Source organism: Leuresthes tenuis, unplaced genomic scaffold (genome assembly GCF_036924035.1).
Source record: "Leuresthes tenuis unplaced genomic scaffold, fLeuTen1.0.hap1 SCAF_19, whole genome shotgun sequence".
NCBI classification, from domain to species: Eukaryota; Metazoa; Chordata; class Actinopteri; order Atheriniformes; family Atherinopsidae; genus Leuresthes; species Leuresthes tenuis.
The window spans coordinates 13,865,691-14,009,869 of record NW_027325373.1 but is presented as its reverse complement, the minus strand read 5'-3'; the positions used below and the strand labels follow the sequence as shown (position 1 = coordinate 14,009,869).

Here is a 144,179-nt window from a genome sequence, read left to right as displayed (position 1 = left end):
CATTCCACTGGTTGTTGAAATAAGAAGCACTGAGACTTTGATTATAATCTTTTACTGTATTGTTCACAGCTCCTATTTTTTATGTAACTTAAATGCACTTAAGACACTACAGAGATTGATGAGGGGTAAAAGACATTAAAGGGAGGATAGACAGGCGGGTTGTGGCCAGAGGATAGTAAGTTAATTTCGGCTATTATGATTCAGAGCTGGGGCTGCATGCTGCTGGTGGTGAAAATACAGCTGAAAAGGAAGGCATCTTGTCAGCACGCTATCATGAACAAGGCAAAGTGTATGTGCGAGGAAACGTGTTTTCATGTAGAGGGGCAGTTTGTGTCCTTATTGTGTGTGACCGAACAGGGACTGTTGTGTGTCACATGCCATGTGTGTACCCGGTGCTATGAGTTACAACCTTGGCACTGTTTTATACTCCAGACATGCTCCTCCACCCACACAGCTCTGCTGGAGAGGTGATCCAGAATGAACCAAACCCAACCGCCCACCAAGCAACCTTTTATCAAGTAACTGCACAGTGTGTGTGTGTATAGCAATAAATTTATAAAATGGTTTTCTCTACCGTCACACCTTTTTACTTCAAGAGTTGAAATTGTCGCTTCTCATTGTTTCTGTGTTTCAAATTTGCTCTGGTTTTCTGTTGCAGCTGACTGGTTCATACCTTCGTGCTCATATTTTTACACAGTGCTCCCATGCAGACAAACTTTATGTAGGCCTACTGTAGAGTTAAGTTTGTTTGTTGTTTTGCAATATGGACATTTTATTCATTTATCTTTTTTTTTTACATAGTACTGGATAGTGTAATGGTAAGATTGCCCCCTCTCATGTGAGTAACCTGGGTTAAAATCCCCTGCATGATAAGTGCAACCCCCAGTGCGAGTCCTCAGGCAAGACCCCTTTACCCTACATGTTTACCAGTGTAAAATGGTTTGGATTAATGTATCTGCCAAATGCATCAACAAAGTTCTTATTTATTTAAGAAAACCTTACATTTTGACAAGATTTTAAAAGGCTACAGCTTAAACATGGTTCTACATAAACAGATACTGTAAATGGGTGAGATCCAAAGTTTATGATGGTAGTAAATTTAATCTTCCTAATTTGCATGTGAGGACATCAGCAACGACATCACTGCGTGGTGTCTTGGATTGTGTGGTGTCTTGGCATCTTGGATTCCATAACTTCTAGAGGACAATGGATTTTGAACACATGGCTTTCTTTTATTATTATTTTTTTTTGTTTTGTGATCCTTTTCTGAATTCAAGTATATGAACAAAACTATTTCAAGATCTGATCTTTTTAATGTTTTTCTTTTTTGTCATTTTATCCACCTAAAAACAATGGAAAATCACTAAAAGGAACGTCTGTCCAAATCATTAAAATGTCTTTTAATCTGATCTTGATTTTGGCTTCTGTATTTTAGAAGCCAAGTACTGGGGTGCATACCTCTTAGTTCTATTTGATATCAGTGTCTAGAAATCATTAGTTGGGCAACGGGACAAAAACTCAGTGGGTTCAGTATTTGTCAAATCTCTATCTCCTCGTGAGCCGGCTCATGAAAGTGTCTAATCCACTCCTGGTACACTTTATCAGTTAAATTAATTAAAAAAAAAAATATCTAGTCGTCATTATCACTGACACTTGTTTTCAGCACAGTTCAGACTACTACTGTGCCCCATCGACTTCTACCTTTTTCCCCCGTCAATACGATCTCGTCGACTCAGTGTTGCCTACTTACCGGCTTTGTTGCTATTTTTAGAGAGTAATCAGACCTCTCTTGCAACTCTTTTTCAAAAGCATCTCTCTTTCTTACTCTTCTCAGCCAGGAGCAGGTGCTGCTGTGGGTCCGTCCCCAGTCCCAAAGCAGTCACAAGGTGGCCCAGTCCTCACCCAGCAGTCCCTCCCAGCTGCAGGCAGGGCAGGAGATATTCACCCCTTCCACTTCCAGACTGCAAATGAATCGCAAAGCCTCCGCTGGCTGATCCCGCCCAGATAGAAGTGTTAAAATTGTCTTTGTCTAAAATAAATCGCTGCAGAAAGTTCATTGGTAGTTCTAAATGTATTTGGGGTGGGGTTTTTTTACTCTTTGGCTCTCCCATGACATTATTCTTCTCTCCTACAGTCACACAACCACATGGTCAGTTATGCAAATTAGGTGATGACAACATTTAGTGGCTTCCAGCGACTCCAGCCAGTAGCTACTTTCCTTACTGAGGACTAATATCACACCCTCTTCGATCTGTCACTCCTTTCCATCTGACAGTGAACCACCTCTCTCTGAGGGAAATTCTCACCCAATCTTCTGCAAAGATTTTACATTTTACAACTTGTCTTTCAAAAATAATCTTGTACTTTTTCTTAAAATTTCACCCTACATCTTCAATATAAACACAAGCTGGAAGGGCTAATGGCCATCAGGAATACAGGCGTCTTATTTAATTCACTACCTCATCAATTTACTTGAGAATTCTGAATGGGAAGACATCATTATTCGGGGATATAATTCAAATAATGTGTCTGCCATCTAATGCTAATGAGTTGAAATAAGATTTGATGTGTTCTGAGGGACTTTCAATCTTTTTTTATTGCGTTTTTTCGGCTTGTCGCATTACGATGGTGGCAATTAAGGGATTAAAACAAGTTTAAAGAATTCGTTTTTTTTTTTGTTTCTTTTTTAAAACTGAATAATAGATTTGAGCTTTTTCTGCTCAGGATTTTTAGGGCTGTTTTTAAGGTCTAAAATCACAGTTCACTGTGATGAGATTTAGTGTGTATAAAGTGAGAAAGAGCTGATCAAAACTATCAAACTGTTCTGCCTTCACTGTGGAAATACATCATCCCTGAATCCCAGAATCTTCCAAACTAAGGCTGTCTCCTTTAACTGTGGATGAATAATAACAAGAAAAACTGGATTAATTTTGTGAAGAGTGAAGCTGAATAGTGCACGACCATAAACCTGCTCAGAAGCCAACTCCATCCTCCTTCGGTTTAGTGTTAAGTGTCCAGTTAACCATTACTGTGGCTGTTACTGACTGTATGTGCACTTACTGGGGTTATACAATGAAATGATTGGTTTTGGAGCTTCTAACCTACTGAGGGCAGCAGAGTTTCATGCTGCATCAATATGTCGGCTGAATGTTTGGCAACTAGGACATACCTGCCACGAAAAAGTAAGCTATAGCATTTAACAACGTCGGTGACTTAGTATACAATTGGAAGGTGACAGATATTTAACATCTGCAGGGTGCAACTGGTATTTCCTATCCAAGCAGTTTGCTTCTGTTAAAGTGAACTCTGCTCTGTTTACCCCATTAGTGTGGTTCATTTGAGCTGATTTGAGATCTGTCAATCAAGGTATAATGTAGACACATCCCAAATCTCAGAGCTGAGAACACTGCTCATTTTCTGTGATTTTTGAGAAAAAAAAAAATGTAAATCCTTTTTTGTTTAATGATTGCTTTGCTTTTTCATGTTTGGCTGCGAGTTTGCATGTTCTCTTCGTGCATGCATGGGTTCTCTGCAGGTAGTCCGGCTTCCTCCCAAGGTCCAAAAACATAAACATTACGTTGATTGGTGTGTAGTTGGGTCTCATTTGTCTCTGTATGGCCCTGTGATGGACTGGTGACCTGTCTCTTGCTCAATGACAGCTGGGATAGGCCCCAGCCCACCTCCTACAATCTCAATTGGATTAAGCAGGTATAGAAAATTGATGGATGGAAAAAAAATACACATACAGACCTTAATTACCCAAATGAGACAAACATGTGATCTGAATGTCTATCTACTGGCGAAGATGACACAATCTATTTATGTAAGTGGCAAAAGCATGTACAGCTCATCTCTCCTTCAGAACACCCCAAGGAAGGGTGAGCAGTGGTTCACGTCACCACCTTAAAAAAGCTGCCCTGAAAACAGCTGCGACTACAGGGTTGAGAAGGGAGCTGTTGAACTTTATTCCTTGTGATAAAGTACAAAAGAATGTCAAAAGCATTTAAATGACACCTCAGAAAATAATGTCCATAATGAAAAGCGGGCATTGTTTCTCTTTTTTGAAGGATTTATAAACACGATTTTACAGCATTATATGGTAACTCCATTCATTCAATAAATCTTGAACATCAATATGGATGAATTTCCCCAAATTTCTCTGTACAGAACAGCATTAACTCTTGAATATTAATTTTTGCACTAAAACCTTTCAGATCCTTCTGCACTTTGGACTTTGACAGCCATTCCAAACATTCACTTTATTCCTCTTTGATCATTCTTTGGTAGGACCAGATGTCTTTATGATTGTTGTTGTTTTAAACTTGAAAACATGGTTGTACAAAATTAAACAAAAGTCCAGAATGTTTCTTTAAATCATAATCATGTGAGCAACTATTAAGCTTTTCATCAAGATTTTAGATAAATCTATTTAAAAAAATCTTTTGAGTTGAAATTGCACAATAAACACAAAGATTGATATATGCAAAGTATGACAAATAGCCAGCAGATTGTCATCTTTGCAATGATTTCATAATTTTTCAGACCATCTCCTATTTATGAAGGTACATGTTGCAGTGGATATTCACTGTAAAATGTTTGCTAAAATATTTGCTGATAAACAACTCAATCTCTATCTGTTTCTTCCAAGGACTGAACTACTGAGCTGCACATACATGGATTAATGTTGTCCCTTAGCAAACCAATCAATAAAACTCATTTTTGTTTGGTCAATTGTTAATTAAATGCCAGTTTTTCCTCAATTAAAAACTGACTGAAGCACCAAATATGGCATGTAATCACAATTTTCCTCTGCATTCCCCAGGGCAGTTTCACATGTTTAGAGATGACTGCTCGTGTAAAATCACTTTCTGATTTGTATCGGCAAATTGCTACTGCTCTTGTGGCAATCGTCAAAGGAAGGTAAGCTTTATCAACCCCCCCACCTGGTAAGTGATTTCAATGTTGATGGGTTATATTACAGAAAAGTAAAGCTTGCCAGAATGTGAAAGGTCATTCGGTAATATCTAAAGTATGGGGCTGGAAATCTTGCTGAAATGAAATGTGGCAGTCAGTATACTTAGAAAAAATAAAAATAACCACAAGCCACATTATTCTGTCAGCACAAGATGTTTCAGTTTTTATGTTTCATATTGCCAAATAAAACATTGCAGTGGATCTACCACTTTTCATTTTGAAATATACAATTTAAAAAAAAAAAATCAATGTTTGCGGTCATACAGGTCATAATACGCCAAATCACTTGAATAAGGGCAACTGAACTTATTTTTCTGCTCTGTAAAATGACCTACTTGAAACTGATATCTGCCCATCCAAAAATCCCTTGTCTCCTCTCTGAAGAGTAATGTACTTGAGGCTGGCCTTGGTGAAGTCAGTATGAGCCAGAACCTTTAAAGAAGCATGTGTTAAGAAGAGGGGGAGAGGAAATGAACTGGGGTGAAGGATGGCCATGGACCAAGCTGTGGTGCAGACATGTTGCTCAATGAGCCGCAGTCACAGAAAGATATATAGCTTATGACAGATGTTTCTTGTGAAAATACATTACCGCACTGAGCTTGAAACCATCCAAGCTCTCCTGAGGGTTAAAGAGGAGGCCTAACACAAATGGCCAAAGCTTTCTTTGTCAGTTTGCATAAATTCCTGTTTCCTGCACCTAAATGTATATACTTATCAGTCATAGTCAGTCCAGAGACGGATGTGCACATATATTTTCACTGTCATGCTTACACACAAACAACATCCATATATTGGACTGTTTGCCTCTTAGCTTGAATGCTCTTATAAAATCTCAACAGCTGTAGTCAAAATATGTCTTTTCCTCTGTTGTGCAGTTTCTGCAGAGACTGCAGGACAGATTTGTTCTGTACTGTTTAACATGCCGACTGTTTCCCCATATATCTTCTTATTCTTATCATTATTCTCTTCTCTATTCTTATTATAATTGATCAAAAGTGGATAAAACAAAGTCTAAATTTCAGTCGAGCGTTTAGAAGAATGCTGCAGTCAGGAATGTTATGGGCAGTTCCAACCCTCAACCATGGTCATGAGATCTGGGGTGACTGAAAGAATGACATCGTGGCTGAAATGAGTTTCCTTCTGAGGGTGTATGGGCTCAACTTCAGATATAGAGGTTAGGAGGTTGCACATCCAGCGAGAGCCTTGAGAGGAGAGACTCCTCCCCATCAAAATGAGTCAGCTGAGAATGTTTGGGCATCTGGTCTCCTGGCGTCTTATTTTCTTTATATTTTCTGGGCATGTCCTATTGGGAAGAAATCCCTGGGCAGACCAATAGCTTGCTGGAGGGATTCTCTTTCCCTCTGGCCTGGGGAAGTCTAAGGGTTCCCCAGGAGGAGCAGGAAAGATGCGAGAGTGGGGGTGGGATGTCTGGGGTTTCCTCCTGGACCCATTGCTTCTGCAACCTCATCATACCAACATCAGATAAGTGTAAGATAATGGATAAGTGCATGGATAATGCTGTTTGAAAGTCAAATGACTTCAGCATGTATATGTTCAATAGGACTGGCCTAAATATTTAATATGTGGTACAGAGTTACCATCCTGGGTGTTGACTTGAAAGAGACAGATGAAGGCAATATACAGCACGGTGGTGTGGTGTTTAGCATTGTCGCCTCACAGTAAGAGGGTTCCAGGTTCAACTCCTGGCTGGGCCTTTCTGTGTGGAGTTTGCATGTTCTCCCCATGTATGCGTGGGTTCTCACCGGGTGCTCTGGCTTCCTCCCACCGTCCAAAAACATGCATGTTAGGTTAATTGGTGTCTCTAAAATTGTCCTCAGGAGTGAGTGTGAGGGTGTGTGGTTGTTTGTCTCATTTGCTTTTGTGTGGCCCTGTGATGGACTGGCGACCTGTCCAGGGTGTACCCCGCCTCTCACCTGGTGACCGCTAGGATAAGCTCCACCCCCCCACAACCTGACCAATGGATTAAATGGGTATAGAAAATGGATGGATGGATGGATTTTTGACAAGTTTATTGCTGTTGGTCCTATCTGCAGTGGATTGTTTGAACAGTTCAGAGCATCAGTTTTACGATAATTGGCTGTCCACTGACACAATATTAAGTGTTTGAGAACAAAATTTCTGCATTCTTTTAGTTTGGTGTGTGGTAGTGTGAACTTTGTTTGCTGTGTGTTCCAAATGTGAGCTCTCAGCGTTTTGATTGTATACACTCTGATACTGTAATAACATGGAGCACATTGATTGCATTTTTGTGTTAAAATTTCCATTTCAGATTGCCAGTTAATCTGCACTTGAAAGAGTATAAACCATTCATATAACATGTTCTTTTCTCTTATTCTTTATTTATGTATTATACTTCTATACTGCAGGCCATTGTTTTCATGAATGACATGGCTGAACTGCAATGGATCGGCCAATTGAAAAAGTGATTCTAAAGAAAAATTGCATATTTTTTCTGCCTTTGGATATCTCCAGCAGATTGGTCTGCCATTTCTGAACAAGACTACCCTCAGAGTGGTCTTTTCCAAATCTCAGTTCTGAAAACAACAAATTGATGCCATGGATTCCTGCTGGTGGTCCATAATGTTCGACAGCCTGTCCTCCCTTTAGCTTGGAGCAAATGCCCACTGTTTTTATGCCAGATGCAACAGTGCAGCTCCTGTTCTACATTTGGAGCAGCTTGCAGATACTCTTGTTGCTTTCCAGAAGAAAATTATACTCCAGCAGGTAAGCTGACAAATCACTTTTACTTTTTAAGTACTCATCCACAGATCCCTCATCAGTCTGTACAAACATAGAAATAACCAGACACGAATGTGGTAAAAGGATACTGATGCACGCACGAATAACACCATATTAAATTCTGTTTAGGCATCTTGTTAATTTTACATCCTACTCAAAAGGTTGAAATTAATTAATCCGAGTCCCTCTAAAACACTATGTATGATAGTACACTTTACTTATTCAAAATGTCTTAATAAATAGCTTAAGATTGCCCTTTAGAGAGCAACTGATAAATGGGATGGTATAAAACCACCGAAATGCACGGGAGGGGTTGAATGCACAGAGTTGCTAAAGCTGCTTTAGTAAACACAATAACAGCCCTTGTATGAACTGAAATGTCCTCTTTCAAAGAAAGAGGCTGTGCAGTGATGCAACATTTAATGAAAGTAATACAGCTGCAATTATATTGTCACAGAAATATTTTAAAATTTTTTTTGGAACAGAGTTCATGGTGCAACGCTGCCGCTATTTATGTGAAGGTCCCCACGTTTCATCTGTCATCCATGAACCTGGAACATGCAACCCTGGATGATGAAAACTGGTTTGGATGTGAGGCATGTGGACAGGATGGATCTGATAAATCTTTTGCTACTGCCACTGGAGTAATTCCTGGGCAACTGTAGCAATGTTCACTGGCAGATAGCTGCAAATAATTTCAAATGAACCGTTTTGAATGCTTCAGACACCTACAAAGGTCATTAGCACTGTGAGACTCTTTACTGTGCCATAGACACTAACTTTATCTTAAGAATGCAATGCATACAGTATATTGGTGTTTAGAGGGTGTTATTGCAGCTATATGTAAGAGGATAGCATGAAATCCACTGCTGATATTACTGTTTCATGTTGCTCAGACATTTCTTGGTTATGCACACAAGGGGGACCAGATCCAAAAAAATTTTCAAAACTGTCATTGAACAGCCACCCTGCCTCCTGGCTAGACATGATGTTGTGTAGGAAGGTGATGGCAATGACAGTTCCAGGAAATTATGTGTTTTAGGAGAAAAAAAAACAGACTTATTTCAATATGAAATTTTGACTTGAACGACTGAGTCCATAACATCATACAGTGAATCAAAATGTCATAGGCTTCACAAAAACTAGCAGTCCTGAGCCAGTAAAAAACTCCCAATTATGTCTGTGTTGCTCAATAACATGTGACACTTCTTAAATAAATAGTTTCCTCTTCAAAATTAGAATACTGTCTCATTTATAACATTTGCAAGTGCACAATATATGCAATATATAATACTTTTACTTGCACATTATGATCATTACAATGAGTATTACATGCATACCCGGTTGGATTTGAGCATTTCAATGTCCCAAGCCTCATCTTAAAGCTCCAATTCTGTGAACACACAGGCACACGACAGAGCGAGCATTTGTAAATTTTGTGAAACAGTATGCAAAGGATGGATGCTTGCTTTCCTACCAAGCAGGTGGCACAAAGGCTTTGAGGGATTTAGATGTACCACAGGAAAAACGAGGGGAAGAAAAATTGAACGAGGTGTGATTTAAACACTGGATTGAAGGAGAAGGGCATGCCAATTAGAAACTTTAATTTATGTTCCCATCCTACAACCTATTACGCTGTTATATTGTAGATAAAAATGTGTTGCATATACTGTATGTGTTGAGTCAAAAATACAAAATCACATTCAGCCATGGAAAAATACAAAACTCTTTTCTTTTCTTTTCTTTTTTTTTTCAACGATATGTACTTTCCGATATTCCACCAGATTTTCCATCCACAGCCTCTCAACTCGGTTGCTATGACTAGGCTGACTTGCGGTCTTCTCCTCAATTTTATCACCACAGTTAAATGCTTAACATCTTTGCATGAAAGACTTGAAGAAGACATAGCGTTTTGATATTGAAACAATCTGTGGAGAAATTAAATTAGATGTGTTGGTAGGAGATGATTCGACATCAGACAGTCTCTGTCTTATTACATTGACAATGTTGGCAATCATGACTGTTATGTTTCAAAATGCAAAAAGAAAAAAAAAGGCTTTTGGAATTCTCTCATTTTAAAATGGCAAAAGCAAGAATTCAAGTAGAGCCAAATGGCCTCTAGCCCCTGGTGTAATCTCTGCTTGTTAGTGGTATAAATTGTGTAGTGCCCCAAGGAAAGTCACAGAAAAGAAATGTTACAAAGAAGTAAGGATGCAAATTGGCTTTGAAGAAAATAAATGCAAAGGATAAACATTCGGACTGAAATATTGTCACAAATTATCACATTATAGTTGCAAGCGTATCAAGTTTCAATGTGTTTCCGAAGGAACTTGCTTAATTTTTGATGGAATCAAATGAGGGAACATGGATGTTAGATTCCAATCAATCAAACGCAGGATCGGTGGGTGTAAATTGATTGAGGTCATTTAAAGCAAAATGGAAGCGCTTGCAGACCTATGACTAAAAAATAAAGTAGATGAACTTGCAAAGTCATAAAGAAGGATTTACAGATTTTTCAAAGTTCTGAATGAAGCAGATGTTCTGAATGAAGAGAAATATGAATAACAAAATTAAATTGCTTTAAAACAGTGACCATACATGTAATGCTGTATTAGTTACACTTAAGAATAAACCTTTTTTACCAGCTTAATTACTATATAGCATGACTTCTTAGGGGACATCATTTTGTGAACTAACTTTTGAAGCATACGTCCATCCTACACACACACACTGTTTACCCTCCAACATCAGTATTGCCAGTTTCTGCAGCTGCAGTCAGGTTTATCCACCCAGTGAAAATGATCCTCAGGAACACATTTGAACATGCTGTGATAATATTTGGATTTGATAAGCATCATTCAAAGAGAAATAACAGATCGCTGTAAATCATGTACAAAAAATAAATGTATGGTATTAGTCATCTACAATGTTTCTTTATTTTTTTTTTTCCAAGCGTCTATATTGTCATTGTTGTGTGTGCAGAACTTCACAGTGGACTCTTTTCCACAGTAGGCTATATCAGTAAGAGCTGCCCCCCCACACACACTTCCAAAAACATGTGCCCTGCTTGATTGAGGACTGTACGTTCACTTGTTGGTCTTGTTGTAGAGACTTAATGTGTCTGCAAAGTATCCTGCTCTGATTGAAGACAGAAGAGTCAACTGTCTATACAGAGTTGTCGATGTGCTGTTTCAGATGTTCTTTTATTTCCTGCAGTTCTATTAAACACATGACACGACAAATGCATCTCAGTATTATCTTTTGATAATCCACTAAATGTGTAAACTAATTAAGTAATCTAATTTTTACTGCCTAAATTTAGACCTTGCACAACCTGGGATTTCTGATGCCCCCATCAAGAGGGTTTTCGATTCCCATTCGGGAATCATTGGTCCACGTACTCTCTGGCCCCATCTACACTCTAAGTAACAATTAATGCCAAAGCATCTCAAATTTTCCTTAACTTCGGAATCTGTCCAAAATCTTTACACAAGTTGTAATACATTGCCAAATAGGCTTCACCAAACTGCTTGATGCTGTCGTTAAACTGTATGCATCCTTTTTTCTAACTCTACCTGTGGAAGTAAACACCTCTTAAGAACCTAGTCAGAAGTTTCCACTATGATTGAGGTCTAGTCAGCAATGCAGTTTTTTTTCTGTCCACCACAAGGCCTCATGTCACACAGGGAATACTTTAGAAGCAGAACATTCAGTGTACTGAATGGGCATCTGTTAAAAGTTACACGCAGTTGAATAAGTCTTTGTATTTTAACTGTAGCAACTTACTTGGGAAGGGAAAGGTGCTTCTATTTAGTGGAACAGAAATAAGTACTTTTTGAAAGCAGCTGAACTACTTATTTGACACTTACAAGTGTTGGTGTATTTCTGAAGGAAATATGCATGTAGAATGCTTTTCAGCTCTACCCTTTTATTACATTCAGTCACTTGAGACAGCTGAACTTCTTGCACTTTTATGTTCTATTGATCAAGTATAATGCTACCTACTGGTTTTTGATATCTTAGCTGAAATTGATCAGTCCAAAATGCCTCTTTGTGTTTTTCCCAATTCTTATGTCACTTTTATGTCATACTATTTTCATTGCTACGTCTTCATTCTCCATTGGCACAGGATAAACTAAACCATCCTTCAAGAAATTAAAGGAGATAAAGTCCCATTACTCCTTTTGTGAGTCATTATCAAAGTGAGGCATACATTCGAGTCATACCATACCCATTTTTAAATTAAAAAAAATATTTTCTTTTCGTACTTATGTGGATTCAAGCCCATAAATATAAGTAAAATCATTTCTTTCATGATTGTGACTGAAGCAGCTTTGTTGCTAGTTTTGAATTAAGTTGTCATCTGTGTTAGGCAATGCGTTTCACAAGGACAGTAAAGCTTGCATGATGCAGCATGGGAAGAATGTATCTAGAAGTATCTAAGATGTGCTTTTTGTGTTTGATTTTTTTTTTTTTTAAACAATAGCTTCACTGCAGCAGAACCATATCACCCACATTTATTTAGCATGAAAGCAGGGACACTCGCTTAGCACAGAGTTCTTCCTCACTTCTTTCATTGACTGTATATGCTTTCTCTTCAGAAATACTTTTAAAATGTTCAGGGCAAGACAGAGTGTTTTCTCTTTTTATTCTATGACACCTGAGCACACACAGTTTTTCTGAGGAGGATCATCTACACTGAATAGAAATATTTTGTTGATTTAGAGCTTAGCAATGTACAAAAACTTTCTCTATTTTCACCATTTCTGTAAAAAGAGTCTCATCAATGTCATAAATGGCCCTTGTAGTTGTGTACTAGTGTTTCTAGTGCCACTGCATTTACTAATGTGCCCTTTTTTACATTCAGTTGAGTGTGAGAGATATGTATATATATTTCCTTGTTTTGTTTTACTTCATTTAATTGTTTATTGTTCCATATGTGAATATCTTTTTCTACTTTAGGAGATGCCTCTGTAACCTCTGTTCAAGGAGAAGTAAGCCATACATATTTTTGGTTAATGACAATTACTTTCTTGTCACACTTTTCAGACTCATGAAGCCTTAGCATTTTATCTAATTACATGTATCAAACAACAAAAGGCCAGAGGAGGCAGGGGAGAGCTGCACTAATTATATTAGAGCTGGAGGAAGATTGGCACATGTGATGAAGTGTTTGGTCACTCATATCTCCAGCACCATGCTTGATAACTTCAGCCCATCCCAGCTGTTTGAGATTGAGCTTTCATCCAAACACCATTCACATTTAAAATGTTGCCTTTGTTCTCATCTCACAGGGCCTCAATAAGACATAATGTTGTGATGTGGGAGAATGTAGCCAATGCTACAGAGGCAATTAATCAATTTAGATAAGATTGGGTGGAATAGTAGAGAATTGCGTTTTAATGTATTGTTTTTACACATTTTCGCAAAGCAGAAAAAACTTACTAGGAGAAAATAGTTTCTATCATACGGTGGAAAACTGACTTCACTCCCATGCTATTTTGAAATCATCCCAGCACGCTGATCATCATGCAAAACCCATTTTGTTTATATTCTGCACCATTTTTTGCTCCAGATGCTTGGCACAGTGAGCTGCAGGAGCACCAGGCTGCTCAAACAGGTCCCAAAAAGCAAATCCAGCATCGCTTTGTGGCAGTATTTTTTCCTCGACGACAGAGTGTTGCTTTCACTACTGTACAAGCTTTCAACATAACTCAAAATCTTCTCTTCACACAAAAGGGTGATTGTGTGTATTAGTGTGTATTTTAGTTTGTCTTTGTCTGTGTTTGCTGAGGGGTTGCAGACAGAAGCTTTGTAGTTGCCGCTCTCACAGGGAGATGTCAATATTTATGACGGGTTGTTTGCTATCTGGTGTGAAATCATTCAGACATCTGTCTCTGATATTTGTACATTCACACTGCAATATTGAGCACTGTGAATAGAAACTGGTGAGCCAGTAATATAAAATTAACTGCTGATGATTATCTTATTTGGTTTTTCAAAGACTTACACAGAGACGATTACACATTCTTTAAATACTTGCGAAGTAATGTCACTTTGACTCCCGCGGAAACAATTTACACACATTTGGACAAGTCACCCTGAAGGAATGCACTATATGATCTCTTTACCACCAGAACAAGAAGAATTTGGACCTTTCGGTGTAACGAAGATGCAACAAAATATGGTCGTGTGTAAGAAGTGAAATATATAGGTGTAGCTCTTTCGTGGATAAGAATATGCTATTCAATCCATCTTTCAAACCTAGTATTGAAATGTTCTTGAATTTTCTCGAGTTCTAAATTCTTTAATTTTCTAGAATATTTTGTAAGAAAGCAAAACAGGTTGAAAATGGGTGTATCACAAGTGAATTTTTATTTGTGTGTAATCAAATTGGTATTGAATCCCAACTGCACTCTCATATGAGCTTTTTCATCCTCCATCAATGACGCCCAGTGGAACTGACAGCCAGTTGACCGAGTATGAAAGAGTCAAATGGAAAGGTTTCCCTCATCTTCCCCATCCCCTTTAAGACTGGTCTACGCATGTCGATCTGTTTTTTTTTCTCTAAACTGCTAACAACAGTCTCACTGACCTTCTGTCACTCTGTAGTTTGTTTTATCTGATATCCAAAAACTCAGTCCTTCAAGCAATATTGTCTTCTTTCTGTTTCATTTATTGAAGTGTCGGTTTTACTATCAGTAATGTTGCACTTCTTCTCTATTGTCCAGACTTGCACAAAAATGTTTCTTTTAGATGCAGTTCTGCTGATTGCTTTCATGCTGTGAATCATAATGACACGCAGGTGTACCTAGTGTTTTGTAAATCTCTGTATAAAACACACACACATTTAGACTTAAAGAATTGTGTACTTACTTTTGATATGCACAGCAACCAAAACTGTGATGAAAGCCTTAATAATGCACTAACCTCCACAATTCCCAGGCATCTACGAGTCACACTTGTGCCCTGGGTGATTGAAAATGTCATCACATCTTGAATTAGGACTTCGTTAGGAAAAACAGTAATTTTACAACAAAGCAGCAAGGGCTCTCTGCAAAGAACAAAAGTGCTCTGGGCTTTAACAAATAAAGGAGCCATACATGAGATGCTGGCAAGATTAAATGAATGTGAAAGTATAGGATCCTAAGAATATTATGCCTCAAAAAGAGTCCAAAGCTGAGAGATGCAAGTTTTAATAATGCTATGTAGAATGTATAAATGATGAGTCTCTTTTTTTCACACATAAAAAAGGCAGAGGAGAAAAATCTAATCTGAAAAGAAATGGAAGTATAAATATATACTGCAGAAATAGAATTAGAGAGAGACAGAGAATGCTAAGGACTGTAAGAGTTGCTGTCAAGTGGAAAATAGAAAAGTGGGCGGTAAGAGATTTCTTCACTGCTAGAACAATGCATATATTCCTAATGGAGAGCTTCAGACCAGTCCACAGCATCCTACTGAGCCCATCAGACAGCCTTTAGCTACATCCTAATCACTTCTTAATTATTTAGCGAGAACAACCGCTCTCAAGGCTGCTTTGTTTTCTTTGCCATTGTAATCCTATTGCATTGGTTTATTCTTCTGTCTGGAGTAAGGAACAAACAAAGACTATTTTTTGCTTAAATTGCTTGGTCGACCAATAGCCCTAAGAACAGAGAGAACTCCCTACAGTAAGCAGTTAGATTTTTTTTATTGTTTTTGGAACATTCCTGCTGGAGGTTAGAATTTAAAACAAAAAACCCAACGGAACAAAAAAAGAACCATTCTCTTTTTTTCATAATGTATAAGAGTGATATTCAAACACACAAAGATATGTTACCACAGGAAGAGTATTACATGAAGTGGCACACATTTAGCAGTAATGTACTAAGATAAAGACAAAAGGGTAATTATTGTGGGTAAGTTGGCACTCTCACCTTGTAGTTAAAAGATGTCCCCTTGCAGCAAAAAGACTGTGGATGTCCTCTCCATTCTAGCATGGGTTCTTCTAGGAGGATGCAAGGCTATTCTGAGCTGAACCTGTTGAAAGACATGCTGAGTTCACTGACTCTTGGCATTGGCTTCCATCAGGCTTATCTCCCTTCACCTTAATAAATGTGATCTGTTTCATCTCTAACCCCACATCTTACAGGTTATTCTGCTAGAGCTTGCTTTCTAGCTTTTTCTGTAGACTCCCTTGGACTTTCTTATCTGAATAGTCTTAAATAACTCCCTTTCTCCCTCGTGGAAGGGTTTCATCTCCATGTTCAACAGCTTTTTCCGGTCACTGGTGATCCGGGGCTTGTTATTGGGAGGATACTCTCCAAACAGAAGTTAATGTAATCTGTCAGTCACACACTCAGTCATGCCACCGATGTCATCTCCATGTGGCTCAAAGAGAGCATTCCAGTCTGTGGACTCAAAGCACCCCTGACATCACCCCTTTCATGAGATTGCTGCTGTATAATGGGTGTGTAGGTGAGGACCGCCTGCTTAGGGTCTGCATGTATTTCTTACATTTGTGTAGATTTCCAACATTTTATTTAATCTGATTGAGTGTTTGAGTGATAATATTGATTGCTAATAATCATGATAGTTTTGTTCAGCTTACATTTTTTAATTTTTTATTTTTTTGCCCCAGCATGAAAGCTTATTTTTCTTGTTTATCGATAACTTTGGGCCTTTTTCTTACAAGGTTCTTAGCAGTTTAAATCTCAGTTTGCATGTTCTTCCTCTGCCCGCATTCATAAGACATGCGTATTAAATTGGTTGTAGCTGTTATGTGGATGGAATGGATGGAAAACATTCTTGTAATTAATTTCACAGGGTGCTCTATATACCATGCAATTCAAGGCTAGGACTGTACAGAGATCTTGTGAGGAACATGAAGTGTTTATAGTGCACCAAGGAAAGATGTTATGTGTTGAAGTGAACAGAAAAATATTCCTTTATGCAAAGAAATCAATTGTTCGAGGACATTGGTAAATTTCAGATTTTCTTCTAGTTCTTGTAAATAATTTTGAATAAATCCTCACTTTGGTTTTTGCTATACACTGACAATATTTATCTCTGTGTGCTCAGTCTTCTGCTTTTGTGCCAGATGGGCAATTAGAAAAATGGTAAGTGCATGCTGAGCAGCCACTGACATACCGGTTGCAACATTGCCGCATGTGGTGAGATTACCTGTGACAACTTTCATACTGGATTACTTTATGAGTCTCGCTCAGGCACAAAAACCTTTGTGTATCATCACAGCAGGTTTTACTTTAGAATCTCAGTGAGAGGTTTCACTTTGATTAAAAGCTGAGTATACCTTTCTTACATATACATCTTGATACAAATTATGTGATAAGTGATTAACAAGAATGCTTGCCTATATTTATTAGCACTGGCTGATCTATTCATCTTTAAGAAATGAAGAAAAAACTCTGTTTCATGATTCCCTGTCCTGACAAACCTCCTGGAACGAAGGCGTTTCATGTCCTGATGAATGTGTTAAAAACATACAAACATAAGTGGGAGGATAACAAATTTCAAATGAAATATGAATTTGATATCATATTGTGTTTGTCATCATCACACAAGGTTGTTGTACAATTGTGCTTGTTACAATAATAGTTGAGTTGACATTTACCCGAACTGAACCTTTAGAGTTAAGCTATCACCATTACTTCCTCTCCTTTCTGTCCTTCCATTTCCAATGCGATTTTGTATTTTATTAATTTCTTGTTTGTTGGTATTCTTTTACTTCTTTTTTTTATTATTTTTTTCATAAAAAATGTCATGGATATAACTATAAAGTTTTTTCTTGTTTCAAAGTACCGTTTAACAAATGTAAAAAACAAATCAGTTATGTGGAAAAGTACCGTCAATGATGCGCCTTAAACATTTGTTGTTGGTGCTATGTTTGCATGTGAGTGGCTTACTGCTACATAATTGAGTCAACTTCCCCAAAACAAGTTTGTTTTTTAGTACAGTAGCAGAGAGTCTAGAATGGTCCCATCTTCATTCATCTGTGTTTCTCCCACTTGACCCCCTGTCCCACGCCCTGTGAAAGAAAAATGCCTGTGACTGATGGACCTCCAGGCTGTTTGGACATCTGTCTCTTCCTTCATAGCCCTGTCGGGGAGAGGTCTCTGTACAATGTGACAGGCCTCCGCAACAGTGTGTACTAACATTGGGGAGGCACATCTCTGTGCCCTATAAGCCTCAGAGATCAGCCATTAGTAAGTTGTCAATCTAGCAAGAAGAAACGGTGATCTGGGCAGCTTGGTGGAAGATTCAACCTATTACCTTATAACAAGTAGGCAGATGTGAACTCATTACCATCCAGATAAATTTAGTACCTGTAAGGGTATTGTTTCTGGGCTGGTGTTGAATATGGTCCAATTATTCTGGTTACACTATGTGGAAAATGGAAATCTGCAAAGTCAAATCTGCTAAGTATATTTTTATTTGACAGTGATTCCCCACAAACCCCAGAGGGCTCCATGTTACAAACTTTGGTAAAATTGGGTAATGAGGGACATTTATTCACAAATAACAATTGTTAACTTAAATCATAGCATATGTCTTTTCATGATGACATTGAGACAGATGGTACACACACATTAGCTCTTATGTTTCACACAGATTACTACTTAAACTAGAAATTATCATTTTTTGGGTAACTTTACTAAAAAGTTACTAATTAGTTTACTGGGATGATGTCATTAAAATGTAATCAGTTACACCGATGGATTATCAGCTGAGAAAAGTAACTCATTACAATACTTTTTTCATTAACAAACACAAACACACCTTTTGAACTTTGGTTATACTGTCAGGGTACATCCACTTTTGAATGTACTCACCACACTACAACTCTTCAGGCTATTAACAGGAAAAACGGATGTGATATCCCCTTTACAGCATCTTATTAAGTGTTTGGGGCTCCATGCATATATTCTAATGAGCTTTAGAGATTTAATTAATGATCTTAAGGGAAGCTGGTGAGTCTGCATTTTATATTGCTAGCATCTTCTCTGCTCATTAATTTCCCCTCAGAATGGCAGCTTTTGCAGAGTTGAAAGCTTGCATCTTTTATTTATTTTTTTTTTCCGTTTTGCTAGCGTCACCAGTGTTGTGGTGTTAAACCTGCAGGTGCTTCTTCAAATCTGAAGTTGAGTTTTTTTTCCCCCCTAATGAAAGATGCATTTTATTATCCTGGCACAATTTGAATTTCACTGGTACTCTATCTTTGTGAGAGTACACTTATTATTCGTGGGTGAAAGGGACAATGCATTCCTACCAGTGAGAAAAGTCAGTCTCCTTTTTTGTCTACAATCTACTGTGAATTGAGCTGTTGTGTTGCATTGGAAGCCCTTTTGACCAGGCATAATCATCCTTGCTCAGGTGTCCCTGCTGCAGTGTGAAACATGCATGGACTGTTTGAATCACCTCCAATTTTTAAATAATGGCAATAAAAAGTCATTTTGGGGGGAAAAGAAACCCTATGACGTGAGAATAAGCTTCTGAATAAGCTAAAAGCTTACTGAAGAGCTCCATGTTGGGTTTAATTTTATTTTTTGTTCTATTTTTTTTGTTATTTATATATATATATATAATCTGGTACATTGATCTAAAAACTAATGATGAAGTTACAACATGAGAAAATAGTTTAATTATAGAACATTTTACATCCCAAACTAGAAATAATTTAACCATCCGATGCAAAAGAATCTTGTTATGATCCAATGACTAATTAATAGAGAAAATGCAGACTGTGAGCTTCGACTCATTGCAGAAAAAAATCAATCTAATTGGAAAAAAATCCAAAAACTTTAAATTCAGCGCACCCTCTATATTTAGAAGAAGGTTGACTTTTAAGTCACAAAAAACTTTCTAAATAAAAAAAACATGAGGACATTCGAGAAGTACGGAAATAATCCACTGAATAAGCACCCAATTACTTGTATTATATTAACGCCTTCTGATCTAAATCTGAACATGTTCAATTCCAGTGTTCCAACTATTCTGACTTTTATGATTTCAGTGCTTAGAGGGATCAAATGAACACAACTTAAGTGATTTTAATTTAGGAAGTACTACTAGTACATCAACTTTCCAGTGAACAATCAATGGTAATAGAAATAATTAGGGGGGACAAAACTGAGAAATACTGCTCAAAATGCATCAAAAAAAGGGAACAACAACAAAAAGGTACTCCATGTTGCCTTGATGATATTCTGGGATTTAAACAAATGTGTATTCGTTTTTTTTTTTTTTCCACAGTGCACAGATAATCTATTCTCAAAGGACTTGTATTCCCAGACCAAAATGACTTGGACTTCATATATGCCAGCACAATATGTACATTACACACCATTTAATCAGAAAAGACCTACACAGTACATTTTTTTGATTAACTTAGAATTTATTTGAGTTCTCACGAATAAGATCCTCATCTACCTTCAAATCCGGTCTCTGCTGGCTCTGCCTGAGGCAAACATGTCTTGACGTTATTAGTCTGAAGGCGATATTGAGTCAGAACAAGAGAACACCTCATTTTGACTGTAACATCTAATATGCTTAATGTCGAAGAAGCCTGTTTGATTTCAGTTTCTCTATCATTATCAACAAAAAAGATCAAATAATCCCAGAAGAATCCCACAACTTAATCTGCTGTCATTTGTGAAATATGTTTTGATGATTTTTAAATACATGCCATTTTATTCTAATAGTGATTGTTGCTGGGTTTCCATTCAACTGTATAATTAAATTTATCCACAGTTTCAGAAAATCTGAAAAGTAAAATATGAGTTCCCATGCTTTCCATTCCACTTCTGCTGTTCTGTTATTGAGAGCTGGTTGATCATGATAAGTGGTAGGTGGCACCACTTCAACAGAACTGCAGAAGAAGATGGTGCAAGGAGACAGTGTAATTAAAAGGGGCACTACTCAAATCTCAGATGAAGGCAAACTACAAATAAATCTAAATGATGAAGAACCTGGTGACAGAGAACAAAGGAGACAATCGAAAACGACACATTTTAATATTACTACAACGCTGAGGAGTTTAAACCTGGTTGCCCTCACAAGTCATGTGACTTCTGTGTGTCATCATCTATTGACGGAATCAGTTTCCATTGCACTTTGACTTTTTTTTTATAAATGAACCAAGTTTTCAATGCCTCTTACACATAAAAATCATATTGATAAAATATATGAAATTTTTGTTCATATGGATAGATAGATGGATAGATATAAAGGATACCGACTTTTCTTGGCCATTGTACATCTGTCTTTTAGTTGAGCAATAGTTTCTCACTAGTATCCTCCAACACGCTTATCCCCACCTAATCACAAACACACAATGTAGAGCACATATCATCACGCAGTAGATATACTCAATGCAACAGTGATAGTGATGAGTCAGTGTGGCAATGTTGACCAGAATTCACAAAAACTGTTTTTTTCCCTCAGTGTTTCTTGATATGTGACTGTAATGCACAGAATAAGGTGTAGCTACAAATCTGCATCAAGCCCTTTTTGCTTTATTGTATATGATGTAGCTTTTCAGTATGCAACTAAACAGGTTCAGGGAGCATCAATGAAAATCTCCTGACTTGTGGATCAAAGACAGAATGACATTTACTTTGTTTTAGTGGAAATCTAATCAGGAACAAAGGGTGTGAACTCTTCTGTTATTGTATGATGTTATTCTGTTAGTCAACGGCAAAGACCATTTTCAAAACGACTAGAGGAGAAATCTTAAATGTGCCTTGTATACCGTTATACTAATATGTGTCAGTGATAATAAATCCTGTGAATAAAAAGGAGTTTCAAATTTAAACCGACAACCAACAGCATTTTAAGAAGTAACAACTTCAGTGAACCCCTATAGATTTGATTTCTTCTACTGCAAAATACACCTGTCACGTGTCACCACCACTTCCTGGCTAATGACTCTGTAACAGCACCATTTATTCATTTAGCCTCATTGAGTTCTATGCAATGCTGCTCCCGCCAGGTTCTTTGCTCGTTGGTGGATGCTTCAAGCACTTGACTGCAAGTGGACCATTGGAGAGCTAGTGAGTTGCAAAACTGCCTGTGACTGCAGCTGATCTCAAAATTAGTTGAAATAATTCATTTCTACATGCCAGGGCTATGAATTACGATGAAGAGATAAAATTAATTTCTAAACGTCTAATAGCTGTAGAAATATGTTCTTGACGAGATCATCTATATGTTTAGTTTCAACAGTATGTAACAAGGGTGCATGCTCATCAAGGGGTGATTTGCCAAAACAACTATATTGGGCTTTGTTTGTACTATGAGGTGGATAATTTTAGCAGTTCAAGTCAAATAATCAGTGTTGCACACAAACGCAGGTTTGCACATTTATTTGGATATGTCTATTTCTCTATTGTTTTGATATAATCATTCTGAATGGGATACATAATAATTGAAGATGCTGAATGTTTGTATTGCAGTTTGACTGTCAAATATACAAACGTTTTCTTGTATGATGCATTGCTCAAGGTAACCTGATAAAGGCAGATTCATTGAAATAGTCAGAATTTAATGTCTAACACAATAAAATCTAGCAGAAAAGACTGAAGTGTCTGATGAAATCTTTCTATGAGACTGTGATCATGCCATGTCTCACCACGTTTGTTGTGAAATACCACCAGGCGTCAGGATTGCTGAAAGCGTTCCGCCAACACAACAACCTTGCCATACAAAATTGTATTTTGTGACTTAGTCGGTTGCTTGATATCTTTTTACATACATGTATATATATATATGTAAAAAGAAAAATCTTAAGAATTCACCTCATGAGACTAATTTTACTATGCCACCTGGAGAGCTATTCAGTTTCATGAAACCACTCAATAAAGGCACCACGACCTTACAGTCATAAGAACAAACATTAATTGTGTCCAGAGGTTACAGTAATTTAAAAAAATGAAGAATAGCTGTTAGTTGACTGTAGACATATATTGACAATGAAGGCCTTGCGAATTTGTCGTGTTTCAGTACCATTTACAAGAACCTAACTTTCTAACGTTGAATGTTCTTTCAGGACCATGGACAGCGATCTCCTACGTTTCATTCACTCGCATTTTGGAGTGTAAGAGTTTAATGGCGAGTCACTTTCAGTTCACATTAAATCCCAGTCAGTCATGTTGCATTTAAAGTACACCATTTACACATTGAATGACGCGAGACTGTCCCCTCAACTCAGCGCTGTTTCACTTTTCCATCATCATCATCCAAATTTTGCTTAATCTCTACCTTTGTTACTGATGTGGGGGCGATAGCCAGAGGTTGAAAGAACTTAACTCATTCAATGCAAACAAAAGGCGCGGCAAAGCCAGAAATAAATAAAACTTCAACTTGAGAAAACAAAATGAAAATGTTGACTAAATTTGACAGGACTAAACTAGCCGGAATAGAAGCAAGTGACAGGACACTTGGAATAGAGCAAGAGATTGTAACGGCAAGGATTTGTCAAGGACTGTGGAAAACCAGGGAGCTTAAACGTAGAGAAGAATTGTTTAGTGAATGGAGTACAGCTGAGACAACTGATACAGGTGAGTAAACATGAAATCTGGGGAAACTATGAGTGAGTATCTGAAGAAACAAAACGGAACTGGTCAAAAGTAAAAACAACAAACCTCGAATGCAACTATAAAAGACAACAGACTGGACTAAAGAAGACTGCAGAAACCTGAAAACAAACCTATAAGTCATCACCATAAACAAAATGATCTAAAACAAAAAACAACTGAGAATAAGAACAGAGAGCAACCAAGGAGAGTATGAACAAAAAGACTTGAGAAATGCACCGAATAAATGCTAATAAAGACCTTAAAGCATTTGTCCGCCATGCTTTTGAGGGAAACTTTCATTCAGTTCTTACGCCCTAATTAGTCATGACTAAACTATGAAAAGTGAACGCCCTTGTTGCAAATATTTAGTTGATCAGTTGAGATTAGACACGACTTTTATCCTCATCAACCATCAGGGCCATTGCCATCGGCTTGATACGCTCGGACCCACCCCTTACTGTCTGCCATGACCGTCCTCTACAATACGATACTGTATTCTTTGTACCTCCCCTTTCTCGCCCTCTGCCTGTGAATCCCTGCCTCCCTTCCTAGATATCCATCCCACACCTCTCCACCCGCAAACGGCTCCTACAGTGAGAAAAAAGGGAACAGAACTGTTTCAAACACATCGACAAAAATCTCACTTCAAGTGCTCCCTTTTCTCCTTGCCCTCCTGACGGATTTCATTACTTTAAACCTCTGCGCGCCAATGCCTGAGACCACGCAGAAACGAAGGATTTTTTTCTCTTGAGCATGAGAAGGATTGCCAAATCATCCGCAATCCAACATCACCGACTGAGCCACCAGCATGAACACTGGATACATATGCTCCAGCAGAAGTTGTTGGCTAGAGAACTAACAAACATTGGACCACAAATACAGCCAAGAGGGGGGAGTCAGTTTTAGGTAAGTGAGGTTGTACCGACTTGGACCTCTAAGATAATATGACGGTATCTTTAATATACATATATTTTCTGTCCATGACTGACCACGAGGTTATGGTCGGGCTGGCAAGGCTACATTGTGGGACAATTGTGGTGATGCGCGGTCAGCATGTTACTGGAGTGGCCGGTGTTGTCCTTTCAGGATGGAGTCAATTATTTTCTATTTCTCACGGTTAAGCTACCTTTAAATAATCGCCCTATAAGTCCCGTCAAGCTCCGCCCGGACTGAATGTCGACGAAGCGCTCACGGGCTCGTCAGATTTACAGTCTCACAGTCTTATAAACCCTCCATCTCCAAACATTATTCAAATGAGTTAGACTCATAATTATGTCTACTGGACTGCATTGTTTCTGCATGTTGTGAGGTAGGGTTCTTACTGAGGTGATATTGCGAAACGCAGCGGACGCAAACGAACATAAAACATTGAGAGAAAGAATGATCTCACAATTTGGGGTTGGCATATTACGCAGACCTGCCGCGGCTTCGCCGAGCGGAATTACAAAGGCAATATTCTGAGTAAAGGTAAATTCAGCGGCCCTGCAGATTACTGTGCAGTCGATATCTACATTTCTATTGAAGCTAATTTCGTTTGCTCTCCAGTAGTATCATCCATATCGATCATTTCACTTCGGAAACTGCATTAACTTGAAGAGTGTCACCCCCGCGTTTATATGGAATCAGTGGCCGTAATACTGTTGTTGTTATTATTGTTGTTTTGTGGATTCGAGCTTATGGAAGACTTTCTGTCTTTAATTAGCTGATTGTGTGTTTCTGTGCGCGTTCTGGTCTGTCCTGTATGAAGCTCTGAGCGCGTGAGAATGCGCGTACACGGAAGCAAGCACGTACATGCATGACTTGAAGTGTAGGTGTGTGTGCTTGTATGTGACCAGTAAGGCAAAGTTGCCGTTCCCTCAAGTTACTGTGATTGCTGTTCCACTGGCTAACTGCGAGGGGAGCTCATGCACTTTTACACTAGGTGTCATTATGTGACCACGGGCAAGATAACTGTGCATGATACTGATACCAACTATATGAAATTAGAGAAGCAGCTTCTGTTTGAAATTGGTTTTGAGGCATTCATCTGGTATCCCATAACTGCCGATGCAGTTTGTTTGTCACTGTTCTTCTTTGAAAATCGGGCTTGAGTCGAAATCCATGCAACATTAACTAATTAATCCTGTAGAAACGCAACTTCACAGTGTAACGCATTAGTTTTGGTTTTAATAACACTGTACAGATCACAGTAATGAGTCATACACAATTCAAAAAGTTTTCCGTGTTCCACAAAGCTTATGGTTATCATGTATATAGAATTTCAGTTCAGTTTGGTTTGAAAAAAAAAAGAAGAAAATAAAAACAGCCTGTCCATTTAATCGTGTTTAATCCTCCTCTTTAAATGTGCACTGCAAGAAAATGTATTGACAGTGGAAATTGCAGTAGAAAACCTGCCTTATCCAGAATGCGTCATTCAATCTGGTGGCCTTTTCAATGGTGAAATGCTGGCAACATGTAATCATTTCCAAACGAAAAGCATTCTAAATCACATTTCCAAAATGAAAATGCCAGCAGCAGCTTAAAGCTATATTTGTGTCATGGCTTTAGATGACCCAGTGTTGATCATGCATCTAAGGTCTGAAAAGGGAATATGCAGAAGTAGAAGTCCTTTCACAGTCTTTGGTAGTGGTTTTATGGAGGAATTTTTCTCAAAGCACGTAACTGTGAATGACAAGACCAAGTAATGGACATAGTCCGGAAAAGATGGGAAATTGAGCAGAATTTATCTATTCATCCTTCACACAATGTGTTTCGCTGTCACCTTTGTGTATGTTTAAGGATGGTATCAGCAAACTTTGCAGTGGATAGAGAACAGTACTTGTCTTATACGGGCAGAACTCCCCAGCTCTCTCCCTGTCTGCCTCTCTGTATCTCTTTGTATTCTTGTGTTGGCATTGCATTGTTTTTTTGTGGGTGCTGGCTGCAGCTGTAGTGGCCAGAAGGCTGCTTCCCCAGAGGTATGGGGAAAAATCTGTTTTTATTAGAAACAAACAATAGGGTCACATAATGACATATGACAAAATGTCTCAAATACTGACAAGTTCACTATATTTTGGAAAGGCAGCTGATTCACTTGACCTCTGCTGGAGACTATCTGACCTGTGTGATGTTGCTGGCAGTCGTGCAAGACCACATGGGTCAAAAGAGCCTTGTACAATGTGATGTTCAAAATAACAATTGTCAGCCTAACGCTTCTTATGAAAACATGAAAAGGTTGGTAAGATGGTTACAAGTTATTAATGAAAATCTTGCTCACTGTAATTTTTTTTTTTCAATAAAAGTGTAAGGACCAATTCCAAAAGTATTTTTCTTTTTGTTATTTGTGGACTTTAAAGAAAACTTATTTATGAATATTTTGTGTGTAGTGATACCCATCTGCTGAACCCTCTGCCTATTGTGCATGTAGCGAAACGTGGAAAACCAGTGATCACTGTTTGAGAAGACAACCTTGGATTTGTGAAGGCATAGGCCTCTGTGAGTGCTATGTGAAGCCAAAGTTTGTATGAAGCCTCAGGCGATTTGAAAGCAGACCCAAAACCCCAACAACAGTGTCAATGTTATTTTCATCAACTATTTACAAATTCAGAACACACACGTCTTTGACTAAGTGCTGTGGCTTATTTCTGGTCTCTTCCTATTTCCGTTTTTCTTTACTCACAGCATGATGCCACATTATGAATGTATTTGCGGAAATAAGTGTTTTATGATACTTTCAAGATCTGAACTACACATCAACACTTTACAAGCAAAGAGAAATATCAAAGTTATTGACAGAAATGTATATCTTTCATCTGGGTTCTAAAAACAACTTCTTGTTTTTGTTTGAACTGTTACTGCTGATGAAGATGATATATGATGTCTTTTCATGTTAAATGTATAATATTTGTAGAGCTGAAGTAAATTTTCATTTTTTTTACATGGAGTTTTGATTTTGCAACATGTCTGTTTTGTATTTTGAACATAGCACTCGTCACAAAACAAAGAATGGCATGGCAAAATTTCAACTATGTTCTAAAAAAACTTAACTTCTAATGTTTAACTTTCAGAACTTTTACATTATGATAACATAGTCTAACAACCATGGGAATTAAGCATCTTTAAAAAACAAATGGTAGTTGCCAGGTGGGAGATGTTGCGTGGAAAAATGATGCTAAATTGAGCCTCTACCACCCCGAACCAGCAGGCACTGCCAGGAAGCTAAGTTATTAGTCTTTAAAATATGATAATTCTCACAACATAGAAGTAACCACAGTAATTTATCTTGACTGACAGTGCCTTAGTTCTTGCTGGCTTGGAGACAGCACTAGTTGTAACCCTACTTGTATCTTTTGCCTAACGTTAGAGGGAACGTGATGTTTTGATTTGCAGAGGTCTGCACTGTTCGCCAATTATACACAGAACCTTTAACTTAATTTGTTTCACTGTTGCCTCCCTTGTTCCCTGCAGCAATATAATTTGATCTACTCTGGTCTAGAGGTTGTGCTTGAGGTACACAAAATACAGTCCTCTGTGTGGTAAAATATGTTTGGGCCCCAGTTTCTATGACGATAAAGTGCAGCTATGACTGGTAATTGGCTTTTTGTGCAGGTTTTCTCTCTCTCTTGCATCCTGTTGGAAAATTTATGAGTAGTTGTTCGATTGTACACTACTGTAAGTGCAATTCTGGGGCTATGAAATACTCTGTGGCTTAGGCCATACGCCTAACTGCGTGTGATAACAAAACTTCCACCACCAACATAATTTATAAAGTCATCAGCGTAAAACTTCCTCAGTGCTACATAGCATGACATTCACCCCTCACAAGTAATTTAGGTGTTGTTAAAGTTATTATAAATTATTGTTATATTAACAGTGGATCAAATTACTTTGTACTTTATAACCTGGAAGGGGTGCTATGGTAATGAGCCACAGATAATTACCACCAAACTCTCTTTCCTTTCGCTCTGTGAAAGTCACTGCTTCCAGTTTGAAGCAGCTTCCTTAGCTGCAGATAAAGTTTAACTGCTAAACAAAATGTTGTAATTGGCAGCAAAGTAACTAACTCTTTGTTAGTTACTTTTCGCTGTGTTTCACTTGTTGGAGAAGAATTTAATAGTGACAGGTCACTGAAAACAATTCTGACAAACAAAATTAGTTGATCAATTTTATTTCAATACAAGAGATCTTTCTAACTAACAGTTTTGCTAATGAAACTCATTTGCAAACTTTGTGTGACCGTCAGTGTATCAGGGAGCACTATTTTAAAACTTTGATTAGCTATATAATTCCAAAGAAAAGTAAGATACATTTCAAGTAAAGTGTAATAGGGCCACCTGCTCCAGCTTATTTTTTGCTCAATGACAATTTATCTCGAAAGGTTAAAGTCACTCCCAGAACTTGCCTCATGCCTTAAAAAAAAAATGTAACAACATACTCAGCCAATTAAAAAATTAGAATCCAATTAACCACATGTTGTTCTACTGTACAAACAAACGGAGCGGAACGAAACGCGTCTGTATAAAAAGTTAGATAATTTAAAATATGAACATTCATGGGAAGATGATCTGTTTGAAAAATTTTAATCAGGTTTCTTGCAGTTGAGGTTTTAATCTTTTCCAGTCTTCCCTTTCGCTGACTAACAAGTGTGACACTCTCCCTACTGGAATGTTTTAGCTAACTGATTATTCCTCAAAAAGAGAGAAACCTTTTTTTAAAGCATCTCACATAGTCTGGGATTTATCATATGGTGGCTGGATGGAGATGAGACGCTGCTATTTTCAGTATATACACCATGTCCTGATTTAGAAGAATTAAACAGTGGAGCAGCATTTTTGAACGGGAGGGGAGTCAGAGACTGACCCATGGCCAATGTGATGCTGGTGAGTCAGTGTGCTGATGCCAGTGGCTCCCAGCATAAGTGACCTATATTGCAGATCAGGGCAGCAACAATCTTTGTTGCAATAAATGACTGATCACATTCAAATTGGAGAGGAACAATATTGCAGGTTGTAAGAAAAACTGCCATCTATATGGCATAGATCTTATAGGAATTCTCCATTAATCCAACAATTTTAGTTTTGTTATAATATTAGGATCCAGATAAGACTGGATCAGCATGAACTATTTTATTTTTTTTTGTGTATTAGTAGTGACTTGTAGACTCACCTGTTATCTTTATGGTAAATGATGTACACCCGGGATCTATCAATTACAACGTTCTGCCACATGATTAAGTAAATTTTAGTTCCTGCACATTGCAAACTAGATATTTGAATGCTTTAAGATCACTGTATGAAGCCCTTTTAACATTTATCTTTTTACGTAAGACTTTGCATTTATTTTTTTACAATTTTTTTTCTGTACAAGGACACTGAGATAAACGAGCAATAAAACAGCAAAGAATACATCGACAGCTCCTCAAAGTATTATGTATTTATCTTAGTGTGCTGTATATGGAGAGACAAACTTTGTCTCCTGTCTCATACAAAAAATCTGCCTATTTTTGACTTCATAGGTAATCTATATTAAATACGTTTTGACAAAAGTTTTATCATATCTCACATTTCAAGTTTTACACCAGTTAAAATCACCAGCTTTGATTGTTTTTGAGACATCAACGGTGCAGCACAGACACAAACATTTTATTGGCTCTGTGAAAGGCATACTTAATCAAAGCAGCAATGTCATTCCCCTAAAATATAACCGCTAAAGCAAAATTAATGTGATTTGTAGCAAGTGCAGTTAATTAGCACTGCATTCTTTTACTTCAACAACTTTGGTGCTGTGAAAGCTGCTGTGCTTCAGACTCCAGAAGTAGCACACAAAATGACATGACGCAGCACCTACACAGAAGCGCTCGCGTATAGATTTTTTTTCCCTTTAATCTACCTGACCTTGCGTGTGGTTTTATTCATGTGTCTCTCTTGCACACTGGGCATCTTCTGAATGGCCCAGGCTGAAAATCTGCCACAGCAGACATGTATATTAATTAGAATTCTAAACATAGACCCCTCATGTTCACTAATGTCAGTCCTACATGTCCCAATGGTTGAACTAGCAGCATGTTTGCATTCCAAGTATAGGAGCATGGCTGCTTAAGCACCACATCCTGTCACTTGAAAAACATTGATTGACTAGAGATACATGCATATTTTTGATCGTTGGCATTGGCCTCAGGGCTTTTGCTGTGTAGCTTCATATCTTCAACAGAATTTCTTTTTAATTTGGCCTGATTAATGTCTGCTAATCAGTCAATCGTTATTTTTAATTTATGAATCAAGCAAGAAAAATGACTTCAATAATGGGTTGCTCTTTCAGTGCAGATCCACTGCTGTAGTTGGATTTTCACGACTACCTGTGTTTTAGAGGCAAATTCCAACTAGAAGGCTGTAATATTGTTCATGGTGTTGCTGAATACAAACTAGATTTGCCTCAGGATGAAGAATAAAGAATATGCTAATAGATAATATATATACAGTCATTTCAAAGGACTTTATATGTTGCTGTTATTACTTCTTCTCAAACTTAATCTTTCTATTTTGATTAGTGCTTTTTGAATTTTGTTTATGATTATAGTTAGGCCAAAACGTATTGTATAAATTCATAAAACTACACATCAAAAAAGGCAGAAATTTAAAAACAACAAACCAAAGCCAATCAATTTTGATGCTCAGTTTGAAACATATAAACTGGGAAGTAGCTGGAGGCAGTCCATGATAAAGTTTATACGTGCCTTGATGTCTGTAAACCTCTGCTCAAAGCAAATGTTCTAATTTCTAAGTATATCTTTTTTGATCTAACATTCTGTAATGACTATAAAAGTAGAAGGTATCAAAATGCAAAGAGAGCCTGTAATATATACCCAAATATTGCTATATGTTTCTTGTCTGGCTCTTCACTATTTATTCTCCAATAATGGCAAAAAGGCCCTTTAAGTATTGATAGATTTTTAAATCATTATCATTGGCATTTTAAAAGCATTTCATAGATGAAGTTGAGTAAATTTGTATTAAACACTAAAAAAGAAAAGAAAACATTTACGAAAATGGAACACTTCCAAATCCCATGAGAAATGAAGCGAGAACACAGATGTTGGACTGAAAGATTCTGTCATTGATAGAGCTGTTCATCTCAGTTTTTTTTTTTAAATATGTCACTGTAATAACCAAACTGTAAAATAAATTAATATAATCAATACTTCCATTCCTCAATAAAGGAAGATTGCTACTCCATTTGGAGACACAGTAGGGAACCTTTTCTTGAAAATTGTCAATTTCATCTAAGGACATTTGCCATAGATATTATTTTCACCCATAATGCAAACCAGCATTTTGTTTATTTGTTGTGCTAAATGCTTAATCCAAAACAGCAGTTACTGTGTGCAGGAATGGAGGTTAGGTCAACTGTCAGCATGGTCTCAAGAAAAGAGGATAAAGCATTATCTTTTAAAAGATAAAAAGGGGACTATGGGAAAGGTTACTTGTAAAAATACACACATACTTTTTTCTTTAAACATTCTGCAGTTGTTCATAGGAGCCACTTATACTTATCTTTATTTCTTAATACTTTTATCTTTATTTTTCAGTGTTTGTTTTGACCATGAAAGTCCTTAATCCTAAAGTCAAAGGTTTATGTTCTGGCATGACCACAGCTCTTTTCACTGTCATATTCCCCAGATCCACTGCATAGTTTTTTCACATGACATAAAATCGATAGCAATGAAGAGGGTCAGAGCTTGAAAGGGAGGCATCCTTTAAAATGCCAGTGTACATTTAGACTACACGTACAATGCACTATTGTAGCTTCTTTTGCAACAGGCGTCATTTTGCACAATCTATGCTACTAAACAATTTAGGATCAACCAACCATCCCAGGCCAACCTCTTCAAGATCTCTGAAACATATCCCACATCTTATTATCTCTTTTTACGATTCATGATGTCATGTTTATTGACAGTAGTTCTCATGGGCTGCCGAAAGGAACTGAACAAGAGCTTTCAAGGTTGACTCAATGTTTAATGTATGATCCTTTTAAATGGCTAAGTGTCTAACTTAAGCATAAACATGATATTAATATTAATGGTATTAAAATTAATTATGCTGTGATGTCAAAGCCCGCTGTGCCAATGACGACAAACAAGATATCATTTGGTGACTGTGTTCTGAAGCACCAATAGCAACAGTATTACATGTGTACCCTATTTGACTGCGTTTACCTGATGTCTTCAATCCTGACCAAACAGCTATATATGATGCTTGAACAGGTAATGATAAAAAATTACGCTATTTACAGAATTTTAAATAAGAAAAATAAAAAAAATGTAAAAAAAAGCATTCCTAATGCAGAACAGTCTGTCACACATGGTTGTACTCAAGTCACATCACGTTTGTTTCCACAAAGGCTACTGGGGTCATTAATAAATAATGACAGTGGGTTGCCACTTGGCAACCTATCACGATTGCTTTGAGGATGGAAGCGACCCTTTCAGCTGTTTTTTTTTTTTTTTTCTCTTTTCTTAAACCAGTCACTGTCACTTACATTGCACTTGTGTAACGTCCAGTGCTGCTGAGGGACGTTGCACTGCTTGCTCAGACAGGTTATAACCCTGTCAGAGATTAAAGGGAAAAATTGTGCTTGCTGTATGGCAGCTTACCTGTGTTTGCTTGGGAATTTAGTACGGTATAGTTTGGTACACTGCGAGCTGGTGCCATTGTGCTGTGGCTGCAGGTGCGTTATGTAAGTCTTGTACTGAGTGTCCCACTTGAAAGGAGAGACGAATGGAGGGTGAATAAAAGCTCCAAGTCACTCGACTGGCCCTGAATTGCCTGAACTTAACTGCAATATCAGCACTGAAAAAAAAAAGTGGCTGGCGTGGTCAACTTTTTCTCAGTTTAACTTGCTCAGCCCCTCACATTGACACCAGGGCCAGGTGGATAGGGAGGAAGTGGAGGGAGAGGAGACAGTGTGCTCGATTTATCAGTAATTATGGAGTGCTATTTTCTCTGTCTCCCATCTATGTCTGCCCTGGGAAGCAGTAGCCATTCTTTAATCTTGACACCCAGTGATCATGTAACGCAAGAAAGTGCCTATTAGAGGTGAGAGAAATTGGAAGGGGCCTCTCTCTTGATCCTCTTTTAGGGGAGTTGGGGTGACAGAAAGACGGAGTATGGGGATACACGAGCAAGGGGTTGACATGAGATGGAGACTGAGGGGGTGATGACAATTACAGAACTGGTTTTCAAAACTCCAGAGGCTTTGTACTGAAAAAGGTTAAGGGGAAAACTCAGAGCATTTTTTTCTCAAATATATAAAAAGAGACAGTCTTGCCGAAGGACATTGAATAATTTGATTTTTGAGATGAACTAAAAACAAGTGTAATAATGTGAAATTTGGTTGTAAAGCAGACCTTTATGCCGTTCCCTCTGGGCTTGCCTTGCAAGTCAAACACAATCAGGAGAATGTAGAGGGTAATTACACTTTGCTAGGGGATGATAGTGAATCAGATCATGTACATCAGACGATGGAAAGAGAAATTCTGCATTTTAATACCTTTCTTGTTTTTGACAGCAAACACAGACTAAACCCCTTCACAAGACAAAGTCTGTTCTTTAGATGTACATTTAATTTGCTTTAAAATGTTTTTGGATCACGGTAATTGAAACTATTCACAAATGGATCTTTTCTGAAACACTTGAATGGGTTATGCACTTGCCTCTCTCTGTCAAAATGCAGAGGCAATGGAGATGCACATTGACTGAGTCTCTTAACATGAATAATTTGTTTTCTCAATTGAGTGCAGTGCTGCCAGTGCAGTGCCAGTTTGGCACCTCACTCCATTAACACTCCTCTGCTCCTTTAGGAGAAACATGAAATTACCAAGTGCCAAGATTATTTTGATCAGCCTTAAATGGTTTTCTTTAGAATAAAGAGAGCAGAGTGAGACATGCAGTATAATAGCGTAAGTGTATGAACTATGAATAATCACAGAATCACAGATTAACACACAGTGGGCCCATTTGTTACGCAGGGACGCAATTTTAGTACAAAACCTCGACAAAATCCGACAAGCGTGCCTGAGCCAGACAGGGAAATGATTCGTGTTTCACTCAGATTGGTGTTTGAATCAAACTGCTGACAGTGTGCTGACTGGAAGAAGAAACATGGTGTGCACTGTAAATACAGAGGTATCTCATGCATGATTTAATCAGCCACTGTAGACAGTGTGAACATGTTCAACTGCATACAATTCACAACAAATTGATTATAGATATAATGCTATAATCATATGGAAATTCTGCATTTCTGTGAGTTAGAAAATTATATTATCTCTGTCACGTTTAGTATGCTGCATGGTTGTTGGTCAGTTGGTGCATCACAGTAGGATGTTAGTTAGTGACACTGTGCTTGCAAGCTTTTTTTTTTTTTTTTAAGATTCAGTCTTATGTAAGTGTTGGAAATTCTTACATGACATTCGAGATGATTTACCTGAAGTGATGAAAGGATAGTCATTATGGGATTTCAAATACAATTATGAGAAACTGTACATTCATTAGACTTTGTCCAAATATCCTTACTAAGTCTAAATGATCCCACAAGTGATGTTATTATTCTTATGCAAAATATGGCATATTGTCAGTTTGTGTTTTCATTGATTCCTTTTGTTTGTTTTCTGTATCGCTGCTCACTCAACCAAGGAAGTACATGTGCCATCTGTGTGCTATGTCTGGTAAATAGAAAGGCATTGATTGAATCTTACAGGACAAGTAACATGATAAAAAAGCGCATCATCCCACAAGACTTGAGTGTTGCCTTGCTGATGGAACTGGTTGTAATGATGGAGAGGCCAGTCCAGGTGAGGCTGGCCTGAGCATAATCCTCTGTGGTGCTTTTGTACACTCAGCACACCAGCACAACGTCAATGTAGGGCAGGGGAAGAAGCAGTGGGGCACATTAATAGTGGTGGGCAAAAAAGGAAAAAAAAAACTGCAGTGGTAGTAGCCTTTTGCTGGCCTACACTACAGTTTTCCTACTTTGTAGGAACATTGCATTTGAATACATATAAAAAAAGTAGATGGTGATCTCATGATTATGTCATGGCATCATTGTGCTTAGACAAGAGTTCACACAATGTGCTTTTACTTTGATGCTTTGTTACAACATTCTTTTGTTCAAATGGTTCATCATAGAAGTCTTTTATCACTGTAATTGAGCTTAGCGAAAGTTTAATAAAGGGGACTACTTCATTTTTAATTCCTTTACCTCTAGGCTACTCTTGCTTTCATTACTCCTTCCAAGCCACACCTCTTGCCTGCCATCCTCTCACTTCCAACCCCTACCATTATCAATTTAAAATTCAAAAGGCAACCTTGTCTTAGTTTATCATCCAATTAAATATTGTAGGCCTAAGAATCAGTCCCTCTCTCTTACCCATACAAAAGCTAATCACCAATCAGTGCTCTCTTGATTAACTTGCTCCATTTTCCCACCAGACTCAGTTTATGTCCATACATTTATACTTTTTGGTTGAATTGTTCACAAAGCATTCACTGAGGAAAGAGTAGCTATCACATGAAATTGTACAATTTGACCTATTCAGTGAAACTTTTTGCTTTTCTACAGGCCAAGTGTTTTACATGTACATTTAAGCTGGTATAGGATAGACACATTATCAAACTTATTGTCTTTCTCCAAACCCACTGAGTGGAAGTAGAGTTTTAATAGTGAAATATTTGTCAAACATTTTTTACCTAAAGACATATTTGCTGTGGATTGATTTCAGTCTTTCGAACACAAAGTGAAATCTTCAGAAATCTTTTCAGTTGAGAGTTCTGTTTTTTTTCCACAATGTATACTGTACAGTGCAACATTAGCATATTATCCAATTTGAGAAATACAGCTGCTGTCATCGTTTCCAAAACAAGGCTGACATTACATTAATATGTGTGTGAAAAATAAACCCCTGTGGAGACACTATCACATTTTATGTTGAGATACATGTACAGGACAGTATAGTTTCATCAAATACAGATTTAGTTATTTTGCTGCCTATCATACCAGATGCTTGACACACAAACATCATGCTAAATTGACCACACCAAGCCAGAGAGTAAGTAAGATAACTTTCAACAGCAAAACGTCCTAAAATCCTAGAATTAGAGTGAACAATAAGAGCGTGAACTTAGACAGTCATAGCAAACAAAAATTAATTTGATGCTCCTTGGTTGTTAATGCTTATTTCTAAAGCATGCTGTCATTCTTATCATTAGAAACTAAGTGTTGACCTAGTTAAAGTTGCTCTGTAGGTGCTTCATCTCCCCTCTATGTACCAAATCTGCCATTACAACTCTTTTCTGCCAAAATCTCTTCTGTCTTTTGAGCAAGATTTTTAATGATGGCCCTGTATATGGCAGAATCACTAAGTCTTATCCCCATTGTGCTTTCTTCAAGGATTTCTCCACAAGAAATGACTGTGTGAGTGTAAAAGGCAAAGTTCTAACCCTTCTAAGCTTAAAAAAAACTCTTTGAAAACAGAATTTTCAATCATCAAGGATTCACAGTGTTTATAATTAATTCCAGTCACTACATTAGTTCATATAAAAAGACTTTTACTGATTTTTTTGCCATGATATTTTTGAATATAGGTATATTTTTCACGCATACATGTTCATATTTCTTGTCCAACTATTTCAATCTTGTCAGTGGCAAATCTGCACTTAACATATATTTCATGACCATAACAACTCAGCTATAATTTTTTTCTTGTTATTTCTTTTAAGAGAATTAGCCAGGTCTTGATCTGTGTAAAGATTATAATTTTTTCAAAACACGTATTATATTCTTTCAAATTCTACACATGATAACCGTATTTGAATGAATGCTTGAGGCACACCAAGTGCTTTATACTTCATACAAAGGGAGGATTACCTTTACCCAAACCACCTCATTAAAATTTAAATCGTAAAGAGGCATTTGATGTCTTTTTTGAATACAAACATTTGCAGAAGACCTTCGAAAATCACCCTTGTTCCTCTGTGGCTTATAGCGAGAGTTTGGAAGAATTGGTTTGTAAATTATTCAGCAACTGAGGGAAAGCTGTTATTGGCTATCTTGCATTGGTGCATATAACAACAGATGACTTGAATTTGTGTATAAAGGGGAATATTTTACAAGACTTATAACAAAGTTTGCCTCTGTCTTGAGGCAGGGAGAAGGAAAAGAAAAACATGTAGAGCAACACACTGATAATACCAGCCTTATGGTGAAAGCCTCTGAGCTACAGCATAAAAAGAGGACAGATGAAAGGAGAAATGCAGCGACAGTGGAAGAATTTCAAAGGCAAGAGGTCAAGAGCACTCTATTTTCAAACTTAACATAGGGAATAGGAACATGTTGGCAGCAGTAACCCATATCAAGGGCATGGTTTTGCAAATGATAACCTCCCAAGAAGAGCAGACGAAAATGTAGTACAGAAAGAAAGAGCTTTTCTCAGCAAAAAGCTCACTTCTTTTATTTTTTTTTCGGGCCTAAAAAATATTTGCTCAGTAAGCCTTTGTGCATGTGATTCTTTAAACATGATGATCTCCCATATCTTTTCTTTTGATTTCTCCTGTGAAATACAACAACGCAATCCTCATATTAAGAATGTACAACACTACTATGTATGGCATTGCAACAATCATTAATACAACTAACCCCCAATCTAGAGAAGCTAGTGTGTCCATAAATCAATGTTGTACAGAAATGTAATAATTTTCCTGATTTGTATTTGCAATTTTATGGTGGCAGCTTCTGGAGGTACGTTCAAATACTTCAAAACTATTTAATGTCAAATGTTAAAATACATACAGTTCTGAATTTTATAGTATCTCAGTTTATGTTTGGATGATATAAGGAAATAAAAAGCCTTAAGCTGTAGCATATAGTGTTTGCATATAACATGTTAATAGATTAATACACATTACATTTGATACAGAGTAAGTTCATTATGCGAAGGCATGAGCTGGGCACTGAACAAAGCAGCCTTAGAATTGTGGTGTCTCGCACAGTGCAGCATAAATGTGATGCAGAACAGCTTAGCTTTGCAATGCTTAATCTGCATTGAATTGAGATGGGAGGACTTCCTTTTTTTTTAATTTCTACCATCTGCTGCGTGTCTCTGCAGATTTTGCTGATTTATGGAACACACTGAGCCTGTGCTTGCTCCTCTTCTTTCCCTTCATTTCACAAATGTAGGACTTTGAATTAGGAACAATAGGATCACTGACCACCGCTTTAACATCTCATTCCTTATGTTGCACCAGAGCCCGTCGGTTGGTCAGAGAGGGAACTCTGACTCTGAACTCAAATTTGTTTGATGATTCAGTTCATCAAAGGAAGAATTAGAAAGTGAGCATTTAATTGAGATGAAAATTAGGTCAGTATTTTCAGAGATGGCATTGCAACAGAGTGCATGGAGCTAATGGGGATCGCAAGAGCAAACAAAAATAACCCACTGCAGATAGAGAAAAAATCTCTTCAAATAATGCCAGTGGTCCAATCTCTTGAGAGGACAGCAGCTGTTATGTGTTTCTGTCAGAGAGAGCCACCCTTAAAAATGTGAAAAAGTGGAAGTTGGGTCTGAAAAGGTTAGGTGAAACAGCATTAACTCTCAGAAATTTGCTCGTAAAACATTTTTTTTCCCTTTGGCTTATATTCACCTGTCAGTAGGAAATGACAGTTGTTCAAAGTACCAGATGGGTGGGATGAATTTGAGAGAAACATACTGTGCTGTTCAGGCTTCCTCATGTGCAAACACTTCAGAAATCCAGCATGAGAATAAATAAGTAGCATGTGTTTTCCCAGCAGTCTTCACACACTGAAGCAGGATAAGGAAATCGCAGCCTCACCTTGATAAGATGATACTTTCTTGCATATGTCTTTCTAAAATAACATGCAGTTATGCAAACCAATTGCAAAGCTCACAGTTGCCTCGCAACACTTCTTCACACCCTGGCTCATGGTACTGATAGTGTGATTTGAATAAAATGTTACAGGCAATTATGACAGATCAGTCACAGAACAGAGAAACAAGGAGGGAGAATGTGCTGTTTTATTCTGCTGGTAAATACAGTGAATGAGGTCGGAGGTGATCTTCATTGCAGATTCCTGTGATATTTAATTTGTTGAAATGTCAATGAAAAAGAAAAGTGTATACTACCTAACAAAGTTTTGCATGCACTCTCCAGGATATATACATCATGACATATCTAGAGGATAGTCTAGTAAGTCTAGTAGTGTAGACCTTTTGGGTCTTGTCAGTGGAAACCATACAATACAGTGGGTAACATCTCTTGACATTTACATGCATGAGCGAAGAAGAGTTGCAGTGCTAACGGTGTCATTTACGCTTCCCCTGAAGTTCTATTAAAGCTTTGATTCATGTCAGGGGCTCCTCTGGGTGCATTTTTAGTGTGACCAGCTAAGTGAATGGAATTCATTCTGCCACTTTTGCCTTTAATCATACATTGTTTCTGTGATATGTTGGAACAAGAGGTAGAATGTGAAATCTGTGCAAAGTTGGACGATTTTTTTTTTCCCCCCTCGAAAATCTCTTGAAAGAAAGGTGAGAGACAACATATTCAAAACAAAGACTTTGCCCAGCGAGGTAAATCGAAGGAAAGCAGTTGGTGGTTTCTCATCAATAAAACCACAGAGTAATTAGACAAAGCACTTGAAAGCCAATTTGCATGCTGACAAATGATCAATCTTCATCTGTTACGCAGTCACAGTAGCCAACAGCAGCAGTGGTGGATGTGGTGACAAATGGTTGGGCTGTGATACCTCGCATCTCATTCTCCTTGGTGAAAGGCTGTGATGCTGGCTGAAGAGGTTCTGTTTTTCATCTCAAAGCACCTTCTCTTTGAATGAGATGAGCACAATCTCTTTTTAACTTTATGTGTTTAAGAGACATTGAGTGTTCTGCTGATAATCATTTTAGTGTTACCACTGATAATGTTAGTGTAAAGGTGAGGCCTAAATATATTAAAATATCAAACTGCAGGGAAAAAATATGCCCGTATCACAATGTTACATATCGTTTGCTGCAAAAACCCTCATGACGCAGATTAATTCCGTTTTTCTTTCATGCTAAATGGAATTGCTCTTTGGTTAGCTTGTGTGCTTAGACTATCTGAATCACACTGACACACACACACAAAACCTTGGACCTGAACTATCAAGTCTTTGCTCTCATGCTTACTCTGAAACCTTATTAATTAGTTTGCTTTATGACAGAGACGATCCCTGTTTAGAATCATCCCATAAACCTCCTCCGCATTGCTTCTGTCCAACTGGGCAGCTATCAAATCAGCCGCAGAGAACACTCCTTGCACCACTTCACATGACAGATGCAACCGACTCCCATCTGCCGCTCCTCTCCCTGCGCCGCATTGATCCTTCCACTCCCAGAATAGATTTGAACACAATAATTCAGCAGCCAGGTAAATTGGAATAACTCTGACCATTAGTGAATTAGTTTGCTATTTAAAATCAGCCATTGATCCTCGAGCTGAGCTGATTGGTTGCTGACCAACCAGAGAATTTAATTATCAAGCAGAGTGTTGCTTGCTCAGCCATGTTTTCTGAAGGTCAGGGTGCCACTGCAGTCTTTTTTTAAAGAAATGACACGACCAAGGCGAGAGATTTGGTTGGGGGAAGAATCCACTGCAAATGAAGTTAGCCACGGCCAGCCCTCCTATTCCTCTGTTGATTTCCAGCAATTGCAAGTGGCAGACCATTACCACGCCTTTCTAGACATGACTGTGAGCTGAGCAATAATAATTCTCTGAATTCAGATGACAGTGGCTTGGCATATTTAGATGCAGCCCTGCTCTCTCCTCATTCTGTCATTCCACTCCATGAATCCTTCATGTAGCTAACCCTTTGGTCCCCTCTGGGTCATATTAATATGAAGTATGTTAAAATAACCCAGAGGAGTACAAAAATTAATTTTGAGGCTGCCAACCATCCATAACGTTACGTCAAAGGTTTTGCTTCACTACGTGCATTGCACCAGTGTTACTGGGAAGTAAATTATCTCTGTGGCAACAGTGCTGATAACAGTTCAGCAAAAACTCTATCTGCTCATATCCATCCAGTTCCTTTGACCAATAATATAGATTATAAATAATACATATTGGTGACCAGGTGTCATGTATGAACAATGGACAGACAGCATAGAAATATAAAGAATATCCCAAATCCCTTAAGTCTACCTGTCTCCCTGCAAAAGGCTTTCACTCCTTCCTGAACCCCTTGGCTCCCTGGGATTTAGAATACAAATAAGGAGAACAAGCCTCTCCATTCTTATGAACTTTATAGAATAAAGAGGGACACTTAGGCCTCTACACAGGGGAAGGAGGAATTGATTGGCAAAGCAAGTGACAGGACCAGAATTGAGATTGAATCCCCTTGAAAGAACCAGAATGGAGGAGGAGTTGCAGCATGAATAAGGCTGTTTAAAAAGAGGATAGAGAAAACAAGCCTCCCTTGTCCTGTCTGGTGATTTCCTGAAGCAGACATCCTCCCCTTTTTATCCTGCTTATTCAAGGGTAAGCATGATCCTCTCTCTGTCTCTTCCTCTCTCTGTTTTACTAATTCACTCAGAAAATAACAGTTATGCACAAATAACACACACACGCACAGACAACCCAGACGTATCACCAAACAAAAGTGTAAAATGCTTGTGAGAGTTAGGATTGATGTGCTTTGTGATCTCATGCTTCACCTTGGCACAATCACATTAGGATAGAAAATGAATTTGAAAATCTGCCATGAGGCTGATGAGTGGAGTGGGGACCACAACATTTGGTTTATTAGCCGTGGTTTCGCAAAAAGCATTCCAATGTCATTTGCTAAATTTCTTGGATTAGAACTGATAGACTGCAGCAGCCCTGGATACCATTATTGTAAGTACAGAATTACATTGAGCATTTGTTGTATTGGGTTTTGTGTGGGGTGATTGTTGTCTTTTATGATTAAATGTGTTGTTTTTATGAGGAAAGACTCACAGGGGATAGTATTGGTTGTTTGCTCACAGGGGGAATGATGAATCACTTTTGTCAGTCCTTTCACTTTTGTTGAAATAAGTGAGAAGCAGGGCGCCGGTGTGTCTTTAATTCTGCATGCCAATCTCTGGATGAGACATTGGCTGCTTGTGGCTCTTTGGTTCTTCTGTTCTCAAAACATAAAGAAAATGGTTATATTTAAGGTTTGGTATATTTGACAGTCTTTGTAAACTCTTTGTAAACATAGTTAAGTACTACTGTAACATATGCTCCCCACTTCATCATTATTTGAAAAAAAGCCTCATCCAAATGTCAAAGAAAGTCACTTCAATCAAACGTCTGTGATGTCAAACTAAATGATGTTTGTGGTTTGTCAGTTTAAGAATATTCTTTTAGTATGTAAACTGTGCCATGACATGATCAGCGTCAGCACGGAAATGATGAAGAGATTTTTTAGGAGCTCTTATTTTGACCAAGTTTGGGAGTTAATCTCCTCAGCAGCAGTGAGGAACTTGATGGTCACGACCCTTGTCAAATTTTTAAACCACCCCTGTATTTCTCTGCCAAATTATTTGGCTCTCCTTGTGATGCTATTGAACGCTTTCCTAGATTAAGCAGTTCTTGTAAGACCCGTAAATGTTGTTAAACAAAAGCACTATCTTGTCCTTTGCTAAATTAGCACCATCCACCCTTACTGGCCAATTTAGAATACCGAGAATTTCCTCAATGATTCAGCACCACATGTATGTGAACATTTACATATTCTAACATTCTTACAAGAGACTTTAATTCTTTTTTTTTATGGTAAATGCTTGCAACTATTCTCTGTCGCTTCTTTATTTTAACTGAAAGAGCATCTTTGAGCAGACTCTGCATATTCTAAAGGGAATAGAAGGAGTGTATTTTATTTCTAGCTGTGCCGCTGGTTCATTGCACCACATGAATCCGTACACCAAAATAGTCCATCATGCCACTCGTTATGGACAGTGCTTTTCACCAGCATGCATTGATTCAAAAATGTGGGAGCCGTCAAATTTCAAAGACTACATGGAGTGCATTCATTTTGATCAATCTGTCAGCCTAATGACATATTTCCTGAGCACAAAAAAAGCTTTCTTCACATTTTCAACCTCAGAAAATGTTTTCTTCACAACAACTTTTCCTATTATCAAGACAAACGGTATCTTGTAATATAAGAAAAGATTTCAAATAAAGTAAACATTACTTTGTGCATGCAGTTTGAGTGGTCACAATGATTCTCATCTGTGAAGAATTCCTCTATTTGGACAACCAGAATGTTATTTATCTAGCTAAAAAGTTTGGTTTAAGGTGTGGTGATACTCAGATGAAAAACTCACATAGCAAGCAGGCGGAAAATCTGCCAGATGTGATCACCGAGGCAGTATAAGACAGAATCTCGACTCACAGAAACAAGCATATATGATTTATTCTCATCATGTGGCCACATGAATGTAAACATTCTCACTGTGGGAGGTTTGAGAGGTTCAGATAGCAATCATGCCTTGGGTGGTAGCAATGACTAAAACTCCCGGTCAACTGCACAGGTGAATTTCATGGTATTAGAATAATCAAGAGCGCATATGATTTGTTTTAGTGTTAAGGCTGTATGTTATGGTGAAGGGAAGACCGGAGTCAATCTATAATGCAATTAAAAAGGAACATTTTCAAAACAAGCATGACATAAACCATGTGTGAAATAGTTTTATACTCTTTATCGTATGCCTAGATTGTAGGTCTTCAGTGCTTCTTGGAAATACCGACTTGGCAAGTAATATTGAATCCATTTTTGCTCAAACTCCCATCTGAATTTAAAATAATTCAGTTATACTCCAACCTGTTCTCATTCCCAAGATGTCAATTACTGCAGTGTTGTTGAAGCCTCTGGCATCTTTGAGGAATGCATAGGGTGCCGTTTGGAGTTCACAGTCACAGAAATACTGGATGCTGACAGCCGACAGATAATGGCGAAGAAAACCACTGCACGTGTTTCCCCTCTGTGTTGTTTTGTAATGAGAACCAAGCTTGTTTCACAATTTGGATTTCCTTACCCAATCAGGAAACTTATCAAAGTCTATCTTCATGTACAACAGTTACTCTACAGATACCAAACTACCAAGTTGTCTTTTTCCATAAGTTTCATCTAGCCAAACCAACCCATTTATTCTACTGAAAGAAGAGCAAATAATGATACCAAAGGCTATTGTCAATGGAAAAAGATGTTTTTCATTCCTCACAAATGGTATTGGCACTTTGATTTCAGCATGTGATTCCAGTTCGTTGATCAAACTATTTGAAGCTTACCAGTGATAGATGATGATAGACAGATGGTTCATCCTCTTACCTGCCAAGTATTTTTTCTTAAGTGCTTGCCCTTTTCCAGACGTTCCACAGATGACTGGCCAGATGGTCCCGTGTAACAAACTCATCTAGAATGTCAAGTCACTGTATTTTCACAACACTCAGTTTTAAGTTTGCAAATGGATAATGACAGCGTTTCATCATCATATGGTGACAACAATCGGGCGCATTCAAACTGCTTTCATTCAAATTAAAACCACCCTGAGCAAAACATATTTTATAAATAAGTTCAGCATTGAATTGTGGCTGCCGTCCAAAATTTCCTGTGAACTGTCCATTGGTTTAAAGTTTGCACACCCATTTTGGTGTTTATATGAACATTTTGTAAACTTTCACAGCCCATTATTGAACAAAATCAGTCTCATTCTCACTGTTTCACATATTCATCAAATCGCACTGTATCTGGTTTAGTCCTAATAACTAATATTAGGCTAAAGTATTTAGCCTGGACTAAGCTTGTTGTTGATAGTATAAAGTTCAAATATGACAAATCAGTTCAAATCAACCAACACGAGTTAGACCCAAATATGTATACTATAATCAGCTCCTCAACAATCCTGATTACTCCTGGTCCAATGGCATGTTTGTGAGGCAGTTTTGAATAATACGATTTTGAACTAATTGCAGCAATATTGAGAAACCGACACGCAATTCAAACTATAATGTGAAACAGAAACAGAAAATAACAAGAAGCATTCTCTTATCAGTGTGTCACCAATTCATCATGTATTTAACTCAAGGATTAGGGTCATTGCATTTTTCTTGCTCTTTTATGATGTGTTATTGTCTAATAAGACATGAAAAAGGGAATATTTTATGCATACGGTAGCACTTGATAGAGCACTGTTGCACTACGGCTGGGGGCCAAAGTTCTAAAATGCTATGACTGATAAAACTTTTATTTATCAATGACTATGAGACATATCAGTGCCAAATAGATGTCCTACTTCACAGTCAAACATGAGTAAATGTATCTTCCTAATGTTTTGTTGAAATTGGTAAACACTGTTAGGATTTGTTCTTTTTTCCACCCTCATTAAGCAGGATGTGAAAGTTAGAATACCATAGGTCTGTGTTCTTTTCATAAATAAAAGATACCCAATTTGGGCATAGTTAGGTTCGACTATAATGTCAATAGATAACAGTTTCCTCCAGCAGTAATTGACACCACTGTGTAAAGGGAGATGAAGTTCTTCCACATTAGTGGCTTCAGAGTGTCATAACATATCATAAAGCATTCTTCTAACCTTGTCAGAACTTATCATGACACCAATTACAAACAGACAGATAGCTGAGGATGTCCTTCATATTCATCTGCAAAAGATTAACACTCCCTCTGTACAGAAGCACAATCCGTGCAGCTTTCTAAAAAAACTCCATGGAAGGAGGTTGAACAATATGAGAAGAGCAGAAAATAAATTCACACCATGTCACGGTAAAGCGACAGTGACAAGGGTACTATCGTATTTGTTCAGTACAAGACAATTAACCTTACTCTATGACTTCTACTTGTACTGCTAAAATCGACTTTGTCATATAACAGAGCTCTTTTTGTGCATCTCCACCCTAACCCCCGCCCCCCTCCTCCCTCCCTTCTTTTCTCTCCCATCAGGTCTCCACATAATGGAGCGAGAATGAACAGAGAGCGGCTGAAAAAAAAGCATGAACTGGAGGTTTATTGAGGTCATCTGCTTCCTGTTTATATGGGACCATATAACAGTTCAGTCTTCCCGCCAGGACCTGTTGGCTGCTGAACAACATGTCACCAAGCAATATGACTGGCTCATCTCTGACCGCGGACCTTTCCACCACTCTCGGAGCTATCTGTCCTTTGTGGAAAGATTCCGCCAAGGATTTACGACCAGATATAAAATTTATAGGTGAGTTCACTTTCAGCCTGTGTACTGATGCCACTCATGCATTTTAGGAGAATGTCTCTTTTAATGGTTTTGCTTTTTTGAGATTTTCTGCTGCAAAAAGCTGAACTGTGTATGGTTTTAACCTAATGCTTTTATTTTTAGACTGAGTCAGTCTCAGAGCTATAAATTATTTATCTGTTACCAGTGAAAAGCAATAGCCAAGAGTCATATTTACTGTTAAAGTTGTTGCTTATTGTTGTTGATTTAGACTAATTTTACAGCCTGCAAACAACAACACTACTACTACTACTACTAATAATAACAATAGTAATAAAGTAATAGTATTCTATCTGTGCCTGTAAAATCTGTGTACAATTTTTTTCCCCTCTTTTTGGTGTTACTGCTTCATACAAACAACACTGATGGGTGCAGATCACTTCTTTTTTTTTCACATCTAGAACACGGTGAAGAGACATTTAAGAAGACGTTTAAAAATGGACTTTATCTCGGGAAAAAAAAAGAACAAGGAAGCTTGAGATTTTGATCTCCACTAAGGAACTGACAGCTGGAATAATGACTCCTGGGATTATGATTATTTCAGAGGTGGAATGTTTCATCGTTGACAGTCAAATTAGTTTTATTGTTTCAATTCTTAACTGCTGGAGGTTTTACTTAATTAAAATTACTCCTTAACGAGCAAAAGCTCTACAAGAAAACTGTTACTGTAGTCCAAGTAAGAATAGTGTGGGTTGCAGACTGTACTACATAAAATCCACCTGCCCGTTACTCCTCAGATCATTAAACTTATACTTCAGGCATGTGTCATGTAAAATATTGCTTTTCAAACGTATCCCTCCGTTACTCACATAGGAATGCTTCTTACGAATCTTCTTCTTCTTCTTAGGAATGCTTTCTAAACCAGCTGTCATTACAGCGTTTGAAAGAGTTGTTCCACTCTTAGTTGTTAATCAATGCACAACAAAAAAAAAGAAAGAAACTTCACATAATGCATCAAATATTTGTTTCTGATTACAGCCCTGCTGCTTGGAATACACAAGTGCGAAAGTGCAAACAGTCCAAGCACATATTTTGCCCAGGTCGTGCTTTACTAAAAAGATATAGGGTCCAAATATTTTGTAAGTCAAGGATAAAACACACTAAAGTACTAATTCTAATAATGAGTTCTCTCTTTTTTTAACTTTAAGCTCAAATATTTTATTTTTTAAAAATGAATGAATAAATAAATCATGCATAGTTAGTTATCTGTTGAATACCTGTATAAGTTTTACACTTTAAATATAAATGATCAGTTGCTCATTTCTGGCAATATTAACTTTTTTATCCACTGTACTGTAAGAAAAATTCAGCTTTAACAAATATAAGATGTACTTTTTAATCATTTTCTTCTTACCGTCCTTTTCTTTCATTGCATTTTACTTTACATTACAGAGCTCCTAACACAGCTGAAACACAGAAGTAGAAGTACAGAACTTGGATGGCGTAAGACAGTCTTTCTCAGAATGATGCGCTCTGATTTCCTTGCATCCGCAGTCTGCTATCTCAGAATGACATAAAAACTGAAACAAAGTATTAGTGTCATTTGCCACATGGTTTAGCAGTTCTTTCAAGAGTTTGTTCTCTCTCCCTCCTCCTTCTCGATCTTGGTAACTTGCTACAACCCCCAGTCCCCACTGGCTTTCTTGCCTTGATACTGTCACATGAACAGTAAACAATGCATTTGCATAATGTGTAACTTGACAGAGGAGGATGTTGCACAGAGACATGAATCTCAGAGGCAAAACTTCAGAAGATGCTTTTCACAGACACTGTACAGCCGTCGAGGGCTTTCTATGATGCTGCAGTGTAAAAAAAAGAAAAAGTGTGCGTTCGCTTGTCTGGTGCTGCTGGGAATATTGCTGGGCCCAGGTGACTCGTTGTATCTCACTTTTAGCAAACCATTCGTGGCATCAAATTCAGCCATCAGTGCTAGATATCTCTTTCCCCGTGACAAGCCAGTTAAACCATGCATTAAGAGTTTTAGAATGTCATTTTCTTACTTATCAGAAATTAAATGACAACAACAAATCATCCACATATAGCATCAGCAGACTAGACAAAATGGAGTTTGATAGATTCCACATATCTTTGCAACCAGTCTGGTTTGAGAAAAGTCCTTCATTGCGGTATCTATTAGCAGACCCAGTGAAAGACGCTTTTAAGCACAGGATATAGATTTTTATTTAAAAAATCATATAGAGCTTTTAAGGCAAAAGTACGATCCATTCCCAAAAGGTCCAACTGCATTTAGAGGACTTTTTTAAGGATTTTCATTCAAAGCTTGACCACCAGTTAATTTCGGTGATTAGCACATCTTCAGCCAGTGAGGGGGAGGAAATCATTAACATCAGCTGGTGTAGGGTTTGGTTGGAATGAAATCATACATACCCTCAGTCCTCCTTGGCAAATGATTGCCCAGCCGTGCTCTACTCTAACAACCAATGAGGACTGAATCGCTTTGTAAATTTCCCCGGGGACTGTCTCTGCCTCAACGATTTAGTGGTGGAAAGTGGTTGAATCAGATTTGCAGAGAGACAAAGCATCCATTCCATTCCAGTTCACTTATCAAGAGAGATTACCCCGGAGGCACACCGTATGGACAATGCCAACCTGATCAGCAACAAACAAATCTGCCCCATCTTTAATAACATGGGCACGGTGCCTGTTTGAAGGATAAATACCGAATTAGAAGGTTCCAGCCTCTTGTCTAGTGCTCTGAAAAGGTCACTGTCGCCTGAAGGGGAAAGACACACCACAAGGTACCAATTATCCTCTCCCTCCAGACTTATGTCTCTTAAAGATATTTTTTGGAGTGTGCTTTGTGTAAGTAATTGCCACCGCTCTGCCACTGCTGATTACAATCTTCAAGCTGCATTAAATTTTTTTCCTTCAATTTTTTTTTTAATCATACATGTAAGTGTACATTTCCTATATGGTATTCATCAGTCACGAGAAAGCCACTTTCACTCCTGGCTGCATATCGCTGTTGTATCAGACCTGATCTGAATAAGCTGTACCGATGTGTGCTTCAGTTAGCGGTGATATTTGATGGCCTGTTTTGCTCACACTAGCATCTCTCATTCTCCTGCTTGTACTCTATTACGGGGTCGAATGTGTTTCAGATGATGCTTGTTCTGTTTGGTCTTTGTTCGCAGAGCTCTATCTCAGGTTCTTGTCTGCCTGAGCAAAAATTCAATATAAATGCAAATCTGGTAGACATTACTGCATTTTAAAGGCCTCAAATCACTATTGCACTGTAATGAAAAAAAAAAAGCAAGATGAGGGTTCTTATTTAGGATAAAAAATATTTATGAAAATGTATTGCTCTGATTGATCCCACTTTTAAAAAGCAATGCAGACGTCAATGAATGAAGAACTTTGATAGGCTGGTTGTTGAACCAGTGCACATCAAAACGTCCAACTGTATTCAAGGTTCCGAACACAACCGTGAGATGAATGGTGAAATAGTAATGCTGCACAAAATTACAACCACAGTGTTGAGAACAAAGGAGGATCCAACTTCTGGGTTTAGATGTAAAAAAAAAAAGGTTAATACAAGTACAATAGGGTGAGGTTTAAACCAAGAAAGATACAAAGACTTCTTTCACACACAGACAGAGAAATTGAGCCATTTCTGTTTCAGATAATTGCAACGTCATTGAATAGTGCAGGTTGTCATTAAATTGTATTACCAGTTGAAATTGCTTGCACATTCTATTAACAAATGACATAAAAATTACACAGCTTTAAAAAAACACATTTTAACACCACCTGTGCCATTTTATTATTTCTCTTAAAGCGCTAATCTGAACTGCCTCTTCTTCTGCCTCTTCTATACAAAAAACAGGAATGTTACAATAGTTTGAGTTATGCAACATTTTATCGCTGCTTGTGAAATAAAATTGTTATTTGAACGGCTTAGACTTTTGAGCAATGTATCAAAGCAGTTTACAAAGCAGTCCATATTGCAAAATGTTGCGGTTGCAAGATAAAGTCTCATGAAATATAATTTTGGATCCAAAAGTAATACATATTAACATCTACCTCAAAAAACTGTATCGTATCTGTATTTTATATGTGAAACTGACACAAGCTCAAAATTTGTAAAATTACAAATTGTCATGCTTTCTAAAATATTGCCTGTTTCCTTTTGCAGTTTGTAACTTGTATATTTTGCATTATTTGAAGTTATCCCAAAAGTAGTGCACAACTATAACATGTTGAAAAATGTTTCTGTTTAATATAATCATGTTGTGCATCTTTAACAGAACATTCCCTCTATGATATTAGTTTTTTTCCTAACTACAATCAATCACCATCTGATCTGATCACAACTGCAACCTAAATGGATAATCTGCAGCTTTAAAGTGCATGTCCAAACTTGTGTTATTCTCTAACTCAAACTGTTCATCTGAGATAGCCTTTGAATTCTGTTAATTCCTTCACCTTCTTTTCACATTTTTCAATTTTTATTGTTTTTGTCTTGAACATTGTCTGTGTTATGTGTTCATTGTTGATGTGTCTTCCAATCCTGCTCTGTGCCTCATCTGTTTAAAAAAAGAAACAAAAAAAACAAGGTGTAAGATTTGTCCGACTCAGGTCTTGCATTAGTTTGGATGAGCCATCTGTAATTGGATAGAGAGAAGGAAGGAGGATTTGATGTAGTCGGCAGATTTTCTGAGAAAGGCTGCACCGATGTTTAATTCAGCAGGCTCTAGCAAAAGGAAGAGAGGGAGAGATGCAGTCAGGAAGTAGGAAGGATGAAACAGACTGACAAAAGAGGACAGAGACATTGAGGGGTCTGGGATGCCAATAGGCAGCGAGACAGGAAGGTGCTAAAATTGTGTTATACAGAAAATGTATGTAAGTGCAAGAGACGCAGAAAAGGGTCCAGTGAGTTCAGTATCAAAACAAGGAATGAGGAAGCGGACAGGTAAGCTGGCAGTGAGGTCATGTTCAAGGTGAGGAAGAACGCAGATGCATTGGAGGGACTCAGATGACTCACAAATACAGCATGGCTCAGCACAGCACTCTTTTTGCAAACAAAAAATACAACTATATCCTTGTTTTATTAAAGCCTTCTCAGCATCATAGCTGTACCTAGATGAACCTTGTGTTTTTCATCTGTCAAGGTATTTTCACTTGCAGTCACTTAGACAAGTATTGTGGGTGCAAATAGAAGATGCCATGCTACTGAACTATTCTTATTACTTCAGCAGTTACTCAATCTACTTATTTATGATGTATTTATTTATTAACGGTGAGAGAGTGATAGTCTAATAAGGACAAACACTGCGGTGGAGTTAGCCTTAATGGGGAATTGTAACAGAGGCAGGGGCAGAACACAACTAGATTGATATTAATGGAACCTATAATTGGTCAAAAAAAAGTTTAAAAAGAACTCGACTTCTATTCTTCAACAAAAGGTTGTGCCCAGATATTTTTATCCTGTCATGATCTTAAACAAGTTCCAGTCTCATGTCACTGGCCTCATTGCATTGTCAGCAAAACTAAGGAAAAGTTTATTAGGCACCTTGGTGTATTGAGTGTGCAGTTGCTATGTCCTTCAGTCTATCCAGGGATTTGCTTTATTAACTTAACTTCAGCAGTACTATATACACTTTTTGTTGTAACATAATATGAAGATCATATACTGTTTTCCATGAAATGTAGACCAAGTTTATTTTAGTTTTAAGCTGTTTACTGACTGAGATTTACTTCCAATTTTTACCACTAAAGTAAAACTTTCCAAAACCTTAACCATGTTTTTTTTTTCTAACATCAATGATAGTATATTTTCTTTTAGTTTCAACCTTAGCTAATTACAATGTCATGCATAACCTTGAAATTGTTGTGACAGAATTCAATCACCATCAGGCTTTGTATGTTTTGTCTTTACACACATGAAGGGTATACACCACTGTCTCATCTCTTGGCTACTGCAAGTACGATTACTTTAGATACTTGAAGTTGATCTGCATTTTGTAGAGGTTTTGGGGAAATCAGCAGGAGATGGTCATGGGTGGGACTCAATGCCACTTTCCTTCTCTAACCCAGTGGTAAAAAAAACCCCACTGTGGGATGACTTAATTACTGGCAAGGAGGAGATGGTAATTAGTGGAGAACAGTAGGCTAGAAGAAACTGTCAGGGTTAAGTACTGACTAATTCACTGTGTGGGACGCCTGAGCCACTCTCCCTTGAGACTGAATACAACGTCACCACAAAAGCAACAAGCTCTCAAGAGGAGCTAGTGGAGCAGCCATGCCTCATATTACCATTTCTGTGATGTTGTGATTGAAGCTGTTTAATTATATTAAGTATCCCATCTAAGAGAGTCCTACATCATTTGTAATAAAATCAGAAAGGTGAATGTGATGATAAAAGTTTTATCTCACAGGGCAGCAAACTATTGGCCATGGAATTAATTCAAAGAAAAAAGTATCAAAGTATGTGCTATTCATTAAGACGTTTCATTGCTGACTTTTTATTCCACTAATTTAAAGACTATGGGCTCCTTTGTTAAATTTCCACTGTAGCTCATGTTTCATGCTTTTACAGATACTATCCACCAACATAGGAATTTAAAAATTTGATGATTAGATTGCAGAGAAGAAGGCAGAGACATTGGCAATCCAATCCCCTGCTGCTGAAACTAGCAATAGAGACATGGAACATCACTTCACTAGTGGGGAAGGAGCCCGAGCCTCTGCAGGAGGTTGTGAGATACTGGCTCGATCCTGTAGGGCTGACAATGATACACAGAGGAGGTTCTGGAACCAATCTCTGAGAGAGGGGCTGGACTTTATTTCACTATGGATTTGTCCTAGGTGAGAGGCTGCGAGAGGTGGACTTTTTCATAGCCTAGGTGGACTTCCCAGCATCTACTGTTTGAGGAAAGGGCTCTGACTATTATCTGCACTGTGTCTAAAAGAAATTCAGGGCACCCAGCCTTCTTGATGTCTCTGGGTGGGGTGTTGGGGACTCCATTTGCACCTGAGAACTCTATTGTCCTCCAGGGGGTCTACAGTGTTCTTGTGGGCTGCAGTGAAACCTTGAAGAATACAATTGGGAGGAATAGCCTGTATGATCCGTCAGATCTGAGCTTGACTAGTCTAAGACACCTTACATTACAGATTGATAATTGATTTTGTAATCATATTTTCAGACATATGAACAAATGACTCATGAGTGAGGAGTGGCTCTGAGCTGTCAACTTATCGCCTAGTGGGGAGTTTGATCAGGTGGCTGGGGAGGATGTTTGACAGGCTTGATGCATCCAGACCAAGGATTTGCTTACGCTAAAACTCAGGTATGGGATTAGTTTGAGGCTAGGTGGAAATGGTGTTTCGGGAACATTGTTTAAAGTGAGGATGGAGCGCTGCTGACTAAGACTTAGGCCATAGTCTGGCAGTGGAAAGAATACTTTGAGGATCTTGGTGTCCCCACAAAAGAGCTGCAGGGAGTGGCTTGGGAGAGAGGCCTGTGAATCTCTACTTAGAGTCTTGCCTGTGTGACTGATCCTGGATCAAATGGCAGTAAATAGATGGATAGATGGATGGATGCTGATTAGACCTTGTTTAGGGTAAGTTTTGGTGGTGCTGAGGGCTGAGGCTCTAAAAATCTATCTATTTAGCTGAATCCAATTAATGCTTGTCCTACTTGGTTTAATTGAACATACATAAGAGGATCAAGGTGGTGTCAGTCAAGCTTGGCATCCACAAACACTTCAGCATGCAGGGAAGCTCTAATCAAACCAGCTGACAGAAAATTACAGAAACATCCAGCTGATCTTCTGCAAAAATTATTAAAAATTAGAGTTAGGGAATATGACTGTACAACTTGAAGATTGCTTAAAGAAGTAACAAAATAGACAAAGATCTCAATTTCATTGGTCACTTTTCTCGGTTCCATAAATTTGATCCACAAGTAATGTTATTCATTCATTGATACAAAATCTATTGTACAGAGCATTCCTAAAAATAACTGATCAGAAGACTGAAGACTCTATGCCAGAATAATTATTAGGCTTTTTCCATGTGATATACTTGTAGCAAGGAAAATCTGCTATATGACTCACACAAGCTGGATGAGAGTGAAATACACACTGCTACTGTCATCTCTGCACATATGGTTCTAAGAAAGTAAATTACAATGAAATGGTGACCACATTGTACAGCTTACTTAAAATATGATAAAAGGTGCAAATAGAAAATACACAGCAGTACAATTCATCTGCTGAGCGTATTTGTTAATCTTCGATGATGAGCAACGTGTTAATGATTGATAAACTTAAAGTTTAGAACATTTATATACATGTAATCTAACTGTAAAACAAGACAGCACCAAAAAGGAAGTCATAATACAAGCGGAACACAAAAAGGTCAGTGCACTTTTAAAACGTAAATAAAAACAGAAGGTAATGATTAACAAATCTCATTGACCACTACTTCATTCACACTAGAACAGTGATAATTTATCAAATGTTGGAAGTAAGACATGTAACTATGCCATGTAAAATATTAGCTGATCTTGAATTTCCCCTCCCCCAGTGTATATGAATGCATCTGGATCAAACATCTGGAGTCTTCTACAGCAAAGCCATGCTGTTATAATAGATGTAGTATATAGTTTAGCTTTATTTTTCTGAAGTATGGATTATATTCTTTAAAAAAAAAGATACAATCTGGATGGGAGCATATAACACTCTAAAACATGCTTGTACCTCTTAGCACTGATGCTGTTTCCAGATGTGCAAGTTGCCAGTCCCATTGGCAGTAATCCACCCCTACACCATCAGAGATGCGGGTTTTCTATAAGACTTATAAGAAACCGGATAGTCACATTAGGATACAGAGACCATAATTTCCAAAAACAATTCTAAATGTTGATTAGTCTTGTCACGGAACAGCTTTCCACTTTTCCTGAATCCATTTTAAAAGAGTTTAAGTTGAGAGAAGACAACAGCATTTCTGAATCATGGTCACATGTCGCTTTTACTTACTGCATTTTGGGGCTTTAATCAGCTTTTGTCGATGTAACAGAAGACTGTATTCACATAAAATTTGATACCCATAACAGAATCCTGAGTGTTTTAAATGCAGTGCCGTTCAACGATCATGGGCATCCAATATTGACTTTCAGCTCTGTCCCCTGCACACAGACATGTTTCAAGATTCTCACAATCTTTGGATGATATTCTGTACTGTAGTTGATAACATTTTGTGTATATAATGTTGAGTAACGTTATGGATGGTTGGGACATTTTAGATATAAAGCTTGCATCAAAAACAACAATGCATGGTTGTTTGTGATGGATTGACAACCTGTGTGTGTGGGGGGGGTATCTAACCTTCTAACTGATGGCAGCTGGATCAAACTCTAGTCACCCCAAAACCCGTGAATACTGATAACATGAGTACAGAAAATAGATGAACAGTAAAATATCTAAATTTATTTGTCAAGCATGTTCCTTTATTATGTTTGCAAAAATGTCAACTTGAAGAATGAAATTACTCACTTCAGAAACAAATTAATTAAAACCCACATTTGTAAACCTAAATACATAACCTTGGAATATGTTCCAGTGCATGGTGTGACTTTTAAAGGCTACAGAAAATGTGTCTTTTCTCCCCTGCCCTTCAATCCCACAGTCAGCACATGGCTTTGGTGCTTTGTCCGACCTACACAAATGTAGAGGCTTAATCTTAGCCTGCTGCAGAAAATCCGAATCAGATCACTTTGAGCAAAATTCTGCAAATGTTTGGCATGCTACCTTGATGGTGTTAGATATGTAGTGTTTTAAAGTTTCTCTTACATCGATGCATAGATCTAAAAAAAAAAAAAAAAAAAAAAAAAGGCTAATGTAAATGCCCACCACCTTTACCTTTATTTTTTTTCAAATCAGTTTGAAATACAGGTTTATATATTTTCATTTTATATATTCTTCAAATAATATATGTTAATCAAGCTAGTTAATGGTAAAATACTATCACATTTGAAAGTTATTTTTCTATAGAAGTGTACACAGTTGTAGCTTTAGAGATAGGACAGGAAGTTAGTCAGCTTGATATCCCCTGGAAATCTTTTTTCGATGCCCACACAGAATGTGTCTGTTAAGTGGGTTTAACAAGTAATGATATTTTTCTCATTTTGAGAAGTGAAGCAGTGAAGCAGCAGTGATATAAAGATTGCGGCTGACTTGTGCATGCATGATATCTACCAGCAAGAGTATGATTTCAGTGTGCAGGAGAGTTGTCTGGAAGCTTACTTACAACTGAGGGTCAAGTGTCTGCAAATAGAAAACAGAAGTTACAGATGAATATAATATGCAATAATCATACGATTCAGTTGATAACAATGTTAGTTTACACTCTCCACATTCATACATGCAAAAGTTTCTTGAGCTATTCAAACCATCACGACAAATAAAAAAGAAATGGATTTGAAAATACTTATTTGTCACTCGACTTAAATTTCAATAGTTTATCTTTAGATTGTTGCTACTGAATTTGATTTTGTAAAAAAAATTGTTGTACATTTACAAAGGTATATTCCAAGCAACATTCAGTGAATCATCAAACATTTCCAACATATAAAAGAAAAGGTTAATTGGGTTATTAAATTGCTTAACCCCACTGTCCTTAGGTCAATGCAAAGTACACAAGCAAGCGATCGTGAGTGGAAGGCAAACTGGTGTAGGGACTGTTGAAAAAGTGCAAGATGAGTGTCAAACTAGCGACCCCCTTAAACGAAGGTCAGGCACAAACGGTACAGTGCAAACACAAGCACAGAAAAGAGGAGTGGGAAAGCAAGGTAATGATTTTTCTATTTTTTTTTGTTAAGAAATCATGTTCTGAAGAAATGTCCAAAGCAGGAAACAATTAAAAAGATTAAACTGACACAGTCAACCAAAACTGATAATGAAGGTTTCAAGCACATATTTGATTTAATTTAGTTTATTAAGATGGTTAGATCTGAACAAATAACTGAAGTTAAGAACTGCAAGTCCTCCTCTATTTTGTAAAGTGAAGTAAAAAGTTTTAATTAATGCATTTGAGAATCTGGTTTTATTCTATTTCTCTTACAACAAATACAGAAGACAAAAATCATTGACGTAATGGTGTTTTATGTGGTGTATGGATGACAGTTATGGAGGCACTGAGGGCAGAAACAATGGCAGTTTTTCTTTACTATTCACAATATTTATTTGAACTTGAACAATTCTTTCATTCTTTCATTTACATATTTTCACATATTTGGGTAAAAGTAGAGGATTGAGATTTTATCACACAGATAATAATTAAGTGTTTCTTAAATCATATACATCATGTAAACATTTGAAAGTAATTAAATCATTTTCAGAATTGCATTGGCTTTTTTAAAAAAAAGCAATTGAAACAAGATTCTTGAAGACAGTCCAAAAATCCTTTTTCCCTTTGTGAGATGAAACTTTCAACATATTGTGAGATTCCAATTTATGGTGCCTTTCACTTGAGTGCAAGTCAGTTCCTCATCCCATTATTTGTTGCATAGGCTCATTATAATTTTTAGTCAGTCCCTGCACACAGTCATACTAGTTCATCATCAACAGAACTTCTCACATTACACAGTTAATTAGATTTAGACACATGCTAATATCACTCACCCATGCATTCGCTTCTGGCTCCATGTCCCATCAAATTCTTGAGATTAAAGCGAATTAAGATATTGTTTTTGATTAGATCCATTTTAATTTCATTGCTTCATCGCAGTCACAAAGAACAGTAACAAAGCTATTATGCCAGCAATGAAAAGTAATCAAATTCCATTTTCTGATATGCTCCAATTAAGGATAAATGTAACTAAGATGCCTATGCAAATATAGATTTAGACTATTTTAGGTATCCAGTTTCATTTACTGCAATACTGAAACTCATCAGTAGAAGGTGAATTGAAAAATAACATATTTGTCGGTCTATGCTATGTTGCAACTTCTCAATCTCAATGCATTTGGTAGAAACAATAACAACCTTACCTCTTTTTTTTAAACAAAACAATAATAAACTTCTTTAGTAAGAACCAACTTTGGGTAAATTTGGCAAAGAGAAACCCCCCCCCCCCCCCCAAAAAAAGGAAAAAAAATCCATCCAACCTAAGTCCCCATTCTTGGAGATTAAAGAAAGCCTTTCTATTTGAATGTTGATCTTGTACTTCACGGTGACCTTGATATATGCTTTCAGCTCAATTGATTATTTTTCTTCATCTCTCTCCTTCCTTCCTTTTCACTGCACTGACAACAATATAATCATTCCCAGTCCAATGCTACTGTTTTACAATGATGGACTTCACAGGGATGTTGCATGATGTCAAATCTTGAAAAGATGCTAGAATATAATGTGGATGCAGTGATAATTTGCATGCAATCATTACAACAGACAATGGAATCAACTTCTAAAGAAAACTCACCTGTATAAAGAGCTATTTTAAATGTCTCCAGACTATAACAGTTTGACAGTGTTTTTATATTTCTCTGACATATACAGTTTTTTCCCCCCTAAATGCATTGAAGGACATGTCACCAAGGTACTTGATGAAAAATATGCAATTATCTTTGTTGGACTGTGCAAGCTATTTTCACTATCTTTGACAGAGACTAGGGGACACTGACAGTAAGTCTTAAGCGATTCACTTTTAACATATACCTAATTTTATCTAAACCCATTAGCTTGGAACAGTCGCTAGGATATTTTTACATGGCCTCTGTGCTGGTGGTGCAGCAGAATTTCAAAATAGCGCCTCCAATTTCCCACACTGTTTACTCTGTGTTTAGAAATCCAGTCCATGCCAGTATTGAAGCGGAAATAGATAAAATGAGCACAAGAAAACAGCTCTGCTAATATCCCACCTTCTTCTGCATAGCCATTTGCTGTGCACTGGAGCATAAGATTAAGATTCATTTCATAACATTTTGAATAATATTCCACAGTTTAAATTCATGCAGGATTTCAATTGTATCTCTGTCTATTTGATTTATTACCAGTTTTTGCCCCCTTATTGCCAAGGAAGGCCTTTATTCTTCACTGCCCTCCCCATCCTCAATGCCTTTTTTTCTCCCTTTCATTCTGTCAAGCTGATACAGAATACTGTGGCAGCAAAGGTACCAGATTCATTCCCATAGAAATAAATGCTATAATTCCCCTCAAGGGAATATGAACCTGCAAATCTTAGCACGTAATGCACTTTTGTTGATGGAAGTATTCTGGATCTGTACTCACTACTTGATTTTAAATATCAGTAAATCAATACACAAGCTGTTTGCCACTTGTATCTGTCAGAATGTACAGTTATAAGTTAAACCATGATTTGTCAGGATGTAGTATTAGATTCTCTTTTTAAGTGAGTTCTGAATGACTGAGCAATGCCATGTGCTTTAAATTGTGTTTCAAACATTCCAGAACTGTGAATCTCTTGTCCGCATCTCTTATCTGTAGAGCAATTCATGTTTGTTTCATTTCAGGCTCGTTCTTCTGACCAGCACTGACAGAGGTCAGCCCCTGAAAATATGAACTTTTGATATGTGTAGCTGGTTAATCTCACGAACAAGACAAATGAAAAAGCTGATATCAGATGTAAATCTTGGGAGGCACTTTTCACAGCCTTGTTGAGTTTTTTCTTAGAATAAGGCTGTTTCTGAGATACAACACATATGGACATTCATAAACCATGCTTGGCCGAATGCTAGTCTAAATGCAATAAAACTCATCCTACATCACTGAAAATATACCATATCCAAGTAGATGAGATCAAGCAGTATAGTTTCGGTGTGGGAACACCATGTACAGAATGAAAGGGAATAAGTCAATACTGTGTGGGAAGACAAAATCGCTTCACAAAGTCATTCATGCGGGAATTAACCAATATTGGATAGAAGTCCCCCAGTCCTCACAGCTTGCCAGTGTTTTCCATTGGGACTGTTATGAAGCACTACTATCAGTCAGCTAAGCATGGCTCTATGAGGGATAAAGTGGCAGAGATTCAATCCAGAATGTATAATGGGCTTTTGTAAATATTGTAGGATGCTAATGGAAAATAATTTTGTGTGGGACTATTTGTTAATTGATTTCAAGACATAATTACTACACACTCAGTCTGTATTGCAAAACCCTTGTGATTCCTAAAAAGAATCAGTTCATACCTGTATAGCTTTATTTTTCTGTCTGGCTCATTAAATTTAGAGGGAGCGTGTGAGTAGATGTACATAAAGGTATTTTATTAGTTTGTTTGAATTATCATTACATTATATTCATGCTAATATTAACAGTGTATATGAAGCAGAAACTATGATTTTGTGCAACCATATAATTAAAAAAATAATGGTGCATAATAAAACAAATGGTTAACAAGTTTATTATGCTCATTATAGAACACAATGAAAATAATCGTGCATAATCTTCCACAAAAATATCTCCTTTTTATTTGCTAGACTTCTGTGTTCCTTTTTCAAATCGATTTTTACTTTAAATTCACAGATTGGGTACACTGCTTTAATTTGCTTTTAGAAGTTGACTGCTATAGGAATATTCATATACACACACACACATATATATATATATATATATATATATATATTTACAAAAATTAACAGTGATGTTGAAAAATTGATCTTTTCAACGACCAACTTCCCAGTCATCCTGATCAAACAAGTAGGAGAACAAATGGCTGAAAAACAAAATATTCATCCATTATCACAGCACAAAAACAATAATAAGGAATAACAGTTGCTGCAACAAAAGCTCAGAGCTTATTCCATGAATTGTTGCATTTTACAGGCAAAAAGAAAATTAATCAACGACTGCAATCTTAGTGAGTAAACACGATTTTCAGTTGAAAAATATTCCAGTGTGGCCAGTCAAATTGGCCGAAGACATTAGGTTTCAGGATCATCCAAAGTGCATTTATACAGCACAGTAATTGATAACTATCCAATGTGTTTCCTTCCTTCAGTCATATTCTGTTATTCTTATATATACATCATGGGTATATATAGAATAACAAAACTGACCGACTCACTAGAATAACAAGAACATATGAAGTGATCTTGCAGATACACGGTGCTTGTAATGATCATTAACTCTTACATGGTGAAGCAATGTAATGTGTTCAAATTATCTGACAGCACCACAAAAAATAATATAAAAAAATAAAAAATGCCTATGGAAAGTACAAATTTTAAAATTTAAAAAAAGCCTACAATTCATATTTGGAGACAGGGGTGCAAACCATGTTTCTGAATTTTTTTTCCAGACATTTTTTAAATGGATTTTCTCTTCTGTTTTCTGTCACTGTTTCTTCTAAGCTCTGATATGTCTTTTTTAGTCAGACCTTAGAAGTGAAAAAAGCAATAGTATTTGATTTCTTCTGTCGTGTGAATACAGTGGATGTATTGTAAAGTCTCTGACCTTTTTACAAAGGTAGTCATTCACTCCCAGCAGGGGCAGTCTCCCTGGCAACAAAAACAATAGAGGAAAAGCTCTCTTTGAAGCCCTCTGTGATGTTAACATGTAATTCGAACACATTTAGTGCCTTCATATAATGCCCCATTAAGAGGTCATAGCAATTTCTCAGAATTTTCTCTGTAATTTTTTTCTGTTGGACCAAAACATAAAAGATTTGAGTAAAGAACTGGATAGTATAAATAAGAAAGAAGTTGAGGACATTTACAATCACATCCATGGCTGTGATTGGTTTGAAAAATATTAGAATTCTAAACCAAAACTTTTTTTTCAATCTTAACATGGTTATGATCATATCTTTGAAATTATACCCTTGAGGTTGAATGTAAAATTGTTATATTTTGGTCCATAACCGATTTGCATTGTTCCATATTTGCCAACAGATTTGATTACTTTGTATGACCCAGTTATTGCTGTTTTATTACAGCATCAAAGAAAAACTTAGATTAAATCTTTAAAGCAAAATTGGCAAAATTTGTGATCTTACTTTTGGTTGTAATGAATGCCTTTTCTCTGTAATAGAAAAGGGAACTGATATATTATTATGGAATTCAGTTCAATATTAACCACAATCTACAGCTTCAAATATTAAGGCAGACTTGAATCGTCTTCTCTCTGGCTTAGACGCTGTAAAATTCTAATTTTAATCTTGACAAATGTACATGGTGTACAGATGATCAAGAGATTGATTCTCCCTGTCCTCTGATCTGTTGGACTGGACGCTGTGCTCTTCTTGAACTGAAGGCAATTTTTGCTAAACCTGGAGTTGGACGTTGTCATTTTTTAAAAATGTAATTTTCCCTTTTACATGGTTGACAAAACGGATTCATTTTAGCAACTGCAGGTTTATGTCATTACATCTTTTTAAGTCAAAATGCAGATTAAAAAAAAACTGTGTGGATTTACTAATTTACTAATTATTGTACTTGTTATACACATATATTGCACTAGTTTGTGATTACTGCCATAGATTTCAAACAAACTCTTCTCCTCTTTTAAACTATAACCTTGAATTGGCACTAAGCCCTACATTGTATGTCTGTTAAATAAAAAAAAGTATAAATAGATTAATAAAAGAGGTTTATTTTAGCCAGTTTTTCTTATTGCAATTTTCTAATAAAGTGCCTTTTACAATGACATTTTGTCTTCAAATGAAGCCAGGGTGTTTTAAAAAAACTTTATTTATAGATGAATGGAAGACTTTAATGTGAAATGATTTCATAAAGGACTGTTGTCTGCTTCAAGTGAACAGAACATGGCACCGACTTTCGTGCACGACCAAATATGATATTTACCAAATGTTGACAGGTCAAAATCCAGCAGCGCCCTTTCATTTGTGTGGTATTTGACTGTAAATAAGTCCTTTGAGGGGAGGAATGTGGTATCTAAGTTTGGTAAATTCTGTAATTCACTGACAATCTTGCTTTTTATTTCTTGTTTTTTGATGTCATTTATGAGGTTCCATTAACATGTTGTAGGTGGGCGCTGCTAAGCCAGTTTCCCACTCTGTTAATTAGAGATGTTCTCTCAACAAAATTGTGCTTCTCTTCCCTCTGTGCTGCCACAATTTTACTTTGAATGTCAGTCATGCTTTTTCAAGGTGCTTTAATCTGGATTCCAGCAACAGGATCCCAGAAGTGTGCCTGTGGTGACACTGTATTATGGTCGTTTCTTGTCCTTGTCAGAGATTTAGGGAGTATCAAACAGAATACATGCAACCTAGAAGGTTATTATTAACATTACATATTTATACTTTTTAAGGATTATTTTTTCAGGAGACATGCTTAGATTTGTTCCACCTTTTAACCTGAGCTAACGAGTAAAGTAGATCCTTTCCCAGTTGCCATCAAATAAAATAATAAAATATAAAATAGATATATAACGGATTTGTGAAGTTATTCTGATATCAATAATATCTTCATGATTGTTACTATTTAGGAAACCCTTTTCTGAAAACGGGGCACACGTGCAAGATAAAGCAAAATGCTTGAAGTGCTAACAACAGCACATCAAGTGTACAGAATATATGTAGGGGGATTACAGAAATGGTAGGTGGAGTCAACATCAATGATGTCCAACCCTATTGGATGAGAGGGGCTGAAAGAGAGACAGAAAAACAATAAGTCATTGTTTGAAGAATTATACACAATATGCCAAAATAAATCACCTCAAATACACCCTTACAGGTAGAATGTACTGTTATCTAAATATTAATTAACATAATTAATAATGAGTGATAAACACATTTTTAAAAAAGAAAGTGTCAGAACTTACAAAGATATTTGGCAACACACCAATGTATTGACTGGATATAAAAAGCTTATTATGGACAGATAGTTCTAAAGAAGTAAAAATATGGAGTGGGTCCGCCACTCTGTGAAAGTCTGTGCGGGCAAATAGTCAAAAGATCCTAAAGGGCAGAAAACAGTACAAAATTCCCATGATCTTCTGGCCTTGAGGCTGCCAGGGAAAACCTAGATGTTTCTGTAGTGAAAATTGTTGCCCTTTGTATTAATCCTTATGGTGCGGGTAAGTTGCACAATTTGTGAATGCGGTGCAATATATGCTGGTTTTTTAGCAGCATGTGCTGCCAGACAAAATCATTTTCTAAAAAGATAAGAAAACAACAGTCTATTTTGCTTAGGAACCCTCCAATCTGAGTGAAATGACATGGAAGTATCTGAGCAGCAGCTGCGATAGAGTCGTTTGAATTCTCTAAATACTTTAGCTCCAATGATTCCTTTAAGAGCACCTTTAGCATATGATATACCAGAGCAACCTTAACAAGAGCAAGGACATCATTCTCTCACAATACCTTGCAGCCGCAGTTGTACAAACTGTGACTCCTGTGGATAACAATGAGGAAATGAGAGTGAGAAGCCTGTGACAACAATATGTAAAACTTTTTTACAAAAAACCTTGATAGTAAAGTAATATCGTATTTTATCTTTAATACTATATATACTGTATATAGTATGAGAAAATCTTCATGTGACTGTGTGATAAGATTGCAACAGATAAAATATCTAAATCACTTTTTGTTGAATATATGTTGAACATTTGCAGTGCTGCAGACCCACATCACAGCTCAGTGTGGTCAAATTCTTGTTGCATTACGGTTGTCTCAATGAGAATTTTTCCTACCATTGTTCCTTAACCCCTTGACATTTTCCATTAAGGAGAATAGTTTTGGAAGAGATGATAGGAAATGATTTTTTGACCATTCGACTAGACCACAGCTGTAACTGACCTCCCATGCACTGAAAACATTACCTGTATTATTGCAGAACAAATCCAACATCAGATGACCGTAGTCAAATTAAATGGTGTTGCAACATTGTGGTCACATGCTACTGTTCTGACTTTTTTGAAAATGTTATTCAATCAAATTCAAAAAGAGCTTTGTAAAATAATCATTCTTTGGGAGTTTCACAGAAATACTACTCTTACACATGTCTATATCTGGTGAAGTGATACAATACACGATTCTTATTTTTACACTGCAGTTATTTTATGTTTACATCTCTCTTATGCCTCACAGTTCTTCACGTTAACTTTTAACGTTTAGATAGCCTTTATCTACCAGCTCACTGTTCCTCAGCTGCCTTCTACAATTTCTCCCGACACTTTCTGAATGTGATTTGCTGACAGAAATCCTTTCAATTATTTAGTTTACATGTACCACAGTTAACAGTGGGCCTCAGTGAACACTGACCATTGTGGCAAGTGCATTACATCTTTCTATGAATGATGTTTAAAAAAAAGTTGAACACACTCAAAGTGTCAGTTTCTTACTGTTGGAAGAACAAAGAAAATAAATTCAAAAAAGATAACCCAATAGTTCCAAAAATAATGTTTCATTTCATTGAAAATTGTACAAGAATTTCTCATAACCTCATTGTTACCATTTTAAGCTCTTCGGGTCCGCTATTTTAGAGAAAGTTTGGTTCAAAGGATTTCAAGTTGATCAGTGCTAAAATTTTAATAAGTACTGTTTATTCCTTTAAGCAGGCTGATGCAATGGATTGGATAAAATTGGGTTGATGCACTGATGCAATAAATAGTTACATCCCCAGCAAGACCCCCAGAATGATCAGACCTGAACACTGGCAGAAATATGTTAATGCACTTTGTGAAATTTTTTATTTGTTGTCACGCTTCCAAATCAGTCACATTACATTTTGCATCTACTTGATCCTCAAAAAGCTAGTATCTCAAGCTTTATCCATGATTTGGCTCTGACACAACACTCTGTACGCACTTTGTTTTATGTCAGTTCAGGAATTAAATCTATACAAAGCAAAGATATGTTTACAGCTTCTGTTGCACAGGAGTTGACTTTGACAGTTTTGACTTCAGTTTTCTCTGCTTGCCTCAATGTACAATAGTTGCTTTTAACTCAAATGAACTTCAGCCTTGAAAATAACGGAAAACCAGCAGTTTGTAATCAATGAGTTTTTTAAGCCTTTTTTGATAGATGTCTAAGATTGACATAGACATGTTGGAGCCAACAGTACATTCATTAGAGCAGATGATCTGTTTTGAGAAAAATAATATTGATCTCTCATCCCTCTCGATTTATTGAAGATGGATGGAGTTTGATTGCAATGACATGTTAACATATAACATAGTGCATTTGACTAAACTCTGCAGAGAAAAACATTGGAAGGATTACACAGAGAAAAACACAGGGATTAATAAATTCAAGTAGATTTTTATGACAAAAAAAAAACATCTGTCATCAAGCAAACTTTGCGTCCAAAATTCCATTCTTTTTCTTGTTTCCTGGCTGTTTTAGTTGGTGTTAGTCTTTTATCTTGATTGATGTTATTATTCATTCACAATTCACGTTGGCTGTTGAAAACCACCTATTTAGAGCAACTACCCCCACCCTATACTGCCTTCTTGCCTGCTTTATAACCTAATATCCCTCACCACTCTGCTCAATAGCCCCTGCAGTATACATACTCCCAGTCTCCCACTACTCATTTGCCAGATTGGCCTCCTGTGATCTGTTCTTTGCCTGCCTGTCTGCTTGATCCTGATTGTGTTTTTGACCTTGCCTGTGTTTCCAGATTATGCCTCAGTGTACTACCTGTGATTGTTTGCTTTTTCTTTTTATGTGTGTGTTTTTCCTTTATGTATGGTATGATGATTTCTATGTTTAGCCCTGATTTGCTGTGAAGTCCATTTTCACAAAGAACACAGAATAGTCTATTGTAATAAGAACATTTGTTTTCTAAATAAACTTGCTGTTATTTATCTGCAAAAATATTCTAATAGTAAAATTAATTAAATTTTGTTTTGGCTGACTTTCACTTCGTTATCAGGCAGTGTCAGACCTAAATTCGCTTGCGTCTCTTAACTGCCGTAGACATTGGTGAACAGTGCATTTTGTACAGGAGAGGTCTCAAAATACATGTCAAAGTTAACAACACCTGAGTTAACAAGGAAAGTGGAGAACTGTCTCATTATCTCTGATAATATCTATCTCTGAAGGTTTTTTTTCATGCCAGCTGACTCAAAACATAGCTTGGTTATGTCCAACTTGCTTCAAGGTGCACCTCTCCAAAAGCTGTCAGTAAAGCTTACTCCATTCTTGTTAAAACCTACCTTATGCGTTTTGCATTTGGAATCTTCCTTCTAAATTTTTGTATGTACAGTACGTACCTTAGATCAGTGATATTTACGAACCACCATGTATGCATCATTAAAACCTTCTGTAAAAACATAATAGTGTCTTTATTAATTATTCTAAGTAATAATAAATGATTGAATCATTCATTTATACTTGTCATCTACATAATGTTTCCTGTATGAAGGTCACAGACACTTCTGCACAGGCAAATGTAATGCAGCTGACCTCCCACATGAGTTACTTAAACACCATAAAGCAATAATCACCTCTGTTCCCATCTCCCTTCTATGCTGCTGAATGCCATTTATCTCCTCTTAACTTCCTTTGATAGGTCATTAAACTGGTCTTGGAGCTATGAAGTAAAGCACTGAATCATGTCACATGTTCCATCTGCTGGCATGTCTAATCTGGGCCAGAAGGGCTTAAGTGCATGTGGCCGCCACATAACATTTTATATCATAATTGAAGTGACCGAGCCATGAGACGCATTCTGTGACAATAAATTGATATATAACAGAGAAAGAAACAGAGATGGACATGGTGAGGGTGCTGCAGGCACTGCAAATGTTGTTAGCTCTGCAGCTAATCTGTTAGCATCTTACAGTTCCCTCAGTTTGTGTGTTAGCATGTACCAGAGTGGAAGTTGAATCAGTGTGTTACTGGTATGAGAATTGAGCTTTGTCCTACCAGATGGACAAATGTGGCTTTGAATGGCTGAAGAATTACAGAATTCCCAATAGGAAGACATCTTCGAAAACAGCGAAAACACAACTTGATGCTGTATATGATTACATAAAGATAAAAAAAAAAAATTTCTAGCTTTTGTGAAAGTCAATACTTTTATTATATAAACATTAATTCACTCATACTAGTACTATGTCCTCTTCTTAGCGATCTTTGGTAGTAGTCTAAATGTATACAATTATCTGTCTTTTAAGGAAGTTATCGGAGCATAATCTCCAAAACCTTGGCAGCACCATGAAGTTGCACATTTACCAGTTCGCTGGCAAGGAATGAAACTTTGAAAACTAATCAAGATTGCAGAATAGAGCATTAGAAATTGCTGCCATCAAACTAAGCTTAGGCAGACAGACACATTGCTGACTGTGAGTCAGAAAATTCAAACTAAGTAACCGATCAATTTGAGGAGACCCACCTATTTGTGTGGAAAGCCTGAGATGAAGCTGCACTCTGCCGCATCTTTTATTTATAGTGCTTATTTTTTCAGTCAGCAAATGGATTTTTTTTCTTGTGTTCTAGAGTTTTTGTCGGACTTACATTAAGGTATTAAACAGAGTTGAACAATGTCTGACATTCAGAATACAGCAACACCAGACAAAACACAATAGTAAAACCAAAAACCACGTCAAAATTTCAGAGAACACAATTACCGTAGACAGAAAATGTAACAGCTAAACTTGCCCGAATGCCCCACTGTTTAATCACATAATCCCTCTACATCATCAAAGGTAATAGTGCAGTCACCAAGACAAACATCAAGCTCATAACAGCCTAGTACAGTGGCCACATATTCGCACACATACACACACCTCTAACAGAAGCAATAGCATAATTAAACAGGCCTATGGATGGAGCTACACCGCATCAGCGCAATTTGTATCATTAAAAATGGCACTTAAATGTTACTTGGCACGAGAAGCTCATAAACCACACACATGCAACCACACACACTCATGGCTAGTGGGGGATTGAGATGGCAGACTCTGTACCCAGTTTTGTATAAAAAAAATGAGACTCGGTAGAGTATACTCTTAAAAGGGCAAAAATCTACTACAGTCTGAAATGATAAATTGGCTTTATTTATTTATTTATTACATTTGCAGATTTATTTACTACAGAAGTTAAGAGTCTTCCAACATTACAGCTTATAAGGGTGGGGTGACAAGAACCCATTAGAGAAGAGTCATTTTGGAAATACATTTGTATGTCACTGGGGCATCTGCTGAGCAATTTAGCAAGTGATGGAAATACCCTGCATGCTTTCAGATGCAGTGGAAATCCTATTCCTTCTGCATCTACTGGTGATGGAACAGTGTGTTGCTATTAGCTGTACTAGTACATTGTCACTAAAGGTGTTTTACTGAAGCAGGCAAGCAGTAGACGTGGCTTTCATGAACCTCGTCTGCCTTAAAACAAGTGTTCTGCAGTGTTTAAAATATTCAGACTAGCTTTTATGGGTGCATGACTGCAGGTACATGTGCTCTGGAAGGGAGACGTGGATGGTGGTGTTGCAAAATTAAGTACATTACAAGAGGAGAAGAGCATAATTAGCAGTGCTGTTCATGTTATAATTTGGAGATTGTTCTGGAGACATTGGCACAATGAGTAAATACACAGGATTTTTTCAATGCTTTCATGTCATATCAACCACTTGAAATGCTTTACACGGCAGGCTACAATTACCCATATATTTTCCCATACATTGAAACTACCTTTTAAACAGTTTTTTTTTATTGATTTATAAAAATCAATAAAACTGTCACACAACAGTAACACATAGACAACTTTGTGTTTAAGTATCTGGATGAAGGATAGTTTAACATACAGACTGGAGGAACCACGGATTCCCCGAATCACATTTCTCATGAGTAACTTTGTCAAACTTGTGTTTTTATTGAATTTTTCGTTTATTGTATTTAAGTAGTTTTGTTGTTTTACGAGCTGGATGGCAAACAAGCAACAAGTACACAAGTTATCCTCAAGACCGATTTCAAAACTTTTGATTTAGTATCAAACTCAGCTCATTTAAAGTTAAAGTAGCTGTTTGGATTAAATTTATTGTTTGTGTTTCTGTGTGCATTTTCATTTTATATCAGTTCACAGATACTTTGGGTGATTCCTACAGTAAATTTATGCATGCATTTATCAAACAGTGGTTGGGACTTCAATTAGACAAAGCTTTTAGGGTTAAATTATTGAGACCATAAAGCTTGTTGGTTATGTTTGATCCTGTGGAGCTTTTAATGCACTTTAGGTCAATCACTTACTGTAATTGGGCTCATCATTCACATGCTAAAATTTGTATTATTTTATAGATCAGAATTCAATATAAATCTACTTCTGATTATGTGTATTCTGACCTATCAGTAATTAGTAAATTGCATTTTTAATATGTTTATAGACTGAACAAGCCAACAACCAAACACTGCCAGACCAGAGCAGGAACCCAGGCTCAATTCCAAAGGATCCCATACACCACTTTGTTTCCCTTAGGGCCATTCCGAAGTGCACTGTTCAACCTTTAATACTGCTTTTCACAGTGTAAAGACAGTGAATGGTATTCATGGCCAAACTATGATCTCACTATGAACAAGTACAGTTTTGTTCTTAAATGAACATGCTACTTGTGGTGCATAAAACCAATCAAATTGGAAAACAAAGGTTTCACAACAGACTCAGCTGAGGTGTCATGGCATTGACGCCTGGCACCTTTTTTAGAAAAAAAAATACAGTATTTTGTGCCCAGGAAATGGGAGTAGATTGGTTGCCTAAACTAATGGTGTGTATATTTGATAGCGCTGTTTGAGAAAGTGTACAATCCATTTGGACAATAAAAGACAAACACTTAATTTACTTGGTCAAGTAAATTGGTAAAAATGGTGAAATCAGTTTCTGATCAAATAGACATGGGGTTCTCTTTGACAGTGGATGGAAAAACCTGAAACCACTGACAAGACCACTTCACGATAGTAGCTAAAACAAAATTAATGTTTCAATAGTTATATGAAACATTTTATAATAAAATAAACTTATTTTTTACATGAATAGCCAGTCACCAACTTCACGGAACAGATTGCATTCTTTTTCATTTTGAAAAAAATATTACTCTAACTTCAGTCTATAGACGTAGAACATCTTCTTTGTGAACTTAACAGAGCCAAGGAAATCTTAAGTTCAAATCTGAGTTCCAACAGGTCCTCCAACTGAAACAGTTACTTCTGTAATTTGTAAATAACTTCAAGTGATGTACCATCAAGTGTTTGTTTAACAAGCCACAAAGTCTGCATAAAAAGGAATGAGGAATGCTTGGATGGAGCAGCTAAAAGCAGCACTGTTGTCTATCTGGTTTGAGCATGGCTTCAGCTAAAAAGCATTCTTTTTACAATGCGATGCGGGAGCTCGTTTTTTGTTTCTCTTCCTCTGCCTGTCATTCATTCAGGCAAGCAGAGCATTTTTCTCACAACCCCAGAGTATTAATTTTTCAATTCCAAAAGCAGAAGAATTTTTCTTTGACTCTTTTAAATTGGTACAGGATTATTTTTTTTTTCTCAGATTCTCAGTGTTAAGAGAGATCTCTGTAATGTCTGCCTGAGAAAGCACTTTTTTTGATGTGAGTCTCAGCGGGTACAGAAGCAAACAACATGAACATCCACACAGGATCATTTTAACATCTTATATATCATGAAATACATCTTTAACTGCAGTCAAAAACAAAAAAAAGTGCTAGTTGTATTGCAATGTTGGCTTTTCTATTTTCTGCCTTGAGACCCAGAGTATCTTATTTAGAAATTAGACATTAAGACATTAGACATTAAGAAAATGTCCTTGAGCAGGTTTTATAGAAACACACCCTATCATAGCAGAGAAGGGCACAATGACGGTCGAGTTTAACACAGATAACAGTGATTGTGTGTAGTAATGTCAGACTGAATAAATAAATACAATATAACAAAATATTTCAATTGGTAGACTTATTATTAATTTGACCAAATATTCAGTATTTATGAAAAAAGTAACCTAACTCTGCTTTATAAATTGCTAAGATTCTGAAGTCTTCTCCGTTGTTTTATTCATAAGGTAGACCACTGTGTGAACCTCCAGGAGTGTAGTTATCTCGCTAGTACATTTGTTGAGACAGAGTCTGAGATTAATGTGTTGCCACTGTAATTAATACTGTTTTATTGTTATATACTTAGTCTGTTTCAGTGTAAGCAGTTGTTTTTCTTGTTATTCATCAGGGAATTTGCACGTTGGAAGGTGAGAAACACTGCAATTGAGAGAAGGGACCTCATCCGGAACCCCGTGCCACTCATGCCTGAGTTTCAGCGCAGCATACGCTTGCTGGGCCGCAGACCCACAACTCAGCAGTTCATCGATACTATTATCAAGAAATATGGAACCCACATTCTCATCTCAGCCACCCTGGGAGGTAAGAGAAGTTCACTTGTTTCATTTATTCACCTCCATGCTGGATTAGCAATTTTTCTTTTTCTTTCTTTTGCATGCTGATTTAAATTCTGTTTACACATGGGTTGTGCTTTGCTTACATGCCTCATGCCAGATAAATGCTTAATTTGCTCAGCTGGACAAGCTTTTTTTTCAGAGGCAGAGTGCATGTAAGACCTGTATCTCTATATAAATGTTATAACTACTTATAAAACTGATAATTCTGCTCGATATAAAGGGAAGTTTAACAATTAAGCCTTAAAGTATAAAAAAAGGAGATTTACATATAACCTACAACAACCTACATACAAATAAATATACATAAACAATGCTGTTTCTCTGTGTGAGCATACTGTGAATATACCTTAGATTATTCATCTACCTGTAACATGGTTCAATCAATTTTCTGAGCCTGACGAAGCAGATTGCTTATTGCTTGATGACTTATTATTAAAGGGACCATTTTCACTCTGCATAAACATTACAAAACTAAATGAATAACTAGTAAGAAATATGTTGATAGATGTGTTGCTGATTGTTGAAAAAATATTTCTAAACATTTGAATCTGGCAAGAGAACTCTATTTAAAAGTCAGTTTCTTCTGGAATTCAATGATACAGGGCCCATAGTTGATTACTTGTAAAGCATTATTCACCACTGAGCAAAGGAAAGCATCACTCTGCTCTACAGAAAGTGGATTTTCCCTCAAGATAGTGGTATCCCCTGTCACCACCCAAGACGATAGCATCAAACATTTGACCGAACAGCTTGTAAATAACATTATCTTAACATTAAGATAATGTTATTTACAAGCACTTATGGATTTATGTGGTCAATAGTATACATTTCTTTGACGTGTCTACGATTTCTGTTTTTCACTCAGGTATTCTATATCAGAAACAAAGACATGTCACGTCCAGCTTGTACAGACAAATCTATTCAATATATCCAAGTCTCTTTTCTCTTCTCATTTGATAAATACAGTTTAGCTTTACTTCATTTTCATTTTAACCCCACCCCATCAACCCCCTCAAACGAACAATAAATAGATAAATAAATCCTTAAGATGGATGCTCTTATTGTTTTGGGTGTGTTTCCAAAATCAAAGCTAAGCATCTTTGTTGACCAAGCCGGAAAATATATATATATATATGGCTTCTTTCTAGTATCTCTTATCTTATCTCAAGCTCTGTGAGATCCATGAAGGCAGCTAACCGTGATTACTTAGCCAACTGCATTTAAAAGATATAATTAGCAAGATAACCCATTCTGTCCCTCAAACCCTGTATTATATAATTGTGTGCATGATTGCCAAGTAGGATAGTAACTCCAGTTGTGTAAAATGCTTGTTGGCTTTATAATCTCGAAATCAGCCCCTTTGAGAAATATCTATGATACTTGTCATGCTTTATTTTCTGCTAATAGAACACTATTTTTTAAGCTTGGATCTTGGAACCCCACGCTTGCTAGAGATGGTTTAAGCAATATTATGTGCTATATATTTATGTGTAGAAAAAAACACGAGAAAAAACATTGTGACTTAGAACACTTAAAACCTTTGTTCTGGAGACCAATGTTTGACAGTCTTGAGCTGTTTTCTTAAATGGATTCCAGTCATGAAATTTCCTACAGACGTTCCAGAGGGTGGGCATGGAAAAATGCAAACGTGCACAGCATTTGCTCCGGACTTCCTGTCTCTTCCACCCAGTCTCCAAATAAAATGTGTGGGAGATCAGCATGTGAGACAGAGTGCATTTAATGCTCCGGAGCCTTCGCTGGGAGTGAGTCTGGGTGCATGCTGATAACAGTTCCTGCTTCATGCTCTTTTCTGCTGACCTGTATGTTGCTTTCCATTTGCTCTTTGCTATTGTGAATATATTCAGATACATGTCGGAGTGATATCATCCGCCATTTCCAACATTTTTTAAAGAAAACATAGTGATTTCAAAAGCATACTGTCTGCATCTTGTCCTGACTCTTGTGTGCTCCAGACCATACCACTTTCTAGCACTATCTAGCTATGAGAGTGCATTTCCAAAAAAGCCATTTCTATGAAGGTCATGTGAGTATACAGCAACAACAGAAAAGTTCTAAAGAACTTTACACTCTCTCTCCTGAACATCTGATGAGTGAAAATGGATTTAAATGTGCTCCAAAATATCTACAAAACTGTACTGTAATATTGCATAAACCACTCTATAATCCAGGGTTCCAGGAAAAGGGTTTGCAACAGGGCTTTTTTCCCCTCCTGAAAAGTCACATAAAGTCAATCTATTTCTGGTTTTGTCAAAGAAAATAATAATCTGATGTCTTCTTCCAGGATAGACATTTTCTAACTAGTTGACATCTGGCGCAGTGCCTTTGGTTATATTGATGTAAAAAATGTTCCCTCCTTTCCTGTCTGTGACTTCCTTTGGTGTTCCATAGGTGTTAACAAATCATTGCAGAGGAAGGCCTTAAACATCAGTTTTTATTGAATACTTATTAAGGGATATATTTTAAGGGCATTATCCATAACACCAGATTAAACTTTGTGGAACTAAAATCCTAACTATGTTTCACTCGTCTCCACTGGGGTCCCATGACCCTAAAAGTACAGTGGATCAAAGGACAACTTATGTGCATATTGTACACCTCTGGCTTTGACAAAATGGTCATCGTTGATGTAATTTTCATTACATTAGGATGAGCTACTGATATCCAAAGACTCTGTGATGGCTCTGCTCACTCCTCAACCATAGTGCACTGCCATGCTTTTTACCCCAGATGGGAAACCCAAACTATGGCTTCAGCGAGGTCTTTTGACATTATGCCATACTTTTAGGTAGGGGATGTGAATTCAGTTAGTTGTAAATTGCAATATGTGCTGTTAGGTGTTATCCTTAGAAATCCACTAGATGTCACAAAATATAAAACTCTCATGAAGCCAAGACTAAAAGTTCATATGTAGATACTCTATGTCAGTAAGAAACAGCAGATCATAATGCTCTCTTTTTTTTTTAACAAAAGAAATTGCTTTATTTTGTCAAGGAAAGCCTCTCACTTAGACTCAAATACATCAACAAGAACTCCTTGTAGATGCATTTGGGTCCTTCTCTATGCATTCTTGGTTGCTACACGACATCACTTGTGAACAGGAAATACAAGGCACACATAGGGAAAAAGACAATGTGCTCCTGTGAGAATAAACCTTTTTTTTCCTGCCATATAAAGGTTCAAGATATTCTTTACTGGAGCTTTCTAAGTATGTTTTAATGAAAGAAAGTATAAGTAGAATTTTTAGAGCAGAGGCAACATCAGCCTCAGTGGACAAAGAGCAATAACTACAAGATGCTGTTCAGAAAAATCACAGGGGTCGAAGGTTCTTGAACAAAGTAAATTAACTGCTAAAGCACACACAAAATGATCATCTGAACACAAACCAGCACAGCATGCAAATAATTAAAATGAAAATCATGTTAATAGCAAAGCACACGCGCGCACACACACACACCCACACAGCAGGTACTTCCAAGACGATGGTAAGACTCGCTGAAAAGAACATTAATAAAAAAAAATTAATAAATAAAATAATATTTTGTGTTAGTTTAGGTTGTGTCATTGATCTTCCCGACTTTTGAAAACAAAGTTTATGTACAGTACAGTTTCCCATAATGTGTTTGGTGAATCACAAGATTAAACATTACATGAATAAATGAGACCCATAAATGTATGTCACATAAATTATCGGTCATGTCCTTTGTTTTTGTGTGACTGGGAGTCACAAAAAGTCCACCTATTGAAAAGCATCACATAGTTTGTTCATTCATATCCTAAAAGAGGGAAATACAACTCAAGTATTTCCACATTGGAGAAAAGAGGGTTGGATCGATAATGTGGTTATAAGCAACGCTTCCCACCATAAGCATTCATGAGATATAAAATCAAACCAACATATCACACTTGTTTTTTTCACTTCTGAGATATATTCAGCCAAAATAGCTTTGGCACTTCCCAATTGGGTTTAGACTTTAGACTGTCACCTTCGTTGGCACCATTTTGCTGGTGTTACAAGAAACCACATTTTACAAGAAATCTTTACCACTTTATGCTTGGCTTTTGGCTATAACATATTTTGGTTAGTGTTAAAAATCTAAACTACGTGGGTAGGGTCAGTAAACAACCGTAGTTGGGGCCAAAGTACACTATTTTCACGATGCGACTGTCACTCTTATGGTTAATTTTCTCCTTCTCTGCTCTTAGTCTTAGCTTGAAGAGGTATTATATTCAGTCCAGAGAATAAAAGCAACCCCCCCCCCTCCAAAAAAAAAGGGCAAATGAATAGCCAACTAGGTTGAATTGGTCTTTAACTTTGTTAGCTGTAGGCCTATGGAAGCTTTTTCTGTTTCTGGGAAAATTGCATCCTCATTAATCTGTGCAGCCTCAACTTGTTAAACCAGCCCCAGCTGGTTCAGGGCCTTTTTGTCTGTGGTAGCAATATTCTGCTGAGTTCAGCTCTCAAAGTCCTTGGCAAAACACCTTTAATGGAACCGCATAGTTGCTCACCAGAGTTACTGTACATATTGCCAGCAAGGCATTCCAGGGGTAAAAATGATTGAAAGAGATGTAAATCACTGTTAAGTATTGATGAAAACATGACCTTCAAAGGCTCCAAAATGAACTCTTGTTGGATAAAGGTACTGCAGGTCATAGTGCTGTCACACACTTTGTCTGAAAACAATGCAAACTGTTCACACAGTGAGACACACAGTTCTCTTAGCACACTAACGAACATTTTTGTGAAACCATCACTAACACTGGGTGTATTTTACCTGATATAAAATACTTCTCATCAAAATATGTTAAATGTGTGTAAAATATGTTTGGGCATGTGTTATCCATCTCAGTGTTGAGAAAGATGAACTGGCCCTGGAATGAACTAATCCCTATGCGGATGAAGCAAAAATGGAAAATTCAATGATATTATTGTTATATTTTGAAAGATTTGTCATTTTTCTGGTAAGTACACAAGACATGGCATGGTTCTGTCAGATTTTTAGATGACAGAGAAATACTGTGCTATAGTAATGTCACGGTAAGTTTCAATGCAACAAGCCTTTAAGAGAGGAAGATTAACACTTACTTTCTCTAAACGCTGACTGACACTGTCATTTCAAGACCTTTTGGGAAATAATTATCAACTTCTTACAGCGTTTCTACTGTCCAGAGCTTCAAAGAGTTTCTGGCATATGTGAATGTTTTAAATGAGACATCAAGGGACTTTTATTTGGAATATAACATTTGATTGCAGCTGACTGCACACTGCGTTTGGATTACCTAAACCAGTTAAAGAAAATATTTCTCAGACTTCACTATGAAAGAGCCAAACCAGTTGGGTGGTTTAGCTCAGTTCAAAAGCTGTAGCTGATAACCACATCATAACAGTTCGACATATATGCTTAACAGATCTCATTTGCCTGCAGCCACTGAGGACAATGATCTACAGTGCAGTATGTATACTGACATGCAAAATGAATCTTTCTATGTCCAAGAATTTGAAATGGCGAAAGAGTCATTGCACATCCAAGCTGATATATGAATTCTAGGGGAGGTTATTGCTTTTGGGCTAAAGTGTGAAGGACAGATTTGCATTTTGCTTCAGCTGTAAGGAATGTATTTTCCACATCTGTCATATTCTCTTCCTCATGTTTGAAATAATTTTTCCACTTCAGGTGAGAGAGCTGTTTTTGCCTTGAATTCCCTTAGTGCATGAGTACAGATATTTTTCAGACTGAAGATAAGGGAGAAGAGAGCTACATTTGTTCCTTAAAGTATAGAAGAGAAAAATCCAATCAAGGTCATTAAATATTGTAATTTCTCGAAAGATCATTCTCATATTATGATTCTCAACAGGGTTAAAATAGACCACCATTCCAAAAGCTTGCTCAACAATTACTACTGTGATTAGTAATTGACCATTATGAAACAGTGCTAAATGACAGTGTAATCATTGTAATGCAATTAATCAAAACTGTACTAAGACTGGAACACACTAACCACCGTACAAGATGCACCTTTATGCATTGTGTACTTTTCCAAGAAATTCAATTTATTTACTCTGAACTCTAACCAATATTTCCACAACACTTATTGCTTGAAAAATGGATGATAATTGTCATGGGATCTCTTTATTTCTAAGAAATCCTTTATTCAAATCCTTTACTTAAGTTTTTCTGTTAAGTTTTCAGAGAGACACTATTGGTAAATATGAAGGTAATTATTTTGCTTTTGTATGCACATTGAGGTCTATATGGACAACTTAATAAAACACATTTCACCTTTTTATAGAAATAGAAATATGAAACTAATTTGATCGTGCTAAGAACAAAAAATAAGTTATATGAGCAATTGCATACAGTAATAAATGTGTATTGAAAAATAAATAAATCATTTAAAGTGCAATGCACATATGTGTATCTATATTTCATTGTGTATTCAGTCTGAAGATTGAACATGCATAGCCTTTTTCACTCAGGATTTACTTAAAGCAACTTTGGCAGCAATGATCCACAAGCTTTGGAAGTTTATTCCATTCTTCTTGGCAGAACTAATCAAGTTTAACCATTTTAGAATGTCAATGCACATCCATTTTCAGGTTTCTCTAGAGATTTCCGGTTGAAGGTCCAGGCTCTGACTGACTCCAGTCTTCTTGAAGCCACTCCTAAGTTTTCTGAATAATATGCTTTGAGTCTTTGGGTTGTATGGTTGGGAATTGTCATCAAACAGTTAAATCTTTAGTTCATCAGAGCAGGAGATTTTGCCTCCTGCAATCATTCAATTGCTTTATGGAAAAATATGCAATCCGTTTTGACTTTTGGTCAGAAATTGCATCCATCTGGCCACTCCACCATAAAGGCCTGATTGGTGCAATGCTAGAGTAATCATTGCCCTTCTTGAAAGTTATCTTGTTTCAGCAAAATGATTCATGATTTTTTAGAGATGCACAACTAAATATGAAACCGTAAATCAACATGTTTGCCTTTCTTAGTAACACAATGAATAAATTAATTTAAGTCAAGGTATAGAAGAATTAGATGTTTCTCTATTATATAGTAAAAACAAACAAACAAACAAAAAATACTAGCACCATTTGTTTTGCTCTATATATGAGCAATGTTAGGAAAACTAAGAAGGAAAATTGAAAAAGACTTTCAAAAAGCAGTTCACTAGCAAAAAAGCAGTTCTTAATTGAAATGACTCATGGTCATTGAAACCTGAGGCTGGAGTGAAGACTCTGCAGTGAAACTGATTAAGATTGCTTTTACCACATTATGCTTGAAACTTTTGAAGGTTTTTAATGTTCTGCTGCAAAAATACAAAATGTGCAGAGGATAAATAATTGGACGTTAAAATGTGTATCCCAAAGCAACAATCCATCTTTCAGAATACGCCTTTCATAAAACACTAACAATGCAGGTATCGCTGCGTATTTGTATTTTATTCCACAAGTACCGTATCCACCTATTTTCACAAAGAAATTACTCTAGTAAGACATTTCAATGCCTGTAAGTTATTTGGTTTAACTTCAATGCATATTTGCAGCTTCCACATATATTTCTGTAATCCTTAAGTTTGACTGCTCTCAAACATTCATTAAGGCATTCATCATAAATGTAGAATGAAAAGTGATTATTTTCATAATCGGGTTCTTTTCCACAAATATTTTGCAAATCATGCATCAACGTAAATGCATTAAGTCGATAATGCAAAATGGACATTGTCATGAATTTAAATATATTTGTGTATGTGTTCCGGTGCTTCCATGTGGCACATCAAATCATTTTTAAAAATCAATGTTTTTTTTTTTTTGCATGTAAATTACAATATAGTTTAATGCTAACCATAAAATGTCCCTGTCATTTATGCAAAATGGAGCACTCCAAGCCACTCCGTTATCATATAAACCCCATTTGCACTACTAGCCATCACTGACCTCCATAAGCATGCACAGACAAAGATTTTCTTTTTCTTTTTTTTCTAGTTTTTATGCCTCTGCACATAGGCACACATACCCTCTGGTTGATTTGAGGTGAAACTGAACATTGTTTTTAAATACCTCTCAGCTGTAAACACATAAACTCTGCATGATCTGATTAATTCTGGCAGAGTGCCAGCGAGTTGCTCTGTAATAATGTAACACAATGTATTACTTGCAGGAAGGTGCGCAAAGCTGAATTTTTTTAAAGTTGTGTAGGTAGCGATTTTACCTAACCAGCTGCAGTAACCACAAAATATTCATGTTCAGAAGACCTTGTGTATGCTATACTAAGTTCCAAAAGGAGATTAGATAGAAATAAGGGCTTAATGTGGGGCCATTATTCTTGTGCAGTAGTGTAAGTCAAGTGTGTGTAAGTAACTTTGCTAACCCCTGAGGGAGAAAGTGCATTGCTGCATCAGAGAATTGGGCCTTGTCTGTTCATTGGTTGTACTCTAACCAGGCATGAGATATTGGCCATGACTCTTACCTGCCCCTAGTCATGGTCACCAGCAGTTAAATGACCAATGCATCCCTTGGAGCCAAATAACCATTCACTGTACTGAAAACCTATGTGACATGCTCTTGAAAAAGTTCCAAGCATATGGTTTATCTTAACTGTAATTCAAAGACATGGTTGTATAGACTTGTGTGGTTTGCTTTTCATGCATGTGTTTCTGTTGGTTGGGGTGGAAGAGAGAGAAATAATGTGTATGCAGCTACTCAGCTCTTAATGGCATGTAAACAATCCTTCAACATGCAAATTTATGCATGTTGGTTATGTGGTGTTATATAAATATTTGACCATTTTGCTTATTGTGCTCACATCCTCCCCCTTAATAAAAAGGTCAGAGGCTCAGTTAAATTTAAAACTGACCCTATTAGCTGTGTACATTTAAGGCTTTATATTTTTAAGCTTTGCATAATGTACATAGATATGGTGAAGGAGATGATGCTAGGTGTTTTCATTTCTGATCTCTCGTATTGTAATTCTAGGTGGTTGGATTACAATGGTTTAAAGACATATTTGGTAGAAAAAAAAACAAAATATCATATCTGAAAACGTAGACCAACAAAAAAGAAAAAATCATTTAGCACCTCACCAGGCAGTGTTAGTATCACAACATGAGGTCAGTAAGTTGAATTAACCATGCACATGTGTAATTTTAGACTTCTAGACATCTAGATGAAAGAAGATCCAGAGAAATATCTGACAATGCCACAGTGCAGACAAACACATGCTGTCCTCCTTAGATAGCTGAATTAGCTCCATGTTGCTATACCACCACCACCTCCAGCAGCTCCTATACCTCTGTTCTTCCAATTTTCTTGGCTGTGATCAAATATCTGCTATCTGCAATGTTACTTTCTATTTATGTATTTGCTCTCTATTAGTTCTTCCCCTCATGGGGTAGTTTGGGAAGAAAAAAAACTAAAGAAAAATAGTACACCGGAATGTTATATATTTGCTCTCTGCAGGATAAAACTCCTGTGGTATTGAAGAAAAATTCTATATCACTAGACCTCACTTAGCAATAATGCCATCTCAATAGGGGTAAATCCAGGGACATGTCTGGGGATGGTGCCAGCTGGGGATAAAGCAGCAAATATGGAGACTGTTCCTGGAAAACTGGGGCATCCGGTTTCTCATGCTAAAACTGCACTTCTTGGTAGTCAGACCTCTGACTTACCTATTATGTTGAGAGCTCCAATGGCAACTTTGATAAGCTTTAATTGGACCACTTTTACAAATGCCAATATCTGCACTACTCCCACATTATTAAATTAACACATCCTAATGTATAATATTGTAACTGAGACTGAACAACTTAACCATATTTGCCATTAAAACTTCAAAAAACCTAATCATGCTTTTTTGTTTTAATCTAAAGGGGAGGAGGCCCTGACTATGTATCTGGCCAAAAACAAGCTTGACAGGAAGCTTGCCAACACGACTCAAAATGTGGAAGCCCTTCATCAGCTGGCCTCATCCTACTTCATTGACCGCGACGGCACGATGAGAAAGCTGCATGAGATCCAGATTTCCACCAACGCCATCAAGGTCAGTGGATTTAAACATACTAACACATATCCATTTGCACCTGACAATAGTGTTGGCTTAGATGTGATAATTGGTACTTTTATTATGAGTGGCTGTACTGTATGTGAAGTATATTACAGTGAGTAAAATATTCAGTTATTACACATGAGTTAGACAGCTTGATCTAGGTCTTAGTGCAGGTCTTCCAGAACCCTTGCCATCATAATTTGCACATAGTGACAAGAGGGAACACAGGTTAGAGCAACATGTTTTTCAATTTCTACATCATCAGCAGTTATATCTGGTGTCAGACTGTTCTCCATAAAATTTCCTTTTTTCATATTGAAAATTACCTGTCAGAAAAACATAAACATTGTGTTCAGTTCTCGACATAAACCACATGCTCTGACAGTCATATTAACACCTTAGTTACACCTCCACCAGCGACAGATGGTGTGTGACAAAGATAATTCAAACAGAAAAACAGACACAGAGATTAAGTGTATTTCATTAGACAGCCGTCACCAGAGCTATATTATTTCACCATAGCAGGTATTACGAAAATCAACTTGCAGACGAGGCTAAGGATTGCAAATTGGAGCATTTGGATAGAACATGCAGTACATTTACATGCAAGAGACTTGACAGCAAGCTACTAAGGTTGTACCTTATGTAAAATATTCACCAAATGTCAGAATTAAACTTTAACTTTAATCAAACATGTGCCCACTACATAAAAAATACCATTAGAACATGCAAAAAAAAAACCAAGTGTATAAGCTTTAAGAAGCTGAAAAAAACACCCCATGTTGTGGTTTTACTGCTTAATCTAATCTCTTCTTTCTGTTTTGACAAACAAATTGCTTAAAAATGAATAGAAGTATAGTATAGAAGTACAATTTTAAAAAAAAGTGTTTGGTTTGGCATTATGCCTCTACCTGCTTGGCCACTGCAGTCATCCACTGACTGATTTGTCAAACAAGACCGAGTAGATGAGGCTGAGGACATAAACTGTAATATATCAGTGAGATTCAGCAAAGCCAAATAGGCCAGAGTTTGGGAAAATTCCTTCCTTGTGACAATGTATCTCTGATTAATCTAAGTGGTCAGGCTTGCTTTACGCAATCAGTTTGAATTAGAACAGGTTTTTGTTCAGCTTGAAATCAAAGCAAACTGATCATAATTGATCACTATTAGAGGTCGACTCCAACCATAGACTATGAAAAAAAAAGTCTCCTATTGGACGTTACTCATTTGCTTTTGGACCAATGTTGGATATTGTACTATTGTGGGTTTTCTCAGCCAGAATTAATGCTCAAAATATGTATCTAAGTGAAAGGGTTCTATGGTTGTTCACTGGATATTGGCCACAGGACTGATCTGTCCCTCACAGTGGCTATGTCATTAATAATGCTTAACTTTATGCTCTAACACAATTTCAATTGGTGCTACATAAAACATTCCTTGTTAAGTTCTCCAGGAAATTTCTTATAAAGACCAAAGCCATCTTTTTGTAACAGGCTGTAAATAGGTTTATTTCTGCTATAAAGTTGATAATTTTACCATGGGTGTCTGTTCAGCTCACTTTTGAAGCCAGTCAAGGAGCTTCATTTTATGGTACTTTCACCCATCCTATTTATTTATTTTTTGGATCGAAGTAAGAGGAATGATGATTGTATCAGTATAGTAGAGAACACAGTAATTTTTGTGATTTGTTCGCATTAGCCTTGGATACATGTGTTCTTGGGAATCAACAACGCAGGTGAATTTGCTACCTGAGCAGCTGATCCAATTGCAATTAGCAATTCCTTTTTTAATCATATGTGTGACAAGTAATTAATTACAGTTTTTAAATAACTTGCACAGCACAGCAATAATGTGTTCAAGAGGGGATTTTTGGCTACATACCAATATCAAAGTGGGTTGCAAAAAAATAGCTGAATTAACAAGAAATAACTAGAAACTTCCTCACGTTGTTTCTAACTGCGAATCATACCCATTAAAAAACCATAATTAACACGATAGTACTTTTATACCCTTAGATAAACAGTGATGCATAGGGACATGAGATGACATTCCTTGTCTGCTATGCTCTTGTTCATATGCACCAATTTTCAAGGCATTACATGTGTAATTACAAATTACACATGTAATTACAAACATAAATTGATAAACAAATTAATAAGAGTAAAGTAAAAGTGAATATGCAGAACTGCTCTTGGAATGTGTTGTTTTGTTAGGATGTCAGCTCGATCACCAAGCCTTTGTTTCAGCATGTGCATTGAGTTTATATTAAAAAATTAACATCTTCTTCTTTATCGTTTGGTTGGCTGATGATAATATGTGGATGTGTTGTTTTGTCACAACGAAAACACAGCTGTGCTCTGAGTATATTAATTGAAAATATTTGTCTTTATAAATGTAACAAAAACCAATACTCAACAGCATACAAAGGTCTGAAATTGACAATTAGACAGTGACACTGTAAAGTAGCTGAACACACTTTATTTCCTCTGTTTAGGGGAAAAAAGAGCACAACGAGGCCACAGTACCAGTTAACTGTTGTATATATATTGGAATTGTGTTATCTGCTCACAGTCAAATGTCACATACTCTGAGTGAGTTAGGTGTTAATTTCAAGCCCTGCTGATCATATTTATTTAGACTCTGGTTTTCCATGTGTCTGCAGTCACACAGTTTGTAGCAGAAAAAAAACACAACATTTTTGCAGATGTGCGAACATGCTGCACTGCGGCGATATTGGAATGTCTCTAAATTCTATGGACTTCTGTTCTGCAACAGTGCATCAGCTGTTTTTTTGTTCTATTCAAACCTAAAACTTAATAAACAAGAATAACATCTGCCGTGCAGATATTTTTTTTTTTTGCTGAATCCTCACTTGAAAATATATTAACCAGGGCATGGAGTAATGGTTGATTTTATGTGAACACAAAATGCCACTTATAAATTAAGGCCATAAAGAATAATAAATAAATAGATAAATGAAAATATTAAAATAAAATTTCTGAATGTAAAAATTTTTTTTTTAAAAAGCATTGGCTTTTATGAGTTTAACATTATTTGGTGCAGATGATTTGGGGTGGAACATAGACGAAAGACAATTATCGTTAACTCTATGTATTTAAAGTAATATTCTAAGGTGAATATGACAGCAAAGCCAGTAAAGACTGATGTAAGCCAAAGCTTAACATGTGTTACCAGAAATAATAATTAGTGACTGTTGTTGGCTGTTTCTTCTGAGGATACTCCAGCTAAACAGTGAGCTTTTGCACAGCAGATTAACATGAATGCAGCATCCTGGAAACAACATGGAGATGTGCACACAATCAACAGAGATCCATAAAGACTAGGTTTAGCTAATTCTCCTCTATATGTAAGTAACTATTAGCACAGTCTACTGCAGTGCACAAATGCCTTCATCCTGGAGCACATAAACTCATTAAACCAGTTTTAGGCGAAACATGCATGAAGAAAATGTCCCATTTCCTTTATTTCTGTCTGAAGTAATAACAGATATTTACTGATAAAGAATGTTTTTGTTCCTGCATTCCTCTGTAATGCACTATTTGCTAGTATGACTGAATAATATTGCTGGATTATGTTTTTTATAGTGTTGAAGTTGTACTGAGATTCTTCATCATGTTCAAATTCCCACACAGCTGTTGCCTTGCACCTGCGCTTGTACACCTGCACAGGAATTACCAGTGCATTTTTTCTCTATTCCACCAAAGCTCCACAACCCTGTCTTCAGTCAGGGCGCACCTTTCCAGCTTTTTGTTGTTGTGAGCGACAAGTGGATTAAGCAGCTTTGACAGATGAGACTTCAGGTAGCAGGAAGTCAAGCATGACAAAATTAAGCAGACCTGACAGTGGCTGCTGCTGAGTCAGTTTCTCGGGAAAGCAACGTAAAGGGTGTTGAGAGGAGAGAGCTTCCATGCAGCAGACGCGTAGACATACATCACTGCAAAGCTGAATGGACTGCATGTCCACTTATCAAAACTGATGGACCAAGAGCATATGTGAAGTCAGGCTTTGAGCTTAGTCAAGGGAATAGATTGGTGAGATTAATTAGTAGCATACAAGACAACTTTTTTCTTACCGATTAAGTATTACTTCCTCTTAGTGCTGATAATGAGTTCTCTAAAACACATAAGTCTCTCGATTTTCCTTCTGAAGAGGATAAGATGAGAGAATAATACGTTATGCATGCCATGGGAAACAAACATCAGTGTGTATGCAAAGGATATAAATTGTATTGTGTATAATAGTGATGGCTGCACACTTAGGGCAGTGCACCAGAAGCATGCAAGGGTACACATCTTAAGCTTTGATACCCATTATGATGGCCCACATTACATAAGTACTCACTTTTGAACATGATGTGCTGTCTGTGTGTAATAATGCAGCAGTCAACGATCTCACGTGGACTCTATAATCTCCAGGTGCAGTTTAGGAAAATCGATGATCAACTAAATCAATGATCGCCAAAATCAAAGGCACCTACTGAGTTGTCCATTATCTCATTGTTTTCAAAACTCTTTTATGAGCACAATTTGCAACATCACAACAAATCTGTAGCCATTTGTAAACCAGCTGGAAGCTTAAACAAATGTGATGTGAACATCTGAGAACCCCACTGCACATTGAGTGAGACCGTTTTGCAGGTTAAGTAGAAGACATGCATTGTCCATCATTGTTTCCAGGATGCAAAGGGTTGCAAGTTTCTGGGCTCCAGGATCTTTACTCGAATGAACACAATCCAGTCAACAAAAGTAAACTAAAAATCACTTTTTGTGTGTGCTTCTGAGGGTGTGTGTGCGTGCGCATGCGTGTCTGAATTGGCTCTATATAAATACAGCTCAACTGGTCAGGCGCCAGAGTAATTTGGAAAGGGGATGTGGAAAAGTGATTAATAGTTGGGGAATATCATCAGAGGATGGTATTGCAGCAGCTCTCACTAATTTCCAACCATATTAGCTCTCATTTAATTTAGAAGCAGCGGAGAAACCATTTGTAGAAAAGAGGTCATGTTCTCTCCAAAGAAACCTGTTTCTAAAATGTTTCACTATACTCTATTTTGCTACTTCCATGTTCATAGAAGTGGTGTAATAGTTTTTTAAGATACAAAGACGTATATATACATTAGTGCAGTACTCAGTAGAATATATTTGAAATCACCAACTTCATACTTTAGTAACATCAATACATTTAAATAAATCTAACATTTGATTATATTTCATTGATCATGTTGGTATTTACTAATACTCAAATACCTTTCTGCATGCTTGTCAAATATTTTATGATAAAAATTAATCTTGGGCAAGACTACATTCTTTTATGTTTTGACTACAGATGAAGACTGCATTAATTCCAGCTCTCCAGTCACGTTGGCAGCAGACAGACAATGATCATAATGTGCAGAGGAGGCAGAGTCCATCAGAAAGCTTGGATCTATAAAAAACAGAGAACAAGGGCTGTTCTCCTCCACTATTGATTGAGACCTGCTTTGGAGTGCAAACTTGCAATCAGCACAAACACATGTGTCAATACAACAGAAATATTGCAGACACTTCCTGTCTCCAAGTAAGCAAGTTTAAAGTCAAGTCTGGTTAAAAAAATAAATAAAAAAATTATGATGCGCAGGAAACTTTGATCTTTTGGGGAATTCATTACTTTGTTAATTCAGTCGCAATTTGCTCAAGTGAAGCCAGATTGTTCTTCACACTTACAACACATGCATCAAATGCTTAAAATTACATTTACAACTTCAATAATAATGATAATAATAATAACAGTAAGAGAGAAATAGAGAGAAGACTTTTTTCTCTTTCATCCTCCAAGTATCAAAGAAAGAGATTTTTTTTACTATGACAAAGCGTGCCAGGAATTAATACAAATGTATGCAGATAACTTATTGCAAACCCACTAGTGCAATCGTTAAAACAGCTGAATATTATATATTTGTGGTACTACATGGGAATATGCCTGTTTTCCTTCATCAAATAGTTTTAAAGTAACGATGATTACAAGACTGAGGCAAGCACCAGGTATAGAAATGAGCAATTGTGTAATATCTAGGAGGCCCATCGGGCTCATTATCAGTTCACAGTTCAAAAGCCAGCATCTGGGATTATAATTGTCTCCAAGATGTTGAGCAGCTTTATTCCTGTATTAAGTCAAACTGGGAAAATATTTTACAATATCTCTCTGTTTAAACATTTGTTTTCTCAATATTATTTTCAATTTTTCGATTTTTTTTTTCCATTTCAGAAAGTTCTCATTTGCAAAAATAGCCCGTATGTGCAAATATGCACAGTATATCTTCCAACTTTGGACAATAAATGTCAAGACGGTGTTGTGCTGTTTTGTTTATTGTATTTGAAAATTCTAAATTTGCAAATCCACCAGATTTTTAATTACCAGGCAAGTAACAAAAGCAAAAACAGCACAAGGAAAGCAAAATACGGCTCAGCCACTTCATTTGTCTTGCACAATGGAGGCTGAGCTGTCTTGTTTAACAATAGACCTAAAACAATTAATTTGATCCTCAAGAGAAGGGAGGCTCTAATTCAAGAATAGATGCATATTGTGAAGATGTCAGACACAGGTTGGATGGTGTCTCCTCTCTTTGACAAAATGTCCCAAATGAGTTTAATTAGAATAGAATATACCATTTAACTGCACAATGTATATTTGTGAGCACTGGCCTCTAAATAAATTGAGAGAAACACGCTTAAAAAATCCAAGTAAAGTCAAGAATTGATAGTCCCCAAATATATATTTTTTTTAATTGCTCAAGATGAAATGTAAGCCAAGAATAATATTTTGCAAGCTTTATTTGATTAACTTCGTCATTATCAGACTACTAATGAGGCGGCAGAACAGTATGTGAACATCAGGACAGCCAGCAGGGTATATCATAATCAGTCTTTGATGACATCAGACATCTGTGTGGCTCTAATACAAAGCTTCTTCATTATAAATGCAATGGCTTTTTTTTTTCTTCAAAGAGAAATACAAACAATTGTTTTGATTGTTGTTGGACTCCTACAGGTTAAACATGCTGTGCAAGCCGCAAACGATTTACTACAGAAAACACATTATAGGCCATTATGGAAATTATATGAAATTCATCACTTAGGAACAATTATAAAAAGTAATCAATAAAAGATTGAAGATTGATTAAAAAGAGTTATAAATACAGCATGTGCTTTGAACAACAGGAGGCTGTCTTCCAAATTATGTGTCTTCTATGCAGAATACATTCAACTGCTTTCCACTTAATTGACTCATGATTGACTATGTGCGCATTGCAACAAGACCTCAATCAAAACAATTTTATGCTTTGTTTGTTCATAGCTTTTAATACAACCCATATCCCTGCCTTGTAAAGTTTTGCCCCTGCAAGCAGCAGGAGGGAAATACAACTAACAACTCAGTCAAAAATTTGATATACGATCAGGCAGATCATTTGGCTCAGGTACTAAATAAAACAATTACTCAGTCCTGCAGATAAATATTTAGATAAAACACCGGTGGAAGGAAACTTTGAACATCGCTATTATTCATCTATTTGATATTCGGTTCTGATACCATTCCTCTAAATAGCAGATCATATATCAAATGAACCCACCGGTGCTGTGCATACCTGTCCGTTACTGAAAGTGGAGCAGTTCACACTCATGCTGTGTTAAAGGTCATAAGTGTGTTACAAAGTACGACTGTTAGATATGTGTCTATGTCTCAAATAGTTTCAGAAAAGCACCAGTTGGGTAATTCACTCTTGACATCGACACATTCAGTTTGCAGTTGTCACCAGGTAAACGGAACACAATGCATGTGTGAAAGGTGTTTAAATCTAATGAAAATACAAACGAAACTAAGACAGGTGATGTGAAATCAACCATAGCAGTCTAATGTGCCTGTATAAAAGTAAGATATGCTCACTCATGTTAGTAAATCAATGCGGCCTGAGGTTGCTTTTTATTGAGATAGTACAGTGTGGGCGATGAGGAGGATTTCTTTTTTTTTTTTTATCTCCATGACTTTCCATATAAAAAAATAAATAAAAAAAAATAAAAATAAGAATATCATGATCCATGAGTGCGATGAGTTTCAGTTGTAATTCAGTTCTTAAGTAGAATACAGTCTGTATGTTGGCAGTTGGAGTAAGTCTGCACACACCCATCCATATATTAAGAAGGATTAGGTATGTACGGTTGGTAGTACTGACTGATGATGTTTATATAAATAACAGGTTTTGCCCTGCTGTGAACAATATACTTTTCTGATAGAAAAAAATGAAGACATATGGTTGTTGTCTTCATGTGACTGAACTTCAAGCTTCAAGCTAGGACTCCAGTTGGAGTGGGTCATTGAGGAATGAAAATATGATAGTCAATGGAGTGTTGTAATGGAAAGAAAATGCCAATTTTACGACTGAGTGTCTTCCACAGGAATGTGTGTTTATGCAGGAAGAACTGTGATGAGGAATTAACTTTGTGATGTGTGTGTGTGTGTGTGTGTCTGTGTGCATTTGAGTACGTGTATGCTATCATGATCATATGAGAGTGCGTGTGACTGTGCAGCTGACTGTGTAGACTGTATTCATTCATGCGTGATGTGTGTAAGTAAGTGTGGATTCCCACTGGGGGTGTGTGCTTACTGCATCCGTCACAAGGTCACCTATTCATACAGTTACTCAGGGCAGATTTACACCACCAATCAATATGCATATTTCCTGATGATGCTGCAGTGCTGTATGTGGTGGTAGTGCGCCAGCCACAGCCAAACGATCCTATCTCTCATTTCACAATCCAGTTATGTGAGTCTCATGTCAGGTGTGAAATCTAACATACAATATGACCCAGATATCTGTAAATGGCAAAAGCAAAGTTTGGAGTAGTTTACACCTAATTTGCATTTGACAGATTCAAGCATTGCTTTACCGACAACCCAAAAGCTGCTACCGTTATAATTAGAAAGTTGATTATTTTATTACTATCACTAAAAGCTTTATAAATACAAAAATGTAAATATAAATATAAACGTTATAAAGAGAAATTTGCTGTCATATATAGAATTTGGCTGCCCCGTTCACCCAGGGTGACTTGCAGGAACCCTGTAAGTGTAGATCCAATGAACTAGGCAAAAAAAAAAATGTCCTCAGAGAGCCTCCACTGACAGGGTTGGAGAATTACTAAGGAGCAAGTCTCTTCATTTCTGTGTAGCCATAAATAGCAAGTCATTAAGAAAATTGCAGATGATGGGCAGATTAGGAAGGCTCAGCAGAGGAGATGTGTAATGAAGACAGTTGAACCTTACAGTATTCCTCCAAGTACCATCCATCTTATTGCCTTCATCCCTTGTTTTCCTTATCTCACACAGCCTCAAACCAGCTTTTAATTCTCCTTGGTCTTTCAAGTATAAATGCAACTTAGACACATATTATAATGTGGTTTGGTTTCAAAGAGTATTCTCCTCTAAGAATAGTTTGAAAAACAGAAGTGAGAACACACTACTCCCAAGACTATTTCAAGGAATTATAGAAATAATGGGTTCTCCGTTTGCTGTTATAACTTTAATGAACTTAGCAAAAAGGTTTTTTTTTTTATTGCACAGTGAAACAGTCATTTCACATTTAAGGGTAATATCTAATGTTTATACTTGTATATATACTCTTATATTACCCTCCATCTGATTCTTTGTGTCACGAGCTGACCTTTAATTTTAAATGCAAGAGTTTACCTCTCTGTGTTTAATAACTCCTAAATCCTAAATAGAGTTTTAATTGGTGCTTTCTGAAGGTAGGTGTATTAGAAAGGTCAGCTCGAGAGCTGAAGTGAAAGCCCTATGTGCTGAAACACAAACATTGTGGCATTGATTGTAGAATAAATAGGGTGCACGGTATGTTGTTTGTCGGGTACCTCATTAGAGCAGGTCAACTTGGTCAATTCCAGTCAAAATAAAAGGAGAGAGATCCTGGGCTAATTTCCCAGTATTTAGATTGAGCTAAAAACTGTTTGGCTGCCTTACATAGGCAATATGGATTTACTGGCAAAGACAAGCTCATATGGGATTCATTTTTATATGAAAATAATGAAGAAATATAATTGACTCTTTCTGACACACGCACACACAACAAATTCCCACACATACTCCTACAGCAGCTGTAAAATATCTATGTCCCCAGAATGAATATTGTATTTTTTTTTAAAGAATGGAGTTTGCATAAACAGGCAAACTTAGGTTTCTAACATTTGGGGCTTGGGGAATTGCATGTGTGCACATTTGGTTGCCAACAGAAAATACAGAAACACAAGAAACTTAGGATCTCATGTGCATCATCTCTTATTTACTTGGGTAGGTGATTTTTTATTTTTTATTTCTATGGCAGATGACAATTAAAGGAAATGTTCCAGAACCATGATTTTTGACTGTGCTGTGTGATATATTCTAGGCCTGGTGGGATTCCACTGTTGTGTTCTGCTTAATAATCCAAATCCTCTAAATCCCCCTTGGCCCACTTCAGTCCTTTGATTGCTCCTTTTATTTTTATAACATTAAACTCCATTTTTATAATCTGGTGCGCTGAACTCTTATTAAGTATGCGGGAGAGAAGGAAACCACAAGCACTGCACACAGTTCTCCTAAGGTCATTCAGATTACAAGGGTCAGTTTAATCCGTAAAGCTGGGTATGTCTGCTCTTAAATCGGAAAAGCAGTTCTTGGAGGAAAATAACTTTGTGGTAAACAGGTTGTGGCAGGGAGCATTCATGTTAATATATATTATTTGCATGTAACTAGTGTGCATAAGATTGCTCTTGCAATCACAGCACTTGCCACTTGTAGGAAATTCATGAGTGACAAAGGACAGCTAATGACTTTGCTCAGTCAACATGGATCATGCCATATAACCTTCTGAAGACTGTAATTCATGCAGTGATGAGCCAAACAAAAGAGCTCTTTCAACAGCTATCAAGATAGAAGAGTGTGACTGACAGCACTTGCTCTGTGATCAGTCTGCATATGCTCTTCTTGCAAGACCGTTAAGTTAATTTCAAGGTCTTACAGTAAGTTGATGCTTAGAAATTGTTGATCAGGTAGATCGTTGATTGTTTCAAAAGACATGAATTCAACAAAGTGCAAGCTGAACTTCCACGTGTACTAGATCAAACTTAAGTTTGAGCAATCAGAATGAGCTGGTTTATAGATTAAAATTTCAAATTAAAAAAACACATCAACAAACAAATGATTAAAAACAACGAAAGATTTTTGTTCTGATCATCAGTTATGTTAAGAAGTTTCAGTGTAGTTTTATTTTTGATGAAACACGTAATGTTTATGCATAACCAAGGTTTTATTATTTATGTATGAAACACAAATATATGCAGGTTCAAATAGCACTTTATAAGCCAATCATTGCAGTTTTTAAAATATGTTGTTTGTGTGTGTAAATGATCCCATTGTAGTTAAGTGGGAATACTTTATGTTTTCAACTGTCAAAACTAATTTTAGCTACATCTGCGTTCGCCTTTGCAATGCTTATCCATTTTCCAGAAAAAAATAAAAGAAATAAAAGATGGTAACGAGCTTTTAAGATTGTTGCTGTTCACTTTTAATATTCACAGTGAAAAAAAAATAGATGATATATTTCATCTTATATTTGCCCTTTATGCATCCCCTGAGTGCATCCACTCTCTGAAATGAGCTGTTAAAACTCACTCCTTCGTCCACTCCTACGGGCTTAGCAGAAGCTTTGCCTCCTCTTAACTTTCTGAAATAAAACTATAAACCAGCTGGATAACATCTTTCTGTTTCTTAGTCAGAAATTGCAATTTATTGAATCTATGTATATATGCATATAATCTGCAATCTGAAATTACTGTGAAATTTCATGTTAAATCACAAGCTATAAATTTTGTTTTCGACACATGCATCTGCTTATAGTTGATTTACCAGAAAGACTGCTGGAAATAGTCCGAAGCCTTGATTTTTGACACTTCTCATGACATTTATAATAAACATCTGCCATATATCTAACTCCACATACATTCATACATTTCCGTAAATTTAAGAAAACTACCTTTTCAATGAAGAGATGTATTTGTGCAATATAAATTCTTGTTATGAATAGATAACATAATGAAATGAAATAAAAATCAGTTGACAAACTTTCGGAAAGTGTCGCAGAGAGAGGTGTGGCTGAAATCTAAAGAGATCCTAAATCGATTGTGATTAATATCACAAACACAATCAGCAGGTAACACAGGTAAACTATTTTGGTAGACAACATGGACACAAACTCACAGCCAAGAGTTCAAAAGTCTGCAGGGTTGTTTTCAGATGTTGGAATCATTACTTTAGCTATGTCTTGGTCAAACAAATAATACGGCTGTCCTAATATTCTCAATGCTTACTTATCAGGGCTCAATGTATGTCCATTCTATCTGCCAGTGATCTAGTATCTCCCATGATTTTCGTAGAAAAAACTGATGAAACTTCCTCCTCATTACTCTCCTTTGTTCTTGCTCTGCATCCTTGGCGTCTTCTCTTCAGTTCATCTGCATTTTGGGTCTTATTCCAGGCATTTGGAGGCTCAGTCAGTTACTCTCAGATGCAAATACTTTCCGGTTGGCATGATTACACGTCATAAAAGATGTAAAAAAAATGATAACAAATTTAACAGCAGAAATCATTCCAGCAGCACAGCATCCAAACCAGCCAAGGAACGTGTCAGAAAATCTCATAAAAGAAAGAAATCTCATAATCTTAACAACTAGTGTTGCCATAGTGGAACATCTGGATTTTAGAATCCTTCTTTGATGTAGAAAAGAGCTGTTCTACAAAACAAAAATAGATAAACTGATCAGCCACCTATCTGTTTTTGATAGATGTAACACGTGAATAGGAATCTGTGAGAACAATAGTAACATTATTCAACAATACAACAACAATTACAACATGAACTGTGTATAGTTTTTGCAAAAAAATTCTATAGTAGGGAAAAACATCTCTGACACTCAGAGACACACTCAGACTTATTTTAATATTTTCTTTCATTAAAGTTTATGGATTATAAGTTCTTCTATCAATCAGTAAATCCTGAAACATATTGATTGACAGCTCTTCAGCCTCAGATTAGTTCAGTTCACTGCACTGTATTCAGACGGTCCTTAACACTAAAAGTAATTAAGAAATGCATGCAACTATTTTATCACAGCTCTGTCATCAGCAGGAAGATAATTCAAATGTTGTGGAAAGATTTACTGAAGAGCATATTGATTGGATAGAATGATTATATAGTTCTCCTGGAAAGTCTGGCCCTATCTGTCACTTGCACCACCTCAACTCCTCCTGCCACCCTCCCCCAGTTTGCCTGATGCCAAGGGCAAGATATACATCTGTCTAATTTCTTGCTTGTCAGCCTACCATCTGGTACAGTATCAGCATTAAAGACAGGAAAAAAATGCCATCTCGCTACAGTCTCTTCCCCTCTTTCTCTACTCCTTTAAACTCAAAGACAAACTGCTAAAAGTCTTATGTAGTGAACATCCACATTTTTCTTTTTCTTTGAATCTGTTCCAGTTGTGTTTTTGCCATGCTCAGTGTAACTCTAGATGAGGAGAAATTTCTCAACGCCACAATTCAGCCAACAGCACTCTTTATTGGTTAAAAGTTTAAAATCTACATGGGAATTTTTTATGTTTTCATGAATGTGAACAGTAACTTTTAATGTGAATGTGATGCGAATTTCCTGTTCAAAGCTTAGAAATATGTTTAGACCACTCTGGTTCTAATTGGGTAATATAATTTTGATTTATAATTCAAAGAGTGCCTTTTTAACCTTTTTATCTTTCCCCACCATTTCTGTAATTTTGCCTTTTTATCTAAAGTGGTTATAATGATTGTCTTCATCACCTACATGTGAAAGGGCTCATAGTTACAAAGCCGCACTAGGTGATTCTCAGCCTTTACAGATGAGGAATGTAAATGGTCTTTCTCAGTTCATGGTTTTGTTTTTCCATTTTGCTTTTGTAATATTTTTTTCACTTTGATTAGTCTTTTCAGTGTAATTTTCAGACCCAGCAAGGAGCTGGGTTTTTTTGTGAATAAGCTTTGGTAAAATCACCATGTACAGTACTACATGCTTTCCATCAAATGGCAGACAAATAAAGTTTTGTCTGGAGAGCATAGTGTAGAACTGTTTGCAATTGTTAGCTAACATTTCAACGTTAAGGTTTTTAAAAAAAAAAAAGTATTCTGTTTTATTTCAACAAAACAATCTACTATGGAAGACTTCCATAACACCACCACTTCCCACATTGAAGTTGTCTCAAATAAAAAATAAAATAAAAAATAAAAAACAATTGAAAATCAATTTTAGAGGGTTTGAAATTCATTTCTTTTGTCTCCTTTGTGGAGTTCTCTCTCATTTGGCATCTTCTTTTCACCTGTAAGTTACAATCAGTAATGAATGAACGAGTCTCGCTCCTTCCTTTGTTTTCTAGTGCACCTCCTCAACATTTCAAATATGAAGAGTGTACATTTTAAGGCAGCTTTCTCACACTATAATTGCACCATTATTTTCACATTGTTTGGTGTAGGAAAGCAGAACCACAGTAATGTTCTCTGTGCTATTCTTCAGAAGAAAATTAGCACATTGTTGAGATGAAAAAAAATAATAAACAAAAATGCCCACTGATATTTCTCAAACAATATGCCTCTCAAGAGTGACACCAACAGAATCCCGTTCTTGTAAAACCTGAACATGTCACCAGCTGCTCCCTCAAAAATGCCTTGTGTGAAAGTGTTATTTGAAAATGCAATTAAAATTTCTGTTGAGAATTGAGTCGGTATGCTATTAACGTAAGAGCTGGAGTAACAGAAAAAAAAGAATAGAAAAAGAAATATGTCTAACTGTTATATTATGTGCTGACCATGTAATAAACAGCAGACATTGTTAATGGTCGGGTAGTCATGTGAGTCCTGCTTTTACATGTTCTAAAAGCATAAGAAAAATACCTACCATAAGAATGGAAGGGTGTTGAGAGAAATACACATACCCTGATGGCTAAAACACAGGAATATATCATGAGGACGTGCTGCCTACTCCTTGCTTGTAATATACCAGCAGACATTTCCACCCACACACCCACAGAATCACACTTGTTTCTGTAATGTGGCTTTCATTTGAGTCCTAATTCTCTTGCAGGTAACAGAGACACGGACGGGGCCACTGGGATGCAGTAGCTATGACAATCTGGACTCAGTTAGCTCGATCCTCCTGCAGAGCCCTGAGAGCAAGCTTCATCTGCAAGGTAAACACATCAACTACATCCGCATGCTTCACCTAAATGTTGGACATCACAGGGCAGCAGCCAGTTATAAATAAAGGAGATCCTTGGTCACACACAAACTTGGGGGAACGGTTTGTGGCTTCTGAAGAACTGAATGTCAGAGCATTTTTTAATTGGTGCTGGGATTGGAATAGATTTGCTCCTCGGTCTTCTCTGGGGATTGCAATATGATTTTCTGGTTATAGATGTCTGCTCATGTTCTAATGTGATTGTGCTCTTAAGTCTGTCCTAAAGCTTTGATCAAAGACAGGCTTCAATTCAAAACAGTTACCGTAATTTAGCTATGCAAACTAATCAGTTGAGAGAGCAGATACTCATTTTCTCTGTGCAGGTGCAATGCATGTAATACCTGTCAAAGCATTGCTTGCCCTATCAATAGTTGAGCCAGATTGTGATTTATAGAAAAATACCCAATATGCATACGGGTCACTGTCATTAGGGTGTCAGTGTTCGAAAAATGAATGTATTTGCATTTCGCTCACAGATAATATCATTGGTGCATGCATATATCAGCTTTTATTCATTACCAGTTAGGTTCTTTTATGCAAAAACAGTCCTGTCTTAAACACTGACACAAGTAGCCTGATAATTGGTCTAAGAGAAGAAATCACATGCAGTGACAGACACTCTGGGGAAAACAAATGATGAAAGACTTTGTGACTGTGGTCAAGCGTTTGATAATAGAGATTGGTTCTTTGATTTAGCAGAGTTAAAGTAAGTTATTAAAACCGTTTGAGAATCACAAAGACATTTTTTTTTCCCAATCCACACACCTCATGGTTCTTCTCTGAAGGGATCATTACTCGTCCTCTAAAATCAGAGAACTAAGTGGTTTGTCAAAGAAACACTTTTAAGTCCTCAGCAGTCACTTACTCAAAGCGCTCTATAGGTTTTGCATCAAATGTATTATCCTTGTGCTTTGAAGACTATTTGCCACCCAACTGACAGATGACAGCCTTGGGAAGGATTCTTTTTTGCCTCAATAATAACCCCCCCAAAAAAAGAGAAGAGCTCTTTAATTTGAATTCTCGTTCAGGCTTTTGCTTTAAGCCAAATTATATTGCTCTTTGTGGTGTGTTGGTGAATGGCAAGTTTGCCAGAAAATGTCTTCTTTTAAGAGCAATTATCATTTCTTTCCATCAATTAGAGAGACAGCCAGTGGTATTACTTGCTTTACAATCATAGTGCTCCTCAAAGCGACGACACTTCACACCGCCTGTGAATAGATATGCAGTTACTGAAGAGCTTTTAAGGTGTACGCGGCTGAGATATATTTATAATGAGGTTCGGTCATTTTATTCACCCTAAAGATCTCTTTCTGTCATTAACATCCATAGAAGTCTAACAGTTTTTTTTTTTCATCTTATTCTGAGCTACATATTCCCCTCAGGTCAAACTAACTGTATATATTTGTCAAGAATGTGACCTAGGTTAAACTTTTAACTTGCACCAGTCATATGCTTTAGTTTGACTTTTCCTGTTATTCCCATGCAATTCAATGAGCCTCTGAATCGAGTTATTGTTCCAAATCTTGTGGGAAGAGCATTAAAAGGCTGTTGGTGGTTGTTCGTATCCAAGGGGTTTTCTTCTTTTGAAAAATATGTAGGCCTTCACATAATAAGATTCGGGAAGCTATGTTTCTATGACATCTTTTTGTCTGTGTCAACAAATACAGACGTATGAAAAATATATGGTCTTTACTTTGAAATGTTAATCAATGATTCCTTGATTTAACAATATTTCAGAATTCAAAACGACATCCAGTTGAAAGTCATCAAAGATTGTTGCGTGTATTTATAGTGTTTGCACATGTTTAAAGTCTATGGAGAACAATAAGATACATATTTGTCAAAACACAAAAAATAATCAACTACTGATCCATACAGAATACTCAAAAATAATCGCAAAGTATAAAATTAGGTTTCAAAAGAATAACATTAGCTTTTAGCTTTGCCATAAGAGGCTGGATGTGTGTCAATTTAACGTGCCGAGATTTATTTGAACTCAACCAGAGAGAGATAGTGTAGCACATATTTTCATCACTCTACCGCTAACGATTGAGTTACCCACAGTGAAATACAAGATCAGGTTAATTCATTTTTCAAGAACCTGCCCAAGTAGCAAAATACAGGTTAGTTACATAGTTTATTTGGACATGCAAGGTTTTCCGAGCTAGTTTCCTGATAGTCTTGCAATAAATTGCCTTTGCAATGTGGAAAATATTGGTTTTCCGCTATAAATTGTATTTCAACCGGTGTACCACTTAAGGCGCTAGAATGAAAACTTGCAAAATTCAGCTGTACAGCATTTTCACATGCATTAGAAAGTGATGCTAAAACAGTACACCATGTGTCTATTGATCATGACTAAGCAGCATCATGTGACAATTTTGAAAAAAAAAGAACTGGCCACTTACTTCTATTAATGTTCTTCACCGTTCTTTTAAAGTTGTTTGTAGGAATGATGGAAAGAGCCATGGTGCTCCAGCAAGATTTACATAAGCCTGGACAGTACATAAGGTTCGGTGGGATATGGCTTTAATGCTATAATGTGATAGTTCCACAGTTTTCTGACAACAAGTCGTATCACCATATCACTTCATATCAGCGTGCCAAGTGCACAGTGGTTGTGTAAAATATAGAAGCAGTGAATGGATTTTTTCCAAAATTCTTCCATGTTTAACATGTTAAACAGTCAGTGTTGTCTGCCTACTATTTTAATTTTGCCACATGAATTCTCATCAAGCTAACAAACACAAAACATTGTTTATCAAAACTCTTTAATTAATTTGTTTAAAATGAAAAGGAAATTCAGTAATGTAATAAAATATTGTTTAAGTCGAGATGTTCATAGTCACTGTGGCTATTGTGGGAGTAAACTGTATTCGAGTAGCATCAATTTTGGCTGTCCAAATTATGTTTGATAGGTGCTGCTGGGTGGCTACTAGTCAGCCGCTGTGTAGTCTGATGCCGTTTTGTTTTTCAGGAGGTTATTTAATTAGAAAAATGTGCTTGTGTGTTGTTCTAGGACAAATAACGCATTTTTCTGTTATGATGGGGGACTTGTTGGAAAATCCTTGTGGATAACACTCTCGGTTTTGGAGGGCACATAAAAGATAAACAAGTGGAACACACTCAGCAGCAGCAGCAGCACACAACATCCATCATTGATACTTAGAAATGCATTGCTTATTTGTAGAAGTTATAAAATGCCTTTACCCATTATAACGTATCCTAAATTGAGAGGTTTTGCCAAGAAATGCAGGCTTATTTTAATATTTTATTTATTTGTGTGTATCTATGATGTGGGACTTGCAATTTAGAGGATCACAACAACAATGCATGACAATAGCATCACACCACAATTAAGCAAACCATTCAGCAGAGACACCAGAGGTGTGTTGTTACACACTACACACTGAATTCCTGGAAGCAATGGATCCCATGTTGCAATTGCTATGACTCCTGCTGTACCTTCACTTAAACTGATGAAGTATTTAAAAAAATTGGTTTTAGATAAATGAAAGTCATTTTTGTTTATTTAAAAGATACATATTCACTAGGGGGCAGGGCAGTACAAAGCACCATCTCAGCAGCATGTGTTTAGATATTGTGACTTGATCCAGGTGTACTTAGAGAAATTGGATATGGAGAAAATTGGAACAACTTGTGTAACCCATCTTGGTCCCAGTTTGATCAGCATTTATTCACACAAAGCACAGTTAGATTCTCTAACAGATTTATTGCATCCCTTGGCTGCTCTTTACAGTCAGTGCACAAAAATAACGGCTTTGACAGCATTGTCCTCTTTGACAATACACCATAAATGGACTTCACAGACTATCCCCTGAGAGAGATGGCATTGGCTGGGGCCTGTGCTACTCTAATAAGCCCTAGCAGCTCTTAGCACTTCTAATGAACAACCACCATGTGTCTCATTTACAAATGCCTAATGACCTTTTACCAGACAATTAGATAAAATGCTATCTTTTGGCATTTAAACTGTTGGGAGGTGTCACATCTGGCCAATGCACACATTCACAGATCACTGTCAGCACTAACTAGTAACAAAATATGCTGATATTTGGATAGTGAGAAATTGTAATAATAATAATAATAATAATAATAATAATAATGCATTTTAAACATAAATTAAAAAAATGTATCCTTAGCTTAATAAAAATTAATCATCCTCTGCATTCATCTGTCTATTTAACAATACAGGTATGACTAAATGTACAAGAAGAAATATAGGATAAAGGATGAAGTTAAAAAAAAATTAGAAGGAACCTCTCTTGCAAGTCTCAATCGTTCTAAACCTATTTAAAAGTAGTCAAGGCCTTAGCACCAATATGTCCATAAGCATTTAGTAGTGTTTGATATTGTTGTTATACAACATTTTCTAATATTTGCATCACATTTTCATCTGTAATTGCAGAATAATCAAGAGGAAATATTCGTTTTTCTCTCCCTTTCTACGATGTTTACATGTATAGTGACTGACGGCCTGACTTGAATGAATGGCCGCTCTGTGAACCCCTGCTGCTGTGCTCACTTTGACTGCTTTGTAAGATTGTAGATTTTATTCACTTGTGATGCACACCACAGCAAATCTCCTCACTGTGAAAACTGAGGATCATGAAACCGTTGGTAATTTGAAGTGTAATAATCACAGTGATCCCTAAACTATGTAGTAAATTAAAAAAACTTACTTGGTAGTGTTTAAGCTTGACATAACTGCTGACTGGAAATATTTGGATGTATAATTCCACATATAACCTTTTATTTCTTTTCGTTTTCTTTATAAATGAAGCAGCAAATTTATGAACTGTACCAGGACTTTCACAGCGAAAGAACGCTGTGTGCTTCCATGGTGGATTTATTTTTAAGTAGTCTATAATCCTTCCCTGACCAATGCTTTCAGTACCGTAGCATAAAAGGCATAAAAATGATTATTATATTATTATTTGAATGCTACTTTGATGAATAATTATATATTGTCTGCAAATGGAACATTACATGCCGTTAATGACACATTTTGGATGATACTTTGAGGTTTGTAAACTGAAAGTAAATAAATAGAAACTAAATCAACAAATGAGGCAAAAATAATACAGTTTTGCTCCAAAGTGTTTTGTATCTAGAAGTGTAAAAAAACATAATTCACTGTTTGAAAAATAAAGTGGTTTGAAATCAGTTGGGTGACAGTCTGAGTAGTCACCTTGCTCTATGTAAAGAATATGTATCCATCGAGGTTGGTTTGTTCTTCATGTTACATGTTAATCATCAACAGAAAATAACTTCTGAGGACCTCAAAAAAACAGCTAATGCTCATCTGGCTAGAAATTGTTACCAATCTACACAGAGTTTGGACTCATAAGTCCCCTGTCATGTTGTGTACAAATAGAGGAAATTCAAGATTAACCCATGAAGGAGTAATCAACCAACAAAGATCACTCCAACATGGACTGTTATTGTACGAGTGATCTCATTTATACAGCTTCTAAGTAACTAAGGGCATTTAACAATGGCTAATGTTAATGTCCGTGAGACCTAATTAGGAGAACAGTAATGGTGTGGATGGCAGGGCTTAAAAGAGAAAGCCACCACTCAACAGTGACTGAAATATATCAGTGAATTCTAAAGGAAAATGTCAGGACATCTGTCTGTGAAGTAAGGTTCAGCAGAAAGTGGGTCATGCAGCAAGACACTCTAAGCACGCAATTCGTTTTACCAAAGAAACCAAGAAAGAACTAAATTAATGTTTTTGAAAAGGCCAAGTCAAAGTTCTGAACTTAATCCAACAGTTGTGAAAGGATCTGAAGGGAGCGGTTCATCTGAGCGGAGAAAAACCTGCTAACATCCCCGAGATGAAGTTATCACAGATAGATGGGCCAAAATTCCTCACAGAGGATCTGCAAGACTGGTCAACAGTAACTGATTTATTTTAGTTGCAGTTGTTGCTGCACAAGGGGATGACACCAAGCGCTGAAAGATTCATCGTAATTCCTTCCAAATGACAAACTGTAATAGTTTTCTCACATTTTTTTTTGGGTCGTTTTGGAAAACGTGTTAGATTTGCAATTGTATGAGAAATCCAAAAGACTAACTGATTTTGTATTTTAAGGAAAAAAAATTATATTTCACATTCTTTTATATTGCCTCTTCTGTTTACTTGAATGAAGACCTTCTCCTCTTTCTATTTATTTTTTACTTTTCTAATGGTCGTCGAAATCTCCACCAGGAGGAGAACTGAGATATTGTAAAGATTTTTTCCTTCAACTTCCCAAAGTTGCAACTGAAGAATCATGCTTTTTGCACCTCTCTTTCTGCTTGAGGAATCACTTGGAATCTGAGCATGATGTTTGTGTCACTTCACACGCTGCTGGAGTCAGCTACATTTTATCAGCCATCACTATCATTAGTTTTTCACTCAGTTTTGTTTTCTTTTGGAAGGTTTCACAGTGTTGACTTACTCATCCAATTCTATAACTGTGTCATCTCTGCCTGTTTTTCCTTTCTTTTTAAAAAAAATGTCTGCCCGCATTGTTTTCTCTGTTCTCAAACAGGGCATTAGCGGTTGCCATCTGAGTCTTTCAAAACCAGACCTTGCGAACCTAGTTTCTAGGACTGAAGAAAATAAACAAACCCATCAAGTCCTAGACCTACCTCATCTCATCATCTGTTTTACTCAAATAATCTGAAGAATGAGCTATATACTTAAAAAATATGATAAAATAGGACTTGCAATAACAAACTCGGGTATTCCTACAGCTCAAGTCAAACCAGTAGTGGGATTTATTGTCATAAATTTATATACAAGTAGACATTTATGAGATAAAATGCAGGTTTAGGGCACTTCCATTTGTACATATTTTCTTGTCTTTCTTTTTCTGTCATTTGAGTCTATGCCCTTCGAACTGTGGTAAAATGCTTTTAAATTTGGTAAACTAATTGGGCGTGTTTTTTTTTTTATGTGTCACAGCATTTCTTGCTTGCACCCGCATCTTTCTGGCACTTCCAATGTATTCCAGACGATATGTTGGTCTTTAAATGACATACTGCTCACACAATTTTTCACACAGATATCTCATTTTTCAAACTAGTCTTTCCACTGATCATATTTGTTAGTCAAGAGTGACGAGAGGCTGACAAACAGGTAGTGAGATTACATCTCAGCAAGTGAGTGACTGCACATATTAACTTTGTGGCCCTTCATTTTATTCAGAAAAAAAGAAAGAAGGGGAGGTAGAAACTTGACCATTGCTGGTACTGCAATAAGTACAAATGCATTTTTCTCAACAGATCTTAGAGCAACACTTTTAAGATAATCAAGTTAAGTTACCAGAGCTACTGTGCTGTGCTGAACTGTTTGGTCTCATCATAGCAGCTTGCACCTTTGACCAATTGTTGAAATTTGTAAAAAAATATTCAATACATATATATGTGTTGTCTTTTCAACTGCAAAAAATAAAAAGGTCTGGGGAGAAAAAAAAATCTAGGCAGGCCTTTTTAAATTGCTTATGAATTAAATAAGGGATTCATATTAGTATGCAAAACCACATGAGTTGCAGTGAGGATGCAGTAATGCACTCCATTTCATTCCTCTAATTAAACTTTTAATCATGCCTTTTTCTTTTCACGGTATTATTTTTTTTCACTCCTGACCTCAGCATTTTATCTACCTTTAGGCATTCACTGTACATGTGACTGCAAAACTTTCTTGGAAAATATATACAGGGAAAAGATTGCAAACCTGTGATCAAACTTTTTTAGCTCTTTTTTTTTGTCCTGATTTGCTGTGGTGGAATTAGATTGCTAAATATCTGACACAGCAATCTGGCTTAAATTAAGAGGGAAGAAATGAGCAATCTAGTAAATTTAGTTGTCATCAATGTTTTCCTGGGGACATGTTAGACTCTCTCTTTCTGAAATAACAGAACTATGAAAAAGGGGATGTTTTTCCCTCATTCTCACCCCTGTGGTCTGCTTTTTGTGAGCTTGTGGTGCTGTGAGCTGCAGATAACACACTGTGGATATGAAACTCCCTGGATATTCCCTTTGCTTTCACTTAGATTTAGATTAAATGTTGCAGTGGTTTTTGACATCAAGGGCGCTACCTATGAAAGCCTGAAGTCAGTTTTCTCTCTTCTGTCCCACAGTTTTGGTATTTAGAATGTTTGGTAAATACCTCTTGTGCTTTCTGCCCTCCTCCTTATGCCTCTTCCTTTTCAATAACCATCTGAAACGTTTCCATTTTAAAATTTGACATGTTTAGCATTAAGTGCATTTATATAGTATGTTACACCAAGCGAGTTTGAACTACATGCATATACTTGCAGTCATGAATTTTAATGTGATAACTGTCCTCAAGAAAAAATGAATATGTAGCCCAAGCTGCAAATGGACTTAACTTAGATGGATCCCAACTAATCTTAATTGATGAGCCCTGTGATTTGTTTTTTTCTGGCATTTTTTAAGAACTCTGGCTTCTTTATTCACTTTAGGTTGCTCTGAATGAGAGATCTACACTGTTTAACTTTACTACAGTTGGGAATTAGATAAACTTTTATTTTCCCACATTACTTAGTTCTTTATTTGTTTGTCCTCTCTCCAGGCCAAAGCTTAGAAACCTGATTATATTGGATTTGTCTGGATTCTCACTTCATGTCTCCTGTGAGACCTAGAAGTAAAAACAGCTTATTGAGTAATGAGAATTAAATGAAAGAGGGTATTAGCACATAGTAGATAAAAGGTCAGGATTTTCATGGGTTACCTAAATTATTTTTGCAAAATCTGTTTTAGGTGGTACAGAGAAAGCAGCAGTTGATATTCTTTGAATTCCTTACAGGGCAATTTCCAACCCTCTTTTTATGCCAGCATTTACTAGTGATTAATCTTGAATAGCTGGTGTTTTTAAACTGCAAAATGACAGATTTGAAACTTTTATTCACAATAGAACAGAAAATATATAAAACATTTAGTGAGACATGTTTACCACTTTTTTTCATCTCCCTGTCTGAGGATATCAGCTGCTGGACATTTGAGAGAGAGATTTTGTCTCCTTTGTCATATTACAAAGTACTATTTGTCACGTCTTGGGTTTTGTGTTTTTGATTTTTCTATTATGGCTTTAGGTTTTTCATGTTTTAGGTTCATATGAAGTCATTAGTTCTACCATTGCTTTTCACCAGTCACTCTTGCTCCATCATTAGGTTCATCCACGTCACCTGTTTTGTTCTCAGCTGCACTCCATCACCAATCACCTCCCCACAGTATTAAACCCTCCCCGTTATCACTGCCCATGGTTTGTCATGTGAGAGTTTGACTCATATTTGTTCACAGCCATAGCCAAGTTTTGTTTGTTTGTTTGTTTTCTCCAGAGTTTAGATTTATTGTATTCAGGCTCAGCTGCACTTTATGTTCTTTTTTTTAAATAAATCAAGTTTTCCTTTAAAATATAAAGGATATAATATAATATCCAAACTTCCACCACACCACAGATAACCAATGGATTGTGACACTATGAAGCTGTTGCATAGATGCAGTATGTGTCTTGCAGAATTATGCAAGGTCTTCCTTGAAAAAACTCATTTGGTTTTACCTGTCTATATATTACAGCCCTGATGGTGCCTTTCCAGATGTGTATGTTGCCCGGTTTATTGGCACTAATGCAACCCCGTATCATCAGAACTGCAGGCTTTTTACCGGGCACTAATTACAAGCCAGATGGTCCCCCTCCTCGTTTGTCTAGAAATTTCAATTAATCTGGATCATGTTCACACATGGCTTCTTCTTTGCATGATAGAGCATTAACCTACATTTATGGATAGCACAGCGAAGTGTGTTAACAGACAGTGATTTCTGGAAGTATTCTTAAGTTCGTGCAATGATTTCAATGACAGAATCATGCCTGTTTTTAATGCCGTGCTGCCTGAGAGGGCCCAAAGGTCCCAGGCATTCAATATTGATTTTCATTCTGAAATTGTTCCAAAATTTCACGGTTCCACGCAGTTTTTTGCAGTTTACTGAAGCTTTGCTCCTTCTTACGTCTGAGAGATTCTGCCTCTCTAATGTGCTCTTTTTGCATCCAGTCATGTCACTGACCCATTGCCAATGAATCTAATTATTTGCAAAATATTCCCCTAACCATTCTTTTTTTAGTATGAATTACTAATTTGAGATGTTTCCTTTCAAATTTAAGATGAACTCATGATTTTCATGAGATAGTCTAATGTCTGCGTTTCACCATTTGATATGTTCTCATGTTTTGAATAACATGTTGTTTTCTGAGATTTGTAAATCATTGCAGTCTTTTTTTATGTTTACATTTGTCATGTTTGGTTTGCATTGAGCTTGATGGCAATAGTGTCTTTTAGTATTGTATACCCAAGACCAATAAGCAAAATATAAAGTGTATAAGTGTATAAAGTGGAGATTGGCTTTTGGTTACATATATTAATTCCGATGACAGATAAAAAGCCCCAGAACCTCCACAGCACCATTATCTTGCAAGGACCCAATCACCTCCAATATGGCTGTCATAAATTAACAGCAAAACAAAAGCAAGCTAATTTGCCTCTCTCAATCTTCAATGCATCCTTTTCTCTTTCTCCAGTTTCCTCAAGAGCCTATCTTGGAAGATTTATGAATATGTTAGAATAGCCTGAGCCAACAGTTTTCAAAGTGGTGAAGTGAAAATAAATTAAACTGGCCCTGTAGGCAAGTCGTGCAGTGAGTGATGAATTAGATACTCATTGCTCTGTTGCTCGATGCATGTCCTTTCCAAGTGAGAATGCTGCAAACAGTATGGGAAAGATAAACATACAAATCAATTAACTCTTTTCTTTGATGATGGACTTGTTGGAAATTTGATTTGGAGACTGAAGTATCAGTAAACACGATGTCTTTGCTTAGCAGAGAATTATTTACCAAAGACAAAATATTTGATGCAAAACATGGAGAGCAAATGTTGGGTGAGAACAAAAATACACACCCACACAATCTTTTTCCTCATCTTCTCTTTCTTTGTCTGACTCAGCTACTTTGTTGGTCTACTCTCTTTTTCCTAAAACACTGTCTCACCACAACTCCATTTTTCTATCTGAAAACCTGACGTACCACAAAAATATGTATTTCATAGCATCTAGAAATCACAGAATGACCAGCATCCCAGGCCATACTGTATCCCCACATTTTGTCAAAGCAGAGTGTTAAACAACCTCTCTCAAGGGCCAAAGCATTGGTGGCAACTCTTCCCTTCGTGAAAACATGCAACCTTTTTGCCCAGAGAAATAATAACACAGGATGATTTTCAAGATGGATGGCTGCACACATTTTTTTTTCTCTTTTCTCTAACATGCTGAAAACCAAAAGCCTGATGAAATCGTTCCATGTTGACCCGCGGGTCAGCTTTCAATTGGAGGTGGTCAATCAAGAGTGAGTTTCCAGTTAGCCCAGCTTGACCATAAATCACCTTTTTTCCATGCCCACTTTTTCTAACTGCAGGCTGCTTTTTTTTCTCCTGTGGTGGACACAATTGGGATCATCTGTTGATTGAGAGTTACTTTACTTTTCTCCTCTTTTGTATTAGAGGAGCCCTTGCAGCATTAGATGCTTAAAAGTAACTCTTTACCAACGATTTGTTGTCATATAGTTGAAACTGTTGATCGTAATAAGTCAAAGTGTATTATTCGTACTCTGTTACGATTAACTTTGTAACTTAACTGTATCATGAAGCCATAGAGGAAAATTAACAGCAAACTGAATTATTTATTGCAGATTGGCAGAAAGCAATAGCCTTGCATTTAGATTTGATATTTAAATTTGGGGTTATGGCTGTTTTATATTGATAGATTGAAATGCATGTTACTACACACGTATCTAAAAAAAGAATAATTATCACCACAGTGCGGTAGAAACTAGAGCAGCTTGTCTGTGAGTTAATGAGCAAGAATTTACCAAGAATTAAGCATTGTTCATTTTTCAAAGTGTAAGGATTAACAATATTTTTGTGTTTAGGGATGTTTGATGTGTTTTCAGTGATAAATCTGGGCTTTTGATCTGAGATGTGTTTGCAGCACACTGTGACACTTTGAGGGCAATTGTGTCTTTTTTAGCTGAAATGGAAATGTCAGAGCTTGTCATATGTCTCTCCTCCCCCTCTCTAGGGTTCTTGTAAAACATGTGATTTCTGCAAGAGCCCACAAAGGGTGTGTATGTGTGTGCATACGGGTGTGCGCTGATTGTGTAACACAAGTACAATATCTCGCCAGCCGAGGCCTACTGCTTCTGCTGTGCAGGGACACATGGCAACATGTGACGGAACAGCTTGAACAGTGCAACTGAAGTGCATGAGCAGCCAAAAGCGACCACATCTCTAATTACACAGCAAAGCCATATTTGGTAATAGAGCTAATATTCAGTGAAAAAGTATCTTGCAAGGTCAAAAAAATAAAGATACTGCATTGAACTTGCATGGGATAAAATTTCAAGAGTCATTGTTAAGAAGAAAAAAAAAAACAATACAACATAAATTTTGACTTCCTACTCCCTACTGTGATAGTCTTCAAACATAAAGGAGAAGAAAAGTGATTGTGAGCATTCACTCTGCCGCAACATTCGTGTCATTTTCCTGTGCAGCAAGACTAACAATAATTCAGAACCATGGAGAGCTCATCTACCTCGTCACACCACCTGGCCTTTAACATGCAATTTCAGCATTTCAGCAGTTCCCTTCACAGGATGCAGGAGCAGCAAACCTTGAATACCTAGATCATTTTTAATTGTGATCTATGCTTTTAAAGTGACTGCCTCAACTGCAACGTCATTTTTATTTATTTATTTCTTTTGGGGTGTGCGTTGGTGTGTTAAAAATAAAAATGGATGGAGCTTATCAAAGCTAGAGCTACACAGGTATTGTATGAAGCATCCCATAACCCACACGTCTCTAGTTGACACCATCAACATAGGGTGTGTTACATATTATTCTTATGTTGGCACTTGAATGCATCCGAGACTGGGGGTTTTTCATTTATATCTATTGTTTTGTTCTTTCAAATTATACGATTATAGTTTCACAAAAACTAAAAGTAATTTATGAAGAGGAAAGAAAAGAAAAGGGAAGAAGTAAAACAAAAAATGAAGGTAAGAAGGAAAAATTAGTTGAACCTGAAAATACTGACAAAACTGTTCAAAACAACTATTCCCAGAAAAATGCCAAAATAGCAGACCTACCTAATATTGCTGTTTGACAACACAAGCTCCTGCTTTCCAGAGTGCTTAGAGCACTTATGATAATCTACGATAATCTACTCAGCACAGACACACTAACACATTATCCATTTGAATGCTAAATACATCTCATTTGGAACTTTAAAATGCTAACATATTCTGAGAGCTGAGAATAGCTCTAGTGGAACATGTTATCCTCTGTCAGGCCCAACACACACACAGTTAGACGCCTAAATCGCTTTATGCAAAGAAATGAAAAGTGGATAAATAGCTACTTCAGCTACATATCTACCTCATAGCTGGAGAAAGGGAGCCTGAATGGAAAATGGGCAAACACAGCAACTTTTCAAACTATGTGCCCCTTCTGCATTAAATATATGGAATCAGCAAGGAAAGCTGGGCAGCATTGGACTAAGAAGAAACAGACAATCCTCTATAGTTCATAGCTCTTTGGATTTGTATCATGGCTGCGAAGATAACCTCCAACAGTAATTTAATGCCCCCATTGAAGTAATGCACTTTATTGCACCAATGGATTAAGTAATGATTATTTTGTGAAATTGCGGCCACACAATGGTCAATTAATCTTTAATGAAACTGTAACTTATGAGGCAGAGCGTGGCATTCTAATAAGCAGGGAACTTCTTGCCAAGCCAGTTACAAGCCTCAGTTGCAGCCTGCTCTCCCTATCTATCACCATGTAAAAAATAATAATCATAAAAAGAAAGAAATGGAGACTCTTGAATGAAACATAATGATAGGGCAAAGTCATAGTTGCAGAGCCTCAGTTTTTTATCATTCATACAATGTTTGTGGGTCTATAGTCTTCAAACTACTAAAAGGAAGAACATCGGCAATGTGATTAAGTGCCATTTTGTGGCGCTATTTATTTAGAGCAATCCAGGCATAGGGATTGGAGGGAATTATATGCACTGACAGAGCATGAAGTTGAAGGTTATCAAATAGCTGCATGGGTATTGCAATATGTACCTTTCGTTTCATCATCTTCTCTTTAATGATGGTAGGTGTAACTCCCTACTCCAATATCTGGTGTTTTCCTCAACACATACCTGCCTCAGAGCCATATAAACTGGAGCTTTACAGCCCAATCATTTTCAATTTTGTCACATGTTATTGCACTAACGCAGAAAAGCTGGGTTAGTCACAAAGATAAATGTTTTTAACTCTGATTAGTTTCTCATTTCACTTTTGGCCTGAGGGCTTCAATACTCTTACTCATTCCGCACAGCACTAACAAATGTTGATGGATTTACTTTTATTGCATGACATCATTTCTGGACTGGAGTGGGAGGACAAGACATGAAATTTCCAATACTTGAATGCTTGCTCAGCGGGAGAATGTAGGGTGGAGCAGAAGAGGTGAAGAAACAGGAATGAGGAAAGTGATTGATGGAGGGAAGGAGAGCCAAAGGATGATGGGGGGAGTGTCAAAGGCCACACGCATGTGTGTGGTGTGAGTAGGAGTGAGTTTAATGAAGTAAGACAGTCGAAGATGTGTACAGACACATAGTAAGAGGCTGGGAGAGGAGCATGGCAAGAGAATGGACAGAAACACTGAGAGGAGAGTGGAAAACAAGAGATTGCAAGAGTTATTGCGCTGAGCTGAATGTCAGCATCTCAAATTGTTGCTTCATTCATCTTCCAGCATCAACCCACTGATATCAAAAAAGAAAATATGTGTACGTGTTGATAGTAGAGCTGAGGCTATGAGGTATGGCGAGATGGTGGTGGGGGCTGAGGCATACAGTGTTATTGTGCAGGCGGCCGCTGGCACCAGCACTGTCAGTGAGCAGCGTTGATCCGTGAACTTGCCATCTGGATTTTCCCACAAATCACATTAAAGTTTCAAGCCCAGGAATACATCAAGCTAAATGAATATTGGATCCAGACAGGCCTGATGGAGAAAAAGCCCTGGGCAACCTAACTCTTTTGTGGTCAGACATGATCTATCCATTCACTTTACTCCCTCCATCCATGCTTCCGTCTGTTCCCGTCTTTCTGATGGGCAGTGGCTCTGATGAGGTGTAGAGAAGAAAGAGCACATTGTTGTGCAAAGACAGAGGAACATATTGCAAGAAAGGTTTGTTTACAACAATGAGCAGGAGTGTATTTCAATTGTTGCAAGTGGTACAATTCTTTGTTGTAGTCTCAGATTTGATCCAAGTGTTTTCAAACAGAGACAGCCTTATGAGCTTTCACAGTAGACACAAAACGTTGCTGTACGAATAACCAAAACACATTTTGTGTTGCTTTCTTAACAGACAGTCACCGTAATGCTGCTGCTGAAGTTGTGCTATGTTTCCAATCCAAATCATTAAGGCCTTTATCAGTTTCTAAATTACTCACAGTTATGTTGAGCATTCGCTGCGGGTGAAAATAAGTAGCATTAATTGCTGCATGCAAATACATAATGAGATACCATTTAACTCCATGACAACACCCCAAAATGATTCATGTGTACAGTATGAAATTATATGCTTACTTTCCTCTTCAATTTAGCTGCATGATGTTGATGTTGCATAAATGGAACCTTTTTTTTCAGCCAAAGGTGAAAATAATATGAGAGTGGAAAGAGTAATGCAATCATTCATCATTCAATAACGTGTTTTCTTCTGGTTCCCGGTTGCATATTTTCTGCTGGAGCACTGTTTGTGCTCAAGTAAAACCTATTAAGAAAAAATGGCCTCACCGAGATGTTGTTTTCTACAAGAAGGAAAAAATCTATTTAGTTCTTTTCCAATCCAGTGGCCTGTAGAGCAAGGGATTTATTTTCCCCAGGTCTGAACAGAAGAGAAAGCCTGTACGGTTAGCTGTCCAGGCTTCAATTCTGTCAGATCCCTAGGGTGAGATATGGATTGGCTGGGAGTATAAAAATTATGAATACCTTGTCAGTGATAGTGAAGAGGTTCAACTCTTCAATTTTTAACTGTCCTCTGAATTGCAAATTCAGGGACTACTTTGCAATTAGCAGAATGCTGTGTAGTTGGGTATGAAGAACAGCAAACAAATATAAAAGGTAATGCATGCAAACACAATGCATGCAAAGATAAATAAGTGTGCTGCTGAATAAACCAATACATCACAGAAGAGCAGGCATCAATCAATGTTATTCTTTGTCACCTCGTGAGTGACTCACCACAGACAGCTCAAGTTGAACGCTGGCAAGCTTTGAAGCACATCCTTTAGAAAAATATAAATGATTGCTTATAACACAGACCAGTCTCGGTTACGCACGCACACCTTTTATCATTTTTCTTTTTCCCATACTCGTATGGTTTTTTTTTTCTCCCACGTGTTTATTTTATGTGTAAAAGATACTGAATGTGCATAATGCATTACCAGCAATTATAATCTCTTCTCTAAATGTAAACAATGATCAATTAAAGCATCATTTATTTTCTTTACATTACTTGAGGATGATCCTTCAAGATCTTGGTTTGATCTGTTGAGTGTCTAATGGTTAGTTTTGAATTCCATCATGAAGAAATGCAGAGTATGGGTTGGAAAGGTTGTTTGTTTCCTATATTTACATTTGATAAGATATGCTTTAAAAATAACTTTTCAACACACCTTTTTTTTCTCTATCTGTGTTTCAGGCCTTCAGGTCATTTTCCCAGAATACCTGCAGGAGAAATTTGTCCAGTCAGCTCTGAGCTACATAATGTGCAATGGAGAGGGGGAGTATGTGTGCCATAACAACCAGTGCATCTGTCAGTGTGCAGAGGAGTATCCCCAGTGCAACTGTCCCATCACCGATATCCAGATCATGGAGAACACCCTGCTGGGGATGTCTGAGTCATGGGCCTCCTCTTATAAAGACTTTGAAAACTCTGGTGAGCTTTTCTTATTTTTTAAAATATTTTCTTTAACCTGGCAAAAATGTGAATAGAGGGAAACTTGTTTTCTTTTACATTTTTGTGAGAAATAAAAAATCTAAACGGCATCACTGCAGACAGCTTATATTTTTCTCAGTCAAATTTTCCATTAGCAAATAACTAAAGAAAAAAAAAACTGTCAGAGGAAATATAATTGGCATATTATTGTGAAAATATAGATAAAAAAATGTGTGAAAGGAATCAATGATGACCATTAATATAACCATCATATGACAAACTGTTAAGACAAATAATTTGTGATATCCAATTATTATTTTTTTTTTATTTAAGGAGGGTCAAATGCATATACATGAGTTTTGGAATTTTAGACACACTGGACGGAAGGCACACATCAGCTCTCTAGCATAGATGCTGCAAGGCATGGTACTCTATCTATTATTAATATAATATAAAAGTATCCCAATACAACCTACTAGCAAAAGAGAACTATATTTGTGTTCCATAATAGAAAGTCAATGTTTGTCATTAAGGTTATGAGAGCATTGCAGTTTCAAAGAGACCAGTTGATAGAGGCTGAAAGAGAAAAGGGGAAAAAAATATATAAAAATTCATAGCATGCCTGCAGACCAGTTGTAATTTGCACATGCAGCAAAATATGAAAGCTGGGTTCAATATTCCAAACAGTTAAACTTTGTCTCATTAAAAGGGGGACCCTTCTATTTTGTCTTTTTATCTTTGACACTTACACATCACATCAGATTAACATAATAGGCATAAGAAATAAAAGCACTTTCGTTCAAACAATTTACGGTAATTTGAAAGCTTTTATTTGATTGCTTTTTTGGTATTTTATGATCATTCTCAAAAAATACTCAGATGGCCATTGGCTATCACTTAAACTAAACAATATTTATTTCAGTTCAATTACAACAGATTACATTAAAACACATATTCTGCTGTATGTACTACAGACTTTTTTCTATTGATTTGAGATGGTAATACTTTTGGTTTGTGTGTTTACTTATTGTTGCATTCCCGAGATTCACATCAACAGCTGATACAACACTGCCAGTATTTGAACATGTTCTCCAGGTACAGAGAGGCGATGATTTGACATTGTGCGTGATACATCCATCGCTCAATACTCCTTTCAAATGGCAGAGCTTTCACTGTGTAAAGTGGCTGGCTGTGAGCACGGTTGCAGCTGTTGCTCTACCTGTCTGTGCTCGCTGAGGCTGTAGCTGTTAACACAACTACTGCCAGAGCTGAAACTGCTTTTGTGGATTTGGATATACTAGTGAGGTCTCAGGTATTAATATTTGGATTGAAATATTAATTAAAAAAAAGACAACGAAACATTATTTCACACAGTCAGACAGAACTGCTTTATGCAGTTAGTGTTCCTCACAGTATAAAGCAATGTGTCTCAGCCATAATCATAAAAACGAGTTCAGAGCTGTGTCTGCAGTCACTGTGACATGTCATATTATGGCTAAAACAGCAATTACAGCTACAGCATTTCTCAGTGAGCCCCAGCAGCAGTCCACAAGCACTAGCTAATCAAGTTATCTGTCTTGCTACAGTTTTTGCTGCAGAGCAGTTGAGGTTTCGCCCACCTGCACTTCAGCCACAAAATGTGGTCGTTTAATACACAATATTATATCAGAAAACAACTGAGCCTTTCTGTATGGATCAGAGGGAATGTGAAATTTAATATGGCCGAGGGCAGATCTTAACACGAGGTAATGCACAAATTAGTACAAGGGAGTGGAAAATTCATTGCAAGGAACATTAAAATGTTGTGAAGAAACACTAAAATGATTTTTAGAGCACATAAAAGTTATTTAGATAAAGGCAATCCTTGAGTGAGCAGACATTTTTTGTTGTCAAATGTATTGACGAACAAATCAGAGATATCCTCTCAAAACTTTTGCTTCTGCCCATTATTTTATAAATTTTTTTTCAACAAAGTTCTTTTCTTCTTTCCTGTAGGAAATAAGCAGAAATATTTTCTCCCACTGTGCCCTTCTTACTATTAATTGGTGATCATCTGGGAAATGTATTTGCTGCTACAAGAGTAATAAATTATCTGTTTATTTTATTCAAAGCATCAAGTCATTAATAACAACAGAAAAGTCAGAGCTGAGTAAACGTGGAATCTGTACAACCTGGTAGGATGGGAAACATTTGGTAGAATAAAATATTGGTAGCAACCAAAAAAATTAGACATGATGGGACAACGGGTAAAGTGTAACTAAACTGTGAGAGCTGTTATCTCTTGATAAGGTGTGCTGGGTGGCTCGAGATAAGCGTCACTCAAGGGACTCTGTAGACTCTTTGGAAGCTCTATCAAGGAAGGGATACCTGATGGCTTTGAAGCTTGTATAAAACGTCATGGCTGCTATTGAACTGCCACTGGGGCGTGACTTGACAATGGAGGTGTTTTTCAGTGAGGGAGTCGGATAATTCTGAATCTTGGATGCCGGTGACACCCAGATTTTCTCGGAAAAGGGCAACTAAGGTATCTGACAACTCTGAAAGCTGGGTGGAGGAAAATGGCAAGTTCAAAACAGGGTGGGAGAAGGATTCTGACTTCTTTGAAGAAAAGAGGAGAAGGAGCTCTGACATGCCTGGGAGGAGGGTGGAGAAAATTCTGACATTTCACGGCTGTGGCTGAAAAAAAAGCTCTGAACTCTGTGGTTAATGCTGTTAAACTGTCTTGGGGACAGCTGTAGGAGGGTACTGGTATGCTTTGCAGGTGCATCTCTTGAATATGGGATGTGCTTTTTAGAGTGTGACAAAGTTCTTCAATTTATCCAAGAATATTTATACAGTCATACATTCCACCACAATTTATTCTCTTAGCACATATTTTATACATTAGTTGTCAGTTTTAAAGCTTTGTCTTTATGCTCAAATAGTTTAATTGTTGCAGAGTGCTTTTATATTTCTTTATTTACTTTGATTAATCTTTAACTTAAATGCTGACATTGCTAAGTAAATACTTGGGGGATTCAAATTCTATTCAATTATTTATAATGACAAGTTCAAATTAGTTTTTGATGCATTGGTGAGCTACTACACGTTACTTGGCTCAGTGTTTTCTAAATAAGCCCAACAAATAAAATATCCATTGTTATGCATTTGTCAGAGTTTTTAAGACCATCGTTGCTCTACAATTTAATCTAGTGTTGCAAACAGAAGTGGTCTGAGGAAGACACAATGAAGTATTATCCAGGGCTTCAAGAGGAACAAAAGGACAATCATCAGCGCTGGTTGGATCAAATTGGTTGTGGCAGTAATCTCGGTGTCTGGGAGCACATAGAAAAGAATGATTACTGCTAAGAGAGTCTTATTTTTCGATACATATTCAAAATGGAATCAATCCAAAAAAACAACAACAAACAAACCAAAGAAATTAAACAGCATATTTATAGCAACCTTAAAAGAGAAGAAAGTAATAGCAATGCAATGATAACATAAAACACGTAATCTAAAAAAAAACCCTGAAGTATAACAAATTCATATTTTACTACATTTATATAATCAAAGTATTCATAAGTAAAGTATTCATGTTTCTTTTCCCTTTTCTTTCCTCTCTGTTTACAATGCTTTCTCCCGCTCCATTCCTGTCGGTTATCCAGACGAGTTCAAGTCTTTCCTGAAGAGGCTGCCCTCGACTCATTTCCTGCCCATCAGCAGTGTGCATCTTCTCTGGGGCAGTGACTGGGACCTCCAGGCCCGCTACAGGCTCCTTCAAAGTTCTCTGGAGATCCAGCGGCTCAAGATCCAGCGCACTGCCCGCAAGCTCTTTGGCCTCAGCATTCGTTGTCACCACAATCCCAACCACCAGATGCCTAGGGAGAGGTGGGTAGACATATGACCTTGATGTGGATTTGCTCAGTAACTTAAACCAAAGGCTTAGATGCTTCTGGATATTTGCTGAAAAAAGTATGAAATAGAAACTTGAAACTCTGACACTTCAATGGGAACTGCTCCTTTGGGCTGATGTATGGTTGATTTTAATTGTTGCCCCTTGAAGCATGCACAGCAAGCATGTCATCCATTATACATTCTTGCTTATGGTTGTATTGTTTCTGTCCATCAAGTCACCTTAGTGCTGAGGCTTGCACATGCCCAAAACACTATAGCTCACTCTTGTATTTCACTTAGCAGTCTGAAAAGAAAACGTTGCTGTGGGAGTTTTCTTGTTAGGTCATTGCACACATCTGTCACCACCTACTGCAGTTGCAGCTTAAGAGCCTTGCTGCAGATGTGCCTTGGTGTTAGCCCGTTACAGGAAATGCCAGGAAGAAATTTCCGCCATCCACTCTAGCAAATCAGAAAACACTATGCAAAATATGCCAAGATCCTGGCTGCCACATGAAACTATTCATTGGATATATTATATAAATGGAAACAGAATCTGTAAAATATTAATTTAAGTGGTCTGGAAAATGAGACATTGTCAACTGTTCCTGACAGAAAAGGAGCACACCCACATTAGTGTGAGAGTTGGCACAGGTTTATTCTGAAGTGTTATCAGAGAGCTCCAGTATGTGCTTCCTCTTCTGTGGAATACGGATCAAGAGTGCCTGATGGCACAGGAAATAAGAGGAGCGTGTTTATTTGTTTGCTTGCATGAGACAGCTTTACGTCAGATGGATGACTGATTAATTTTCAACACATCTGTTTGCAAGCATATGCACTAAGCTTTTATGTGCGAGTGGAATAAATATGTTATAAAGCTCTTTAATATAACTCATATTTATAGTATGTATACTTTGCTATATATATATATATATATATATACTGTGTACGTATTTTTTTTTTTCATAGTATCTACCCAATTGTGTTTTTTGATAAGACGTGATTATAGTATTATGACTTTATTTAGCTGTATAATAAAATGTGCACTGCTAATAGGGTGTTTCATCACATTTACGTCCCTGCGACATAGAGTTTTGTCAATGCTATCAGTCAGTTTTTCCATAAATCCATTAAAACTTACCTGCCTTTGCCCCTTTCTCTGACTCAAATTTAGTGCCCCCATCAAATAGGTCATGTAACACATCCTTAGTCTGCCATTGAGACTGCAGTGAATGTTGTTGAAGATATAAAAAAAAAAACACCAAAGGTTTGTACCCCAAAGGTAAATGACAGCAGGAAAGATCCCATTTGAGATCATTTAGATCCCCTGTGGTTCAGGACATAGGAATTGTCATAGTAATCCACCTGCTACTTTGTATTATCTCACTTGGAGATTTGCTGCAGGAATCATGTTCACATAATTCTCATGTGGTTTTAAAACCATCCATTTTCCTCCACTGGGAGAATCTCTCCAAGCTGTAAATATGAAAGCCCAAGTGATAGCTTTTATCGCATATTACACCACCAACATCACAGCCTTAACACTAGAAAATAACAGCAAAGCTCATCCTATGAAAAAACCAGTGACTCAATGTTACCAAGGCAAGTGATATGCTGGAACAGTTCTGATAGGAGAACTCAACCATCAAATTACAAGAAAAACGCAGTTCAGGGGGAATCCAGATGTATAAAAATCAAAGAAAAACAAAAAAGATATTATGACTTGTTGCTTTGTAAAAGGGCCATGGCTGCAGGTGTCTTTTGCAATTTGCTACAGAAAGAATAATTTGTAGGAAAAGAAGAAAACTAAAAGCAGTTGTGATGCTGTGTTGCCTTGGCAACAAACTTAAAAGTAGTGTTGTGAATCTGAAAAGATGAACAACATATCTGCCACTTGGGTTAAGCATAGAGATACTGTAATATGTAGCTGGTCAAGATGCATTCTCAGAGAAGCGAGTTTAATTTAATTAGATCATTTCCATATGGGGCTGCACGGTGGTGTGGTGGTTAGCACCGTCACCTCACAGCAAGAGGGTTCCTGCCTGGGGCCTTTCTGTGTGGAGTTTGCATGTTCTCCCCGTGTATGCGTGGGTTCTCTCTGGGTACTCCAGCTTCCTCCCACCATCCAAAAACATGCATGTCAGGTTAATTGGTGACTCCAAATTGTCCGTAGGAGTGAGTGTGAGCGTGCATGGTTGTTTGTCTCATTTGTCTCTATGTGGCCCTGTGATGGACTGGCGACCTGTCCAGGGTGTACCCCGCCTTTCGCCCGATGACTGCTGGGATAGGCTCCAGCCCACCCGCTACCCAATTAATGGATTGACGGTATAGAAAATGGATGGATATTTCCATATGAAGCAGTAACAGAGCTTTCAAATTAAACTAGTCGCAGGCAGCTTTTGGCATAACTACACTGTCAGTGTAACATAGAATAAGAGGATGTAATTTAAGAATTAAATGAGTGAAATATACATGCTTTTTACTTGTTATCAAGCTGAGCTTATTCGAAAAAGGTCTGAAGTTTTACATCACATTCCCCCTTCACCATGGCAAACTAAGAAAAGTCAACAGAGGAACACTGTTTCATCAACAAATTAATGACGTGCATGTGAATACTGTCAAACTTTTAATGGGTTTGATAGTGCATTTCCTGTAATAAGAGTAGCAGCTCACTTTAAGTACAATAAAAGAAGCAGTTTCTTTGGCGTAAATGATTAATAGAGACACGTATGGAGTAGAATCACTCGCCAAATCATATGCATTCAGTTCATCCAGTGATTATAATTGCTCATGTCCAAAAGCAGTAATTTCCAAATATGATTATACTATCTGTATAATAAAATAGCTATAATTTCTAATTACCATGACACATCATAGAGTGAAAATTCCTTCTAGATTCCTAGATGTTAGCTAATTCCTCATTTTTCTTTGTTGATTTATTTTTTTGTATAGTCTTTCGTGTCATACAGCATACTAGTTGAAAGAATAGAAAAAGAAATTCTGTAAATATCTGTGGATTAACACTTTGTTCAGGAAACTGCACAGGGAAACTGAAAAAAATCTGAAAAGCAGTCATACTCTACAGAATTCAAAGTGCGTTTTCCTTCGCTAGCCTGAACTCGAAACATACATTTTCCAGTGGGAAAAAAAAAGCATTTCAAACAAAACAAAATACTTCAATAATTCAAAACAAACAAATACACAAATGTAGCTTCAAATGATCTCTTACCCAATTTAGAGAAAGTTGGCATCAAACTGTGACACATTATGTTCCCTTTAATGTGGTTCTTCAATGTGCAGTAGTAATATGAAAAAAAAAAACTATATGCAAACAATTATCTCTTCCTAAATCCACCAAACAAGTGCCAGTATCAAATTTTTATTGCCAAAATGAAGCTAAATGTGGTGCTCAGAGGCCAAGTTTTTTTTCCTGCAATCATACTTGAGTTTACAAGACAAAAGGACTGTCACTTATTCTCACCCACCTACTTAATCCTAATACTGACTTTATGATTTACTCCCTGTGTCAAATTGAGATAAAGGAATGCCAAAAGCATTCTTACAGCATCATCAGATCTTCTCATTTTACTCATTTAACCAGTTAGTATAACTTATTATACCTTGCTACTAATTGTTAATCACTGCTAGTGAGCCTCTGTAATATTTATTTTCCTCCAGTGTAAAATAAAGCGCACACACACACACATGCACACGATCACACTTGTAAGAGTGTGTGTGAATGGGTAAATAAAAAGTGCTTTAAGTGCTTTTTGTAGCACCTAAACAAGGCTTAAAGGCGTGACGTAAGTGCAGGTCATTTAGTGCTGACAATTTATTTTAACTTTGTCCCATTCTGAGTTTGAAGCCAAAGAGAGAGCAGAGTCAGAGTTTGTCTTTCCTTTGTCCTCTCAAATTATCTATAGTGCAGCCAGACAAACAAAATGTGGAAAACTTGAAGCGGCCTGTGGACCTTCTGTCTTCACTGTGTTCTGCACTTGTTCAGGTGGAGCTTATGATATATTTGATCTGCTTTGAATGCGGCGTTAATCGCCATAGTTAATACACAAGTTCACTTCTCTGTCAGACTAACCTTGACCAGCCTTCCTCTCTGAGAAATCAGAAGAATCAAAATTCACCTCCGATAGTCAGAAAAAAAAAGTTCCAGCACTGTCAAGATTACAAGGAGGGATGCCTGAGGGGGAAATAAAAGACAAGATAAGAATAGCAAGTAAAGCTTTCCACCAATATGGAAGCTCTACTTACAGAAGGTCATCTTTTTTTTTCTATTCCCAGACGAGATATTTTACATGTATACATTTAACAAGACATAAAATATTGATTCTGATCAAAATTCTGTTCACACTTAATGCTCTGTCCTATTTTTTAATTTTCTATCTCTTTAGATCTGTGATGCAGTGGCTCAACAGGGTCCAGTCCTTCTTGTACTGCAATGAGAATGGGTTTTGGGGAACTTTCTTGGAGAGCCAAAGGACATGTGTGTGCCACACGGGTGTCACACTGTGCCAGCGACCCATCCCATGTGTCATAGGGGGCAACAACAGCTGTGCCATGTGCAGCCTGGCTAATATCTCACAATGTGGCTCCTGCAACAAGGGCTACAAGTTGTACCGTGGTCGCTGTGAGCCCCAGAATGTGGACTCGGAGCGTAGTGAGCAGTTCATCAGTTTTGAAACTGATCTGGACTTTCAAGACTTGGAGCTTAAATACCTGTTACAGAAAATGGATTCACGATTGTACATTCATACCACTTTTATTAGTAATGAGATCCGACTGGAGACATTCTTTGATCCACGATGGCGTAAGCGCATGTCCCTGACTCTCAAGAGTAACAAAAACCGGATGGACTACCTTCACATGATAATTGGTTTGTCTATGAAGATCTGTCAGATGCGAAACAGCAGCATTGATCCCATGTTCTTTGTTTATGTCAACCCATTTAGTGGCAGCCATTCAGAAGGCTGGAGCATGCCTTTTGGTGAACATGGTTACCCGCGCTGGGAAAAAGTGCGACTGCAGAACTCACAGTGCTTCAACTGGACTCTCCTGCTGGGCAACAGGTGGAAGACCTTCTTTGAGACAGTGCATATTTACCTGCGCAGCCGTGCCAAGATCCCAACCGGCCTTCGCAATGATACAGGTCAAGGCCCAGTGGATCTGGCAGACCCCAACAAACGCCAGATCTACATAAAAATCTCTGATATTCAAGTGTTTGGTTATAGCCTGCGCTTTAATGCCGACCTGCTTCGTAGCGCTGTGCAGCAGGTAAACCAGTCGTACACACAAGGAACTCAGTTCTACTCATCCTCATCTGTTATGCTCCTGTTACTGGACATTAGGGATCGGATTAACCGTTTGGCGCCTCCTTCTGCACCTGGCAAACCCCAGCTGGACCTCTTCTCCTGTATGCTAAAGCATAGGCTTAAGCTCAACAACAGTGAGATGATTCGAGTGAACCATGCCTTGGACATGTACAGCACAGAAATCCTAAAACAATCAGATCACCTGACTGCTAAACTCTGTTGAACGTAACATTAAGTTAAGGAGAGCCAACTAAACAACACCTGACAAATGAACTATGAGGGGATGTTAATCTTGTTTTGTTTTTTTTTCTTTTTCATTTTATGACCTTTTCTGCCTTTTGATGTAATCTTAACTTTGTAAGCATAATTCTTAAAAAGAAAAAAAGAGGAAAAGGCAGTGATGAAAAGCTTTTCTGGCAGATAAAGAAGATTAATGGAACCACTATAAAGACTGTATCATATTTGTCCCAGCATGTCTGTAATTCCCTAAAAGAACTTAAAAGAGTGGAAAAAAAAAAACATATATACATTAAATCTATGTACTGGTGAAAAAGAGGCCTTGATTTTAATCTGAGGGATCAAAGGTTTTATCTGAAACTGCCATTCTTTATTGAAAAAAAAAAAAAAACATTTTTAAAGGAACAATGATAAAACACATGGGCAGACGAGCTATAATTTTATTTCACCTAATGCGCAAAATATTTCAGACATAATGGACAGTTTAATATTAAAATGTTTATACATTGTAAGGATTAAATAGCCTTAGTGAGTAAGTAGTCAACATATTACTTATAAACTCCTCATTGCGTTTCAGATCCACAGTGAATCTACATTGCTCTTAGCAAATTATGGGACACTCTGTCATTGTTCTGACACAAAAGGCACACAGCAGGGCAGTAATGGATAGTCATGTCAAATAACAAAAGCCAGCTGTTTATATATACATATATATGTGGGTGAATGCGCGTGTGTGTGCGCGAGTGCCTGTGTACCTTTTTTTTTTTAGCTTGATGCTTATTGCTGTTTGTTAATTGAATGTGTCACTTGAGATTGACCCCAGTCTTTGCTGAATCTTGCATTTGGAGCGCTTCTTCCCGTGTTTAAAATTCAAGCTGTGTTTTTTCACAAGGCAGTACCTCCTGGTGCGTGAGTGCAATATTGTGGTCTGAAGATTCAACAATCAATGCTATTTTGTACAGCTTTGCAAAACGTACATGTTGTGACTGCTGATTTGTGGAGCTTTTCGGCACCAAGAGCAAAATGTAAACATTCATCATTCAGGCTCATTTGCGAGACAACTTAAAGCCATACACTTCCCTGAGGTAGACATATACAGTAAGGCATAAAGCTTATCCCTACTTGTTCCATTTGTATGTCTTTGTGTTATTCTCTCTGATGATTTCAGATAAGAGCACAGCAAAAAGGAAGATGACAAGGGAAGACTTATTATGTTGAGTGAGATTGTATTGTGAAGCCATTGAATTTCTGTGTTGTGCGGCAGGATAAGAAGAAGACGACGAAGAAGAAATTGCGATATTATAGCTTATAATATTTTTTTGCCAAGTGTTTAATCTGTAAGCTTTTTATGATCATGTGTAAAAATGTCTTTAATTTTCGAGATATGAAACATTTTTCTGCATGTTGCTGGAAGCATAAACAGAGTTGCAGCTTTGTTAAACACTTTTAATCATCGAACTGAAACATGAAACACTACCTATGTATTGATGATCACACTTTTTTTAATAATTCAGTGCTAAAACATCTCTATTACTGATGACTTTTTGTGGTCTTTTCATCTATCGGATGTTAACAAGACAAACTCACTTGAGTTGTACAAACTAGTTATTCCAGCCATTTTGTGGGGGGGGGGCACACTCAGAGAATAAGAGACAATATATTTGCTGCTTTGGAAGAAATTTCCTTCTGTAAAATGTAAAAGCTGCAGGCGCAACTGCAAGCTTTCCATAACACCTAGAAAACACATTTTTTTCAGTTCTACTAATTTTTGTTGTTCTAGTCTTTGTTTTCTTTTGTTATTAGTCTCTTGGTATATTTATTTTTTGTTTGTGTGTTGCTATTTTCTCACTTTGTGTTCTTAGAAACATTGTTGTTCATTTAACTGTGATAAAACCGGTCTCATCTCAGATGTAAGCAGAACTGTGCAATATATTGAAAACAACCACATTGTGATGCTACTGAAATGTGGATGCGAACAACAATGAAATTTGAACTCTTCAAAACAAATCTCTCAACTAAACATTTATTAAAAATTGTTTGTTTGTCCGATTTCCCTACATTCAAAATTTGGGTTATGACAACGATGGCTTACCTCCGTGTCTTTGAACAAGTTCTACACCACAATGTTGTCATGAGGGCTGCGTCATTCAGAAAGCTGTTAGTTACAGCTCTAGCTGAGGATTTTCCCGCTAATTCTATCTAGCTTATTGGTATGCTAATGTTTGCAAGGTAACACCTTTTACTTTGACAAAAATATAAGCATTACCATTGTAACATTTGCATGCTAATGGAAGCACCAACGCTGTGTCTCAATTCACGTACTTCCGTATTTACACTTGCTTTCTTAACTGTATAAATGCATTCACACTACATGCAGAATTACATGTAGAATTACACCTACATGCAGTGAATTCAGCTGACTGTGGACCTTGGAACACTCTCACCCTCAATGATCACCAAATTGGTAACATAATGGAATATGATTAGCCAATGAAAATGCTAGAAAGGTTGCTACCAGTAGCACATTTTTATTAGGCATTGACAGTTTGTCTCGTGTAGTTGTTTGGTGTTGATGCATGTTAAATCGTCGTCTTTACTGTGGTATTTTGTGTGCTCGGAAGCAAGATAATTCTGCAAAAAATGTAACTGGTGTGACAATCGCAACTGTCATTTCAAGTATGTGTACAACTTGCGGTGTTTGATTAGAGACGCTATTGTCCAAATTCACTCATTACTCCAATTGGTTAAGACTGTACATGATGTGCTATGTGTACTGACGGAAGTATGCAATATGAGACACAGTCCAACAGCAGAGCTCAGCTGACATACTAACTGAGGGTTTAAGTGGCTTGAGATGTCTCTAAATGGCCACAATAATGCACCTATGGAGACGTAGTAAATATCTAACAGATACTTTAACTTTATTACCTTGATTGATTAGTACCAATATTGAACTATCTGAATGAATTCTTACCAAATTATTATTACTATTATCATCATTACTATTATTGTTAAGTGCCTGTTATCAATCCCTTTAACATGTTTAGAGCTGGAGGAAATTTTAGAATTACACGAGTGACATTTAATTACTTTCAAAATTTAAGACCATAAATGTTGAACATATATACTATTTTATTTTTTTTAGCTCCTCCAGAAAACCACACGTTGAAGGAGGTGTAGAAATTGACCATCAGACAGAGTTAACAGATGACTCGGAAGATAGTAATGGTGGCAGTTTTTGTCCCATGCTGTACAATATATGTGTAAATAGGAACTCCTTTACAGTAACAATGCTGTGCTACAGTATCATTATCTCAATATATAACAGTATTGAAAGGGAATAGAAAGACTTCTTCAAAGAAGCTCTCCATTTGAGTACATTAGCACAAAATACTGGGCCCCCCCATGTCTTGTATCTATTTTGGTTCATAACAATTTATGACTGTTTTATATTGTCAAAGCATACTGTATATTGCAATTTAGTTTGCAGCCACTGTCAAGATCCATAAAACAAGCACATTTACTCCTATGGCATTATGCTACCATTGTTGCTTACTGTAAATGTATCCATAAATTTGTCTGAAAATTTTTACACCTAATACCTTGCCTATGTACTTTTTTTTTTTTGCTTTTCCTTTGGGATCATTGTTTCAGCTTATTTTAAATGAATGTTTCATATAATAATCTATTTCTCATTAAAATGCTATATTTAATAAGAAGAGCAAGGCTTGTTTGTACAGTTTCACTTTATAAAAACCACACAAGTATTTAGCAAACAACGCTAAACACTCAAATCGTCTGAGTCACCTAATTTTACTATTCTGGCATGGTCAGTATATAACTGCTGTCTCTGAATCGCCGCCTTTGGTTGTGATGAAGTTTCCTCGCCAAGAGTATTATCCTGTGTCTGAAGTTTGCTGATAACAAAGACTTTTTCCTCAGCCAACCAGTTCTTTTGTGTGACTTAACATTTTGATGTTTCCCAGATGCAGTGAAAGTACTGATGTTTGTGCTCATGGATTTATCCCAATAAGTCATGGGCATTAATCAGCATCACATTCAGCATTTTAATTCCTTATCCTATACACTCAAATGTTCTATCCATCTGCTCATTCACTTAATCATTTTCAACTTTAGTTATTTATTCATTTTTCATTTAAATACATTTTTTCAGACTTTTTTCTTTTCTTTTACCTTGTCCTGTCCACCATCACTGTAAGCATAATGGTGGTCTGAGGGCTGTGTTGTGCTAAAGCTCCTCTTGATGCTGAAGTACTATTTTTTTTAAGGTGGTTTCTTGTTGAAATTATACATTTACGCCACTCCTGACAGGAACAATGGAAGGGGGAGAGTGAAGAGAAGAGAAAGGAGACAAAGATACAAAAGACAGAAAACAACAACAAATGTACAATTAAAACCAAAGCAAAACCAGACAACCAGCTGCTACATCGGTGGAGAAACTTAACAGAAAACACCTTGCAGCCTCTGTGGGAAGACAAGGCAGAGAACCATCAAGAGCACCTACAGGAAGACAAATGGAGAAATACACGAGCGGCAACAACTACACCAGCAGCAAATATATGAAAACATAACTGTGGTTAATGATGATTAAAACCACGAGACAACACAACAACTGCATAATAAGCATGTCAGTGAGTGTGTGAGTGATTGAGTGAGTGCATTTGAGTTCAAAATATATATATATATTTATGTAAGGTCTTATACGAATTGTGTTTTAATAATGGGTAAAGAGCTAGGGCGGCAACAGTGCTCATCTCCAGGGATCAGAGGCAGGCAGAAAGGGCCTCAAGACCCCGGGCAACCAGCAGCCTCCACAAAGCTTTCTAATGAGTAAAGGTGGTGCTGACTAGTTGCCTCTGGGACCCGTTCTCGGATAAGTAGAAGATAATGGATGGATTGATGGATGGATGGATGGATGGGCATTTTTGAGTGGTCTTATCTGTGTCCCATGTTCTAGTTGAAAGTGGAAGCAGGTGATTAACTTTATCAAGTAATTTCTCTCAAATCAAATCAACTCAACTTTCACTTTTACTTTAACCTCAATCTAACCTTACATTGATTTTATATTGAGTCCTCAATCTAAAATGTACACTCTGGGGTACAGGGTACAACTGGCCATTTTTGACTACTTTTGATTTTTATCTTTATCTTGTCTTGTTTGGTGTCATCACAAAACAAGGATAGGAAAACGTTGATCTTTTACTGTGAAAACACAGCGAGCACTTTGCTTAGAATAGCCCGTTTTTCCCTCTTCTTCCTGCGCCAAATGCGACGACATTATTCACAAAAAAGCATGGTGTAAAATATTTATGAGTCTGTTTTTACTTGGCCTGTCAACACAATTTAAAAACTGGTATATGGGTTGAAGTCTGCACTATCAACAAAAGTTGACTAGTACTCAGCAAGGCAGCGTCTTGCTGCTACAAAGTCTCGGAATGTTGTTTAGGAGTGATGGCAAGATGGAGTGAGAGATGGACAAATGAATTGGGGTTTCATCAGCAGTAATAAGGTTACAAGATTTCGATGAAATTAGTGTCCTTCCAAGGGTGACTGGGCTCACCCTTATTGATAGGGTGAGGAGCTTGAGCAGAGCTGCTGCCTCTCTGCATTGAATGAGTCAGCTGAGGTGGTTTCTGCATCTGATTCCGATACTTGCTGGTTTTCTCCCTTTGGAGGTCGTCCAGCACATCCAACTGGGAGCAGACCCAGAACACTCTGATAAGATTATATATCCCCTATGGCCTGGAAACACCTCAGGATTGCCCAAGAGAAACTGGAGAATTGATGTCTGGGTTTTGCCTCCATTAAATGACCTTGGATAAACAGAAGAAAATGAATGGATGTGAAGGGTGAAAACTGACGTGAATGTCAGGACAGTCAAGATGTCAAAAGAATGGCTTTAGCCTTTACCATGGCTGTTTTCTAATCATAGCCAAATAGTTTTGCCTCTAACCCCAAGAAATTCTAAAGCTACATGAAGCTGATGTTTCATCACTGAAATGAAGTTTACATGTAACCGAGGCAACTAGCAATCGACAGTGACTTGCAAAAGCGATGTATTTAAGCCCTAACCATGTCTTTTTGTCAAACCTAACCAAGCCGCGTTATTGCCTATATCCAACCAGGCAGTGATCGAGGTGTTTTAGTTGGGTGTTGTAATGTTGTTGATGGAACTCACGTCGGTCTCTAGCGCCCCTCACACAAGGACGCATGGGTGAAAACATGGTGTTTAACCTTCGTATGAGAACATCGGCTTCTTAAATGAAAAACTTATATCTATCTGTCTATAACAGTGTTATCAGTGATCAGAACGTGACCAAAAACTGCCTGTTTTTATTTTAATTTACAACACTATCATGTTTACATATGCAGTTGATCAAGCTACAGTTACAGTTTGGCCATTTAATCAAACCACCATCCTTGTTCCAGTATGAATTTGTGTAATTAACTGTAGTATGCCCAATACTGTGAACATGTACAAGTTAAAGAGATTCTACCAGTCGTAACTTTCTCTCGGGGAGACTATCATGCATGGAAGTATAAGAGAATTCACTGTACAGATGTTGTCTTTATGTTACTTAAATAGTGATTTTATCAGATCACACTGTGATTATAAAATCATGATTTTATCAGAGCAGAGTGGCAGTTTGACACAATCTTAAGGAGCTGATTTTTAGTCACAACTTTTGACAAGTTTGGTTTACAAAAGAAAATTAAAAAAATGTGTGACTTACATTCATTTTCAACGTCAGATTTTGATCAGACTTACACAGTGGATTTTTTTTGTTATATTCTTTTTTTGCGTGTTATATAAAGCTTTAGCCTCCGAGCAACACAGACTGATGACTGTAAAATACAAGCTGCAAGAACTACACGGGCCCTGCCAAGCTAGTTAACCTTGATGTTTAACATACTACCAAATGCACATATCTGCTGTGCTCCGGTGTGTGTGTGTGTGCGTGTGTGTGTGTGTGTGTGTGTGTGTGTGTGTTAAACTAAACTCAAGATCCCTTTTCTGAAATTTTCAGTAATGGCATGTTAACATAATTTTGAATGGGGTTAGGACAGGGGATTGAAAGTCAAGCAGGAGCATGGTTGTGGATGACACTGGGCGGTGCCATGAGACAGACAAGTATTTTATACAAATCTTTACATAAAGTTCAGTTTGTTTTTTTTTTGTAAGATTTCTGACACGGTGTGCCTGACAGTTTCTCTGTCAGCCTCTGTAATCCAGTTATTCAACGACACAGTAACATTTCGTCTGCATTCCTGCACTTTTCCTGAAAATGGTTTTGATTTCACACAGAGCTCCAAATTCCACTTGTCTTGAAACTTCCCAACAGCCTGTCACCGGTCAACTCTGACCTCTGCGCTGGCTGGAGTGCCTGGTCAAGTTAGCTAGGAGTCGGTCCCAGGTTTCTGTGGTGATGTGCCACTTGGACTCTCTTTGTTTTTATTTAATTTCTATGAAGCCATATTTGTTTATTGGAGCCCTTGTTGCTCCAACTGTTTCAAATGTGAAAGACTCACAAAGTACTACGCAGATGTTACACTCACATAGTGTAATTTGAATGTTTTACAATTCAACCATATCAAAGGTAAATTCATTAATTCACTCAAAGATTGTTTTTTATGTAAATCTACCATCAATATATAAAAAAACACAAACAAAATAAATATGAAGACGAAAGCAAGAAACCTTTTATTTCACAGGCAAAAGTGATTGCTCAGTTCCCAAGTGCTTGTTCTTTTTAAATAAAAAGTTTTGTCATCCCAGTGGTTTTAACAAACTGACTAGGTTTTGCAGAAATAAAGTGAGGGAAAGCTTTTAGGAAAATGTGATTGTAATGCAGTATAAGTGAAGAATTTGTTCTGGCAGCTTCTTCATATATTGAAATTTCCTTGTTTCTACATATACCGCATCTTGTTGAGCTGTGCACTTCAAACATTCAATGACCAAGAGTCCTGGCTTTTCATTGAGTCGAAACATTTTGGAAATTCACCAAGGATTGGATTTGTTTTTGATCAAGCTGCGTGGCAACGACTTTTCCCCTTGTCCCTCATGAATTAACAGATTCCACCAGCTGAAATAATTTGAGAGCTATGTCTATTCTTCCAAATCCTATAATTCTTTCTGAAGTTGATCTGAAAAAGGATCAGGGGACTGACCTTTGAACATGGTGTTAGTTGAAGTTCTACTGCTGTTTTTCTGCTTTCTTTCGCCTCTCTCTCATGTGTGTCTTTGTTTCATCTGCTGCCCTCGGTTTATGGTTCCACTCCATGCTGTGTCTGCTCTGTTAAACCCAGCTGAGTGAGTCTCTTATCCCCATGGCACTTGGAGTGGAGAGGAGCACAGCAGGCATTGGTGGAGTCGAGGAAAGAAAAGTAGAGGACAGATGAATATAGTTAGGCAGGTTTTACCGTAGATATAGGAACCTAAATCCTGGATTTTCTACATAAATGTGAGTCTCCATGTCAACCATATTGCGGAGGACAATATCTGCAAACAAACTACAAGAAAATGCTGTATAATAAGAGATTATTTTGTTATGTGATATTGCTGAAACATTCAACATGATACTGTGATGGATTATTTTAAATTCAGAGACTAACAGACAAAAAAAGTACCTGTTTGAAATGTCAGTTTTATTTGTTTAGCTTTACATCACCCTGCTTTACATCCAATTTCTAGCGTTGAAAAGAGACATAATTGTATGATGGTTGTTTCAGAAATAAGTTCAATTTTATTTTGTAAATATTTATAATGGCATTCTATTGATTGATATGAAAATCTTGACTTACCTAATATAGCAGACTTGCTGGTGCACATCAGCAATGTGCGTCAACAGCCAATATAGCCAAAGAGGCATTTAGGCTGTTTGTATAAAGGATAACATGGAGTAGCTGCATTAAGACTTCACAGTGGGTGTGTATTATGATTTCAATTGTGGCCTTAGTTTAATTGTCATGTTTGAAAAGTTTACCTTTTCAATTCTTTCGACCACGAGCAACACTCTTGAGCAAAAGAACAAAGCCACAATTCAGTCCCGCATTACACCCCATGGAGTCACCCCATTTGAAATATATGAAACAAGAAAAGAGCAAAGTCGTAGTTTATGTGTGAATCCTGCCTTACAAAAACTGACAACTTGTCATTTGTGTGCAAATGTGCTGACACTTCCCAAAAGTAACAATCACCTAAACACACAGTAGCTGTTGCTGTGTTCTGGGACATGCTGATATATAAGTTAAGCTCTTAATTTGTGTCTTCTTCTTAAACAAAATGCACACTTTCTCTGTGTCGAGTGACGCTGTGGGCTCAGTCCTATGATTTGTACTTCCCTGTTAGGGTTTGTGGATTTTCTTTTTTTCTTGTTTGTGTTATTTAATCAATGGTTCAGATTAAGATTGAATTATTAGATTCACTGTTTTGGTTATCAGCTCCACTTCCACACCTGTCTCCAACTCAATCAACCTCAGCTGCAGCGATTCCTCATTAGTTCTTCCAGTATATATACTCCTTTGTTCAGCTCAGATGTTGTCAGATCATCGTCATTATGACCCTTCTGGGAAGTTGCTGTTGTCAGTGCTTTGCAAATCTGTTTTTGCCTTCTGATTAAGCTATATTTTTTTCATGGTTTTTTTTCTCAGTTTCAGTTCATGTTATTTTTGGCTTGGGTGTGTTTTTTGGGGTTTCTTCAATAAAATTTAAATTAGGTTATCTTCTGCCTCCAATCTGCTGATCTACATTTTAGTCCTCAGCTCACCTCAGACCCATCAACCGTAACACTTCCCCAATCCTCAGTCCTCCCTGTCCTGTTATTCAGAAACAAATCTCCGCAACAACAGTTTGAGGGATGCTTCCATTTTGGGAAGAGGAATCAAGGACAGGGGGAAGGGGTCTTTCCCCTTCTTTATCTTGAGCTTGGTTTTGAAATAAGGACTTTGCAAACTCATGTCTACATATTTAACGCATCTTGCTGCCTCTTGGGGGCTGTCCCAGAAATGAGTAGAGTAATCTCAGGTGTGGGTTACTCTTGTTTTTGTTGTTACTGTTGTTGTTCTTTCAGCTTTGCTCTGCTGGGAAAAAGACAGAGCTCATAGTGGACAAAGATCTGCTTTGTGGAGGTGTGAAACTGTGTTAGAATAATTAAAACGTGTCCACTGCAACTGCCCTCTGAGCTTTTCCCCACACGTTTTAATTCTTTATGGTCTTTGGCGCTTCATCCTCTTTATGATGAAATCTGTCAATGTTGGCCCCTTCCGGCTCAGTAACAACCTATCAGTATATGACCTACACGTTGCATCATCTCTGAGGGCTGTACGTGCTGTACGTTCTTTAGAGGATTGTGCACAAGTCCATTTACATCGCTTGAATACCCAAAATCCTTCAGTCTATGAAGAGTGACATTGATGCAGATGGATACCAACCTGCTATCATAAATAGGGCATTTGGAGGAGCAGACTAGGATTCCTCACAGAGCGAAAAAGGGGAGCTTAAATGGTAGGAATGTTTTGCATAGTCATAGATCTCCAAATACTAATTGAGTCAAAAAGCTTAGCTTGATCTCCACACCTTTAAGTCTTTAAGGGATCACGGAAAGAAAAATTTAACATGCGATTCTAATAAACAGAGAGTCTCTTTTCCTTTATCCCGTGCTCTCTACCGGTTGGTGATTGTACATGCAGCTCAAACTGTCCCATGTCCCACATTTCTTTCTTCCCTCTGTAAGCTATTCATGAGATGTGCACATTGTCTGGCAATGATGCGTAAAACACAACAAACCCGTAAAAATAAAAAGTATATGAGAACTGCATTGTAATGTACCATCTTGCAAAGGCCAGAACACCACATATAAATGGTCTGAAATAGTATTTTCCGCGTTTCAGATTTTTTTCTCTATAACTGACCTGGCCCATCTGAAACATCAGCATGAAATGTGCTATGTGCTGTGTTCTGTATTGTGTGATGCTAAGATCTGCATTATGCTTTGACGTTTGAGTTCACTGCACGTACTGCAATTTAGCAGAAACATATCTGAATAATCATTCTATTGGAAAACTGTAAGAATGGTGGAGCCGACTGAAAATGAAGGATTCATACGTATACTTCAAATAATTTTCATCCTGGTCATCAGGTAGTCATTCCACCAATTCTTAGTTTTTCAATGAGGAATGGTTTGAGCAAGTTTCAAAGTGAAACATTTCCCACTTGCCAAAATGAGTAGCCGATAATGTCTAATCTGCATAAACGCAGCTTGAGCCACATCTCTCCTCCCACGTCCTCCCCTGTCCTCCCACACAGGAGTTTTCAGATTCAGTTAATTAGCAAACAGCAGTTGACACCAAAAACAGACTTGCACCTAAGGAAAACTGCATAAAGACCGGACTCATAAAGTGCGCTCCGTGCATCAGAACTGTGTGAGCAGCAATTAAAATTCCTGAATATTTTACATCATTCTAGAGTCACAAGAGAGGAAGCACTTTGAATTGAATGAACCTAAGTTGAACAGAGAGACATTATACAGATGTGGTACAGAAGTCCAAAAAGTGCATTTCATGAGCCAAAAAGTATCTTTTTTTGTGTGTTAAATTTAATTTGCAAAAACAATATGTGCATTTTATGTCTTCCCAAGACAATAACTATGGAAAATGTTGGAACTCATATTTGTCCAACTGATTATTTATTATCCATAGACTTATTCATTACTTGTTTTGTTTTTCGCTTTGCTTCTTTCACTGTTTTAAGACGTGGTGAGATATATCCACTAACGCCACAGTTGTTTACCTTTCCTTGCTCTGATTCCAGTTGCATCATTCTTTAGAGCTTTCAAAGGGGCTGCTGTCTCATATGAATGAGCTCAGGGATAAACTAAGGTAGTTAGTTTTCAGTTGAGAAAAAGCTTAGCACAGGAATCATAGACAGAGATCTTTATAGCCAAAGAAAGTCTCTGCATAGCCACTCTGAAATACAATCTTCAACAAGACGGATAAACAAGTCAGTCTGAACCTGCATCTGTAAGCAAAATGGCAGGTAAACACCTCTGACAGTATCCCTAATAAAAGATTAACAGTTTTAGGTGGGTGTTGAAAACCCATCTTGTGCATAGTGTGCAATCTTGTATATTACTACCATTGTTTTTGCCAAATGTTAGGCTATGTCAAAGTTGCAATTATATGTCTGTGCCACCTTATCATAAAAAAAAAAAAAATCCACTAATTTTTTTACCATACCAGAGCAATACTGCCAATTTAATCTAATGGCATGTAAACCTCTTAATTTTCAAGATAACTGTTTCCGATGTGACATTAATCTTAATTCACACCGTTGTATGAACATGAAAACCGGTTTGACACCGCACAGATGTCTCTCTTGCACTTGTTCCCACAGCTTTGTTTTGAGCAGCATTGCAGTCTCAATAAATAAATAGCTTCGCTATTGAGTGAGAGCTGCAAATGATGGCATTTCTGCCCAAACATCAGCCCCCATCCTTACGAATAAATATTATTATTACTTTCCCAGCGACATGATAGCATTTTTATAACCTTCTCAGTGACCATTTACAGCGTGTGCTTGTTTGTTGCAACTTATTCCTTAACATTATTGTTAATGTTCTTCGATCACAAATAACTGACCTTCTCTGTCAGAGATAATTAACTTACCTAATGGCATGTCTTGCTATGCTCACATGCTCTAGTGTCTCAAAAAGAAATGGAAAGACTGACTCACAAATCAAACTTATCACTTAGATGTGCTGCTAAACCGTCATCCAACCTTTTCAACACACACCTTTTTATTTTTCCTTCAGTCAAGTTTTGTGATTTAAAAAATAATGATGAAATGATTAAAACAATGGACAGGTTATCCCAGTAAACATTAAGTGTTTTATATTTCAGACAAATGACAAACCAGACCAGATGGAAAGTAATTTGATGATAATAATTCTGTTTTTAGTTCTTGACATTGCACTGAAGTTTATTTTCATTAATTGTTATCTCATTAAATAAATGGTAAGTCAGATATGGATAATATATATATATATTTTTTCCGCAATGTTTCATACCTTTAACAAATAAGATTTGCCCCATAGCTAAAGATTAGATAGCTAATGACATTCAAATTTGAATAAATAAAATAAAAACATTTATAATTAATTTATTTCAAATGTGCGCTTGGATACATTAGTGCTTAATTTGGGTTAATGCCATGTATTAGAATAAATAAATCCATAAATTCATATATTAAGAAACAAGAGAGTATGCTGCCTCATAAATTAGTCATCCGCATTTATGCCATTAAGCCGGGTGTAAATTTCTTCTGTGCCAGTACATTTATGTAAATCTACTTTACTAATTCGTTAGGTTCCTGTTCTAGTTTAATGAAAGGTCTCGAGGAAATGGCGATACACAAGATTCCAATTATACTTGTTGTGAGATTATTAGGTTTGTATTGGTTTATATCTTGCTGGCTGGTAGTGTTGGCCGATTGTATGGTTGTCATTTCTCTCATGGTTTATTGCTGTGAAGTGAAAATGCCTCTTGCCTCTATCAGCCTGCCATGCAACATGTATTTTCTTCAAATGAATCAGGAATACTGTATATCTTCAGTTTGGTTCATTTTAGAGGATGCAGTATGCTGTTTATTTATCTATTTGTTTAACTTTATGTTTAAAGTACCACACTTGATTACTACTGAAACACTACCGCATTGATTTTTTATATCCACTTTTTTGTGATGTAGTGTCTGAAGCCCGATTTGTAACGTTGTAGCACCACTCTTGCAGCACAAGAACAGAATTGCCAGAGGAGACGGATGCCTTTCATCAAATACAATGCATCCATTAGAATTGATCCACCTTGAGTCCTTTAATCAGAACAAGGTCAAAAGTCTTCTATAAAAATATAAGTACTTGAATATAATAGGACACTTTGATTCCTGATTTTTACACCCTTTTTCACAGGAGCAAGTACAAAAGAGAGCAAAAAACATGCATTTTTTGAAGTTCACAAAACCCAGAGCCTGCAGCCAATAGGAAAGCAGCCTGGAATGATTAGGAGTGGAGCAATGGAAATATCCCCTACTATGGATTAGTGGATAAAACAATCCTTCCCGAGTTGAAAAAAAAAAAAAAAGAAGAAAATAAATCAAATAAAGAAAGCCTATTAACAAGGAACAGGTGAACTTAAGTTTATGTTTTCCTCTGGGCAGAAAAAACAGCTGACAGGAATAAACCCACTTGTTAGTGTACACTTTCGCCTTGCAAGGAATTAGACACAACCTGGCAGGTAGCTCTCCTGATAATTGAAGACACTACACCGTAAACACCTCAAGGCTGTTGTTATTCTAGAATCTTGTTAACAGCTGTGGATGACAGAAATTTGAGTGCTGACGTTGAGGGCATTCTACAGTGAATTTTGTGACAGGCCACACAGAAATAACGACATAAAGTATTTTAGCAGCAAAATGCTGTCATACGCCTCACAGATAGAAGAAAATGACTTGAAACACCTTAATGCCAGGTGGTGTATGAGGAACAGCAGTCTGCTTTGATATTCTGATGTTTTCTTTTTGTTTAGTTGAAGTTTATTTACGGTGGCCCTCAGGTGCAGAGCAGAATCACAAATTTACAAAGGAAACATGAAATAATGTATCAGAGAGACCATTCAAACAGAAAATAACAGGAATGCAACAAAAAAAAACAAGGTCACTGATTACCAACAATGAACAAGAGCAGTATTATTGTTTTATATATTTCTGTCAGTTTGATTTTCATGTTATCATTTTCTATGGTGAATTTTTGCCTGTCGCCCGATGACCGCTGGGATAGGCTCCAGGCCCCGCTTGACCTTACAGTTGGATTAAGCGGGTATAGAAAATGGATGGATGGAATTTATGCCTCTCTATTTTCATAGAAGACACAGATGCATGCTTTAAAGTCTGTGAATAACCACCTGCCAACTGATTATGAGAACTACATATCAAGTTTTGCAGAAATTATGAAATTGATGTTGACGGTTAGGGTGTAACCATAGAGACGATTGGCTAGCGTAGTGATAAGTGGGTATCTTTATACTTTTATACATTTAAATGTACAAAGAAAATTATGTAATGTCCAGAATTCTGTTTCTTATACATATTGTTATGGTCACTTTCTCCGATTTGTTTAAACTTTTTTTAAAGATTTGTCTGGCCTCCTTTTATTTATTCATGTTTGGCTCCTTTATTGATTTATTTGTGCATTTATTCATTTAGTAAGTCGGGGAAGCTGTAGTTTTAGAAAACTGTGCAATACCAAATTGTTTTTGTATTAAAACTAAGATCACAAAATACATTTATCCTACACACTAAAGTGTACATGTTTTTACCAATATACCCAGGCGTCATAGTTTCAGAAGCATACGACCTAATCAGATTTTGAGCCAGAAAGTAGAAAGCTCACACATGCAAAGAATTACATGTCAAGAATATAATAAATAAAGGTGACAATAATATTTAACATCTTTGACTTTGTTTCAGAAAAATGTGTTGCCTTTATTTTCATAACGGCTCTGCCGCCTTTAGTGCAGCTTGTTTTAATATGCTCTTGTATACTTTCAAATCCCAATGTTTTCATTTTTACAGTTTTGTTGCTAGTTGTATTAATATCCCACTACCATTTAGAGTATTGTGATTTGTTTAAAGGGAAACTCCAGTATTTTTAAACCTAGACCTTATTTCCGGCTTGAAATACGTTTATCTACTTACCGAGAACAGTTTGGCGAAAGTCGGCGTTCCCCTTTAAGATGCTATGCAAATAAAGTTAAGTTGACTCAAGCTGAATTGGTGTTAGTAAGAAATTAGATATTTTTCATGGTAGTATTTTTATTTTCTCCTAATCTCTTTTAATAGCAGTCATTGTTTTTTTCTTGTTATATGATTAAGGAGCATGTGGTGCTTCTTCGTTCTTTATTAATATTTTAAGTGAAATAACACTGCATGTATAAACTGCCTGCTCTTGTACAGATGAATATTTAATTTCTTTCCATAGATAAAAGGAATGTCCTCATTTTTGACTGTTGGATTCTATCATTTCCTCTTTTGCAGATCGTATTTTGATATGACATTTGCTCAAACCTCTTAATATGATTGTCTCTAGTGACTGCCACTGTCAAAAGTATAGTTTAAGTAAATGCATAGTTTTTTTGTGATATTCATCTCTAACGTAGTAGAGAACAAATAGTAAGCTGCAGCACTAATGTGACTGACCTCACATCTCCAGAGGAGGTAAACAGGAAGAAATGCACAAAGTACCCGGAACCGGTGGAGGAGTGCAGGGACAGAGGCTGGAAGACACACTATGAGACGATAGAAGTTGACTGTGGAGGGTTTGCAGGACTTTCACTTTGCAAAGCCTTCAATCAACTGGGCATTACAGGTGCATCAAAGAGGAGGCCCATTCAGTCCATGAGTGAAGCCACAGAGTAAGCCACCAGAAGGCTCTGGATAAAGTGGATGGTTGCTGCTAGAACACAAGCTGGGGCTTGATCAACCTTGACCGAGTCTCCTGGATGAAGTGACTGATGCTGAGAGACATGAAACAACTGATGACCCAAGGAACATCACTGAGAGAGGATCCTTGTGCATCTAGACAATTTATCTTGCAAACCAAAATTATATTCTGAAAAAAATGTGAAAGGGCGAAGTAATGCTACATTAATAGATATAGCTATCATTACCATAATAACATATTTTAGGATATTCTTGAAGGTGTTTTGTTACATTAAAATGAAACACTTTGATTTGTAAAGTAGACTTGGTTTGAAATGTTTGAAACTGCTGTCCAAGGTATATATTTCTGCAAGCAGTCTTAAAATGCAGTCCATTAACACAGGACCACTGGTTTTACCGTCCTAGTTTTACTGTCTGACTGACAGAATGGGGCAATTTATTTACATACTAATGACCGACAGCTTCACCTTTACCGAGTAGTTATTTGCCGCTGCTGGCGGCTGTTTTGTCTCTGAGGTCTCAGAGTAGAGTAGCATAACACTCCTCTTTGTGAACACTAACAAACTAGCTCTCTAGCCTGCTTGATCTAGACAGGCAATGGTGAGATTGATGGCTGTGACTTGAAAGCTGTATTTCAGAAACTGCTTACTCTCCCCTGACAATATTCTATAAACTGCTTCCTCTGGTAAATCTGGTGGCTCCCACTCCATCTGTCTCTGTCAGGCTGGAGACACACACACACATGCACTATGATCATGGTTTCAAAACACAAGCCAGGAACACACCTCTAGCCTTCCTTTTCACCTACTTTCCAGGGACTACAGTAGGCTGGAGTATGATTATGGAGACAGATTCATATGCATTCATCACTAACAGGATGGGTGAGATCAGACATAAAACCACATGTTGTCTATTGCAAGGGTCACTGTGCCATCTTTATTAAGGGCCTGTTTCTGTTTTAGGGAGAATTTCCTCTTGGGTGTTGAGGGGAGCTCTGAGAGCTAAATGCCCAATTAACCTTGCCTAGCCCAGGCACATTTTTACAAATTTAAATGGTTCCCAAATGGCATAAGGTAATTAATTAATTTAATGGGATGGCATGCTCACCTCATTGTAGAAAGGTGCCGAGTTCACATGACACTAATCAATGGGAATACCTTTGGCCTTATTTTGCATGCCACTGAGAGAATTCTTGGGACAAAACAAATTATGATTTGTAGGACAAGTAATTAGTCTGTGTCTACACCACACTACTGAGCCATCATGAGACAATAAAAAAATGCTTCAATATGATGTAATATGTTTGCTGTCTGATATCTAAGGGATATACTTGCATAAATGTTATGGAGAAATCAACTTGAATCGAATTCTTACATTTTCTGTATATTTATTAAGTCTTGGTGATCATCAATTCTGAACTCATTATCAATGGCCATTTTTCATAAAACATACAGTAGCTGTACTTTGAAACCATTCAACATTGGTTATTCACTGCTTCAAGTATACACAGGCAGCTAGTGAGAAATCCCTGTGTGGCCAATAGAAATTAGCCAACCAGCCATGGATGGTAGTCGGAATACAGCGGTATTTATATACCCATATTAAAGTTTGTATTTCAACTGAGACCTTGGGAGGACAGTCATGTCTTGGAAATAGGCTTTAAGAGGGAGAGCATGTAAGAGGGAGAGCATGCAAATGGATCAGTTTGAAGAAACCATGCTCGTGATTGGGCCATTATTTGCCATTAAACAGGGCATATCTTTAAAAAAGCAGTTGAAGTAGCTGAAAAAGCTGGATGATGAAGGAAGCTCTGCCATGAGCATGTGGTAAAGGTTACTTTAGAGAACTTTAGAGAACTTTGCTACTTGTGTATAAGAGGAAGATGTTATCAGAACAAATGTTGCTCTTAGTATCTATGTATTGCTGTTCTTGATTTACTGGAGGAAATTTTAAAAAAAATTACTTCGGACCCCCTAATATAATATGTCCATAACAATTAACTATCAATAATAATACTACAGTATTTATCATTCTTCCTAACGGTGTTACAAAGTACATTCAAGAAATAAATAAAACCAGAGAAGACAGAGAAAATGAAAATAAGGTCACAGAATCAGAGTGCAGAGTAGAATGAGCCGGGATAGAGCTGTTGCCCAGGAGGTGTGTGTGTGTGAGTGTAATATAAAGACGTGTTCAACATGAACAATTGGAAAAACTTTATGAATATGTGTGAAAATGGACAAATGTAGCTGTGCTGTTTAAACGTTTACCAACAAAACAGAAAAAATTCAGTTCACAAAGTCAAAAGAAGAAGGACAAAGGACTCATGCTACACAATGCACCAGCCCTCAATGCAACGATATATATATATTTTTTTTGTTTATTTTTGGTGTTGTCCTCTGGGTATTTTAACATACTGTGGCTTCTGGGGTTTGGATTTCACCTCTATCTTTACTGGTCCTGGGGTTACTGATGGGAAGGGTATACAGGTATATTATGTTCCCTGATGGCCATGAAGCTCTGCAAAAAATGCAAGCAGCACTGTCAGGCCAACAGAAGCAGGCTATGTCAAGGTTCACAAATAAAAACATTATTAGTCCACATGCAAAAACTTTAAACTCCTATATGTAATTTTTCTAAATTGTAGGGGTCAAACGTGTTGTTTAGGTTTAGCATACATTGCCCTTTATTAGTCACAAATATCTTAGTCTCAAACATACAATACAATTTATTGTTATAACAAATAACAATGCAGTATTAATGTAATGGAA

At 37.0% G+C, this 144,179-nt stretch overlaps 1 protein-coding gene across 1 annotated transcript; it reads left to right on the top strand.

The window, feature by feature from the left end:
- Positions 1–23,865: 23,865 nt before the first annotated feature.
- On the top strand, positions 23,866–125,249 carry brinp1 (bone morphogenetic protein/retinoic acid inducible neural-specific 1). Its single transcript, XM_072372309.1, has 8 exons — positions 23,866–24,218; positions 46,326–46,593; positions 72,739–72,929; positions 82,853–83,022; positions 98,237–98,342; positions 115,231–115,467; positions 119,115–119,337; positions 123,744–125,249. The coding sequence occupies exons 2-8, from the start codon at positions 46,376–46,378 to the stop codon at positions 124,882–124,884; spliced, it is 2,286 nt and encodes a 761-aa protein (XP_072228410.1). The 5' UTR covers positions 23,866–24,218; positions 46,326–46,375; the 3' UTR covers positions 124,885–125,249.
- Positions 125,250–144,179: the final 18,930 nt, after the last annotated feature.

Bases quoted from the DNA above. Each gene is read 5' to 3' on its own strand.
- brinp1 (XM_072372309.1), top strand. From the start codon at position 46,376: ATGAACTGGAGGTTTATTGAGGTCATCTGCTTCCTGTTTATATGGGAC. The intron at 98,343-115,230 runs GTAAACACATCA...TCTGTGTTTCAG, and splicing joins GAGCAAGCTTCATCTGCAAG to GCCTTCAGGTCATTTTCCCA. The intron at 115,468-119,114 runs GTGAGCTTTTCT...TCGGTTATCCAG, and splicing joins TAAAGACTTTGAAAACTCTG to ACGAGTTCAAGTCTTTCCTG.